Genomic DNA, 102,699 nt, shown 5'->3' with positions numbered 1-102,699 from the left:
CTAGATATTCTAGTTCTGGAACTACTTACCTATTAATAGCTAATTTTCCATATTTGTATGGAACAAACTTTCCGAATTGTCGAAACTCCCCAGAGATATGGCACATTATTGCAGGTCAAAACTCTACCACGACAGCCGAATTTCGACCGCAAATCTCCGCCGCTTTTTCTCTTCAAGGGTTTTCCCCATCTTACCCAGTCTAGGTTTAGGGTTTTTCTGCTTTTCCACTTGCTGTTGCCGTTCCTGTTATTGCAAGGACTCGAAGGACGAGGAAATTCGGAGTGGGATTTTCGGGCTGGGCATGTGGATGTCGATGTGGAGTTGCTGGCGTTGTAACTGTTGTTCGAAATGTTTTCCAACGGCTGCGAGTTGTCGAGTTTTGCTACCGCAGACTTTTCATATTTTTCTTAACAATTCGCTCGCCATCTCCGCACTTTTTGCCACCCACGACCAGGACCACACCCCCGACCGCGTGTACTTTTAAATTTTATTTTATTACTATAACAAGACATAAGTAGGCATAATGGGGCCCTATAAAATATTTAAAAGGAAATTGGCATAGAAGTTTCCAGCCGGAGGCGGCAGATTTTCCTTCTTTTTTTTTTTTCTGGTGGTAAGGGTAAGGGCACGGTTACAGTAACGGTTACGGCAACATTTACGGCTACGTTTCCGGGTTTCAAGTACTTTCTTTTTTGCCCCATTCAGTCGGGTACTTCGAGGATCCCGAGAGCTGGCACCTCGAGGACCTGGAGACGCGTGTCGGCCGATTAACGGGCTACTCATTGAGCGCTATTTAAGGTTAATGCACTCCAAACTGAGATTTGTATAAGGTCTCTCCACAAGGAAAGTGGAAAAACTGCACAGAAGCTAAATTATCATGAAGAAAATTATGCAAATGGCAACGACACCTCACAATAAAAAACCTTTGTTATTAGGAGCTAATTTATTAGTGAAAACATTTAAACTAAAATGAAGTACATTAAAGCTTAACAAGCAGCATTTATGAAAAGTTAAAAAATTATACTATATAATTTCTCTTTAAAATATATATGCATACTAATAAATAAAATGTTTAGTGTAAAACATTCATTTCTATTAGAAGATAAAAGGTTGTTCCTGTGTGATAGATTTTAAGTGATTCACCCTAAAAAAATCTGAACTTTTCGACACTCCCACCTTGTTTTGGCCAATTTGCCCCGCCCCTTTTCACGCATTTTATACCCCTAACGCCCCGACGTCAATCATTTTCACAAACGATTTGTCAGGCAATGCCGCGATGCAAATAAGCCGAGACATTTTCCCCCACCGCCCATCAAGTGTTGCCCTCCCACTCAACGTGGTGACTTTTTTTCATCGCCAGGATCATCGCGATTTTTTACAACTTTTCATTTTTGCGCTTGAGCTGGTTTAACTGCCGAAATTGGCGCCCTAAGCTAAACCGGATTAGAAGGATTCCGGCGGCTGCTGGATGCCAAGATGCCAGGATTCAGGATTCAGGATTCAGGAGCATATGTGGCTGCGCTGGCAAAGCACCCAAAATCCGTTGGGCGATGGGGCCACTATTCAAATGAGAAGCTCACATCAAATGGCTTGGAAAATATGTTATCTCGCTTTTTATTGGCAACTCGCAGTCAAGCGTTTTTTCAATACCCTTAGGCGCGAATATATGATGTCCCAGTCCAGATAGGCGCCCACAATATAGCGCGGACTCTCCTCCGAATCATCATAACCAGTACGTCCGTGGAGCAGGCGAATATTGTTGAAGGTCAGGACGTCGCCGGGACGCGTTTTGAAGGCGTGGCTATCGGCGATGGCCAGGCGAACGAAAAGGGCGTAGGACTCATACCACGGAAGGACCTCCTCGAGCGGCACATTGAAGTGACTGTCCCGCTGCGGCACGCTGTGATTTATCCGCGTGTATCGCCCCTCCTCGTCCAAGCTGTGGGCATGGGAAAGGGGAATGTCATTTCGAACTCAATAAAACTACTAGTAAAATGAATGTTGTTATACCAAATGACTGGTGCCCTCCAAATGTTGTGGAACTCTCGTCCATCCTCGCTGCCAATGTCGTTCCAATCGACTACTATGCGACTCAGTCGCTCGAAGTCTTCGGGATGATCGCGACGCAGGAGATCGGCGACATGGAAGCCATCCACGAGCATATTGCTGCCACCAGGTGAATCCGTTTGGACAACGCAGTGCAGGATGTTGACGCTTGGCTTGTACTCGTAGTAGGGCAGATCCGTGTGGAGGGGCAGTGTCAGCGAAAGGTAGGCGAAGTTCTGGGCACCCGGCTTGGCCTGCACCACAAACTCCTCGCCGTAGGTGGTGCGCCGGATGAAGCCCACCCGGTCCGCCAGTCGTCGCACCACGCCCTCGTCCAGTGGAGCTCCTCGGAGCAGAGCCACACCGTAGATGGCCAGCGCCTGGAGCCACTGCATCAGCACCGAATCCTGGGACATCACCTCATCGTAGCTAAAGTGCTGGGCAATATCCTGAAACTCTGCACCCGACCAGTGTCTAGTCGTGGGTCTGTAGAAGTCCCGCAGGTATTCCTGCTGTTTATCAGGCTCGAAACATCGCTCCTTTAGCCACTTCAAAGAGAACCTGCTCTCGTGTGCATCGCTCCACTTGACCAGCACTTCCTTGGATTGCTCATCTGTCTGCAGGCTGACTGGCCGGATGCGGGTATCGAAGTTATCCCAGTCCAGCTTACGCGACTTGGAGCTGCCGTGGAAGCAATCCTCGCACATGCAATTGTCCCGCAGCCAAATACCCGGAAAAGTAAGCGGTTTGGAATTTGCCTCCGGTTGAACCTCGATACTCGATTCATTCACGATCTTGGCACTGATTTGGCGAGAAAACTGAGCGGAGTTAATGGTCTTCAGTTGACTCAGGGAACGACCCAGTAATCTCGGAACCCACATGGCGATCGACTCGGTGTGTGCCGACTGCTCGAGATTTAAATGCCGAATGAGAAACGCCGGAGAAAGCTAAATATTATAATCAGCAGCTAAATCGGGTCTTTGGACTTTGCCTGCCAGCTCACCAGACCCACAAGTGGGCATCCAGATGAAGCAGGGGCGTAGACAATCTGTTTCTCAAATCTCAAATAATTTTTTTAATTTTTTTGTTTTATTTTACCACAAGATATATATCAAACATTATTGTAATATGAAATTGTTATATCATTTGTAAGAACTAATATACAACAAGTATATAGTTTGGATTAGGACCCCCTTTTAACAAATAGTTCTCTGTACGACTCTGGTTCAGAGCAAAGTGTTATCAATAAACTAGTTCCCGTGTGAGAGCGCATCTGCTACAGTTTGTTTGTTAATAATAGCACTTAAAAAGTAGATAGTCCGGAGAAGTGAAAAGAGATAAGAGGCCAACAGATAAAATGGTCTAATATAGTCAAAGAAAGTCCGCCCTAAACCTTGATATTATATCAAATTCACAAAGAGACAATTTGGTGAGAGGAGACATTATTACTTAGTCATATTTATAAAATTAAATCAGATTTCGTTTTTTATTGATTAACCTATATCTTAGTTTAAAATTACTTCAATTGCAGCTCAATTCCCATTCACATGGTTAACTTCGTTTGCACAGATTATGACAGAAAATGCAATCATTTTACAGCAGTCCCTTATTCAATTTCTCTAGTTCAGAAACAATTCAGCTAATTTAAAGTTGCAAGTCAATCTGTATCTGTATCTCAATCTGGATCTGAATAGAAGTCATAAGGATGAATTAGCATCTTGAATGCCACCCAGCATCGATTTGCTTGACGTCATCGGCTAGAAAGTCTGTTTTCCCCCCGGCCGCTGTTTTCCGCTGCTGCGGCAAAGCGGTCAATCAATCAATCAATCAATCAATTGAATCATCTTTGTGCGCCTGCGGGTCTTTTTGGCCCATTCCCATCCCCATTCCCATTCCCGAGCCTGAGCCTCAAACTGAGCTTCCCCGGGCTAAAAGCCTTTAAAGGGCCTTTCTCGATTCTCGTGAAAGCAATAAAAATTGCAGCACCTTCTGCGGGCAAAGCTGACCTGTTGCACAATTGAATGGGAGCAGTTGCAACTCGAAAGAGGCTCCAGTGGGAGGTACACTGTGGAAAATCTGATATATATTACAGCATATATATTATAAAAGCCTTAAACAGATATTAAGATATTGAGTCTAACTTTTGTATGTCATTGTTGTCCTTTGCTAAACCCGATCTGATTACTTTTAAATATGTGCATTAATTTAGAAAATCATTTTTAAATGTGTATTATTTATCCGAATCGATTCTTTTGTCCGCAGTTTCCGTACGTAGGATTTACTCAAACAGTGGTAAATTGCTATAAACGATAAATGAGTTGGTTTTCGAGTGCAGGTGCAGCTGAATCGAATGGCAGCCAGTGGCCACTGGCCCATGGACACTGGCCTGCGGGACAGTGGACTATCCAGTGGACATCCAGGGGTCCGGCGCAAATGCCCAAATGTCTGCCTGCCCTGACCATTTTTAGCGCGGACAATAAATTCTTCATGCGAGGCTGGCTTCGCATTTCCAGCCGGCGGAGGCTTTTGGAAATGTTGCAGAAATTCCCAAGCCGGCGGCCATAAAAATGCGGCTCACATGTGACAACGATTTGTACTTTAGCCCCTTTTATGGCACTCGACTGCTGTTCCTCCTCCGGCGACTGTTGCATTTTAAAAAGCAACTGAGGTCCGCGAATTCGTATTCGTATACGAGTATATGTACCCCCCCAAACACTCAAACACCCGCCCCGCTTGCCTTCTGTTCCTTCTGTTTGGCTTCACAAATCTCAAAATCGCATCAGATTATACGAGTTATGCGATGCAGCATCCAGCAACAGGCTCCCATTTTGGTCATCTGCCGTTTGTCGTCGTTTTTGTAGGTCAACGCCTCCTTTGGACCCAAAAAACCAGCGGCTCAATCTCCCACTCCCATCCCCACTTCCCCGGTATCCTATCCAACCCAAACCAACCCAATCCAAGCCATTGCAATTGGGTCAATTAACACTGACGACCCTTGAGGTTGCTATCGCCGGATGATGCGAGAAACGTCCTTCGGCTTTATGAGAATGAGACCCCTTCGATATGCCGATGATTATCATGTCACATGCCCCCACTTAAGGCGAATCCTGGTTCCTTGTCCGAAATGTTAACAGTTTTCATTTCATGTAATTAAGTGCTGCTGATCCAGTAGTTTTTATCTTTAAGAACAAACCCCCCGCCACCAACCAACCGGATGAATGGAATGGAGAGCAGTGAAAGCTTTTTGGCTTTCCACGCTGCGAAAGGAAAACAATGGGGCAAGATAGTTGAGGCATGGGGCCATGTCGGATGGATTAGAATGGGTTCCGGATGGCTATGTGGATATAGATGTGGATGCGGATGGACTCGGACTAGCCGGGTGACTGGGTGGGTCGCTCTGTTTGCAAACTGTCTGGGCGAGACAACGTTGTACGTGCGGATGATGTCCGCCGGTCCGAGATCCGGCGTTTTGATACCCGTCAGCTCGACAACAGGGTATACTCTGCATAGCTGGATGTGACAGGACGAAGGGCAGGGATGCCAAGTCTAAGCAAAGCAGAGAGTTACGAGTATTCTTGATCCTGTTGATCTTCGCGTTCAAATGCTCTGCACATGTTTTATAATACCTTTCTTATGAATAAATATATTAATTTTAAATATATTAATATTCGAAAGATATTCCCCTGATTAGTAGACAAAACAGCTCTGTTAAAATGTCAAAATCAATTAAGTCCGTAGAGTGAGTACAGAGTATCGCATAGTCTGTCATCGGTCCAAAGAATCTTATTTCTTGTTCCTTCTGCCTTTGCTGATTGCACTTGAGTCGGGTAAGGACCAAGGACTGAGGCCCTGAGCGGACCAAAAAATGTGTTAAGAGTCTAAACACGAACGTGCCGCTCAAAGGCCACTCGTTAACAGGCGCCGGGAATGAGGTTCGACGTTCGAACCGGGGCATCGCCATCGCCAGCTCCATCTATCGGTATGGACAGGAGCTATTGGTAAATATTTTCACTATTTGCGACAGGCCAAGATGCACACACTCCCACATGGAGCGAGAAAAATGGTGGAATAACCCATGGGAAACTGACGCCCAACTGGCTTCATATATCTTCAGCGCTTCCCATTTCATTTTCTTTTTTTCCAGCGGAAACGAGCCTTTTTGCAGGTGGCATCTGCAACATCCTCCAAGATGGCAATGTCTGCAGCCATTTCATTTGGCTGCTTATTTTATTGCCCCTGAGCCCAGTGAGAGCAACGAGCAGAGCAGACGGACAGGCAGACAGTTGGCAAACAAACAAACACCGGGTTAGGCCAGATTCTTCTCTATATATATATATATGTTTATACATATATATCCCATTTTCGGGGTCCAATGGAGACTTCATTACGAATGCGGCAGGAAAAAGGGAAATGCAATTCATTGCCCAAGACATTCGGACTGGCAAGTAGGATATCCATATACAACCAACCGACTTGGCAGTCATCCGAGATCCTCGGAGGTGAACTGCACCAAGTGGTGGCGCATTCCTGAACTTGCGTTGCAGGTGCCGCAGGATTTCTGAAACTCCGGAGAGTACGGCTAAAGTGCAAAATCCATGCCAGAGACTCTGACTCCAAGTTAAACACAATGAACTGAACTCGAGGAGCGGCAAAGGTTTACGGAATTCGCGTTGTCTTAAAATCAATTGAGATGCGGCCAAGTTCGCATAATATCCGTTTTTTATTGTCTATCAATGCATTTTACCTTTACATTGATTTTGATCAGTTAATTAGGCTAGCGAATTTACTTCAAAAGCGGGTTTTCCAAAGCATTTTCCCATTTTCTCCGATGCCCGACCTGAGCGAAAATGAAGTCAGTTCGCAGTTCAGTTTGAGTGCATGCATAAGTGTATTTATGTACGGAGCCTGCATAATTTGCACATTGTCTGCTGCAAGTCCTGACAGCCGTTGTCTCCCGAAGACGAAAAAGACGCTGTCCCTGCGAATACAGTGGAAAATTCGCCCCCCTTTTGGCGCCCTAAAAAGGGACCGCCATGCTTGCCAGTCTGCTGGCTGTTATCTTGTTTTCCTTGGCTGAGCTTTCGGTAAGCCGCGTCTAAATATCCTTTTTCTGCTCTGCAATTTTTACAGCTCATTCCGGGCGGCACTCCTTGAGGAGTTGTTTGCGCATTGTTTACAGCTTTGTCCTGTCTCGAAAAAGGATAAGACGAGCGGTGTGTCGTTGTCGTACGAGTATATGCAGTTGCTGGCGTGGGTTGTCGTTGCCATTGAGTCCTGCGCTTAATGCAGTCTGCAGTTTGGCCGGCAAGTGGCAGGAATACAAATCAAATTAACCTCGATGAGGCATCCGGTGAACCTCCTTTTCCGGTTTTCACTTAATTAGTTGGCAATGAGGCGTGTCTGCCCAAAAGTTTCGAGACAATGCAATTGCACTTTCAGTTCGAACGGGTTCGAAATGGATTCAGCTGGGTGTCAAAGTGCTGATAAGACTGCCCCAGCGGATATTCATTATCCCTGAAACCCACCCATTTTTTTTTTTTGTTTTCCAAGCCGCAATTAAACACAGATGGGATATATGTACGTTACGCTCTCTGCGATTTTTCAATGGAAACTATTTCCAACTACGCTTTGCTTTGGCTCAAAATCAACAAAAAGTACCCCCACTTTTCACTTCTTTTTTTGAATGCTGGCTATAGCCACTACAGCGCTGCATGGGAAGTTGAAACGTGTTGCGGCATATATTAATTTTTATTTCCAACGCGGTCGTCTACAAATTAACGTTGATGCGTCAGCTTTGCTGCACTGAGAAAAGTTTAGGAGTTTCCACCTCTTTCTAGTAAGACCCCTTTAATTTAATTAGATATTGCGCGATGGTCTACAACCCTTCTATTTTTCTCAGTGCTGCTGCTGCTTTGCTTCTTTTCAGCTTTGTTTGTTTAGCCACTGAATGATGGATCATACTCACACACACACACACACACACACACTCGCTCAGGCGAAAGAGTTTCGAAAACAACTTTCCAGGGATTTCGGTTGCACTTTTCAATGAAAAACCTTGCTTCTTTCCCCGATTTTTTGTTTGTACTTCCACCCCGCAGCCTTTGTGTTTGGCATGCCTGCTCATTATTTTCACACGTAGCTTGGCACGCTCTGGAAAAACCCGCACCTCCACCCCCACACATCCCCCCCCCTAGAAAATTCCCCATAACCCTCTCCTTTTAATTTTTACTCACACACACGCAGAGCAACGTTTTGTTTATATTTTAAGGTAATTTTCTGGACAGCCGCCGCATTACTTGCAACTGTTGCGCCTATTCCCCATGAACCCATACCACATACCCTTCCCCGCAACCAGCCCCGCCCACCGAGAAATCCCCCGCCCAAAGTGGCAGCCATAAAAGGTCAATGATACTTACAGTTTGAACAACTCCTGGGGCCCAGGGAACGAAATGTTCAAATTTCTTGTGGAAACTGAGAAAGTAGGAGGTGATTACGGCGATGCCGCAAACGAGGCACAAAAAAATATTAGGGGGACTATCCGATACCCATTAATCGCTCGATTCAATGATTATTGAGTTAACAATTAAAACAGATCAGATACCCGTTAGCCAGATGGTGATAATGAAATTCAGAGATGCACTCAAAAAAATATCAGCATTTTACTCACAACTTTTGTTAAATTCATAGCTTAATTTCCCACCAAGTAGCATTCACAGATTAAAATCTTGAAACTTTGGTAAAAAAAATTAGGTGAATGAAATATTTATTCCCAAAAGATCTAAAAGTGATCGTTGGATTAGGCTATCATCTGCACGAGGCAGAATATTTTTTTATCTTTATTTGATAAGTTTATTTATTTTACATTGTAATAAAGTATACTTCCCTCGCACTGGCAGATGTGAAAGGTGGAGACCTCAAGTAGTCGAGGAGATGGAGATGGAGATGGTGGTGACCGCTGGCAAAGAAGGATGCTGTAAATGTGGTCAAGCTGCATGAAATTGAAATGGTCAAGCCATAAACCTGGCCATTTGTACTCCAGTTCTGTTATGAGTAGAAGCGAAAAAAAAAAAAAAAAAAAACAATAAAATGGACCCAACAGCAGCGAAGTGCAAACCGAATGAACCCAAGGAGCTCCAAAACCGAGACCCAAACGAGGGGCCAAGGAAACGGACAAATGTAATAGAAAATTGCCGCAAAATATGAAATGTGAATTGCGTGAGGTTTGCGCCAGCTAGAAATATACCGGAAATGGTTCTCGTACCCTTTTCTGTCCTTTACGAGGGTCCTTAAGTGGGCAAACTACAAGTGGGCTGACTTACTCACGTCGCCTGTGGGATGCGTGTGATCTTCCCGAGAACCATAAATGCCAACTGAATTGAAGTAACAAAGTGCTTCTCCGCCGCAAATATGAAGATAAGCCAGTCTGAAATATGATACGGAATAACAAATGACTTGGGGCACGTTTACTATCGTTACACTCGAGAGGGAAAATCAATTTTCATTTTTAGGCTTTGTCCTTGTCTATTTGATATTTAGTTTACAAAGCTCTTAACTCTTGATACTAGTGTTTTGATTTAGCTTTCACCCCTTTGAACTACGTCTGAACTATGGCCTAAACAATGGGCCTAAGTCCTTTAGGCGAATCAGAATCACTGATTTGTACAAATGCTTTAATTAAGTATTTCAACCTTAAACGCATCACGAGTGCTTCTCACACCAGTCAGTCGCTCATTAACAATGTATTAAATAATGAAATAAAGCGATTATGATAATAATTTCAGCGCAATTAATGATGGCAGGCAGCGGCAAAAAAGTTTCCCCAATAATTACCAACAATTAAAATTGATTTATGAAAAAAAAGGAAGCGCCGGATTGCGACTGGAATTCAATTAAAAGAAGTGGTAGTAGCCACTGTCTGGTATCCTATCGGAGCTGAACATTCGCACAATCAATTGTCCAAAGGCCAATCGATTAATAAGAAAATTTGCAGGACTAACGGCCCTGAAATATGGGCCAATAAAGGATGAGCCAACCACTTTCGAGGATCGCGCATATATGCATATGTATGTATGTATGTGCCATACTCGCGTATGGCGTTATGTCTGCCATCATGCAATTACGTTGCCCGGTGTCCGCTGATGCCTAACATGAATGCCCATGCCCAAGGATAATTAACGAACTTACACACACACACACACACGGCAGGACGATGGATAAATGCTTTTATTTAACAAATTAATTGGCGCAAAGAACGGTGAAAGCAGACGGTCAGGTACACCACAAAGAAAATTATATAAAATGAAATGCCACACACAAATGGATAATTTGACTTCCCATTTTCCAATTTTGGGTCTAAGTTTCCTTAAACCTTATTCCAGATGTAAAATCCAGTGACAGATCATCATCAAAGCTTTTAAAACGTGTTCGAAAATGATACCCAAATGCCTTCGAATTAACAACATTTTTTCCCAGTGCCCGAGCGACAGAGATGGACATCTTGAAATGTTTCTGCCCCTTCGCCACCCTTTTGCTGGACATACAATTACTTACACATTGTTGAACCTCTTGCAAAACAATTTTTTGCCACTGCTGCCGTGCGATTTCCGGAGCTCCAGAATGTAATTAATAAACGCATTAAAAACGCATGCAAGTGAGCAACCGAACAGGACGTGGCCAGCACATGGACACGGATTGCGGCCCAGTACTGAAACTCTGAACTTCTGAACCCGAATCCAAACCAGATACCTGCCAGCCAGAGGAGAGCCTGAAGTTCAGGCCGAGCTGGAGCCACCCAGGCTGCCCAGGCGATTGGAATGAAAACCAATTAATCAGCTGCCGGCCACCGACCACCATCGACTGACCAACTCTGGTCAATGGCCTATGAAATGGGGCAGCCAGGACTCAGGTTTGGATATCGTACTTGGCCTGGAGGTGAAACCAACCCCCCAGAGCAACCCCCGTGGAGTTGTTTCAATATTTGTTCTATTAAACACCAGCCCCGCACCCTGACACCTCAGAAAACCAAACCAAAAAAAAAAAAAAACATAACAGAATAGAACAATAAAAAAGCGATGATCAGGGGATGAGTGGACGAGCCAGAAGGAGAACATAAGATAATAGACAATTTTCATATTACAGATTTTATGGTGGCGTGAAAATATGAATCGTTATATTTCAGCCAGGGGGCTCACATGCCCAAAAGGCAATTGCCAACTTCAGATGGGGCATAATGAACTCGTAATGAAGTTGGCAAGAAAACAGGATATCCAAATTGTGAATATTATTGCATCCATGTAAGGATAATCCCTCCTGTATAGGTATTTATATATTTTATATATTGTATTATTATAGCAGCTGGAAAAAAATAAATTAAAATGAGTACCTCTGCACTCAATTGGACGACTAATTCCATTTCCCATACCGAACACGAAACTTGATGATACAAATATTCCCAAGTTGACTCGTATTTCTAAGCGTTTAAATAAATCTGCTCGTCTCGCCTACTTCTTGAGCTACAGATGCTTATTTATGGGCCTGGAAAAATATATCGCAGATGAGTGGGAGGATGACAAATCACGGCCAGGAGCAGGATGATACTGGTACCGCGATTCTCTGCAGGCAATGTAATCACATTTATTCGCGACACTCGAGACGCTCTAGGACTCTGATAGCTCCACACCCACTTTTCTCCCCCGCTGCGAGCCACAATTATTGTCTTGTAACGCACACGCCCTCAACAGGAGACAAAGAATACAAAAAAAAAAAAAAATACAAAAAAAAAATAAGCAAATATCTATGTAGAAAAAATAAAAAGAATAGAACGAGCGGCCACATTTGCCCTCCCCCCAACAAACACTTTATACAAATCGCTACCCCAAAGCCACAGAGCCCCTGGTTTCTTCAGGAGTTGGGGTTGGTTTGCTCACCAAGTCAGACAGGCGGCGGCTGAGTGATGGCATTTTCTCCTTATCATTTTTACGTTTTTGTGATAATTCATGTTTATAAATTGTTTATGTATTTCATTTGCCATTACATTGCAGAAATTCTCTACGCAGGCGATAAAAAATTCATGGAGCTGGAGCCAAGACAAACCGAATTGCGAATTGGATTACACGGGCCAGCAAAACAACGGCAAGCCAAACGTGTCACGAGGCACGAAAAAAGGGGAGGCGAACAAATCCAATAAAATCAAAATCATTGTCAAGTCATCTAAGTGAGTCCTAATCCTTGATGGAAGGAGCCGGATCAGCAGGAGCAGCATCGGGCTTTAAGGCCCCAAAATCCATTTAAGAGCCACTCCCAAGGAACTAATCGAAGTTTGAACTTTCGAAACTCAATTTGCTCGATTTCTCGATGATTTACAGAGACACTACTACCGGCACTCTCAACGCTTTCACAACCCATCAACACCATCGGTTTTCAATCAAACTTTGCATATCCCATCAATCAACACCAAATCACACATCAAAGCCGCTTGCGTTCTTAAAAAAAGTGACGTTGCCAAAGAGCAAAGGAGCCGGAGCCTCTCATATCCACCTAATGCTCCATACTCCTGATCCCCATTTGGAAATCCCATTCGAATGCGAGAAGCCCCACTCTACAAACGGGCCCAGTGTCCCATAGAGAATGGCTCCATGGAAGCGCAACAAATTAGGCTAAACACCGACAAGCCGCCCCCTCTCCCCTTTCTACCCTTTCCCCACCACCGCCCACTTCATCCCACTTCCATACGCCCACATTCAACATCCCATTGTGATGCGACTTTGTGTGGATGCTGATTTTGATGCCGACGCAGCGAGATTTCCAGTGGCAGACCGAGCAGCAGCCAACAGCAACAGAAACAGAATCAGAAACAGGAACACAAATGTGAGTCAACGCACACGTACACGGCGTGCACTGCGAGAAATCGAGGGGTAATTCAAGATAAATTGTGTATTTTTAACATATTTAATCTAATTTCGGTCCAATACAACTAATCAATCAATCATATCATATTAATAATTAATATATTGACCTATTAGATGTGAAATATTAATTGATACATTTAGTTCGCAGCAATTGCTTAGCCATTTTTAAGCTAATTAGCTTCAATACTAATTGGTAGCATTTGCGTTTGTGAATGATTGCCTTTTTTTTTGCAGTGCATAACATTGCGAGCGGAAGCTTCAATGATCACGTACATTCAGGCACTCAAAGATGCATCCAATCAATAAACAATCTACGGCCCCTTCGATAGTGATTTTTTCGTAGTGTATGCAAAAGGCAATAGCGCCAAAGAGAACCATAGACATAAATCATACATAAGTCTAAGTAATTGTGTGTTGTGCCATGGAGTGTGCGTGTGTGTGTGCGTGAGTGGCACAATTGAGTGGTGAAGTTTTCACTGGATGGCCTGCCGCTGCTGAATGACCCCCCCCCCCCCCACAGAACCCCTTTCCCCGCCCGACTTGTGCCATATTCCCGGCATTATATAGTACTACTATGTATGGTTATTCCCGTGCTGACGCAGCGGCGTCTGTCGAAGTTCGCAAACACTCTGACTGCGCATATCCGCAGCAAATTAAAATTTCATTAGGAGCAACAAAAGCGGATGCATGATTGGTGGGCTGCTAAACGACCAGATGCTCCACCTTCGCACCGGATCAACTATTTTCGTTGCTCCTCGACGGTCGAGGAGTCGCAGCTGTCATAAAACCCCTAAAGCCAACAGCTTTTAACCCTTTTCATGGCCTACATGCTGCCCACATCCATCTACACGTATTCATTGTGCTGCTAAATTGCAACAATTTTCGAGTCGAGTGGGGCACAAACGACCGGGACTCCGAAAATATCTATATTAGTTGCCAATATGATCGGCACGAAAAGAAGTCCTAATCTCTGATGATTTAACGTTGAGGAACTGGATTATCTTTTTATCCTTACCACACTGCAAAAATAACAGATCATGCAGCTTAGTTGCTCAAAGAGAAGAGAGGGGCAAGGGCTGAAACACACACCCACTTGTGGCGTGAACTCGTGGTACATTAATTAAACAGGCTGTCATGATTAAGTAACAGTTGTGCCCCGTACTTAGCACTGCGCCGGATTAAGTGGAGTGGCGAGAGAGGGGAGAGAGGACGGAGGAGCTAGGAGCGAAAGGCCACAGCAGCTGCAGTAAAAGGAATGCTGCAAAACAACGCACAGTGAATGGTGCCACTTGAAGGATCATACAAATGGGTCCAATTATGATGTGCTTCATGGTATTACGTATAACTAACATATTCCCAATGTTTGTTTAGATCAGTGATGGATTCGTAAAGAAAGCCTTTTTTTTAAAACAAATTGAATACACACCTAACTCCTAAGCAGTTTTTAATAAAAATAATAAATAAAATAATAAGAGGGTGAACTTCATATAAACTAAAAGCAATATGTTCTCCTTCCCTGAAATAAATGCACCACTATTAAAGAGAAACAAAACCAAGCGATCTAATCATATTGTTACAGGTGATGCAGTTTTGTCATCTGAAGCAGCTTCACTTCGACTAATTACTGTCTGTCGCACCATTTGACGCCATCCATCGCAATTAGCCAGCGACACCTGTACGGCAGAGAGGACATGCAGCCACTACAGCACCCACACACTAGCACTCACACTCACACTCACACATCGCATAAAGAGGACACTAACAAAGTCTTTTGTTTTGCTTTGAAGACTTTGCTGGTGCGAGTGTGTTAATATTGTATGTATACGTATACGAACACGAGCGACAGGCAGGCTCGGCTAACAAACACTCACACACACACACACACACACGTGTTGTGCAAACATATCTAATTAGTGTCAACTATTAACATAAAGAGTGCACTTCACATAAGAACTTGAGACGACAACGGCAAAACACCGCAGCAGTGGAAACAAAAACAACAGGATGATGACGACAACGATGAGCTGCTGGCCATAAACTAACTCTCGACTTGAAGTTGACTAAGCTTTCACAGCAGCAACAATGCCAGCTGAAGGATGTGGGCTGGCTGAAGGATGTGTGGTTGTGCTGCGTGGATAGCGTGTCCTTAATGTTAAACACTAAAAATACAACAGCGCTGGTCGTTGTCGTTGGAGAAAGTGAGGCGGCAACATAATATGCGTGCATTATCAGCGCTCTTCAAGTGGCAAATGAAGTTACGGAATGCAGGTCCTTTGAGCCTTAAGTATCATTGCGGCAGTCACGAGATTGGCTCCCGGCTGCAGGCTCCTTTGGCCACATCCTCGGACATATCCGGCAACAGGAAATCGCCCACATGGCCAACACGCACTGGACGCTGGGTGAAAAACACTGGGCCACATGGCCAGAACCAGATGAACAACAATAAAGCTTAAAACACCATTTAAATAGCTTTTCCATTCGACGGACCACGAGCGCTGGTAAAAAAGATATAAACTATTAGCAGCGACAGCATGTCCTTGCAAAAAGTATATTGCATACCCAAAGGCGTTGCGTGACTTTTTAAAATCGATTCCATGTATTTGTTCTTTTAATTCTTTACTTCAAATGTACTTTAATTTGGCTCACTGGCCAATTAAACAGAATGTTTCTTAATTGATTTCTATTAAATGTATCTTAAATTCGCTGGAAATGATGCTTATATTTTATTTTATTTATTGGATTGGCGAGTATGTATAGTTAACTAAAACTTAGCAGGAATTTTTTTCCTAGTGCTCTGGCATTGGCCAAATTTACACCAGCTCTCAAAAAGATCTTTCGGCACAACTTGAACTATGGACTGATTCTCGATGGGGTTAGGGTTTAAGTGGTCGACAGCTGGGGCGACGAAAACTATGCAAAAATTATGTGAGCGAAAAACTCGAAAAGGGGTGAAACTCTTTAATACAGTCATAAATTTGGCGCCTGCCAAAAGTGGCCAACTGAAGGGCTTAAAGGGGTTGGTAGGGGGGTTGAAGCTGAGTTGCCGAAACTTCTGGCTGCAACTATTTAAAAGCCATAAAAGCCGAGAGCTGTTGCCAAACGGATGTGCCAGCCGGATGCAGTTGATAGGCATGAGTTACACACACCAAAGACCAGCGACAGGACACTACAGGATATACCGGCCAGGATCACACCCCAAGCACACACACATGTGTCAGACAAAACAGTGAAAATATAAAGTGTAAGCTATATTCAATTAAAATATAATTATAATTAGAATATAACTGTGTACCTAAATGATACTGTTGAATTCATTCAAGGCAACAGTCGAGTTAAACCATTAGCAAGGCAATATATCTTTGAGTGCCCTGGATTTTCTTTGCGTGTACGTCCAGAGGCCAAGACACTTTCCGACACATTTGGGCAGCACAAAAGGCACGCCGCAAACAATGGCTTGGCAAAGGGGTAATGGGGTAAGCGCTGCAACGGAGTGGGGCAAGGAGTAAATGGGGTCGAGGGCGATCGGCGGGGAGGCGAGGTGAGATCGCAGCGGGCCAGGACCGCCCAAAAAGTGTTTCCAAAGCTACAAGGGATTTGGCTGCGGAGCGCACTAATTGCAACTCTTGTAAATCGACAAGGACAACCCACGCACATACTGCTACTCATACACACGCATACGCACACACACTCGCTCATTGGGGACACGCACACAAAGTCGTAATGACACGACGGCAAGGACAAGCTGCAAACGATGCCGACAAACGAGCAAACGACAACTAAAAACAGGAATTAGTTGAAGATAATTTGCACTGCGACTATTGCATACCCTTGCTATCAAGAAAACAGGTTATTAATCCAAATTGTTTTGAGGTGTATTGTATATATAATATATGTATGTATATTTAAAACAAGTCCAAAGATACTATGTTGTTTAAAGTACGCAGTGAAATTTATAAGACTATATAGTATGATATCTTCAGCCACGTGACAGATCATTTCAAATTAGTTTTGATACCCCGTTGACCATCGCCTTCTAGACACACTTCCCCCAGTTTCTCCGCTTTCTCCATTTTCTCCTCCCCTCCGCCTCACTTTCTTCCGCCCCTTTGCTGGCGAAAGTCACTCTGGCAGGATGCTAGGACAACGAGAGCGAATACATGCATATATCCTGTGTAAAACTTCAAGTAGTGCTTAATAGTTAGTTAAGTCGAGTTGAATGCGTTTTTCGACAAGGGGCGGAGGGTGTGGGCGTGGCATCTGTAGGGCGGTGACATAGATGTAGAAGGCAATGCATTCTCCGCCTGCTTTTGAATATTGAGTGAAATATTGCTAAGCTGCCGGGCCGTAGGGACGTTGTGTCGCATGGGGGGTTGGGCAGTGGGGAAAAGGGGTTTCTCGGAAAGTACTTTGCTGGCGCTGCAAGTGTCGCCTGTAATTTATTTACATTGCAATTAGTTCTCAGCTCCGTAAAAGATTATAAACTTGCGCCATCTCTTTCTGGCAGCCCTGCCAGCTGGCTGTCTCTTTCCGTGTGCAAAATGCAAAATGCAAAATGCACCAGCACGATGGGAAACAATGGGTAAGAAACTGAAACTTATGCGCTTAACAAATTGACAAATGCATAAAGTCTTCAGTCCAAAAGTTTTTCCCATCTTAAGTGCATCTGGAAAATGTGCAAAGGAAATTCGGAAAAGCGAAAGGGACAGGTCAGGAAATTGCCAATTGAGAGCGGGAATTATGATGTCATTTACAGTTAGACAGCCCGGCTGATAAACGTCCGCATGATTGATCGATTGCACCACCACAAGCACTTTGAGTTCCACAATCGAAAGTATTTCAATGCCAAGGGCTGCAAACCCAAAGATTTATAGATTTTCATATCGCTCTGTGATGGGGATACATTTTTAAAGGATATCATGGCAAACGTAGAAGGACTTTGGACGTACAAAGAACTCTATGGATTCATTATTCAACTTCATCTTTGATAAGAAATGTATTAACCAAGTCTCTTATGCAATGTTGTTGATGAAAAGTGCGAAAATAACTGGTAACCCTTTAACAATCTTAATACTTATAAACAACTTTCTGATTCTTGTAATGGCATTCCTTTCCGTTGCTTCTGCAGAAGTGCAAAACTTAATTGAATTAAAGTTCGCATTCTATCCACTGGAACATTCTCGATTTCCTTGGCCTTCAGTGGCCACGATAACTTTGGTAATCTGCTGGCTAAGTCTGCGAATCGTTTTTCCCAAGCCACGCCCAATCGAATAATCGAACAGTCTCGCTGTGAATAAGGAAAAGTGCGCTTTGCTGCTTTTCGCAGCTACTTGCAACGTGCACAATGGGAATATAAATAAATAAATAGAAACCACTTTTCGCGCCCCGTTCGGAAATGGCAAACAAAAAGATGCAATTGTCGGTGGCAGTGGGCGGTGGGCGGTGGGCGTTGGGTGGTGACTGGTGTATTTTGACCAATTTGAAAGACACTGGGAAAGCGAAATCAAAGAGGAAAAGCACTTTAAAGAAGGCAAGCCAAAAAAAAAGAAGGGAAATAAAGTGGAGAGAAAGGGTAATGGGAGTGTTGTCAGTTTGGCGCAATGTTCATTTTTCTTTTCCTCCCCCCCTCGCTTCTCGCCGATTTTCACCGCTTTTTCCGCCTTTTCCGACGTTTCCGCTCCTTCTTCTGCGTCTGCTTCTACTTCTTCTTCTTTCTCTGTTCTTTGTGCAGCGGACTTGAAGCGGAAACGGAAGTGCCACGTCTTGAGATGGCGGCTCCTTCTGGTCCGCAACTCCGCTGACTGACTGACGGGCTGCCTGATTGAGTGATTGACTGGTCTGCTCTGTAGTTGCCAACTCGCCAAGTGGAGTTCATCTTCGTTTTGCTTAAAACTTAAATTTGTTTCACCTTCACCGAATTCTCTGCATCCTCCGTCGATTTTTGCCACCAAGGATTGGCCATCACTTAATGAAGTCGTTAAGCGGTTTGGCTTTCGCCCCAAAAACGGGGCGTGGTCGGGAGGCGCCTTTTTGGCTTTTAATAGCTTTTGGCTCAACTTCTTTTTATACCTCGCCGCTTCATTCGCTCTCCCTTTTCCATTTTATCGGACTTTCTGTCCAAACCGAAGACTTATTACTTAATGATGATGCGGCACCCATCGAAGTTAAAACCGCTGCACTGAGAATGAACATAAATAAATACAAGGAGTAAGAAAATAGGATGAGATACGTTTCACACTTTACATATATAATAATTAAGATTTATTTACCTTCATTTGTTTACTTTAAAATTTTGAAAACATTTAGTTACAAATTAGAGGCTTGTTGGATTTTCGCTTGTTGATATTGTAAATAGTTCATTTTATATTCCTTTGTGCAGCAGATATTTAGTAAATTTAAGTGTTATTTTTTTCCAGTGCACATCAGCATACCATTTGTTGCCGCTTCATTAGACGCGACCCTTGAAGACAAAAGAGTAATTCGTGTGGGGGCGTCAAGGCTCATTGTAAATGACTTTTAATTGTGAAGCGATAAAGTGTTTTATTTTTCAGTATAAGCTCTTTCCGAAGGATAATCATCGCACTCAAGTGTAACCAGGCGATTCAAAGTGCTTTGCAATGATTAAAATTATTTAAGCCATAACCAAATGGCAAATTAATACAATTTTAATTGAAATTATCGAAAATACTCTACTGTACTCAATTACTTATTCAATTACTTCATCTTCTGATCAAATGCTGTCTTTTCCATTTGCACCATTGTCAAATTGACCAAATTTCATATGTTATAACAAAGGGTAGAAATTCCTGTTTATTTTCGCTTAGTTATTATAATTAAAAATTTGTTATTTTGGATGCCATCCAAGATGCCAGCCGTGCAAGCGGATCGAATGCAGAGGAGGATGGCATAAGGTTTGCATAATCTCCATCAACGTCAATTACCCAAACCAGTGTTAGTGGGGGAAAATACGTCCAAAGGAGAGTTTACCCAACACGCAGAATTGGCATTTGCCGGCTTATGGGCGCGCCCATTTGTGGGCATGGCAGGGAGAAGGGTAAGCGGCTTAGTTTTGCCGCAGTGCAAAAGTCGAAATGTAAAATGTAAAAAAAATATATATATAGTCAACAAAATAATGGTGTAAAACCATCAGACGGTAACAAGAACACAATAGCCTTAATCGCAATGCAGGATACTAACTTTTTAAACAATTATAAAACAATCCAAAACACATACAAGGTTTTTATTGCTACGCTTTTCAATGGAACTATGACATATTTTTGGCTTTGTTTTCAATGAATTACCCAATTGTACATTGCAAATTGTTAATTAACCTTTATTTAACAGCTTTCACCCAGGTGTACATATAAAGCATTTGCCGAAGGTTAAAGGTGTGTGTTTTTTTGTCCCCAGCGAGTTGAGCAATCGGCGCCTAGACAGTTTAGAGACAAAGGCCATCTGGCCGACGTCATCAACATCAACATCCACAAAACACCATCTGATTCATCATCAACATCATGGGGCGGATGGACTGGACTTCAGTGCTCGGTACAATTTAAAATGTGAAACACGTCTAATCCTTTGAGAGCTGTCACAGTAAACGTGAATGGTCCTCCTTTCCCTTTCCATTCCATCCAACTCCATTTCCCCTGGACATTTTCCATGGCCAGTGGTCAGACATTTATGAAAAATGATTATAAATGCACAAAGCATGCGACCAGACAAGAAATGGCAAAGGTAGATACACCATTTTTCCCGGCAGGAACCGGATGGATAGGATAGTCCTGTTCAGCAATTTCAATGGTAGCTGCACAAAAGTATGCTACGAAAAAGCGGCCAACAATTATAATATAAATTCAATGGTCAGTGCAAAGGACTTGTAAGGAACGCCATAATGAAGTGAAATCAAGGTAATTTGTGGCAAAATATATGTCTAAAAGTTGGCTTAAAAACAAATAATTTCACATGTTTCTCTATTTGAAAATATAACCAAAAAATTAATCGGGCAACTACTAAGATTTTAAATTCGTTTGAATCCCTCCAGCAAATGCCATGTCCTGTCCCTCGAATCCCACTCAGCTGGTTCAACTAACTAACGATTCACCAAGTGTCTGCACAGCAGTGACGAAGCGTGAGGCTGGGGATCCTTTTTCGGATTTTGCAGGGTTTTTGGCGAGTGGCAAAAGCTGAGTGGTAAAGTTCCGACATCAGCCGCAGACCGCAAAATGCAAGCGCTGCTAATGAGTGGCCGGCTGGGCGATGAAACTGGGATGCAGGTACTCCTCCGGCTCCTCTGACTCCTGTGGCTACTGCAGCTTCTGCACTAATTGAAACAATGCTGGACACCTTGGCAGGGAAAATGGCCAGGCAAAAGCCAACAAAGGCAGACGGAAAGTGGTCATCGGTAGTCGGGAGTCGTCATTTGATGAGCTCCCGACTTGGCCAACACTTCACCCCGATTTCCGATTTCCCTATCCCATTCCCAAATCGCATTCCACCTTCTTTTTGAGCCAGTTGCCACTCAAATAAAGGAGTCAGCTGGCAGCAAGTGTTTGCCAAAGCAATGAAATGGCTAACAGACAGTAGAAAATGGCAGCTCACAAAGAGAACAAGAGAAATGACCCCTTAAAAAAAATGCGAAAATTTGGTCAAAAATTAATTTTACAAAGTCCGTTTAAAAGTGAAAGAAGTTGTTAGAATTGGTAATCAGGAGTATAAAATGGTAATTATTTTTGCTGTGTGGCCATTTTTAGCCAAGTTATACCCAAAAGACCATTCCTAAATGTTGTTCCAAAAAATAGTTTCCCTGAATTTCGACATTTTGATTAAAAACAAAAATTAATTTCCCAAAGTTCGTCAAAAAGTGATATATTTGATTAGTATTGGTAGTTAGGAGTAACTGTAATTCTTTTGAGTGTCTGACTATTTTTAGCCGAGTTATACAATACATTAAAACCACCTACATACATATGTTAAGTTGTTCTTACTTTTGCTATTGAACTTTTCTCAGTATTTTAGCAGGGCATGGCAAATGACTTTAAGTGCATCAGCAAAAGGAGCAGCTGATTAAGCCCAAGGATTATGTCTCCGGTGGTAAATGAACATGAAATTAGATGAGGAGCAGCCGAAGGACGAAGGATGCCGAATAACAGGTGCGGCTGAGCGAAGAGGGAATCTTAAATCAATTAGCTGATGGCTTGCCCTTTGGTAAAGCCATATTTTCCGAAGGAGTTTCACAGCCTGTTAATGCAATGGAAGCGAATGTACTTGCTTTGAATCAGTGGAGTAATGGAATTTGGTTCAAAGTAAGCTTAACTCTTAGATATGAGAACAGAAAATAAGTAAAACATGATATGAAGGGTATCTTTAATAATTCACATCTATATGTATATTTTATTGAAGTAAACAGTTAATAAAAAAAAACTAGTGATTATTTCCTTCTTTCCTTGTTTCTATATTTGATCCAGCAATTCATTGCTAAGTTCGAGAATCGATTGTCACTAGGTTCAATTTACCTTTCCGATTTCCATTCTCGTTCGAATTCTCATTCCCCCATACGAACCCACCATCCCTATCCTTCAGATATTCTCCACCGGTTTAGCTTGTATAATCTGTTTATCCAAGCAGCGACTCGAATTTACTGTGATTCCCCATTGATTCCCTTTGATTCCATTACCCAGCTGAAGTTTGCTCCCCCAGCTGCATTCCTGTGGGTTTACAGAACGCAAAGAGCAAAAATAGGAGAAAATAAAAAGCGAATAGCAAAGCTGGAAAAGCGGTGGGAAAAACTTTGAAATCAAGAACTCATATTGAATGGGAGCGAAATGATTTGTGAATGAATGATTCGTGTTGGCTGAGCTGGCTTCAACGAAGGAACATTTTTCTATATATATTTTTTTTTTGTTAGCCTTCGGACTCGTAAAGGCAAAGTTTGGATTTTAATTTGCGCTTAGTCGGATTTTGTGGTCCGCCTGCGGTTGGCGCTTGTTTCTGCCGGTTTTCGACTTAGCATAAATAATTTATCATGCACAAATTAGCGTTGAGGATTTCAGCTTTATGTCCCTGCCACAAACACACACTCGCACACATTTTCCCCGTTACCACACAAGATTCTGCACATGTGTGTGTTTGAGTGATGAGTGATGCCCGACACATTAGTTTGGCCCTTCCACGCCCACCTACGCCCCCTTGTTTTGGCCCCACGACGTTGACAAAGTTTGCTGTTTACTTTTGTAAACGTTATTTTTTTTTTGGTTTTTTTTTGTTTTGTTATTTGGCGAGCGAGCGAGAGAAAAAAAGAAATAATTTTGGTCAACCGCAACAATTTTTCGGCAGGAACGTGACAGCAAAAAAGGACCACGACGGCCAAGAGGAACGACGGCAAAAAGGGATAAATTATGAACCGGTAGCCGGAGACTCAGAGGAGTCCAAACACGACTTGGCTCAATACCTCTGCACTCGAAAAAAATGTTAATGATTCAATATTGTTAAAAAAATATTAATAGTCCATTCAATATAATGGCCTACTTTAAAAGATAATTTAATAAGTAAAATTATTTAAAATTCCAATAATTCTGTCTCGTTTAAATAATTGCTTTTACCATCAGATACTTCACAATTGTTAATGTGCCTGATTTTTTGCAGTGCACTCGAAACTTTCCCAGGCATGGCAACAACAGCAGACACGGCTGCAATGTCGTGGTGAAACGCTTAAAATGTCCTGGCCAGAGCACGCTCCTCTGCTCCATGCTCCGTGCTCCTGCAGCTCGTCTTCCTGCTCCTGTTTGTCCTGCACTTCTAATGTAATCAACATCTTGTAGTTTTAATTGCATTTAGCGTTGCGAGCGGCGCCTAATTCGATTGTAACGGTCAGCTAACAGCCCGGGACGCCCCGGTTTTAGCCCTTTTGGCAGTTCCAACCATCCACGCCTCCCAAGCCATCCCAAGCCATCCCAGCCATCCATGCCATCCATGCCATCCAAACCATCCGAACCAGCCAACCAACCAACCATTCACCCATCGCTTGTAGCACTTAATGAGTCTTGAAGGTAATTGGCTGGTTTTAATGGCCACGAGTTGACTTCGACATTCAATTCTTTGCCAGCTTCCGATGCTTCCTTCCTGCACCACCACTTCCTCCTCCCACTTCCGCCACCCACTTTGGGCAAAGCTAATTATAAAATCAATGTAAGTAGCTGCACGTAGATGGAGGTGGCACTCAGAGATCGAAAATAGGCAACTACAGATGGCAAATTGTCGGAGGAAAGGGACCCTTTTATGTAGGCTTCCTCCGCCAAATGCTATTAACATAAAAATTAAACTTTGATCTAGTTCGTTTAGTTATTTAGTTACAAAATTCAACTTAATATTTTTAGAAGCATTTACATTTTGCAATGTAAATAAGTAATATTGTGTATATACAAACTATTTACATTTTGGTTGATACAAACGTAGAACGTAGGGAATGTCCGGCACACCAAATACGTTCCCTAAAAGATATTTATTTCCATGCTTTAAAACTTCTAAATAAATTATAAAACACTATATATCGAATCGATTTGAATGTTGCATTTATGTTGAACAGTGTACTTATTACCTATCATTATTACTATCGGTGAGTAATGATTTCAAGTAACTTTGGACGCCTATTTAGGTTAAATTAGGCACACTTATTGGCGGTCTTCATTCTCCAACTGCATTTTTTTTTTGGGGCCGGAGTGGCGGTTCGCCGGAAAAGTGGGGAAAGTGGGGAAAATGGGGGCGGTGCCAAGACACGACGCATATTGCACTAGACAAAAGACAAAGCGCGCAAACAAGCAGACAGCCAACAGACAACCCAGACACACTGGAAAAGGCAGGAAAAAAGCGCCAGACCAAGAGAATGGTGCAGGGGGGGAGGGGGTGGTATTTTTCAGAATGGCCGGGGAGCCGAGGAGACACAGCCATAGATACTCGAAAAAAAACTTTTTCAATATGAGCCAAACGGAAAGACAGCGGCTAATGGTGGCGAGGGATGCGGGGCTGTGTAAACGCTACTTTTCGGAGCGAATAACAGTGGGATGGCCACAAAAGTGATCAAAGATCAATAATGAAGATGGCAACTTTATAAGTAAGTTCAAAATTTAATTAGATGATATTGGAGGGCTGGCGTTTCAAAAATGCAACAGCAAAGTGTGTAAAAGCTTCAATATGCTGTTGCATACATTTAGCTATCTTTATTTATGATTAAAAACAATGAAATAGAAAAGAGCATTTGTAAAATATGTATCGGTTAAACATAAGATTCCAAGCTTCTTTCGCCTTGCACAAGATACAGAAAGCCTTATTTTTTACTGCATATCAATCGTTTTAGCCCACTGTCATCCCGTCCTGCATCCTAAGACCCACTGTTATGGCCCCTGGGTTGTCTGTGACAACAAGGAGACACATATTTATTTTCTTGTCCCATTTAAAAACTTTATTTATTGACGCTGATAGGAATCTAGTCAGCTATCTGTGCGTTTTAGTTGCACCGCCTGCTCCCTTTTCCCCATGGCCACGCCCCCTAACCCCTCTTCCACCAAATGGGGGCAGGCCTTATACCTGATTCTAAATTTGTACTTATCTTTTTCTGTTGTATTGTATTGTGTGTCGTATTTTTTGCATGTTTGCAGCCCGAGCAATAAAATCAAAGACCAACTACGGAGCCAAACACTTTGTAAAAGACAAACAAAAACCCCAAAGATAAACACTGGCCAAAAAAGTGACCACAAAGCCCCAAAAATGGTGGACCAGGAATTCTGTGTGTGTGTGGGAGGAGGGGGGGGGGCTGGGTGGTATGCAGGCGTGTGAATCTACAGAATCCTCGATGAGTGAGTGGAATCGACAAAGGAGTTCACATTCATCGATGTCACCAATAAAGCGAAAGACTGTCCTAACACAAATAAATAGGACTACAGCAAACAATGGACACTGGGAGAAAAAGTTTGTTGATCTCACGAACAAGAGCTTAAGTGTTTAGTAATATAAAAGAGAAAGTGCATCTGAAGTGCCCAGGGTATTAATTCAACTCTACAGGTGTCCAAAAGAATGCAGCTCAACTCTATTGTTGCATCTTTTTCTTTAATTATAATGTCAATATTTAAAAAATTTTCCCTCTCACTTTGCTTATTCACTTTTGGTGACAAAGTTCCCTGGACTTTTCGCGTGGTGCATGACCTGGGGAAGAGCGGATCTGGATATTGCCCAGCTGGTGAGGATTGCAGAGCCGTCATAATCTAAAAATCTTGCCGCCGGCCGGTCGGCCTGGCAAACAAACAAACAAACAAACGGACCAACGAAAAGCCGTTTGGACTTTGCGCCCCATTCGAAAGCACAAATGACAAAAGGCCGGACGGTCCTGAACCACAGCTCCATCCAGTCACCAAACATCCATCCAACCCCCGCCCCCCCCCCCCCCCTTTATCAGACCGAAAAGCCCCAACCCCCCTAAGCGCCCACTCTGTGAAAACTCTGCGAAAACGACAATGCAATTTTCATTACGCACTTGCCAATATTAAGCCAAAGTTTAGCACTGTCTGGCCGCCCACCCATACAAACAAACAGAGCGGCACAAAAACGCAGAGGTGCACTGAGAAAATTTGGTTATATAATAGATAATGGACTTGCTTGTGTTTTTACTAGAGAATTAAAATGTATGCAAGACATATGGAATATTTTTAAGAGTGTAGGTCTGCATTTTTTATTCAAAACTTTTTAGACTTGCTTACACATTCAGTAGAAAACCGTGCTCAAATTATCAATTTTTTTACTTACCATACAATTGATGTAAATTGGCAAATTCTCTCAGTGTACCCACATACACAGCGTTGTCATGTCGTGGTCGTGGGCTTTGTGGTTGTTGCAGCCACGCCTACTGCCAAGGTAATAAAGCAAAAGTTCTGATCCAGCTTGGGTGCCCCATCTTCCATGCTCCTGCCAATTTCCAAGCCAAGGCGCCGATAAGCCTCCGACCAGAAGTAGTTTGGCCTGGATGCGGATGTGGCTGCGGATGTGGAAGTGGATCCGCATCAACAAAGGAAGCGGAAATGAGCCGACCAGCTGTCTTTCGTTGCACGACAAAGGCCGTAGGTGTTGCATTCGTAGAGTCAAAGGTTCAAACGTAAGTACATCCTAATCATACGGATAATTGAACAAATACAACGAATTATACAGTTACAGGGTAAAATTAAATCTGAAAGTAAAATTTAGGTGTATTTATTATTATAAACATAATTGATATAATGTTTGATTAGAAAAACATGCTTTTATGATTTATTCATTTATGCATTCAATTTAATGGCGATTTTAGCTCATATTTACAATAAACCTTTTATGCCTTCCAACGATTAGGTGTGAGCATTGTGATTAAGCCCATATCCCAGCACCCTCGTGAGAAGCCGAATAATTAAGGTATATATTTCGATACGGTTTCGACCGTTGCCACGCCCCTGCGCTCATACGCCCACCCGACCACACATGCCCCATACAAGCTAATTATACGCGCCTCCAAATAAAAACAAACAAAAGCGCGTGGACGCCGATTATGAAGGCAAAAGCCGAAGGGAACCGAAAGTGAAACGCTTATCAGAAAGGTGCAGGCAAAATGCAGAAAATATTGGAGTAGGCAGTGGGGAATATCGGGGAATTTGGTGGGCTATATGTATATGTATACGTATGGGGTGCTCATGGTGATGAGGCAGGGGGGGGGGGAAGCTATAATGAAGCCATCGTCGTCGGCATGACCATCATCCGCTCGGCGTAATTACGCGCCCCCTTCGAAAATTGATGATTTTCATTAACGACTAGTTAATAACTTAGCCAGCGCGAGAACGAGAGAGTTGGAGGATTGAAGATCGGAGATTTCGAGGCGTCTTTATTATCGATAGCCATCCGAAAGGTAAACAACACAAGGTGAATAAGGAGAATAAGAGCCAGAAGAACGGAATGATGTCTTCTCTTCTGCTTCGGTCTCGAAATTCTCAATATTTGGCTGATTTGTAGCCGCTGATTAAATTGGAAAACATCGATTCGTATTATTGGATTTTCGGTGTGTTTTCCAAACTTTGAATTCGTTTCGGTCTGGCAATAATATTGAGTTGTGGTTTTCTTAAGATTTTCCCAACTTTTCTTTATCGATCTATTTGAATAATGAACGATAAGTTTTGTGAAAATAGATTTGTGTTCGGGTTTCTTAGCGCTACTTAAATTTAAAAACGATTAATTGATGTATGCATATATATGTATACATAGCTTTTAAGGCAATTTCTGTTGAGAAAAGCAGTTATCTCCCCATAAAGTGGACAAAATGTTTGGATTTGCTGTGTGGCCCCGTTTGTGCGGCCAAGTCAACAAAAACAAGCGACGGCAAACAAAACAGTGGCTATTTGCCGACAAACCGGCAACAAAATGTGTCGCCGAGTGGCAATAAAAGTAAAATAATTGCAGCGCCAGCAAAGCAACAAATGTTGCGACCGAACTGCGCAACTCTCAAATGTGACTGAGAGCAAGATGAGTCTGAACAAAGACAGAGAGAGAGAGAGAGCGGTTTGTTGTTGTTGTGGCAGCGCAGCATCAGCAACATAATGGAGCAACATGTTGCGGGCAGCGATCTCAAGCGCGGTCACCACAAACTCACACACACACACAGTCACCCACACGCATACACGCACGTGCAGACGACACCTCGCGGGAAACCGAAAAACCGAAAAAACGAGCGACGAACGAAAACGAACACACAGTCGCCTGTGGACAAGCAGCCCGACTTGACGTTACGAACCGAACGCCGCCGAACGAACGGCGATTTGAACGACGCGATTTGAGATTTTGTATTGGAGATTTGCGATTTGCGAATTCGAGTGGCTGGAGTTTTGAGACGCGACGCGCGCTTCAAAAACGCCTGCGCAAACAGCTGCCAAAGCGGCGATTTCGAATTTTTTTGAGTGTTCAAGTCTGTTAACTTCAAAACTATTGGCGCGATTGACGAATTTTTTGTTTAGTGCGACTCTGGTGACTTTTCAAACTATTGAAAATCACAGAATTTGGAGTTCTTGTTCAAATTCTAAAATTTTTGAACGGTTTTGAAAATTGCAAGGTATTTTTATTTGTGATTTGCCAAGACAATTAAATACCAAAAAATTAGTGATTTCCAAAACTACAGAACAGTTTTAAATTTATAATTTTGAAACTACGTAATCTTACATTATCCAGTGCGTTTTTTTTTAAACTAAAAAAAACTGAAGATTTCGTTTTGTTTTGAGTGATTAAAAAAAAACCAACAATACAATACTGGCGAGTTAAGCAAGCCACTAAAATTGCAAACATGATCCGTGGAATCTTGCTCCTGCTGCTGGGAACCACCAGGTTCAGCCCCATCCAGTGCATCTCCAATGACGTGTACTTCAAGATGTTTTCGCAACAGGCGCCGCCGGAGGATCCGTGCTACAATAAAGCGCACGAGCCACGCGCCTGCATTCCGGACTTTGTGAACGCCGCCTACGATGCTCCAGTGGTGGCCAGTTCCACGTGCGGATCGTCGGGTGCGCAGCGATATTGCGAGTACCAGGATCACGAGCGCTCCTGCCACACCTGCGACATGACGGATCCGTTGCGCAGCTTTCCAGCCCGCTCGCTGACCGATTTGAATAACTCGAATAATGTGACCTGCTGGCGCAGTGAGCCGGTGACCGGAAGTGGGGACAACGTAACCTTGACCCTCTCGCTGGGCAAGAAGTTCGAGCTGACCTATGTGATCCTACAGCTGTGCCCGCATGCTCCGCGTCCCGATTCGATGGTGATCTACAAGAGCACCGATCACGGGCTCAGTTGGCAGCCATTCCAGTTCTTTAGCTCCCAGTGCCGCCGGCTTTTCGGACGTCCCGCCCGCCAATCCACTGGACGCCACAATGAGCACGAGGCCCGCTGCAGCGATGTCACCAGGCCACTGGTCTCCAGAATTGCCTTCAGCACACTGGAGGGACGCCCATCGTCACGGGATCTGGACTCATCGCCGGTGCTGCAGGACTGGGTGACGGCCACCGATATCCGGGTGGTGTTCCATCGCCTTCAACGCCCCGATCCGCAGGCCCTGCTCTCATTGGAAGCCGGAGGAGCAACGGATTTGGCCAGCGGCAAGTACAGTGTGCCCCTGGCCAATGGACCCGCTGGCAATAATATTGAGGCGAATCTCGGTGGGGATGTGGCAACATCCGGCAGTGGATTGCACTATGCCATCTCTGACTTTTCGGTGGGCGGACGGTGCAAGTGCAATGGACACGCCTCCAAGTGTTCCACGGACGCCAGTGGGCAGCTGAACTGCGAGTGCAGCCACAATACCGCTGGAAGGGATTGCGAACGCTGCAAGCCATTCCACTTCGATCGTCCATGGGCCAGAGCCACCGCCAAGGAAGCCAATGAGTGCAAAGGTGAGTCAGCAAACCATTTTCTATTTAATATATTAATTGCGATTCATCTGAATGGGAGTAACTGGATATAAGTGAAATTAAAAAATATTTTAGCACCTGCACTTTTGAATAGATATTAAATGTAAAATGCAAAATTGCAGAAAAAAAGAAGAAAACAATTTAAAATATTTGTATAAACAGGGTTTAAAATCCAAAAGAACGCTGCTCAATACCAAGGGCATGTTAGTAGTTTGGAATAAATAATTCAGCTCTAGGAATATTCTATAAACAAAGAACCGATTTCAGTTCACAATTTTTGTTTATTTATTGGTAATGGAAGGAGAGTCACAACATAAACATTTTCGGTGGGCTTGATGCAGGTACATACCTGCCTTAATTTATACAAATACAATATTTAAACAAAAATAACTCAATATTATGAAATTCTACATTTTATGTTGACTTGAGAGTCGCATGTTATAATGCGTTTTTTAATTAGTTATTATTTCCTATCATAATCACGTCTAAACACTTCTAAAATGTGGTAGTCCCACTATTTTTATCGACAACACACCTCTGGGAAAACTATAGGATTAGGCTTGGTTTTATTGGCCAATATTATTGAGAGGGCTTATGACAATACTCGAGGGATCTTACCTGACCCTCGGAGGCTCTTTTACCTAAACTTCTGCTGTGCGGAATATCCCGGCCAGCAGATTTTAACGGGACACATCCTACCTAGGCTGAAGTCAATCAACTCCCCCAAGAAAAAAAAGGGAAAACATTCCCGGCAAAAGGGGAAATATCGATGCGAAATTATGTTACCTTCGGGGCGAGTAACCCCCAAGGACATTCTGCTCCTGGCCAGCCAGCCAGGCAGCCAGCTCAATCTATTGGACAAACATATCGGGACACAAAGTTAAAATACAGAAAGTAAGGACGTGGTCGGTGGAGTGCAGCAGGGTTGCAAATGTTAATCTGGAGCTGGGGAACGGGACTGGCGACAACTCCATTAGAATTCAATTTTCGAGGCAGTCGCGTGTGTTTGGTCTTCATCTTAGCTCGGCACAGGGTTGCTCTTTTGCTTGCCAAGGATAAGAAGAATGCTGCAGGAGGAACAGGGAATCTGGAATCGAAAATATGAAGGAAAAACCCAAAGGCATAACTGTTTGTGCTGCGGATTTGGCTTAGCCATAATTGAACAACTCGATGGACACGTGTAGAGCGTTATGGGGGGAGGTATGCGCATACAATAATATCCGTAGGTAAGTGAGACCCAATCAAGTAGCAACTCTTGGGCCAACCCTCGCCACCGAGGCGAAATCGAGACGTTACCTTTGGCCAGGCTAAACAAGCAAACAAACAAACAAACAAACAACAGCACAAACATTCAATCAGGACACAATGGCGAGACTTCGAGGGCGATATTCCGCGTCCAATGTCCGGATTGCCAAATCCCGAATCCAGAATCCAGAAACCCCGGGATAAACCCTCGCAATTAACCCTCTAAAAACTCGCTGAGCTCGAACAATAAGCGCGAATTTAAGCGAAATTAATTTGATAAGCATTTTCAACAAGAGCGAACAAATAATTCCCGACAATCGAACATGAAAACGAGAGCAGGGAAGGTTTTTGGGTTTTCGATTTCTTGTGATTTTGATGTTGGAATTTCATTTCGAGCATTAGAACTGACAACATTTTAAGGGTTCAGAAATTTGTGGCATAAGAAGAGTGAGAGAGTTGCTAAATGATTGAGTTTCATGCAAATAATCCCATTTAGCAGTGCTGATCATATTTATATAATAGTTTGTAGTTTGATAATCAGGATAATCAGCATTTGTATATGACTTGATGAGCTCAAAGATATGTAAGATCCAACTAAATATGTAACCTATATTTCTTTGTGTTACACTACACACTAGATTGCTTCAAACCCCCGTCCCAAAAGCACTGGCATCATTCATAGCAGGCACTTGATGAAAGTGTCCTTCGTGGTCATCACGTGCCATAACATTGCAATTTTTTCCTGATCCAGTTGGTGGGCATTCGCAAGGGGGTAGGGGGAAAGGACATGCAGCCGGGGGACCTTTAGTATTGTTTAGTGCATAAATCACAGTCACACCATACGGGGCGGGTAAGTGGAAAATGGAAAATGTGAGATGGAAATGGAAATGGAAGGCAGGCGGGTCTTATCAGAGGACGGCACGTGTGCCAGACTCTCCTCCTCCCGGCCACGCCTCCTCGTCCGCCCATCGGTTTATTAGGGTTGCAAAATGCAACCGACCTTCTGCGTCTCACCCCCTCGGATGGCAGCTCAAAGGACTCGCGCAGCATATGTAGCATGTTTATGGACAAACGAAATTAACGTTGCCATCGCCGCTTTTGACGTTCAATGTGACCTCAAACAACGGCTACAAAGGCAACAAAAACAACGCAGACAACAACCAACAGGCAGCAATTACAGACCAAAAGCAACAACAATGGAAAGGGAAACGGAAAATGTCCAGGCCGGAAAATATTTCCGATGAGCGGTGTAAAAAAGAAAAAAAAACCACAGAAAATTCGGAAAAAAGCGAACATATGCGAGCAGATTGCACTCGAATCGAATCGAAAACGAAACGAAATGGGTATGGGTATGGAAATCGAATCGAATGGAATCGAATTGAAGGGCACGTGATGATATCTTTTAACTAACTGCAAAACGATTTAGCTGGGGTTTTAATGAGCAGGCGGCAACAGCAGGCAATTTGCATGCAAGGACTCACTAAATTAGGAGTTTCCCAAATATACAAATATACATATGCCGCATATGGAAGGATTTTATGTAAAATAGGCGAAGGGTAAGTGGGAAGAATATTTAGAAAAACAAATGCGAGATATTATGCATATACGCAATGTATCTTTTCATAATGATGCGCAAAAAGCAATAAACAATTTCCTATGCATATGCTTCTGGCCAAACATAATAAAGTAAAAAACTTTAAGGCGGAAGTTGGTATACTTTATAGCGCATAACGTGGAAATTTCTTTTAACACCCTAGGGGTGCTTCGATGCCGATGACCAAAATTATGGATCATTAAATGGATCAACAAATAATAAAGCAATCTTTTCGCTTACAAAATATCCCCTTAAAAAGGCTAATATCTTAGAGAGCGAATTACGAAACAGTCCCGGGGAAATCGTGATTAATGCACAGATGCAGTCCCATTATTTCACTGTGCGCCGGAAACCATCCATTCTCGACATTCTTTTACCATAAATTGCCAAACTCTCAACTTGGAGCATAAATTCGCCTTAGATTTATAGGTGTCGAGAACAAAGGAGAGCTGGCGCACGTACATAATATATATATATATATATATATATATATATTTAATGAGTTAAGACGGCAACCAACTTTGACCCGCACTTAACCCCTCAATCATAAGCAGAATGCAGTTTATCACATCTCCATACACACCTAAATCGGGCCTAGAATCCATATATATATAATATATAATATATAATATACATACAGATATGTATGCTCGGGGCACATGGGAGTCATAAAGCTGAAGAGCAGTGGCAAATAGAGGAGAGACCGATGTGATTTTCAATTTGAATTTAAATTTGAACAAAAACAAACAAGTTCATGAGATGCGGCTAAAATTAACATCGGCGTTGTTGAGATGGCGCGCAATAAATAAATTTAAATCCGTTAAAACGTTTGGCAAATCAAGACATTACTCATACGCCGTGTTGTTGCCGTTGCCGCACCAGAAATAGTTCCTCTGATGGACGGGTCGAAAATGCTTCGCTGCGGAGTGGTGATAAATGTGCCAGGGGCTTACGAAAATGCCGCGCAAATTAGCCAAACAATTTGTCCAACTAAAATCGAATGGAATGATTTGGCAGTCGTCGACTGATGTTTATATGTATATCATCAGAGAAGAACAAGGGCATCAAAACTAAACTAATAAGTGGTGTTATTAATGATGTATGAATATTCGTAAAAACTATAAATTTTACTTAGCTAATCCGTTTCTTGGAATATTTGGCTTGACAAGAATCAAATAGTCAATTAATTTGGACTTCAGAGTCTTTAAATGCAATTTCATATTCATAAATTGAAATAAAATTGATTGAATGAATCGTTGTGCTGATTAATAAGGGCCATACATAATCCTTTTTCTGTTCTGTTGACCAAGTTAAAGGTTATTTCATTATTTGGCCCCATCACCTTTGCTTTGTAAATGCATTTTCCCATTTGCCAGTTTTTGCTGCTATTACCCGGTTTTTCCCCTGACATTTTCCGATTTTGTCTCCGTTTTTCCTGTTTTTTTTTTTTTTTTTTTTTTTGTTTTTTGGCTGGCTCCCCTGGACATTGATTCGAAATTGCATTGGCATGTCCTCAAGTTATTTGAACATCCTTTTTGGATGGGCTTGGGCTTTGTTTGGCTGTGATTCCGCTGCTTTGTGTGTGAATGTCCTGTGGCTATAATTTCGCACAGCATTCCCTGCCAGTCGCCTTATGTCAGTTTTCATCAGTAACATTTCATGAATTTTTCCCATTTTTTTTTCACTCGTGTATTTTTTCTTTCACTGGCATAAGGATGAATGGATTGGGCGAGGGGACATGGGGCGCAATGAGTAGAAAGCGAAACGTGCAAAAATCCTTTCGCCTCGCCATCTACTCCGTTGTCATTTTAATTGTTGTTTACCGGGCTTGTCAAATGCGCACTTCAGTGTGCAAAAAAAAAAAAACAGAAAAAATACAAGAAAATAACAAAAGCATCTCGGCTACCGACTTTCAGATGCCCTGCACTCTGGGCGTTGGAATTTTCCAGATTTAGTTAGTTAGGTAAAAACTTTTAATTAAATATCGCTATCGAATGTAGACATCCCGTTAAAACTATTTCTGGTATGGCAAATTCATTGCATATGTACATACTTTATAGTTATTAAATCTAAAATGCAATTTACCAGGTATGAAAAGGATGGAGGACTACATCATTGCCAAATGAAAGCCCCCAGGTGGCGGGCCTTTCAGGCGGCGGGAATGTCATTTTGGGGGCATGAATAGAACCAGGGACACCTAGACCATTCGTTATGATGGCCGGCTGTCTATGACGAGGCTGTCATCGCCATACGCTCTGATTTACTGGCCAGCACATACACTCGGCTTCATCGTCGTCCTGACACATCCTCGCCCATATATCGTGCCCATCCTTGGCCATATATCCGAGCATCGGCTTTAATTTTTGCCCATCTGCATTTGCGAATTCACTTTCATCGGTGGTTTTTAGCTAAATGTATTCACCAATACTTTTTACAATCACTTTGGCACTTGCTTAATTTATTTTATTATATATTTGCCCCTCGAAATTTTTGCAAAATGCTGGCAGCTTAAAAAAAAATGCCCTCATTTTTGCCATTCTGCATATTTTGCCTTTGGACTTGGATTGGCATTTGTTTCGGCTCGGTGCGGGCTTGGCTTTCAAGTGATTATGATTATTTTTTATGCACATAACGCCACACAAAGCACAACATGCAACCCTAGCAGCCAAATCTCCTTCGCTGGCTCATCAGCCAACGAATGTCAAAAGCAAAGGGCAAAGGCAGCCAGGACACAGGGAGCTCAAAAGCCAAACAAACCAAAACGAAACAAAAAGTTAAGTCAGCAGCTTTGGGCGGATCGGTGAATATAGATGCAACGATCTGTGAATGCCCTACACAGGGTAGGATAATATCCTAGAAACTACTACTATCTTTTTTATAATTTTTATAATTTTTTTTTGTATATTCAAAATCCTTGTTTTATATTCTTGCTTCTTTGCCATGGATTTGTGATTCCACCTCCTTATCAAAGTGTAAGGACAGCTTCTGTCCATTTCTATGCCACAACCTCAAAAGGTAGAAAAAGGATCTGAATCCTTCGCCATTCGTTCACATGTATGTGTGTGTGTGTGTTTGGCTGTTAGAAAATGGCCAAAGGCCAGCTGGGTTGTGAGGACGAATGCCGTGCGTTGATTTTAACTGTTATTACTTGCTGGTCGAGGGGGTGGACCAGGTGAAAGGGGTATGGGAATGGGGATATATACATGCATTTATATACACATATCTCTCAGCACGGAACTCGACTCCGTCGACGTCGTCTCTATTTGTCTGGCCATTTGAGTTTTGTGTAAGCAGTTAATTGGATCAGGGGCTGCTGGCTCCCTTCAGATCTTGGACCATCCTTTCCCATTCCATTCCATCCTTCGCGTCCATCCCAGAATCGGGATTCCAGTCCATGTGGCAAAGAAAACGGCATAAGAGATTGTTGCATACTTCATGGAGCTGTCGGATACATTTTTAATAGGCTCTGAATGCCGGGCCAGTTGGCAAATGTCAACACACAAACTCGAGGAATGCCAGCGGGTTGGGTTTTTCACAGAGGGATAAAGAGCGTGGTGGGGGGGGGGAAGGTCTTTTGGAGGAGTCGTGTCTGTTCGTGGAATCTATTAAATCATTTTTGTTGCTAATACATTTGTACATAAATAGCGGCAACAAGCATATGTGTACTTGCCACTTCCATTTTGTTGATGCTGTTGGGTGTTGCTCTTGGGAATTCCTTTGAATTTGAATTTGAATTGCGAGAATTCCCTTCGAAATGCGGCGAACTTGCAACTTGGGGCAGCTGCCCATGCGCAACAACAACATCAATATCAGCTGTCTGCAACAATAGACACGGAAGGCAAGGAAAAAGATAGCTGCACATGGGTGGGTCAAGAAGTTCGGAAAGCAAAGGTTTTTTATTTAAGAGATCTTCAGACAATGTAGATTTCAAAATCAGTCTTAAAAGCAAAGATAGTGCTTACAACCAATTCTTTGTTGGCTTAGCGTAATTAAATGATGCCTAATTTTATAATTTAAGTGTTCTGGCAAAAAAACGGGGAAAATATCAGGAAAACTATTTTTAGCTTTCATAACTTGTCTTTTTTTTGTGGCAAGAACATCTTAATGATAAACAAAGGCATAAAATCATTATCTCCATAAAACTAATTCCCCATCAAAATGATATAAGCGATGTTAGTGTCTTTTGAACTAGCATATATATTATATATCGAATCTGTTTGATCAACCCACTGTGTCCAGCATAATGATATGTATGGCATATCGGACATAAAAAAAGCCAGCAGCCGAAGGCAACCCATAAATCAAAATGTGTGCAGTGGCAACAACGACTTCTCACCTTCGAAGGGGAAATGGTGGGGCGGGGCGTTCGCTTGGTTTTGGATCTTGGGTATTCAGTTTTCAGTTTTTAGTTTCAACATGGTTTTCAGTTTTTTTTCGGTGGAAACGCCGCTGCCAAGTGCCACTAAACGTAATGTAAATAAGCATTTAACAGCAATAGCAACAACATCCAGGCATCGAACAACCAACATCGCAGCAATAAATGGCATTACAAACAACGGGCAAATAAATCGCAGTGAAGCGCAAATGCTCAGATGAAAAACTTGGACGCCGCCAAAGTTGCTGCCGCGCTTAACATTTACAACATGCAACACACAGCGAGAATTATGCAGGCAGCAGGCAGCAGAAGCAGCAACATTGCATATTGCATCTTGCACATGGCACATGGTGTTGCCGCCGACATGTTGACTTATGCCGCCGCAGCACACTGCCAACTCGCAACAACTTCTCAGTTCCTCATCTGCGACTGCAACTGCATCTTCAGCTCCATCTCCATCTCCATCTCCAGCTGCATCCCCTCGGCCTTCCAAATGCTGCACGCTTCAAAACACTTGGACATGCGATTCGAGATTTGAGCAACAGCCAATACACAAGAAACTTGCAACGGCCGCAGCATTTTGCCTTTTTATTGTTGCCGCCTGCACCTTGCCAGCTTTCCATGGGCATCTGAAAAATCAGAAAAAAAAGGGAACAAAAATAGGTGGGCGCCATAAAATGACCACAAGTGAAACATGTTGGTTATGGGAAGATTTACGGATGGCCAAGTGTATATGTAGATTGGCAATATAGGGAAGTTATACTACTCTTAACATACATTGAGGTTTCATCTGACAAAATATACCTCGTTTTTTTCACACGATTAATTTAAGATTGATTCGCTTGCGGTATTCGGAGAATACCAACTTTGGGCAAAATATCAAAATTATAAGGGTTACAATTTAGCTAAATGACCAGCATAATCATAAAAACTAGCCGTTCCGTTTACACTTTGACTAATTGGATCTTCCATCTTTGAATTGATTTATTTAGTTTCTTATAAATCTTGTTCACATCGTTCATAAATCACGTTGAGCAGAGAAAATGTATTTAAATTTTCCCATGAAAATTTATTCACATTTGCGTTATGTGTGTATTTTATGCCCCTGACTAACCTATTTTGATGCAGCATTTAGTCAGCCAATTTGATTGATATGTTCTTGGATTTGTTTTATAGATAAACAAACACACGGGTCCGCATTTTTAGCTTTTCACTTTTATACGCGCCGAGCTTTTCTCTTTTTTTTTGGGAAATTAGCTCTCACCTCATGCGAACATGCCATAAAATCTGCTCCAAATACAGCTAATTATCGAGTAAAGTACAGAACATTCGCCCCTTCACAGTCTTTTCAGCCTGTCAGCGGGAAAATTTATCCTAAAAAGAAGGAAAAGCCGGTGAAATCTCGAAAACGGGGCGAAGAAGTTGCGCAAAGTGGCAAAAAAAAAGAAGAAAACGATGTGGATGACGCCTCTCAGTCGGCGTCAGGTGCATCATAGGTGTGAAGTGCAATCAAAACCTACACTCGGAAAACTCAAAGTTCGCCCTAAAATTTATATTTAAACCAACATGTTGCCCGAGTAATTAAAGTCCCTTTAAACCATTTATTTTACTTCAGGTTAACTTTACTTCATCTCAACAATTCCATAACCTTAGTATAATATAGAAGAATTGTGCAAATTACTAACTTATTTCTATACATTTATAGTTATTACTTAGTACTACTATTCAATTGGGACATTAACAGCAAGAATAGTTTATTGCTTCGGTTCATTTTAGACCATAACACTTTTAGTTTTACCAAAATATGCATATTTAATGATTTTTATTGTGCATAAAGTTGTACCTTTACCAAACTTTACAGTTATAGCCCGTTCCAACTGCCCCTGAAGCACTTTACATATACTCAGTCTGAGTTTTTTTTTAGCCAAATAAAAAGCTCATTAGGCGAGTTGACCAAATTGCAACATGTTTCTTAATTTCGTTGTTGTTTTTCGTCGTTATTTTTTTATACTTATTTTTTTTTTGGGAGGGCGGCGGCCACGCCTGCGGAAAAAAGCCAATTCAAATATTAACCCTCCAACTTCCCCCGCCCCACCCCACACCCTTGGCAAACAAAAGATAAACAAACAGGCAATGAGAAAAATAAAATGAGATAAAATAAATGAAAAGCAAATTCAAGTTGGAAAAGCAAAGCTTCAAAATCAAGCGGGAGACGTTAAAAGTCATTAAAATTGAAACTGTCGAATGATGCTGACGGCCAAAGGGGCGGATGGGTGGGGGCGTGGCCAAAAATTTATGGGGCAGGGGGTCCATTCTCGCAGGTGTGTGTACAACTCGCCCAGGGTCAGGCAAATAATTAACTCTGAGCCGATTTTGGGCTGCGAAAGTTACAACGGCCTATCACTCAGAGGCATCAGTGTTTCTTTCTTTTTTTTTTTTTTGGGCTGGAAATTAATTTTCTCACACATCTCGGGGAAATTTCAGAAGAGAGAGCTTTGCCCAGGTAACTTAATTACGAACCTTTAGATCGAAGTAAAGATGACCACTGGATTATCTAGTGGGAAACACCTTGAGGGTGTTGCTCTAAGTTTACTTTTGTTTATTGTTCAGCGAAGTTTTCTAGTTTTGAACCATAGCTATGAAGCATTGGTAACACAAATTACACAAATGTGTTAGAATGAATACTAAGCCCCTTGATGCACTACAATTTACAAACAGTTGAGTCTCTCTTTCAAATTCTCATCAGTTCTTCCGAAAAACCCGAATGATAAACCAAATGCTGGCATTGCTCAGACTAATAACCATAATATATCCAAATTTGCCTTGACTTTCTCTACCAATTTGACAAACAATTAAATCAATTTTATTTTATTGCTTTTTGTGTGCTCGGCAAAAGTGTCCGAAAAGTGAGCAAACTGCAGCTCCCTTGGCAGTTTGTCGGTCGGTTGGTAAACCTCATTGATCCCATCTCACTTTTGGCCCTGCGAACGTAGTTTCCATTTAGTTTGTGTTATTCAGTACCACTTCAACCTCCGAAGAGATAAGTCGTGCCTCTCAGTCTAAAGCCTCGCTTCGCGTAAGCCCAAAACTCTTATCAGCAAAATCTTGATAAACAAATATCAACCACAAAGAGAAAATAAAAAACTTAACAACAAAAACAACAATACCGCTAATCCGGGCTCAAGCCCTTAACCAACAATCATGACAGACCCACCAAACATTTACAAAATCACTTCAAAAACATACCAATCCCAATTAGGCGAACCTAAATTTATAATTATTAAAAGAAATGACAACAACTCTTTCGAAAGAACTTCACCATTCATCATAAAAAAATCGGTGGACTTTGCCTGTGGAGGAGAAGTTGAGGGATGCAAACGTACAAGAGACGGCAACCTGCTAATAAAAACCAAAAATGAATTACAAGCCAGAAAACTCCTAAAACTAACAAAAATTGCAGATGAGGATGTAACAGCAAGTGAACATAAAACATTAAACTTCTCTAAGGGAGTTATTTACTGTAACGACCTTAGACACATCGACGAAGACACAATTCTACAAGAACTAAAACCACAAAAAGTATCTGAAGTTAAAAAAATAATGAAACGGCAAAACCCCAACTCTAACTCCGACACCAACAACATCACATTAGTTGAAACTGGACTCATAATTATAACCTTTGAATCGCATAAGCTCCCCGAGATAGTACGAATCGGGTACGAAACAGTCCGAGTACGAGACTATATCCCACTCCCACTTCGATGCAAAAAATGCCTCCGCTTCGGTCATCCAACACCCATATGCAAAAGTGTAGAAACTTGCATCAATTGCTCTGAAACAAAACACACAAACGACGGAGAAAAATGCACAAACGAAAAAAACTGCTTAAATTGCCGAAATAACCCAGAACTTGACCATCAACACAGCCCAATTGACCGCAAATGCCCTACGTTCATAAAAAACCAGGAATTAACAGCAATTAAAACCACACAAAAAGTTGACCATAAAACGGCCCAACACATATATTTCGAACGTCACGGCTTCCAAACGAAAAACACCTACGCCAAAACACTTACAAACGGCACAACCCAGAGGACAACAAACACTCCATCACCTAATATTCACACAAACACAACCCAATCACAACAACAAAATCCGCACCACACACCCAAATCAGCAGCACAAAACACTTCAGCTAAGACACCAACAACTGAACCAGCCAAAACAACCTTACTATCCAACCAACCACACCAACACCACCACCACCACAGCTACGACAAACTAGAAGACATGGATACCGACTACACACCTACCAGAAAACCATCTACGGCATACTCATCACAACTCACAGAAGACCTAAAAATAAAAATCTTCCCTAAAGATAAATCCAATAACCTATCCATAAACCTTAAAGCATCAAAACTAAAGGCCAAAGCCCACAAAAACAAGCACACTAACAACAGCGACAGCGAATCCATATAGAACTCTACACAAAACCCTAACCGTTAACACTACCTTTAAGTAAGTTATAAGCTTTAATTTTCTCACAAATGTCCCTAACTATAATCCAATGGAATCTAAAAGGATATCTAAACAACTACAGCCATCTCCTTATTCTAATCAAAAAATACTCCCCCCACATAATTTCCCTCCAAGAAACCCATATACAATACACTAATAACATTCCAACCCCAATAAACTACAAACTATTAACAAATATTGCCACCAACAGATTTGGGGGCGTAGCACTACTAGTGCATAAGTCAATACAACACACTGTCCTCAACATAACAATCGATATAGAAGCAATAGCCATAAATATAGAATCTAAACTTAAATTAAACATATTTTCCACATACATTTCTCCGACCAAAAACATAACTAACCAGACACTCCATAACACATTTAACATACAACAAACACCCTCTCTAATTACGGGAGATTTTAATGGATGGCACCCATCCTGGGGCTCCCCAACAACAAATAAACGAGGAAAAATAACTCATAGATTCATTGACAACATGCACCTTATCCTGTTAAACGACAAATCTCCCACACACTTTTCAACACACAATACATACACACACATAGACCTCACACTCTGCTCTCCAATCCTAGCCCCCCACGCCAAGTGGAAAATACTAAACGATCTTCACGGTAGCGACCATTTCCCTATTATCACAACACTATTCCCAACAACCAATCCACAAAAATTCTACAGACCCTTTTTTAAACTCAAAGAAGCCAACTGGGAACAGTTCAACGCTCTTACCCACCAAACCAACAAGAAATACCCCACCTCCCACAACGTAAACAAAGAAGCCGCTCTAATCAATAGAATCATCCTTTATAGCGCAAACCTCTCCATCCCACAAACCTCACCTAACACACATCCATACAGGGTTCCATGGTGGAATAAACACCTCGACCAATTACGTAAAGAAAAACAACTTGCCTGGAAAAAATTAAACCGCACAATTACTGTTGACAACATTCTAGACTATAGACGCAAAAACGCAATATTTAGATACGAACTAAAAAAGAGGAAAAAAGAAGCTTCCAGCTCTTTCACCTCAACCATCCATCCCACTACTCCCTCATCCAAAATATGGGCCAATATAAGACGCTTCTGCGGACTTAACCCAGCAAAACAAATTCATGCCATCACAAACCCAGTAAATAACGAGACTACATTGGCTAGCAACGAAATTGCTAACATATTCGCACAACATTTCTCTGACCTCTCCGGCGACTGGAACTTTTCAGAGGAGTTCCGGAACAATAAATATAGAAATAACATACATCTCTACACCCCCTCTCCAATAGCCCAAACCATAGAAGAGAACATAACGTATCTAGAACTTAGCTCAGCACTACAAACATTAAAAGGATGTGCTCCAGGACTAAATAGAATCTCGTATCAAATGATCAAAAATAGCTCCCACACAACAAAAAACCGAATAACGAAACTATTTAATGAAATATTCAATAGCCACATACCTCAAGCCTACAAAACAAGCCTAATCATCCCAATCCTTAAGCCAAACACCGACAAAACGAAAACTTCCTCATACCGACCCATCTCCCTCAACTGCTGTATAGCAAAGATACTTGATAAAATAATTGCGAAAAGACTCTGGTGGCTAGTGACATACAACAACCTAATTAACGACAAACAATTCGGGTTCAAAAAAGGCAAATCGACTTCGGACTGTCTACTCTATGTAGACTATCTCATAACGAAGTCAAAAATGCACACCTCCCTCGTCACTCTTGATTTTTCAAGAGCCTTCGATCGAGTAGGTGTGCACTCCATAATCCAGCAATTGCAGGAATGGAAAACGGGTCCCAAAATAATAAAATACATTAAAAACTTCATGAGCAACAGAAAAATAACTGTCCGCGTCGGTCCGCATACATCAAGCCCGTTACCCCTATTCAACGGAATCCCCCAAGGTTCACCCATATCCGTAATACTTTTCCTCATAGCATTCAACAAATTATCCAACATCATATCCCTACATAAAGAAATTAAATTCAACGCATATGCCGACGACTTCTTCCTTATAATAAATTTCAACAAAAACACAAATACAAATTTCAACTTAGACAATCTATTCGACGATATAGAAAATTGGTGCTCCTACTCAGGGGCATCGCTTTCCCTATCCAAATGTCAACACCTCCACATATGCAGAAAACGTCACTGCACATGCAAGATAAGCTGCAACAACTTCCAAATTCCTAGCGTTACGTCCTTAAAAATTCTAGGAATAACCTTAAACAACAAATACAAATGGAACACACACATAAACCTACTTCTACCCAAACTACACAACAAGCTAAATATAATAAAATGCCTATCTAGTCTTAAATTTAACTGCAACACGCATACACTACTTAATGTCGCAAAAGCAACAATTATAGCCAAACTAGAGTATGGTTTGTTTCTGTACGGCCATGCTCCCAAAAGCATTTTAAACAAAATAAAAACACCGTTTAACTCCGCTATCCGTCTAGCTCTCGGCGCATATCGCTCTACCCCAATAAATAACTTACTTTACGAATCGAATACTCCCCCCTTAGAAATGAAACGAGACCTTCAAATAGCCAAACTATCCCAAAACCTAATCCTCTCCAAAAACACACCAATACATAAGTTCTTAAAGCCTAAAAAAGCTAATAAGAAAAAAACATCAACAATAGACCGAACAATCAAACTTAGCCTAGAACTTAATCTACCCTACAAACCAATAAAACTCCATAAAAACAAACCACCATGGACCCTCCCCAATCTAATAGACACGTCACTTAGAATCCATAAGAAAGAACAAACATCTCCAGACCAATACAGAAAATTATACGAACACACAAAGAATAACCTCAAAACACACAATTTCATATTCACTGACGGTTCAAAAATTAATTACACAATATCATTCGCCATTACAACGGAGACAGACGTCTTGAAATACGGCATACTGCCCCCATATTCATCCGTCCTCACCTCCGAAACAATCGCCATCCTAGAAGCAATAGAACTTACTAAAAACCGAAGAGGCAAATTTATTATCTGCTCCGACTCCCTATCAGCAGTAGATTCAATTCAAAACACAAATAATAACAGCTTTTACCCAAGCAGAATACGATCGCTAATAACGCAACACGCACCTAAAATTAAAATAATGTGGATTCCTGGCCATTCAGGAATAAAAGGAAATGAATTAGCCGATCAAGCTGCAAAATCAGCAAGCAGTATGCCACTTATCCTCACCCCAAACATAAATACCACAGATATAAAAAAACACCTTAAAGCCGACCTTGCGACAAAACAGAAAGAACACATAATAAACTGCAGTCCATGGTACCAATCTATTAACACGAACACCTCACACCCATGCGATTACCTTAAACAATCCCACCCAAATTGGACCAGACTCGACCAAATAAAAATAATACGACTTCGACTAGGACACACAAACATAACCCACCAACACTACCTAAATCCCAATTCAATACCAACTTGCCCGTTTTGCCAAGGTGATATTTCTTTAAACCACATATTTAACTCATGCCCATCCCTCCTACAAACCAAGCAAGATATATTTAACAACACCAACCCTCTAGACCTTCTTAGCAAACCCAATCCAGATAACATACAAAAACTCATACTTTTCCTCAAAAAAACTAAATTATACCACAAAATCTAAAAACAAAACAGGCATTTGTACATAACAAGCCAGCAATTAGTTACCAAATTAGATATTAACTAAATTAAGATATAATAACATTGTAAATAAATATAGCTGTAAGCCCCGTAGCTAATGCTATACTATCTAAGTTAGTCTAGTTTTGTAAACTATTCTATCTATCATAATAATAATAATAATAGTTTGTGTTATTGCCATGCTCATCCAGGCAGTATGAGTGTCCATCGATGTTATGCTTGGGGGGTGTATGGGGTATTTTTGCTTTAATTAAATTTTACACAAATATTTTGTGCGATGCGAAAGTATTTCCCAAATTGAAGTTCTATGCCGACGTAGCCACCCCGGTTTTCAGTCGAATGGGGATGCTATGCTCATCGCGAAGGAGCAGGGAATGGGGTTGGAGTTTTTTGTTTTTGGGATGGGGAATGGGAATTTTCTGGGTCCTGACAAATGGTCACCTGTTCGAAAGGTAAGACCCCGAAAGGGTTGGGACTATCTTGTCGAGATTTCTCAACTCTTTTCGCCGGCTGACAGGCGCCAAAAGACGACGAGATTAAGTCATCGAAGCGGCAACTCGGAAAAAGGGAAAGCCAACAACAAACAATAATCTAGCTTTCATTGTCTTGAGGGTGGTGGTGGTTGGCTGTTTTGGGTGGCACTCATCGTTTTCCCTTTTTCGAAAATATTTTCATTTGACAAATTTTAGATTTCCTTTTCATTTCTCGCTTGCGGTGGTTGGTCTTGTCTCTCTGGATTTTTTTTTTTTTTTGGGCTGGAGTGGCATTTTACTTGCCGTAGGCAAAACGGGCTCACTTTAATTTGGTTCTTTTTTTTTGTTGTATTTTTTTTTTTTTACTTGCTGCTCAAGCACGTAATTATCCTTTTTGGAACGCTTACCCTCAACTCCGAGCATCTTTTTCTGGCCTTTTGCATTCCGGTAACTTGTTTATTTATTTATTTTCGGCTTTCCTTATGCTGGGCCACTCCAGTCCATTCCCATTTTATGACATCTTGTTATTTTTATTGTTATTGAGTTTTGGCCTTTTGTCCCCCCACACACACACACACATACATACACACACTCAGGCACTCACAAGTCGTAGATATTCCCATTGTTAATGCCATATTATTAATTTTTGAGGTCTGCAAACGATCCTATTAGGCGGCAGTCGTCCCCAAAGAACATTGACAACTTCATTGGTGAAGTGAGGGGAAATGTCTTTCCGAAAAGAACACAACTTTTGGGAAGGAGGCTCCAGAGAAGCGGATCAAGTATCGTAAGACCCGTGTCAAAAGAAACTCCTACTAATCTTCGTTCTACAAGATCCAACAACATTGATTTGAAATCAAAGCCTTTTGACGGAAACACAATTTTCGCAGCCCAACGGCAACCCGTAATCAAATGCAAATTATCAACGAGTAAAAAAAAAAAATGTTTAAGGCGTGTCTACAAAAGAAAAAGTTTCGATTCGGCTTTTTATTTTATTTTATTTTATTTTTCCTCCCGAATTTCGTGTGTCTGCCCCTCTTGACCACAAAATTTATGTAGATTTACCGTGGGCAGTTGTGTCTGTGTTCGATTTTCGGTTTTTCTACCTTTTATTTTGGGTTTTTGTTTTTGATTGAGACATTTCCAAGTGCGACTTCTTGGCCATGGTCAATTAAAATGTAGCGGAGGCTGAAAATAGAGATGGAGAGTTTCCAGCTAAAGACGATAGTCGGGATTTGTAATACCCTAAACAGAGGAATAGATAGATTATAGCAAGCAATTTAAGTTAGTTATTTGAAATAAGTTTCTCATGCTTGCACGATATAGTATGTATATCATTGATAAGTATTATCTTAACTTACAATGTATTTGTATTGGTTGAAAATAATACGATACCCTGTCAAGATCTTCGCAGTTAGGGTATCTAATGCTAAGCCGCTGGCCAAGATCCACCGGGCAACGCCTATCGATTTCAATGGGCCAACACGCCAAAGCGCAATCAAAAAGCGTTTTTAATAATGCGCTAAGTGATTGTTAAGCGCTGGTGGAGATGGAGGTCCCAACTCGATGGCTTTCCCAATTCCACAGCTCACAGATTTCAAAGTCAGACTGGAGTTGTTAATGAGTCTGTTGGTTCGACAACTACGACCTTCGGTGACACCCGCATCTTCCACTGGGAAATTAAGTCAGATTTCTTAATTCGGTTCCATATATTCTTGAAAAAGTTTCGAAACATAGAAAATCTAAGTAAGTCCACAAATGTATTTTTCAAAGGAGCTAAGGAAAAAGTCTGCGTTCGTTACAAAATGAGTATTTACTAACCCTATTCAAAAATGTTTTTCCCAGTGTGTCTGTTGGTTTTAAGGTGAGGGACCGAGGGCTTGGCCTTTTTGCCGGCTTATTAAAACTCAATTACATTTAATTAATCAACCAGTCGAAGATAGCAGATCCGACACCTCGTCGCAATGACGTTGCACAATCGCTGGGAAGGGAAAACCTGGGCAAACTAAGTCTCCATCTCAATCTTGGTCTCAAACTGAAGAACTGGCAAATCGGCATTGGCTTCATTAGCGATGAAACAAACACCAAATTATCGGCTCAAACAAATTGAAGTTGCTCATCTGCATGCGTAAACAAATCGGTCAAGTTCCCTGATTGGAGGCGACAAATATTTCGAAACCGATTCCGGTCCGTGGAACGCTGCAGTTGCTCAGTCCATTGAGGAAGTGAAAGGTGGCTAGATGGAGAGATGTGAAGATGTGATGATGACGATGGGAAAACGATGAGTCTCCTCCGCCAAGCCAACTGATGAATGGACGAGGCCTCAATGAATGGATGTGAATGGATATCGGTGGTCATTGAAGGGGTTTAGCCAGACGTAGGAGGATGTTGGAGGAACTCAAGTGAGAACTCAAGTAGTGCCTTGATTTCTTTATTTGCAAGTCCATTGGGAGGTGAAGGTTGGCTAGATGACAGAAGAGAATGAACTTGTGCCTTTATAAGCATTTAATTAGGGCAGGCCACATGATACTCGACTTTATTCATTCCATTTTTAGTATGAAACTTTAATTCTAAAACTCTTTATTACCTTTATTAAAACCGTATTGGCCCCAGCTGCATGTTTAAGCTCAGCGACTAAATGCTGGCAATTACCCACTTTTATTTCCTCACCAGAACTTTGGCCCATTTCCAAGTTTTCTTATCACACTCAACTATTTAAGAAGCTGCACAAACAAAGCGCGCCCAAAAAATAAATACGACCCGAAACTAGAAAAAAAGAAACAATACAAGAGGCAAACAAAAAAGTTAGAACACTTTAACCAAGTGACTCGAATTTGTTATACCCATTTCTTGCTTTAACAGCACGCACATTTCAATAAAAATTAATATTGAAAATGCATAAACATATAAGATGGCTATAAAGAAAAACACTTAAAAATTGCCTGCGCCGAAACTGAGGAAAAGCACACACATTATACCCATTATATTCTTAATACCCCTTATAAAAACTGGGAAAGAGCCGAGATTAAAAATGACAAACAATGCAGCGAAAGTCGCCCTGTAATAATATTTGTACACCTACCCCCCCACGGTAAGTTTTTCGCCCCCAACTCTTCGATAAAAAACTCGCTGAGGGGGGGGAACCGGAGGAAAAATTACTTCATTAAAAGTTCGAAATGAAGAAGAAGTGTCCGAAAAAAAAAAGGTTGCCGAATGCAAAGACTCAGGGAGCTGCTGAGGTGTCCAGCTGCCGTCCCGATAAGAAACTCATAATTGGTGTCATTAAAAAAGCCATTTCGGAAGTTGTTAATCTTCCGCCGCGTCGCATGGCATCGCATCGCATCGCGTGGGGCCAACAATTATGCCAACTAGCGGGGGACTCGGCTCCACGGCAAAAGTCAACTGAAGATACATAAATATGTAATTTATTAAAAGAACAGGCAGCCGAACCCGCCGCAGAAGTAGCAGGCAGCTGAGAAAACCGTTTACAACAATGGCTTGACTTTTGTTTATTGTTATCATTATTTAGCCAACTGATAAGACGGCGTCGGGGGATTTGACAAAAAAAAAAAATGTATAAAATAAGTAGCCACAGAACGGGGTGCTCCCTGCTAAAAATCCTCGCCCGACTGACTCCCTGACAATGTAAAAAACAGCTCGTTTTTCATATATTCCTGCGCTGAGCAGTGCCAGTCGCCTTTCTTTGTTCATCTTTTAATTATAAAGTGCGATAAATGTGACACAAAAAGTTGCGAAAGATAGTGGAGAATAAACAAAAAAAAAAAAAAAAACCAGGGGACAGTAAGAAAAGTTTTTAGGAGTAGCATAAAGTCGAAAATGTAGATACTCTAAAGTTGTATCTAAAAAGATACATATGTATCTTAGAATGTTGCTGTCATAACTTCAAACCAAAAATAGCATAAATGTTTAAATGCATATTCTTTACGACAATATGCTTGAATAGATTGGAAATTTCTGAAATTCCGTATAATTCAAATTCAAAAACTCCAAGTTAGTGCAAAACAAAAGAACAGCAATCAAAAGTCGTTAAGGGGCATTGCAAGATCTTTTTTGCGCTCGTTGTTTGTCGTTTGTTTTTTTAGGCCCACCCGCTGACTGCCTTTGTGTATAGCATTTAATAAACACCAGGACACCCAGGATGTTGGAAAAACAAGGACTATCCCTATCCCTGTACCATCCTAGCATGGCATCCAATCCCCTAGGCTTGCTTTATGAAATAGCAAAATGTCCCATAAAGTAAAATGGCATAAGATAGTAGGCGACGTTTGGGCCAGAAATACTGACCACAAAACTGGCTGTAAAGGGAGCCAGATACTCGTACATGGCCATCTTGTGTTGCGGCTTTGTCTTGCCCATAAATATTATCTGCACTTGTTGGCCTATAACTTTGGACTGGCTTCTGTTTCGTTGGTTCTCCTCCTCGGGTTTTGCTTCTTCTTTTTTTACGACTACGAGGACTAAAGTTGTGGCCAAAGTTGGTTTTCGTCGCCCCAGTCAAGTGTTAATTTCTTCCCCTGCAATTAACTTTTTGCCTCTGCCTTTGAAAAGAAAACGAACCCCATCGGAAATAAAATGCTAAAAAAAATGGTGCATTGATAGCCAGAAAAGGCAGAAGATACTTTCAGTGGTTTTGAGATGTATAGATACCATTGTCTTAATATGCAAATTGCATTGTTTTGCGACGGCAGTCGTTGTCCTAAGGTTCAATTGGAGCGCAGATCAGCTTCCGTTTATCTCTTTGACCTCGAGCGTTTCTGGAAAACAGCAGACCAGATAAATATATGTACAAATATTAATAAAGATTCGGCTGGACTAGCTGCCTAGCTGGAATCATGACCACACAGAAAAAAAAAAAACCAAGTTTAAATGCGAAAAGTAGAACGGTAATGAGCATATCGAAATTAACGAGCAAATAATCGAAATAAACTCTACTTTCGATCGATTTCACATATAGATGAGCATTATTCTCAGTGCAGATCGCGTTGGTCGCGGGAAAAGTCTTGCACATTTTACTTATTATCATTGTTTTGGCCCATTGTGATTTGCTTTTGGCTCTGGCCCCGTTCATGTTACTTTCACGACTTGTCCTCTCTGAATCCGAATCCGAATCGGAATCTGCAACTGTATCTGCATCTGCATCTGTATCTTTGTCCCTATATCTCTGTCCATGGCCATTGACAATATACTTTATTCAGGCATTCAGGTGAATGGCACTGCCAAATAATAGTAGCTATCGGGTAACCGTTTTGTCAAACTACAACTACATACCTCGACTTGACTTAAGTTGACTTGGCCTAAAGGCCTAAAGGATTTAGGGGCATCTAGATAGACATCTGGCCAGATTTCAATGGGAAAACGGCAAAGGATCCAGCAATGGTGATCAACTATCGTGTGAGAAAAAATAATAATCCATAAGAATGAATACTTTGCATATCTCATCTGATTGAGACTTAGCCTGAATACTACTATCAACTGGATTTGCTAAGGAGTTCGTTTTATTACGGCCACTTAAACACAAATAATTCCCAATCACTGCCTCAGTTTAATGGCCTATATATGTGTCTCTGATCCCGCCTGCCTGACAACACCATGTTTATGATGGGATAAACTAAAGAGATGGGACTAAAGATATCCCTTGCCAAGGCGAACAGGTTCATTAGAATTGGGAAATGTTGGTAAAAGAAATGTGATGATGATGAGACAGCCAGGGGAAGTGAATGTGAAAGATTTAGAGACACAAAGATAAAGGATAACTAATGTGAAATTCGAAATAGAAGAAATATTCAATGAATGTTCAATGAATGAAATTATAATAATTTACTATTATAAATAATCGTTTTAATAAATAAATACGTTAGAACTAATTCCGGTATGAACATTTGATTTAGCATCCCTATACGTTGTTAAATCGCAGATTCTCTTCAGCATCTGGTCGATTTTCAGTTCCAATGCTTTCCACTTTTATGGCTTAATAGCTCTCAATGGAAATCGATTTATGTTGTCACTAATTGATTAGCAGCAGCTATATCCCTGTCCAGTCGGCAAATCCTACCTGATATGTATGTGTGTGTGCATGTGCATGTGCATGTATATGTATTTCTCTCTCTCTCTCTCTCTCTCTGCACCCCGAGCTCATAATAAAACATAACCATTTTCATTTCGACCGCCGTTTGCACACCTGTTAGGAAGGTCCCTTTTGGGCGGCGATTTCCCAAAACCCAGAAGAAAAGGCTTGCCAATCGGCGAGCCCCCTCCCTTCGCCGGCGAATGTGAATGAATGAATGTCAATGCGAATGTGAATGTGAATGCGAATTTGAATGCATCGCAACCGTCTGCCTTGCCGTCTGTCCGTCCATCTGTCCGCCTGTCCGTGTTCACGGACAAATGTAAATAAATGCAAAGGCTGCACGAGGGACGTGGCTCCTCTGCTGGGCCTTCATACATACATACATAGTTTTGCATGCATTTTCCTTCAAGGACACTGGAAAAAATAATACAACTTTTAAAGAAAAAGTTATAAAGTTTTCAAATTGAAAAATATATCTACATAAATATAAATATTTCAAATTATAATATTTGATATCTAATGTGAAAATAAGAATGTTGATTATATTACAAAGTAGTTTTTATATTTTCCTCGAATTTTTTCGAGTGCAAACGAAGGGCAAAAATGTGCAACATGGCAAGAGCAGAGCAGAGCAGCTGCTGCTCGGAAAACTCATTGAACAATTGACCAAATCGAAGCCTCAAACTCAAATGCACAATGCACCGCTCGCACTCACCCCTCCCTGTCCATGGGACCCAAAAATGTTCACTGATGTCTACCGAAATGTACGAAAATGTGGCAAAAACCAGAGGGATACAAGATTAAAATCCATGAAAACGAAACTGAGTCGGCCGACACGCCCCCTTTTTACAATTTCTTTTTTTTCTGCTAGTTTATCTCATGATGACCGGGCAGCATGTACATACATACATGCATGTGCATCCATTCCTGGCTCATTGTCATATCCAAAAACCGAAATCCAGTGGCATTGTGCGACTTTGGGCCTCTGGTGGCATCTTATTATTAATTTGCTTAAGTGCCATAAATGGCAAACAGAACAGGGTAACCGAAGGAAGCGGCTTCCCAGGCCGGGGACACAAAAGGATTCAAGTTTCTGAGCCCAGGCCGCCCAGCTGGAGATTTTACACGTACTCCGATCTCCGATCCTGACCATGACGAATTGCCAAAAACTACAATAAACAAAAAAAAAAAAAGAGGGAGAAACTACTTAAAAAGTGAATTGCTCGTTTCTGGGGAAACCCGAATGCTCTTACAATAAAAACAAAATTGCAGAATAATATGCAATCGGAATGGGCTCCAGGAAATTATAGGTGACCTTTTCACCTGCATGGCATGGGATCACTACCTAAATATCCAAAAGTGCCAAGTCATAAATTTATGCAATTGTCTTTTATACATTAGGCGGTTTGAGTGTGCAGCTTGCTAAGATATAAAAAGCGTAGTACAATGACTGGTGAAATACAATTTTTTCGTTTCACGTCAGAGGAATTGTTTATTCGATCAACCTTTAAGTTTTACAATATGCCTCAGATGTTGAGTCTTAGTTATAAACGATATATACAAAATGTGCATCTTTCGCTTGATTTTGATTTGAATCCCAAGCTTAAGTGCGCCAAAAAAAAAATATATATATCAACAAGTGTCAACAATCGGGGGAATATAAAATAACTGAGAAATCTGCAAGTAACTGCAAGTGACATTGAAAACTCCACCCGAGCTCGACCCCAACTCGTGTCCCCCCATCCAGCTCATCCAACTCATTCCACTCCCGGAATGGTGGAGCTGATTTATGTTTCGCTGGCGGCTGCATTGGGGCATCTTTGACCTTTTGTAGGCATCACATTTCATGGAGGGGTTTCTGGGGAATTTGTTCGGACATCGCAGATAGACTATCTTCGAGATACTATGCACAATGTCAGGCGGGAGATACGATTTTTAATTGACATTCACACGACAACACAAAAGGGTTGAAGGAATGAAAGGAATGGGTGATCTGGTGTGATGAAGTGACGGACTTTTCTGCTTAATTAAATGCAATCTACAACTCTATTGGGAATCAGTAGCCTGTAGCCATTTTTGCGCATTTAAAAATCATTTATACGAATTAGCCCCCGGCAAATGGTAATTAAGGCGTGGCCCATGGGCACAGAGTCCACGATTTCCCACACACACACACACCACACAAGAGGCACACACGTGCAGAGCTGCAAAAGATAAACAAACAAAATGCAAATGATACAAATGCAACAAATGCAAGGCTGCAAGGCCCCCGAAAAAGGCGAGAAAAATGTTAAACAAAACATATTGCCGCAATTGGAGGCCATGTGCGGTGCGGCAAGTGCTGGCTGACATTTCAACACCACGAATCGAGCACCACCAGTTCCAAACTCAAAGCCCAGCCAGCACCACTTTGATCCGCAGAACGGGCAGTGCACTGGGAGAAAAAAAGGGCATGATGCTGCCATCTAATACCTATAAATCTTTACCTTAAGCACCAATATCGTATTCATAAGCTATAGATTTTATTTAATTTTAATTTGCATTTCTTACAAGAGAAATGATATTTATTAGATTTACAGATCTGTGTTTATTTTATGTATTGGTTATGTAGACAAGTTAGTGGCACTTATTTCTCCCTGTGCACACGACTCTGAATCCGAAAAGCGAATCCCAATCAAAACAAAGATCAAAACCCAGCAGCAACAACAATGCGGCACTTGAGCGGTACAAGCGGTATGAAGTTGAAGTTGAAGATGATGATGAGGATGAGCGGTACGCGGGTAGCAGCGGTACGTGTACGATCAGCGGGCGGGCGGCGGCAGCGGAGACCTTTCACCTCACCTGCAAGTGTTGTTGATCTAGCTGCTGTTTTGTTTATCTGCCAGATACACACACACACACACACACGCCCACCAGCTACAGATACAGATACATGTGCCTATTTCAACACCAGAAACTCCAGCAGCACACTCAATTGAGTTTGCTTTGTCTGCGATCTCAAGTTGTCCAAACTAATTAATGAGGCCTGAAAAGAGATGAAAATCGTGTTGAGAATAATTCACAAGGATTTATTTACCTTTTTGGTAATTTCAAATGCGCTGCATAATATTTATTTGCCATTTGAGGGATAGATGCTACTGGTAAAAAGGCAATTATATGAAACTATTTCCGGTAATAAGTAGTTTAATTTGATTTACTTGAATATATTTCCAAGTTAGATTGGCTTTTAAAATAGTATATTTATATATGTATATAAAATGTTTAACATAAAATACACAAAGTGAAAACGAAACAGAGCTTTGGCAATACTTTAGATCACAATCTTTAGTGAATAGTGCCTGCCATTTAGAGTCCCCGTTCACTTAACTTATTTTGTTAAATGATTTTATTTCGGGCCCACTTTGCAGGCGAATGAGTGCGTGTGTGTGTTTTTTTTTTTTTTTGGCTGGGCGACTTAATTAGGAAACTGGTGCTGGTTTTATTTATGTGTCTTAACGAGTCGTTTATTTAACCCACCCCACATCTGCATTCGTACGAGCATATATATATATATATATATATATATATACATATATTCATCGAATCGATGCTGAGCACACAAACATTTTGGAAATTTGTTTATTGTTTTTCCTCGGCGTCCTCCGCACTAATTTGGGAAACGTAGAAAATGCACCACGAAAATTGAAAACCGAAATCGGAATTGGAATTGGAATTGGTGTAGGAATTGGAGTTTGGTATTCGAATATTTAAAAGGAAGACAAAACACAGAGAATTGAAATAATTTCGGGGCCTTGATTTAAATAAAAAAGAAAAGAAAAAAAAGAAAATAGAAATAACAAACAGAACGAACATTTTCCTCCGAATGCTACGAGCAGTTCGACGAAAAACCAAACATAAATTCCTATCGACCCCTCCTCAGCCACCTGTGTGGGCCAAAGTGAAGCCATGAACATTGTTTTTTATTAGCGGCAGGATATCGGCGATGCACCCTGACTTCACCCCCCCCCCCCCATCCACCATTCCTTCACCCTGCTAAATGTGTATATATTTATATGTTAATTTGCCCGGCGTTAATTAGAGAACAAAACTCCGAATGCAGATGAAAAAAAAATAAGAAACAAGTGGAAGTTGGAGATTCCGGCGCTGCTTTAACTCGATGCCCGAACTAAAAAATGTATTTATATAAGCATACAACATACGACTCTCTCTAGGCTTTTTCGTATTTCGTATTTTTTTATTGTATTTATTTATTTGGCCACAGGCAGCAAACAATTTGTAATCGCTGTTTCTGCCGCCGCCGCCGTTGACAAGGAAAATGTTGCAGCTGCGGCACGCGAAACGACACCGAAAACAAAAGCTGCTGCAGTCGCCTTAATTGCACTTTATGTTTTTTTTTTTTGTCCGCAAGGAAGCGCCAAAAGAAAAATGTTTTAAGTTTTCCGAAAAAGCGCCGAGGGCGCGGAAAATGCTGTAGTATGAAGTGGATTCGATGGACAAACGAACATGGAGAACTCTTATTCATTACTCTTGTTCTATTGTTTGAATTTAAATGGAAATAGGCGGGGGTTAACTAAACAGTTGTAAAATAATATTTTATTATATATATTTCATATTTATTTTTAAACCTTAAACAATTTTACTTTCCATATTTATTTATATATTTAACTTTTATAACAAATAATTTATACAAACAATCCAATCTATACAACTTTTTATTAACAAAGTTAGTTAGTACTCACTGCTTAACTTGTTCTTAAGCTAGGGTATGAACAAGTCTAATGAAAAAGAGCCCCAGTAAAGGTTTTCCCACTTTTTGATCGCCAGCAAAATAAAGATTTACCCTCCACTAGGTGACAGACGAAATAAATTTGCTGGTGAAAAGCCAGCAAGTTAATTACGCTGGCAAATAAAGCTTATTACAATGCAGTTAGACGCAAAGTGGGGCTTTTTTTTGGCCGCAGGTCTCCAATTGTTTGGATGCTCTTTTGGGGCCATGTGGATGAGAGGATGGGCAATTTTCTTGGTATTTTCTTTGGACGCTTCCAGCGAAGTCAGTGCGAAGAATTTATGAAAGTGGTTCTGGCTGTTTACGACTGTTTTGGGCCGTTTACGATGAAAATGTTTATAAATACTTGCCCTGTACTATATAGAAGTATAGTTGTAGTTCAAAGAGTGGCGAAATTGGGTTAACCAGAATAGACGGACTTTAGACAGACAGCCAAAGGCGCGATGAGATGACATAATTGCTTGGCTTCTTGTGAATCATTCGATTTTTTTGTACGCCGATGAACAATGATTTCGCATTGTTTGTTTGTGTGCAAAAACTCAAATTATTAATTACCAAGCCAGAATGTTTTTGTTTTTCGTGATTTTCTTTGTGAGTTCGAGTGTGTGTGTGTGTGTGTGTAAAACGACCACTTTTGATAAATCACAGAAGCACACAACACGGCCACAAACACCAAAACAATTTTGCGATGAAATTGTCAAATTGCAGTGCAAAAACGCAAGAGCAGCAACCGCAACCGCAATCGCACCAACAACCAACAGCCATTGAAAGTTCCCGCTTCCGTTCGAATCCCCCAAACACCCTCCCCCCCCCCCTTAACCTTTTTCGGGGGCTAACCATTCCCCCTGTCCCGCCTTCCACGCCACGAATTCAATTCACAATTTTCGGTAACCGAAAATCACTGCGAGGCGAACGCAATCAATCATAAAACGATGAAATGTCGACAACGACCAGCAGCAGACGAGGGGGATCGAGTGAGGAAAATTGAAAACTCTCAGCCAGGACATGGACAAGGAAAAGCCCCGGCCAACAAAACCCCAAGCCCCGAACGCCAGGAACGCCCAAAAATGGGGGATAAAAACCCATCAACAGCTAGTCGGTTTATGCGGGGGCCATTCTGCAAATTCGGGATTGAAACTCTATAGTTTTATGATATTTAATTGAGATATTAAAGAGTTTTTTCTTGAAATCATATATTTTAAAAATCAGAATGTTTTGTGCATATAAAACTTTTTTCTTTCTATATATTTAATCTTTATTGATGTTCAAATAAAATAATTAATAATATAAAAAAAATCATAAGCTGAAGTAAAAAAATTGCTTGTCAAATGACTTTGATAAGGAAAGTTGACCACAATTATTGCGGCTTTTCAATTAAATTAATATTCGCTTTTTTTCAATAGTATTAATAGATTAATTAACTTTTTTTCAAAGAAAGATGACCACAACAATAATGATATATAAATAGAAATCCATTTTAATTTGAAACGAATTTATTTTGAATGTTGTCATGTTTTTTGTCGAACATACAAAATATTGGATGTCATAATACTTCCGGCATGAACTTTATACTCTGGATCAAGTCAAAAGCATAACGTTGAATTGGCTTTTGGTCGGTTTGCTTTGGCTTTGGCTTTGGTCTGCTTGGATACGGTATATTTTGGTTTGTTTTCGGCCAATGGCAGTGGCCAAAAGCGAAAGTTTTTCGACAATTTATCAACGGTCTTCCATGGAGCAGCACTGGCAAATTCTGAGCTGCTAAGCTTGGCCAAATCTGCTCCTGGCCAGAAATCCATGTCCAAAAAATATCCCTTAGGAGCATTAAAAAAAAATAGGAAAAACCCTTCTGCAGTTAATTAGAGATGCCCAAACTGATTGTGATTTCAAAGGGCTTCCATTCATAGAGCTCGCAAAATTTGCACTGCGTCAACTTGGATCGAGTACCGGAAACAGCGGCCATTCAAATTGGTATTTCCGAAACCAAGAATGTCAAAAGAATGACCTCACTCATAGAGCCAGCTAATGCGGATTCCTTAAAATCGCAAATACTTGACTTAAATATCTTTAATCAATCTTTTTCGAAACTCGTATCCTTTTTCCGACCGACTAGCTTTCCCTGAAAAAAATTAATGATCGTTTTTGGTCATCGAGTGACTAATTCGTGTCGAAAGTTAAGCGGCCTAAAAATGTCGTTTTATTGGAAACTCTCCCAGGCAGTTAATTTCTGGCCCTGCGACTGCGACAAAGATACGGATACAGATACAGATACAGATACTCGATACCGATACTGACGATTTCATTGTTTTCCCCCCAGACCAACGAAATCCATCGGCGATGCCGGGTGGTGTATGAGTGTTTGAGGGCCACTTATCAAATTTGAACTTAATTACTGGGCTCACCTTTCTCGGCTAACACAGCAGCTTGGGGTCCGGCTAATGAGCGGTTTTATGCATCGCTTTAAGTCGCATTTGATTGAGCTGGATGGGCATTTTGTAATCGTCGAACTGAGATTTACATGGCATCCAAAAATGAAAAAGTAAAAAAAAAAACGAAAATATCTCTGCCCGGCCCATAAATCAAGTGGCATTCGCCGGGAGTCGCGAGTCGCAGGTCGTAAGTGTGTCATTAAAATTAATTATCTAGCATTTTTAACACCGAACCAAACCGAACCGAACCCTTTTTCTTGGACGGAAGTGGGGAGTTTTGGGTGCTAGACTAGGTCTAGTTGGTATATCTGGTGGTGGTAGACTGGTAGCTTGTCAATTAGCCACACGCCGTGCTTGGAGCTCTCTGCGTTTTCCAAATATTTGCTTAGCTTTTGTTGACGATTCTACAACGGTCTTCAACTCTTGGGAAGACTGCACTGTGAGAAATGATGTATCTAGTCATAGAATAAGTGGATTTAAGGCTCAGCCAATGGTAGTTACTTGATTTTTCAGTTCATTCTTTAATAACTTATAGATTTTGTAGGCTTATACATTTGTAATAAAATGTATTTATCTCAGTGTATGAATGCAAAAGTCTCTGACTGCGCTCAAATATTTGCGCTGACATAAGTTGCTCTGTGGCTGGCATGAGGACGGGAATTGAGAAATTGAGGAATGAGAAATGAGGAATGGGCATGTGGCATGCGGCATTAACCATGGGGACCATTCGGTGATCCAATAGAACCAGTGAGAGTGGAAAGCGGAGTGAAAGTGGAGGCGAGTGTCGTCTTGTCTGCCACTGTGCAAGATAATTATAACATACATACATACAATACATATGTGCCCAGAACCAAAACTGTGCACCGAACTTTTCAAGCTGCAAACTGCGAAATGAAGTCCGGGATGCGCCGCAACTGTCGATTGCACAGAATTATCGCAGACAGTGGGCCCTCGACCAGTGGACAATGGTGGGGCGCTTCAAGTTTTTGTCTAGCCGCAAGCTGCAACAGCAGAAAGATTCCAGTTTCGTGGTCGATGCCATTGACAGGTCAGCTGTCCATTTCCGTCTGCCCTGTCGTTCGTTCCTTTCTTTTGCCACCAAACCTCAGCTGAAAGATGTCAACTCAGCATAGCAATCGTACACTGAAAAAAACGAGCGAGGTTTTCACCTATCTACCGTAGAAAGTTACAAGAAAATCGATTTAATTATTATAAGAGCTCACTTCTTCTTAGAAACTGGCTTGATTTTGAGTCTTTATCCCAATATCAGTTGCATTTCAACTAATTACACTAATTTCTCTGAGTGCACCAATGGCAGGCAGCAGCAACCGCAGCACTCGCCTTCGAATGTCAATAGCAAAACTGTTTGCCAAAAGCATAACAAGCAGCAGGCGACAGCAAAAAAGCCAAGAAATCTTTGGTCTTCATTGATCGAATGGTAAATGCCAGTTACGTTTTATCTTAAATGCATTAAGTGGATGTATGTGGTAGAAAACATCTGCTAGTAAAAACATCTACTAGCTATACCAATAATTTAAAAGAAACCCCCCACATTATATCGGTAAATGCAGTATTTGAGCGGAAAAAAGGACCTGAATTATTTAATTCATATAAATCCAATGATGTTAAGTTATTTTACTCACCTATATTGCTCATACGCCCCGTTTTCGATGTGTAATTACCCCAGATATGCTCCTCGTCTTAAGTAAGTAATTCAAGACAAATCGCCGCATAAATTATCCAGCCTAAGCCAATGTCCCGCTAGACAAATAGCACTCCCATCTAGCAGATCCACTGCCAATCTGGGTTCCATTGCCCCAACCCAATTTGCAGCATTCTATATCGAAATCTTGGCCCATTTTGGACCATTTTGCGTGTCTACTTTTTTTTTGCATTTATCGCATTGGGATATCGCCAAATCGAAGGCGGCAATAGAGCCGTTGAAAGCGAACATTAAGAACTCAGCAAATGTATCTTTTCTCATGCGAACTGGTCTTGCTTCTTTTCTTTTCCATTCTGTAGAGTGCAACTGCAACAAGCACGCCCGTCAGTGCCGCTTCAATATGGAAATCTTTCGGCTTTCGCAGGGCGTCTCCGGCGGAGTCTGCCAGAATTGTCGCCACTCGACTACGGGCCGGAATTGTCACCAGTGCAAGGAGGGATTCTATCGGGACGCCACCAAACCACTCACCCATCGCAAGGTTTGCAAAGGTAAGCTATAAACATATTAAAAAAAAAAAAAACGAGCAATAAAAAAATAAGAACGTATTGTGCAATCAGACATTCTTGTGCCCGAGATTAATGACTAATTTACAATAATTAGCTAACAGCGACATCCAACTGCGCCAGCCGCCCCCCTTGTGACCACCCCTTAAGAGCCCCTTTGGTGCCCCATTCGAGGCCCCTTAGGCCCCCTTTTTTGGGCAGCCCTTTAGCCCCCTGTGGCCGCCACCCTTTGGCCAAACCATCCCCAGGCGACCTTCGAGTGTGTTGTTTGTAATGTAATTTATGACCGCCATAAATTCACGCGCTCCAATCGAAACAATAAAAATAAAACCGAAGCCAGCGGATAAGAAGAAGATGCTAGAAGAAAAACGGAAAATGGTTTAAAAATCGTACAAATGGGTTAAGTAATAAATAGTAGAAAAATACAAGTATTTAAGATTGCTGCTTGTTGCAAAATAATATTCATTCACAATTATTGTTCAGACGAACCAGCTTTTTGCGCTGTTCTTTACCGCGAATTCAAAGTGGATTATTTAATGTAGAAAACTGAGATACCGGATATGTTTTTTTTATAAGGCGGTGAAAGGGGAGGGGGAAGCACAAGGGGAGGAAGCAGCCGAAATTTATAGCCTGCAATCATTTTCATTGGCAAACAATCAAATCAGGTGGCCCACATGGCTAAAATCTGAAGCGCTCGACTATTTATAGTTTCGTGGCGCATCCAGATACATACATACATACATACATACATACATACATATATATATATATAAATATATATCTTAGTATGTATATGTATAAACGGATATAGTATAACATGTATGGTAAGCAGTATCCCGCTGGGAATTCACATTCAACAAATTTATACCTAATTGCGAATCGAGTATCGTAAACAAAAACAAATACAAAAACAAAAGGCACCAGTGGTAGTGATTTTCGTATGGATTTTCGGTAGGTGTTGCAGGGGGGTGCCGCCTGTCGTTTGTCATTGCGGTGTCAGAAATTTTTGGTCGAAAACCGCTTTTGGCAATCGGCATTTGGCTTTCAGCATTCAGCGTTCAGCGTTTCGGCTTGCGGATTTCGGCTGACTAAGCATCATAATTCTCGTGTCCGCTCAGCCAGAGCCGTTAAATCCAAATCAAATTCTTATCGATTTTTAATTAATTATCCGCTGCTAAGTCGAAACGGAGCCGCCACATCGTAAATATCGTCGAATAACCAACCACCCACCGCAAACCATCGCAACCACTTGCGATTTTCGAGACAAAAAAGGCGCCGCTGTGACAATTTTTTTTTAATTATATGCCCCTTTGTCGGAGGCCATAAAAAATTTATTCGTTTTAATTTTGACACGCGTGCAATTTGTTAAGAAAGATTTGTACATTCCCCGACTTACAGTGGCTGCCATTGTTTCATTTGTTTCATTTGTGTTTTTTGCGAGTTGTTGCTGGCTTGTTGGCAAAATGTTTTACGTCATGTTTGTCATTTGCCAAATGTTGCGGCTGCCATCCACTTCCTTTGGCTCACTCACACCCCTCTAACCCCCCCCCCCCCCCCCTCTGCACTTTCAATTAGTCAGCCCGAAATTGCTGGGGAAAATCTTGTGTGGCACAGGAGCCACAGGAGGAAAGAATCGAGAAGGAATCCTCAACAGCTGATGCCCCCGACGGAAATGTCGGAGGAGGACATTCAGTGATTTATACGTTTCATCTCGAGCTGGCTCGTTTTTCATACATAGTCATATATATCCCCACACATAACGTTCGAAATAAATTTAAAATAATTTCACATTACTAATGGCATTTTGTGAAACTTGACTGCAAAAGCTGCCACAAAAGGGTGTACTCATGTGTTTGTGGGTTGTATTTTGAATTTTATTATTCAAAAGCTGCAAATATCAAGGCCTTTAAGGCGTTGACTTAAAAATAGTAAGCACTTTAATCTTACGCAACGAGGAATTTGTGTGAATAAAGAGTGAAGTACGTACACTTCATTTGCAATGGGTATGTTAGGCAACAAGCATTTAATTTGACATAGGAAATTATTAAATTGATTTCGAGATAATTACAATTAGAATATATAATCAACATTTAGAATTCCGAAATAATTACTTAACTGAATCGTAAGTCTTGCTAGGCAAATATGCAGAGACTCTTAATCAAACGCCACAATTACACACTTAAATGTGGCGATTAAACATTGAGCTTTTAAGTTAATATTAAGTTGTCAATAAGTCAGTCAGTTGTTCTATTCCAAAATCTTTTTGCCGCAATCTGCATTCCCGAATCTGGACTTTGAAAGCCATTAGATTTCAGCTATGCCATTAACTTCCTTTATAATTAACGCCTTGAATTCATTTCGATTGCCAGATAAAATGAAAAAGATTATGAGCAACTTAGCTTCCGCAAAACTACATTCACTTGAGTGTATGTACGAGTGTGTGTGTGCATCATCAGTTGAATTTGAATTTGAAGTTGATTTAATTTAAATATTCAAATGATTTACTCGAGGAAGGCACAGTCAAGTCTAATGGAGCAAACGCCATCCAAAGCCATAATTCATCGCCTAGACAGAGAGTTTGGTTAGGATGGAAATGTTGGTTGTAGGAGTTGGCTGTGAAATTGGTATTTGCCATTTGAAATTACACACAGCTGTATGTAGATGCAGATACAGATACAGACTTAGATTCAGATGCAAACTCATAGATACGGACACGTGTTGTCAAAGTCATTTCAGTCAATTTCCTTATTTGTGCAAATGTTTCAATGACCGGAAAATTACATATTATTATTTGTCCAATGTGAGGATACGACTTACCAACATCCCGACATTCTGGCCGTAAACGAATCGTTATTCATACACTTGTCTGCATGTGTTGCCTTTGCCCCAACGACTGCTCTTTTGATAATTAAAATCTGAACCCCTGCTGCCAGACCCCCAAAAAAGTATACTCTACTTTTTGCCCCGTTTGCCATCGTTGACATCATTAAATCTGCATGCCACATATGAGGGCAATAAAAACAAGAAGTGCAAATCGCAGATTGTGTGCTCTGCAAATAATGAGCAAAACGTAGGAAATATTTGCTATTTATGTTGATTCGCGATTAAAAGGATACAGTTGTAGTTGTAGATACTTTTCGTAGCACATACAATTCAGTTCAGTATAGTTGCGTATATAGTTTCTGTCTATTTTAGCAATTCAAACTAATCAAGTTGCATTGCATTTATATTGCCAAAGTATTTATTTCAAAGCTCCAATTGAATTCAACATTACCGCATCAGTTGCCCTGTGTGGTGACATCCTTTTAATATCTATTATATCTGCCATAATCGTTTATCATCGCCCAGTAATTAGGGTATACAATTGAATGCCTGCCAATTGTTTTCAACTGCCCGGAACTCATAGATGCCATATCCACCGATGACAAAAGACTCAACGGATTCGCATGTGTCAATGGGGGGAATTCTACGAAACGTTGAAATACTGGCTTTTGGGGGCGTTGGGCGTGCCCTGGAATACAATTAACATTATCCGTAACTAAATACGTGAAATTAAAAGCCATAAAATCGGAAAGTCACGTGCGAAATGTTACAGCAATATATATAACATGGTTGGAAAACAGCAGGAGCGGCAATTAAAATAATGCCACACACACGTAGACGGGAAAAGTTTCTTTATTGCCCAAAGTTCATGAAAATGAGGGAGGCTGGGCAAGGACATTATTATTTTCGTGGGGGAGGAATATCCGCAAGAAGGAATCAGTCAAACATCATTAGAATTTCATAAAACGCGCCGATGCAACTGTGGCGAATCGCTTAAAGGTTAAAGATTATCGCTGCGAGGGTCGCTCGGCAACTTAATTGAAATTTTGGAATGCCAGCGCGAAATGCATTTATCATACGACATGGCAAGGTGGCTTCGCCAAACTAAGCCGGACAAAATCTATTTCAGAGCCAGTCGTTGGTGGTGGTGGTGGTGGTTCCAGCCAAAAACTAAGCCCTGTGACAAATTTTCTGCCGGCAAAGCTATAAAAGTTCATGCCCACAACACAGGCAATTTTTGAACAATTTTGACATAGCTAAACAAATGCTAGAAAAGTACCAAAAAAAAAAAAAAAAATATTGATAGAAACATTTGAGTTTTATAGGGGTTGTATTGAGACAGCGCAACGAATCGGATATGCTCTTGGAATTTTAAGAAGTGAAGTTAATTTGGCCCAATTTGATTGATTTGCTTAAGCCAAAGAATGAAGAATGGTGTATTTTGATTTTATCAAAAAAGTGGGAAATGAAAGTTTGCATGAAAGTTTCAAAATTGTACTTTAGCACTATGTTTTTTCTTGAGCATTGTATTTCTGTTCTTCTCAGTGTGCACATGAGCTTATGGCAACGTTTAACCCGCAAGAATCGAAATGTCCCCAAATCCTCGGACAGTTTTGAAAGGACAGAGGTTCGCCGATGGGCGGGGCGGACAAAGCCGCCCAATTTGAATTATGACATTTTGCATGCGAGCCGACATTTAAAGCTGTGCAAATTGTTCGAGCGTCAAATTGGCGCTGCCATTTCACCAGCCACCCGGTTTCGCTCACACCAACCACACCCACATTTCCCACTTTGGAAAATCATTTTCCGAAACGGTGCACTTTCTGCCAGAAGTAGCGAGAGTTTGGCAACAATTCGGCTACACATTGCCTACTTTACTGCGCATCGTTTGATTTTCAATAGGCTCATTCAGATCTGTTTACCCCGCCTCCGCATTTCCCTCGCTCCTCGCGATTTTCCCCAGGCGCCTCAATCTTTAACGCACAATTTGAAATGCGCGAAAAGTTTTTTTTCCGCCGTCCGCCTGTCGGCCTGAGTCGATTTTCCCAGCCTTTTACCAGCTTTTCCCCACCTGGAAATGGAAAACTTTGTACATGCAACAGAAAATTGTAGCAAGACGAGAAGAGGCTTTTTGCTCATTTGAACGGCGAACGGAAAGTTGAGCGAACTTTGCGCCAGTTGCAACCGCGATAAACTTTTTTTACTCCACCGCCCAGGAAAATTGGGCGGGGAGGGGGGTTGGGGAAGTCGAGGAAGGAAAAGCAACTTTTCGTGGAGTGTCGCGCGGAGTCTTTGATTTATTAATAAGACCCAAGAAAAGTTCCGCCCGCCGGCTTAAACTCAAGTGTGAAGTGCGATGGCAAAGGTGAATCGCCTTTTTGGACCGGTTTTTTGCCAGGCTTTTGGGGCCAAAATCAAATGGCTCATTTGAATTCATGAGCAATTGGTAGATCATTCGAATGAATCATTGACGTGTGATATGTGCGATATGTGTGCATTTAATTGAATGTGTAATGTAATCGTGGCCTTTAAGGATAATCGCATTGATAATCGCAATGATCGGATAATCATTGAGATCAAAAATGTTATGAATTTAATTATAAAAATATTAAATAATTTAGAAAGCGGTTTTACCATAAATGAATGTCTGTATTACTCAAAAAAAACGCAATTGCTCGTGCAGAAAACTAACTTTATTTGTGTTCTTTTCATGGCGAAAAATATTGAAACTATTAAACAATCGACAAAAGCGTTTCTTGCTGGCGTACAAACAATAAAATTATGCAAATAAATACTGCATTTAAAATTATATCGATGAGCTCATGCTTGTAAATAAACGGCAAATAAAACGGCAATTGAATCATTTTTCAATATTGGAATATTTTAAAATGTAAATGTTTCAAAAGGTTTCCTTTGCCAGCTAATAAGTAGTAGTGCAAATGGTTTTTCCTCGAATGCACAAGTGCCTATATGTATATATGTATATATATATATACATATCCGATCTTGTCTGTTTAGTGTTATATGGGCTGGATCTGCAAATCTCCGCCCACTTGGTCAGGTGTAATCTCTCACTGCAAATCATCCGATGGCGCGGCAGACTTTGTCTGGGAAATCTTCTTCATAATTCTTCTTTGGCCGCTGAGGAGTCTGTTTGGTTTTCTTTGGAAAATTGCACGATTCTTTGGGCTTTTGTTTTTGCTAATAATAACAAATAGCAGCATCAACAATAGCCCCCTGACTACTGACTTCTGGCAGCTGTGCTCTTTATGGCTAACAATTTTCATTTTTTTTTTTTGTTTTCTGTCTTGTTTCGTCGTCGCTGTTGTACTAGAAAATTTCGTGTAATATTTTATGGCAATTGATGGCCGAGGTAGAGAGTTTTGCCGTAAATTTATGTAACGCACTTTCCTCCAGTGGTCAGTGGGGTTTTCCTTTTGCTCTTTTAATTTTTTGTTGATTTTTTGGATGGAGGCAAATTGGGAGGTTTTGCTTGCGCAAAGTTGAAATAAACAATAACAAATTGCGCTTGATTTGCTTTATGATGTTTACAGTAGGCCCAGTGTTAGTACTTTTGTTTGAGTGAACGCGAGTGGGTGGTTTGCTTAATTAATTTTCCGTTGCCCTGGAAAAAGGAAGCGAAAGCCAAGAAAAATACAAGGCTACCTGGAATCGCACTCAAAGTGTAATAACATATTCGTGGTAGCAAAGTAGTAAACAGGATGGCATTCTCTCAATCTCTCATTTATTTGCAACAATTTTAATCCATCATCATTTTAACTCTTTGGTAATGAAAAACGGCTAGGGCAAATAAAATCGAAATATTCAAATATTCGAACATAAATGCAACAAAAAAAAAAAAAAAAGGGTCGGAGGTCAAGGGGATTGGAGTGCAAAAACACACTACGTACATTTCACAAATGAATGCCAGCCATACTGCGAATGATTGATTTAAAAATATCCATGCCTGGCAGATGCCATAAAACATACCTGAAAATGTGAATAAACATGGGATATATACATATATATATATATATGTATATGTATATGTACATATATTGTATTCGCCGCATACGCACATTTATTTCTGTGTACTCAACTGTTTAATAGGTCGTTCAATGAGGTAACTTTGAATCGGTGCGCAACGAGAAATTCGTGTTAAATCAATGATCTAATGAGTGGATAATGGCCTTAAATCATCTGTTTCACTAGATTATTCGATTAACATATATATACATGATATTAATGATGCACAGGAGACGATAAACTACAGACAAATGAATGTTTTCCCTTTAGTTTAGAGTTTCCACAAATCACACCACTATTCAAATTTGAATAAAGTGCGCAATAAGTTGTAAACTTTGGATTTGATTCACTTTCACTGGAATCCGTGGCCTTACACACACAACTTACCCAATGGCCAGTTGGTCAGTCAGTGGTTCAAGTGATTCATTGCTGGACTTCTCTCATTAGGAGCTCATTTATTTCGGGAGTCCCTGACCCGAATCGATCTGTGGATAAGCCAGAAGGAATGACTCGTTCGCAGGGGCTCTTTGTCCAAAAAATTTGGGTCGCACTTCGAGACAAATTAAAAGGAGATCTGCGGTGAAAGGGCTTCCCTGAATCATCGATGCAAGTGTGGACTCAATAATTAAATAGCAATGCAAATGGCTATCGGGGGAAGTCCATACTCGACTATTCGAAAATGAAGCCAATCGAATGGGATGCAAAGGGATCTGCTGGCCTGGCCATAATGAAAATTCATAATCTTTATTACGGCCAATGGACCAAACGAGGAAAAAGAGTGAAAGGGCCATGAAAACCGAGGGAAACCTACACGCAAATGGAAAATGAGAAGAAAATCCGGACAGAGAAGGAGGAGCATATGGAATGCACCGGGGATCCGGAGCAGATGGGATCCGGATACGGGGATATATGGTGTATATTGTATGTGTATGTATGCCAATGCCAATGCCGTGCACTGATATGGGATGTGTAATGAACTCGCTCGCATTCCCCGCAATTTTTTTTGGCTTACTTATTTTAACAATATCCAAAAGCAGCAAGTCCCAAGTCCCACATCCCCATATCCCATATCCCATATTCCGTGGCCCATATGCCCCAGGTCCATGGACCACATCCCAATCCGAATCCCAACACCAATCCCATTTCCATTCCCATTCCTATCCAACTGGCCCACACTCTGCGCTTCGCAGATAGCGCGGCGCACACAACTCGCATATTGTTGTCATATTGTTGCCCCCAAAACCCACCGTAAGCGGCACAGTGGTGCCGAGCTTATTGCCACATCCTGAAAGTATAGAAAACTTATTTTAAAGGGAGCTACTACAAAAATATTCTGATTATATGATTTATAAGAAACAAGGATACATTTTTGTTAAGAAATAATATTTTAATATATTTCTGTATTGATGTACGCAATTTTGCCCCACTGTGCACTGTTCGGCGACTATGAAACGCCCTGCAGGCAGCAACAATGGACACACGGAATTGTTGCTCTTGTTGCTGTTGTTGCAAGTTATTATTGTCCGTTGCTGCTGTTGTTGTTATCATCCGGATGTGTCACTGTGTGCATATAAATCGCATTTAATTTATTGTAAATCGGATTAAATTACCAAATGTTGCACGAACGCACGCAACGAACACGGTATATATATATATATCTGTATATGGGATATGAAAGTGGAAGCGAGAGCAGGACAGAGGGATAACTGTACGCCTAGTTAACCCATTAGTTGCAAGTGTTAAAAGCTTGTCCCAAACTCGAAATACCCATGTAAAAAGTAATGGTGTTAAAAATACATCTAATATTTCATGTTACATATTCTTAATGCATTTAATTTTAAGCATTATTTCTTTCTGCCACCAAATCCTAATGGGTTAAATGCCATAAGTGTGTGTATTCAGAACTTGACACCCACCTTTGCCTACTGCGACGTTCCCCCCCTCGGCACTCCATTCCCAATGCCATGCACAAGTTAAATCTTTAAATATGCAACAGCTTTTGGCCAAGAGCCTGCGCAAAGACCCATTAAATGTGGCCAAAAGCGGCTTATTAACTAAACAACCCACAGGGAGCAGGCTCAGCTGAAGAAACAACTGTAAAGTCCTTCATAATAGTCTCAAACCGACACATATGACACAAGTAATCCCCTTCCGGTCGTTTCCTCCTAAAAGAAAAAAAAATAAGTGAAATGTAAGAGGGTCTGTGAAAAATAAATCTGCAATATTATGCCTATCTACAATTTCACAGATATAAAACAGGATTAAGAAGTCAAACTGGGCATATTTATTAAAATACTGAAGTAAATCAAATAGGTTTAGGTTTACAAAACTCTATTACCAACATAATATTGAACGAAAACGAGATATCGAAAAGTATTCAAACTACTTCAGATAGATACTCAAAATGGTGCAATTTCGAATAAACTTAATTGCATTGTTCGAGTGCATACTGATTGCAAAAGCAAAAAATGATAATGTGGGCGGTATATAATGCTGGGCCAATCCATTTGCACTCTCATTCGCAATTAACCGTGTGCGGACGGACAAGAAACGGACAAGGAACGAATCCGGCGGACAGCCGTTAACTGGTGGCGTGCACTCAATTTGCCGTAGTGCACATACATACATCCATACAAAACGGACGGAATTGAACACGGAATACTCGGCAGTAATCGTATCTGTTAATGTACATTTCCACGGCTCATAAACGAATCTGCTGCCATCGGGTTGGGGGCCAAAAATCCCGCGTAGTATCTGTGGTGGTAAATGCACCGGCAACGTGATGATGCTGAAATCAGAACTTGAAAGACTTTAAGTAAAGACTCAAGTGGACCAGATTGGCGATTGCGATTCGATTTCGATTCCCGATTGCCGTTTTGTCTTTGAAGTGCCGGACCATGTCCATTAAGCTCTCAGCACGCTCTGGAAAAAAAAAAAAATCCATCCACATCTGCACTATGTGTTTCAGGCGTTCCAACTGTATACTTAATATACTATATCGTTTCATTTCGCCCTTCATTTTCAGCCTGCGATTGCCATCCGATCGGGTCATCTGGCAAGATCTGCAACAGCACCAGCGGTCAATGTCCCTGCAAGGACGGGGTCACCGGACTGACCTGCAACCGCTGCGCTCGAGGTTACCAGCAAAGTCGCTCCCACATCGCCCCCTGCATAAGTGAGTCGCCGCCACAAACTGAAATGTCCAATTCGATTTGGTAATAACCTCATTTTCGTATTCTTGCAGAACAACCACCGCGTATGATCAACATGCTGGACACCCAGAATACCGCTCCCGAGCCGGATGAGCCCGAATCCTCTCCAGGATCTGGTGGCGACCGCAACGGCGCCGCCGGAATGGCCGCCCAGTCTCAGTACTATCGCACCGAGGGCGGCAGGGGTAAGTAAGTGCCACCTCTCATATCCATATCTATCTGTTGTGTTTTCTGTGCTAACCGAATATCCATATCCCCGCATCCGAACGCTTTCCACAATCCCCCACCTTGGCATTCGGTTGCGAGTGCTTATGCTAACTGGTAGTATTGTTTAACAGCGGTTACAGTGGTCTCCTGGTCAAGAGGACCAGTCTTTGATTTTCAAAAATAAGTGCAAATGAAATAAATTCTATATGCTAGTATACTGTTCGAAACGGTATTAAAATAGTAAATGTTTATAGATTGCTTGTTGATCATTCTGCACTAGTGAAACCTAGGTGGCGCTTTTGTTACTTATTTCTTAAAAATATATAACATCAAGTGCCAAATTTCGCCACACCGAGGACTCACTGTATTAAGAACGCGACGAAGGAGACGCATAGTTTGCCGTGGCGTTTGGCTCGCCTTTGTAATCCTTTAAAATGGGTGAGAAAACACAAATCCGCTAAAGTGCAGTCGGTTGTCGGTCAGGAAAAGTGGAAGCGGAAAAACAAGGAGCAGCTCATGGGGCAAGGGGGGTTGCGGCCAGGGGACGGGAAACGGTGGACGGGGACAACGGCACTTAACAGACAACGCAAATGTTTGCACGCAACTTTTAGTTACAGTGGCGAAGAAAGTACAGTGAGCCCCCGGAGAGTCAAAAAGGGAGAGGGTGAAGAAATGGGGGGCGTGGTGAAGTGCAACAAGCATACAAATGCGCCACGCAGCATAAATCATACTAAGCCCAGTTCTAGACCCGTCTCACTCGCACGCTCAATGCCTCTCGCTCTCGCGGCAAAATAAACTTTGCAATAAAACTGCAAGAAAAAACAAAAAGGACAAAACGGAGTACATTGTATAGACTTTTCGATATCCAATATTGTCAACAAAAAAAAAAAAAACAAATAGTTTGTATGTAAAACACCTCTCTAGTAATAAAATATCATTTAAAATATAATATAATGAAATAGGTTATAATTCAGAGATATTTTATATAATACTTTTTGAAATATGCTCGTAGTTGTTGAATTCCATTTTAATTTGAATAAGATTTCTAAAGTTTATTCGACCTATCACACGAGTATACCCTCGATACTTACGATTGCTGGGTATTCAAACAGCAGCAACAGTGGCAACAACAACACAGAAGTTCCCCAAAGAAACGTCACAGAAAGATACAAAACGTAAAGAAAATAGAACTATGAAGAGGGGCAGAGAGTGTAGAACGACAAAGAGCAGGCGAAACTTGGCAAAGCAAATGTATTAAAAAAGTTTTTTATTTAATTTCCCATGAATAAGCTGCAGCAGCGCAGCATCAAGAAGAGCAGTCGCCGTCGCACAATGTCCAGTGCACACAGTACCCCAATGCCAAGTGGCGAGTGGCGAGTTTAGTGCTTCTGCCTCCGCCGCTAATTGCTGCCAACTATTTGCTCAAGGCATTAGGCGAAGTCACAGCAGGATAGATAGAACGGTGGGTGGTTGGGCGGCAGGACGACAGGACGACAGGACGACAGGATGCGGCCAAAGATGAGCCGTTTATGCAGCTGCAAGTGGAAACAATGACAAATTGACTGAGCAACTTAAGCAGCCACAGGAAATATAAGCGGCGAGTTAATCATAATAGAGTCACATTGTCACTGCCAAGTGACCAAATGAAAAGGACGAAAAAGGGACAGAGACTTAAGATTCAAGCTTATCGCATTCACTATTAAATCTTTCGTTCTGGTTATAATGAATTATAAAAGACGTTGGCGTAGCTTATTATTAAATAAATTATACTGCAAAAATCGAATTAAATTAATAATGAAAAAATCCTAACGTTTCATCTAAGTAATATCATAACATATCATAGATTAAGTCAAATATTTTTAAGCTTAAGCGAGGCAATAGGTTGTGTAAATCCATAAAATCCATTAGAACTGCAACAAGATATGAATAGCTGCCAGACGACTGGGATCAATTTCTGGCTGCAATTGTTGCATATCAAGTTGCCGCCGGCTCGAAGGACCAAACTCCTGCCCAGCTCCGTTCTATCACTATCCATCTTGGCCAAAAAATGCAAATGCAAAGCTGAGGGCTGCGTTTAAAGAGGCTGCCCCTCTTAAATTTATTTGTCAACGGCAAAGAAAAGCGCAAGTTGGAAAAGTTGTCGGTGGAAAGTTTTCCATTCCCTGTAACCAAGAACTGAGTTAGGCAAATGGACACACACACAGACACAGGATCTGCGCAAAAAGTTCGTCCTTTTGCTATTCATTGGCACAGCAATAAGGGGGGGCCGACGGGCGGCCAGTCACGATGGCCACGCCCACCGCCGACACTCAGCACGAACATGAATGTTAATTATGAATTTATAATTTGATAATCTTATTAAATTAATTTAAAATTCTGTCCAAGTTTGAGTTAATTTAAAGTTAGTTGCACCCGCAGCGAAAATCAGACTACTGTGTATGAATGTGTTTGCCAAGGGGTCGTGGGTGGTGGTGGGTCAATTTTAATGTTATGTTAATTTGATGACTTGCAAATTTTCGAAAGATTTATGTTTGCTCGCAATTTACATGAATGGCATTTAAAGTTGGGCGTGCTGCTGACACAAGATTTAAGTTTTACGATTTGTGCAATCAATTGCAAGTGATGTTAATGAATAAAATAGTAGGTACTTGATGCGATCTTCAAGATATTAGCCACATCTTGCACCTTAGATTTTCATAAATTTTTCTTCTAATTTCTGAGCACACCCACATACAAATGTACATATGTGGCATACGTGCAACATAGCCAGCCGCCACATTTGCCAAACGAGGGATTCCCGAATAATGAGTCAGAATATTTGAATCTCCCAGCTTTATTTTCGGATATTTTCGTTCGTATTCGGGGCGTGGCTAATGATCTTTAAATGACGGCGATAAATATCGTTTGCTGGCTAAGTGCATCGGGAAAATGCACTTCAATACGCCTCCATAAATAGCCAGGGAAAGAGAAAAGTGCCATTTCAGCTATCGATTTTAGATGCGGCTTCAAATTCGATCTGCATCTGTCGTCCGATTTATCAGTCGCCCGACGACTCATGTTCGTTATAAATGTTTATGCCACGAACAGATCGAGAGTTTAAATTCAATTGTGTCACGTTTACGTTGACATTGCGATCGGCGTCTGAACGAACAACAATGCAAAAAACTGCGATTTGCAGGCCAGAGCAAGGGCAAAACAAAAACTTCTTGGCTAATTTTAGTCGCCACAAAAGGCGGCCCAAGGCACGAAGTCGATGTACACAGAGAGAAATGTGCCGTGGCTAGTACCAATTTTAATTAGAACGGACACAAAAATTAAACTTAGACTTCTCATAAAAATTGGCATGTGTAACCTCTTTAGGCAGATATTGAAAATTGCAATTAATGTAAGAAATTCGGGTTTTCTTTCTCTGTATTAAAAAAAAAAATAGGCAGTCGGGGGCGGGGCAGTCTTAATGTAAAATTGATCGAGCAACGCTGATGCTGTTGCTGCTGCCACTGTTTCTGTTTCTGCTAATTGGCATTGGCCATAAAGACATAAATTTTGCAATTAAATTGTAAACACCAGAGTGGAATGCCCCATCCGAAGGACAAATGGTTAGCGGGGACGCAGAAAAGGAGGGGGGCAACTTAGCATCTTAGGGATTGGAAAGCACCCCCAATTCAAATCCTAGCCCCAATTAACCTCTAACACAATATCACTTCGATCCATTTGCTCCCCTCGCTCAGCCTCATTTTATTTGTGAAATGTGAATGCATTCGTTCGCTGTGTGTGGCACATTCCAAATGAACGAGGACCTCACAGTGTGAACGGCCTATAATTTGTACACTGCCTAATTGCAAAGTTCCCCATTTTATCGCCTTTTCAGAATGCGGCAAATGCAGAGTCAGCACCAAAAGGCTAAACCTAAACAAGTTCTGCAAAAGAGACTACGGTAAGTTTTAAGCCAACTAAGAATTGTATCATGTCACATATTCAAGTTATTCGATACGAAGTTAGCCAAAAATAGATCTTCAAATTTTCCGAAAGTAGTTAGATTTTTGTTTAAATTATCGCAAATAATACTTATGTCATTTTGATCAAAAAATTGAAAATAATGGCCCAAATATGGAATGTCATACCTCGTTGAGTTTGTTTTTTAAATCCAAATCGATTTGCATTCAAATTTGGGAATTCTAGATTTTTTCAATTTTTTGCAAATTTTTATGATGGTACCCCTTAAAAAAAATGAGAAAATTTGGCCAAAAATTAATTTTACAAAATCCGTTTAAAAGTGAAAGGGGTGGTTAGTATTTGTTATAAGGAGAATAAAATGGTAATTTTTTTTGCTGTCTGCCCATTTTTAGCCAAGTTATACCCAAAAAACCAATCTTAAATATTGCATTTTTGGCCGAAACTCGTTTTCCTGATTTTTTGAGAAAAAAAATAATCAGTATTTTGATCAAAACATTGAAAATAATGGCCCAAATATGGAATGTCATACCTCGCTGAGTTTGTTTTTTAAATCCAAATCGATTTGCATTCAAATTTGGGAATTCTAGATTTTTTCAATTTTTTGCAAATTTTTATGATGGTACCCGTTAAAAAAAATGAGAAAATTTGGCCAAAAATTAATTTTACAAAATCCGTTTAAAAGTGAAAGGGGTGGTTAGTATTTGTTATAAGGAGAATAAAATGGTAATTTTTTTTGCTGTCTGACCATTTTTAGCCAAGTTATACCCAAAAAACCAATCTTAAATATTGCATTTTTGGCCGAAACTCGTTTTCCTGATTTTTTGAGAAAAAAAATAATCAGTATTTTGATCAAAACATTGAAAATAATGGCCCAAATATGGAATGTCATACCTCGCTGAGTTTGTTTTTTAAATCCAAATCGATTTGCATTCAAATTTGGGAATTCTAGATTTTTTCAATTTTTTGCAAATTTTTATGATGGTACCCCTTACAAAAAATGCGAAAATTTGGCCAAAAATTAATTTTACAAAATCCGTTTAAAAGTGAAAGGGGTGGTTAGTATTGGTAATAAGGTGTATAAAATGGTAATTCATTTTGCTGTATGATCAGTTTTAGCCAAGTTATGCAAAAAAAAAAAAACATCGTATCTATTGCATTTTTGAAAAAATGGGCATTTGCCTAAAAATTGTTATTGAGGACGTTTTAAAAACTTTTAGACCAAGTATTTAAATAGTTAGTTATGTATTTTTGACTTATCCATTAGGCAAAAAGGTAGTCAAGTAATCTGCATATTTCAAATCAATAAAAATCATCACTGATAAATGCATTCTCCCCCAGCAATAATGGCCAAAGTAATTGGTCGCGATACGAGCAGCGAGGCGGTCAGCAGGGAAGTTCAACGGCGCGCAATGGATCCCGACGTGGCGGACTACGAAATGGATCAGGTGCAGCCGGGATCGGCCCGATCTCCGATCACGGGGGTGTACGAGTTTCAGGCGGCGGACTATCCCAATCCCAATCCCAATCCCAGAGGCAGCGAAATGGAGCGCTTCGATCTGCAGATCCAGGCCGTCTTCAAGCGCAGCAGGCCAGGCGAAAGCAGCGGCGCGGGGAACGTGTACGGAATGCCGAATACAACCCTAAAACGCGGTCCTATGACCTGGATCATACCGACTAAGGACCTGGAGTGCCGCTGCCCCAGGATCAGAGTAAACAGGTGCGAGCATATATGAATAATGACAGTCGAGAAAAAGACAAAAATGTTGTGATAATATCAAAGAGCGATATATATATGGAAAATTTTCTTTACTTATTACAAACCTCTTATTTTACAGATCCTATTTGATCTTGGGTCGGGACTCGGAGGCGCCACCCGGTTACCTGGGCATCGGACCGCACTCGATCGTAATCGAATGGAAGGAGGACTGGTATCGACGCATGAAGCGCTTCCAACGGAGAGCGCGTACTTGCGCGTAATCCTCCAGCCAATAACAATACCACATCCTGTGTGTAGTCTCAAGATTCTAGAGCTAAGAAATTATTAACAGCTGAAAACAATCAAATCGTGTCATTGTCTCTTAAACACAATTTTTTTGTTTTTTTTTTTTTTAATGTCATATTAACCGATTTTGTAGCAGTTAAAATCAAACTAGCTGTATTTAATTTATTTAATTAACTTCAATCGTTACAAAGCAATCGGTAATTGATAATTTGAAATCAAACGCACGAAAATATCTATACATGTAATCTACGTAATCTATATATATACGACTTGTATTATTCGCTAAATTAGGATTCCTGTCAGCCCAGTTTAAGCATTTGTGAACAATTTACGTACTAGGGCCGTCTCGAAATCAAACAGAGCGCCAGTAAGCAATAATTTATGTGTAAGAAGCACTTTGATGCATGCATGACTCGCAAAAATAGTAATTAATAAATATTGTACAGAGCAGAGCACAACTTTTGAATTTTAAAATATTTGGCGGGATTGGGAAGGCTGCCACACTGGGGTATTTGTTGGTGCTGCCATTTGTTAGCTAGCGCTGCCACTGTAAAGTTTACTTCTGGATAACAAATAAGGAGGTTTTCCTCTAAAAAAGTACCATTCGTTTCTGTAAATTGCATTTCATGCATAATTTAGTTTGTATATGCATAAATCTGTACGCTTTTTAGTCTTGCGTGAATATATTTTAAACTTTGTTTTGAATTTTAATTGGTTGGCGGGCAGCTGTCTAGGTGGCATCTCTGCTTATCGGAGTTTATAACGTTGCCACACTCTAATAAAAACTTCGATTTTCAAACACATGTTTTTTGTTTTGGTGGCTTCCGCGTTTGAATTGTCAAAATGATTTCAGATCTAAATATTTATAGGAAACGAAAGGATTACTGGACTTAATGGAGTTTCCGAACTGCCCAGGATAAGGCAAACTTTTCAAGGTAAGGTAAACTCTTCAAATAATTTAACGGTTTTTCAGTTTTACAAATTCATTAGTTTTGCGCGCAACTAGCAAGGATACTGTAAATTTTGAAAATTAACGGTATGAAATACAAAAGTGGTGGCCCATAAAGAAGTTTTTCGTTTATCGTCATTTTCGGCGGTTGAATTCAGTCTTTGGTAATTTATTACATATTTCATGTTATTATTGCTTATTATATATATTTAAGTAAGCAAAATATTTATATTGGCGACCAGCTGGCAAAAAAGTCATTCAAGATGAGTTCTAATTTTACGTATTTTCCCAAATGCCCAAGTTTCCATTATTATTATTAATCGGCAGGTGTTTTTGACTTTTACACAACAATTTATTATTTGTTGTTGCATATGAATCACCTTTTAACACCCTTGAAGTTGCAACCTATCTTTTCGACACATTTTGCTATGAAATATATGCAAAAAAAAAAACGGCTTTCAAGTGTAATTACTAATAGCAAATTAAGCCACGCGCAGTTTTTGTGCGGTATCTCTGCCTATTAGAGTAATAGTTATCAATCATTTGTATAAACAACAAAAAAGGGAGGTATTAGCCATATTCTACATTAGTTAACAAACAAATATAGTCGCTTTTTAAGCTTAAGCTCTAAATCGCTCTTTCAAGGCATTTCTAACAGATTGAAAAAGGAATGCTAATATCTTGCCCATTGCTGTTTGCCCCGATGAATACGAACAGTTGACTCCCCACTGAAATGTTCAGAGTAGTGCATTCCGTGGGCGGTCATATTTGGCACGCATAGCGAGTGCAGCCTGTGTCGCAGGGTTGGAGAAATGTATCGAAGATGTGTGTGCGGAGAGGAAGAGGCGCGATTCCGATACCGATAACGATGAGCAGTCCGATGGCGATGACGCTACTGCCCGGCGCCTTATAAATACGCAGAGCCGCAGGGCGACGCTTTCATTCTCTCGCAGTGTTTAAAGTGACATGAAAGTGACGACATTGGCGCACTGTAGCAAGTCATGTATCAGCATGTCCAACCAAACAACACAAATCATATTCACGCCAATGGTGAGTTATCGTTATCGTTCGCTAGTTCCGTTAGGGTTTTTTTTTTCTGTTAAATATTTTGTTTAATTTGTTTTTTTTATTTTTTTTGTTTGCGCCAATTAGTGATGATTACTCGCATTATGTCCATTTCCAAGCCATCTCGTGGCTTTCTGCGGTGCTAAGTGAGCGGGCAAACAATTGCTCGAGTTGCAGCATGTGATGGCAGGTGTGCGTGCTTTTTTCGCGTTTCTGTTCCGCTTTTCTACAAACTTTTTTTTTCGTGTGAATTTTTGTGTGTGACGCGCATGCGCATGTGCAAAAATAAAAGAAGAACGGTAAATTACTGACCGGCTAACGGTTACCCCTGTGTCTGTGTGTGTGCGTTTGTGTGTGTGTGTGTGTGTGTGTGTGTGAGGGCGTGAATGCGCTGGTATGTGGCTGATTGCAGCAGAACAGCTGTTCTAATCAACCCAAAACCGAAAGCCAAGTTCAAAAAAGTTGCAGCATTAACATTGCATTTGCAGCACATCCGCCCAAAAATAGATTTTTCCTTTTCCCCCAATTTTTCTTTTGGAAAAATCATTAAAAGACCCGAAAATTTCACTTTGAAGAATAAGTTCTTTGATAAGAAAGACCAATGGACACTACATAAAGACTTTTATCCCCAAGACGGACAGTTGTTTTGATAAAAAGAAAGAAAACTTAAAAATGCGACTCTATTGATTGGCATTTGCTTATGACATTTTTGCTTTTTAATAGATGTAGCTTAAAAGATTTCACCATGAAATTGACTTTAGACTTTCGTAGAACATTTGCCAAAATTCCCAACAAATTAAATTCGTGAGCTTAAAACAATCGTAAACTAGCTAAATGATTTATGTGAGAACTTAACATATGATTGGAAGTATATTCATTGATTTTTTGGGTGCAATTAATCCATAAACAACACTCGATAAGATAGTCCAAATATATGTAGATATATAAAGATTCGATTCTGCAGACAGCACTTGTTATTTTTGGGGATAAAAGTTGTGATACAAAATTCAGATGCAAAAGTTTAGCTGGATTCAGATATATGTAAATTATACAGATATTAGAATTTTAGATATATCCATGATATCCTATAAGGATGATCCCAAAATCGCTTCACTCCCTTAAAAACCTATTGCTGCAAATAACTTCTACATATTGGAAGCTATATGTACTATATATGTATGTAGATATTGGCAATTACCCATTTCACTTTCGTTTGTGGTTGTTTACGTTATTGCCCCTATAGGCAATTTTAACGATGGTTAAACTTGGCCACCAATCCCCCCACGCTTTCCATTGTCAGTTACGCAATCGTTAAAAGCTGCCGAGGGTTGCTTATCAGTGGGTGTCGACTGTACCCCAACCCCTTAGGCAATTGTAGGTACATTCATGTTTCCAGATACAGATACAAAGATAGATTCCCCCCCCCCCCCCCCCCAATTGGCACTCGATGGCCAGGTGTTGCCTGCCACTAGGCGCTGCCATGGCATTACTATCACTGGCAGCGGTCTAATAATAGTTCCAAAGCCGGCTTTTTCAATGCGAAGGGAGCTCGGCTTAACCGAGATTCTTTGGCAGCCGGAAGCCCACAAAGCCCAAAAGTTGCAGCCAAGCGAGTCAAGGACAAAGTCAAGGCAACGCCAAAAGTGGTATGGTGTTGGTATTCCTCACTGCGTGGGTGGGTGGGCTAAACTGGATGGGTGGTGCGGTGGCATGTGGGCGGTATGTTGGTTGGCGTGACTGCATTTTGCACTTGACATAATTTGGCCACGCAATGCGGTGCACTGAGAAAAAAAATATATGTAGAAACTGTATTATACGAACTATAAAATATTTCAAGACTAGATAGTTATAAGTTATAGCTTCAATTTGAATAGAGTTATACTAAAATATATATATTTGATTACCTAAAGAATTGCAGCACAAACCTATATCGAAATTACTTTCATATCCACTTGCACTTGCAACGAATGCTGCAGATATAGAATCTTGAGAGCGCATTTAAATTCGCATCTATTAGTCCGCCTGGTCAGCAATTGCGGCACTTGCTCGCTTATTGTCCACAGGCGAAAATAGTTTGCGACTGATGATCGGATGCATTTAGCTAATAATTTAGAACTGTGGTCATTAATCACACTTAGAGAGTGAGGCAAGTTTCCTCTTCGTTTTCTCTGCTTGTGCAATCTGCTGAGTGTGGGGGCAGTTCCCCACCTCAGCCCCGCCCACTTGTCGCAGCCGCCACAACGAAGCGGGGGAAAAAAAAGACAGCCCTTTTTATAGCCATGAATAGGAAAATATCTAATGAATGATTATATACGACGTAAATGTAAATGTTAAACGTGACATGAACAATTATTGCCAGAAAGAATGCTTATAAATTAATTACGATTTTAATGTAAAATTTTAGTAGTTGGTATCTGATTTTTATTAGACCCATTTCATATCTATTTCATATCTTCAGAATGAATATTCTCAACTAGAATATTCGTTCATTGCATTCCTTTCCAAATCAAATCAGCCAACTTTTTTCCCCACTGACCAAATCCAAGTTCATGTTTTAGCCACATCGCAGTTAGCTGATTTCATTTGCAGATGGAAAAAAGAGGACATCATTTGGGGGCCAGGGCTAAGAATTTCGCCATTGTGTTTACGCACATTGTCCTTGGCTTTGTCATTCGAGTGGGTGGCTGGCAGTTGGCATGTCCTTTTGGGCGAGCAGACCCTTTGACTTCCCCCGAAAAGTGCGCTACGTGCTTTTTTCGGGGCCAAATTCCCCAGCTGTCGAGAAACTTTTACGTCGCTGAAGCGGCGCTCAGGAATCGCAGCACGCGTTGTGGCAGTGAAAGTTTTGTGCGGCGATAACACAGCCTGCGGATTGTTATCAGCAATGGCAGCGAGATGTCCTGGCAAGGACATCATTCAGTGCGCCGGCGCTGCGAGAGTCGAGCTTTTCCCGCAGAATACCGGTTTCCCATTTCCCGACTTTTGGCTATTTTTGGCCCAGAGTCGCTATACATATATATAAATATATGTATATATCTATATATATATATATATATATATCATATATATACTTATGTATGTTTGTAAATGAGCAGCTGGCAACGTCACTGCGAGCCGGCTTCCATTGCGTAAGTGCGGGGCCTCCCATAAAAACAGGTGGCCTACCGCCTTGCCACTGGCGAGGGGCGTGCCCCACTGATACAAATACAAATAGATAGATGGTAGATACACACACGCACACACACACACACGCAGAGGCGACACGTGGACCGCTTTCGATGGCAACGTCAGCCGACGACAACGGACGCCTATAAAAATTTCATATACTTGATGAGAAGCCCGGCAGAAGTTTGCACAGCGTGTTTGAATCATTAAGCTCCCTTCTATTCGAATTAATGTTGTATGCTATCCTAAAAATACGAATCTTTTGTAGGCAAAACTTTTTAGGGTCCTCGCCAAAATTTGGAATCTTAAAATACTTCTTACTACTTCAGAAAAAAAAAGAAATCGGCTAAGGTTCAGATCTAATGATTCTGGCTGGCTCCTATAAGGAAAAATGAAAGTGGAATCGGATTTAGGAACATTTTTTTGAATTGTACCTATCAATTCATACATACAAACGAGAGATAGCAGTCGAAGGACCCGTTGGCTTTAAGGGAATATCCGTGGAAGCGGTTACACAAGTACAAAGGGCGGTGTAAAAAGGACGAGCCTCTAAAATTCATAGCCCGCTCGCAAACAAACAAGTTTCGTGATGTGTATGTGTGTGTATTGCTGGTCCTCGTCCTTACAACTGTGTGCGTGTCCTTGCCCCAAGCTTACGAATAATTGAATGGCGCCCGAGCTGGGAAAAATGAGTTCAATGCCTCGATGTGCTCCAACTCCCTTCTCTTCCCATTATCCATCTGTCTGGTTCTGTTCTTTGGCCCCCCCTTTTTTTTCTCTGTGTAGCCCAGAGCCCCTGGCAACAGCTTGAGAAGCCAATTTGTGTATTTCATCAGAAGCATTAAGTTTGCACGAGAAGGGGGTAAAATTTATTCGACTATTTCTAATTTTCAATTCTCATGGACATGTGCCGATGTTTTCACCATGCATAAGAGATAACCGGTTCGAGAATCAAAAGAAACGGAAGCAGGACCGTGTTTTCCACTGCACCTGTTTGATGGATATTTTTAGATGGCTTTTCCAATCAATTTTCATACGTATATCAACATTTGGCAGCCTTTCCGCAATGATTTTCACACTGGTTTTATCTATTTACTACTGTTCTGTAAATAGAGAATATATCTACTTCAAAGGTTTGCAACTCGTTTCTTTTCTAAGTGTACATATATCCATTTTGAAATTGGTGCATTTTCGCACCAAAAATTTGTATCTTACATTCTCAGCTGCCCCGAAACGAATAGAATCGCATCGAAACGCCCTTTTTAGCCGACTCTCGTGTCGTCCAAATGAATTTATAGCTCTCTGATTATTACGATCGATCATTAGCGTCATCATTGTCGACGTTGGCAGAGCAGAGCACCATAACGCTCGGCGCGTCACGAGTCAATTGAAAATCAATTGGGTTAAATTGATATGCCAACGGAAAATTCAACGACAGCACTAAAAACTCGATGTACGCAGAAAATAGATGGCAAAAAGGGCAAAGTAAGCTAAGCCGATTTGTAGTAGATCATCTATCGATTTAGCGGGAAAAAAGGGGAAATACCAATATAATGTGACTCAAATGCAGTTCGATAGGGATTTTTCTTCCATATAATAGAATAAAATGTGTGAGAATGGGGCATCCGAAGTTGATCAGGATCACTTTCTGCTTTCTGCAACTCAAGATTCAGCAAAGTCTTATTGGGTTCGTGTCCATACTATGAAATCCGAAAGCTTCTGTGTAAACTCTAAAATCTTTATTCGTCACGGGATTCTTCTATTCTTAGATATATCTAACAAAGCTAACATGGCTCTTTGTTAATGTTTTTTTTATTGTTAACAGGGTTTCCCGTAGCTTTGCATTTTTTGCTGACCTTGCTTGGTGACAATGTCAAGGTGTTGTTGGCATCACAAATTAACACGTCAATGATTTTTCCCTATGTGTGCGTCACAATTATTGCGGCTAATAGTGGCAGAGATAATAACTGTGACCAGTTGGCTTTAAAGCACTTGTGCACTAAGAGAAAATCTACAATGTATCAGCAAATAGTCCTAAAGATTAAATATCTATTTTTGCAATACCCAGGATTGCATGCCAAATTGCATAGCAATGGGATATTTAGCAGTTATTTTAAGTTGACTTCTTAACAAGTCGCCAGAAAGTATGCAACACTCTATATCTCTAGATTTTATGATACATAACGGATGTCAGGTTGTTAAATGAATTTCCCTCCGTGTTTTATTATGTGCACCACTTTGTGAACATTGCAAATTGGCGACACGCCCTGCAGCCACCCACTGCCACCCACATGCTTTTAAGTGCACTTCTCGCCTTGACATTGACTTTGTCGTTCTTCCGACCAGACAGCCCCATCTCCACCACCCCTTTCCACCCTGCAGCAGCTCCTGGCTTTTAGAGGCTCAATTAACAAAAATCCAAAGAAGGCGGAGGGGGGGAGGTACAGGGTGACCAACGTTAAACGACAAACGATACATTTCAATTAAGAGTGGTGCGGCGAACAGAGCATTTCGACAGCATCCAATAAAACAATATGGAGCAGGGGAGTATGGCTGACGACCAGGAGATGGCAGAGGTGGGCATGGCTGACGCAAATGGAGCACAGCATATATTGAAATAATAGCATTTCATAAGCGGATTCGGATGTTTATGCGCGGCAGGATAACGCGAACAATGGAAAGTTGCAGCTAGAACTGCAAAAGGTATAAGATAGACTGCTGAGCCTATTAACCTATGTAATTATTTATTATCAATTTATTTGGTGTTATTAAATAACCACACAAGCCACTCAAAATCGGTTTATAACCGGTTTGCACCATTTTTTTTTTTTGAGTAGCAATAAAAATTAGTCGCAGATTAAGTTTCAATTAGATTTCAACTGGTTCGCACCTGATTTATCAGCAAAAAAGTTTCATGGCCAGCGATAAAACCACTAAAGGTGTTGGGAATGAATAAAAAAGTGCACAAAAAAGTGAAATAATAACGTAATATTCTTCTATTACCATTTCTGTTTGTGAATTGTGGCGACGTGTAACCCGATTCTCTGCTTATGAGAAGTGGCCAACAGAATTGTGAATTTTGGACATGGACTTGGGACTGGGAGAGGGCCATTGACACTGTTGTCGGGACTTGGAACTCGGGACACGGGACACGTCTAACGATACAGAATAAATCAATTAAACGAATGGAGAGTGGTTTATTTCGGGCGCATTTGTGGCTCGCGTGTCAGTCGAGGGTTAAGCAAACACTTGTAGCCAAGTTCTTTGATTGATTCGTTGAGAATGGAGGGGATCGAAATGGAAGCCGCAGAAGCCGTGGTTGGTCAATAACTAGTGTCAAAAGGTGAGGCGCGGACATTCGATCAATCAATCCACATATTGTGCTCTAATTAGCACAAACGAATTTGCGACACAAGCAGATGGAACTTTTCATGCCTCGTTTAATTAACAACGCTAACGCAAATAAGTAAACAATTAGTTGAAATTAAATTTCCACAAGTGGCGGAATTCGAATAAATTTTCACTTCATTGAGATGTCAGCTCGGTAAAGATAATGCCGCCAATAAAAAGAGCATTGTAAATGAGCTCGCAAAATAACTTAGGTGCTATTCAACTTTTAACAAAATGTTATCTTTCCAATGAAATTTCTAAAAATGCTTTAGATTTTCCCATTGCCTTATATGGACTGGCAACTTTTGTGTTCGTTGAACTTTGAATCAGGATCAGCAGGGGTGAGATGTCCTTGTTCCCTCGACCGATCATTTGGATTTCAAGAATTTCTGACGCGACAATCGCAACAAAATTAACTGAAAATATTTACCAACGACGTCGGCGACAGAGGAAAATCGTTTTTATTTGGCCACCGGCCAATTGAGATGCATGAACTTTCCCCGCCGAGCTTTGCTTTGCATATTTGAAATATTCATTTGCACGACGAGCAGCTTTTCTTCGACCCAGAAATTTTTGGCTGACCAGCGCGTGATTATTACTCATTTTAGTGCCGCTGACGTTGGCAACAACGGCTTCCTTTCCTCTGGAGTTGCTTTCGCTACACTGAGAAAAAAAAATAGCATAGAGCTATGACAAATTAGCTAATATAGATATAACACCTAATCACCGCCTCATTGTTGAAGGTAAACACCTCGTTTCTTAAACAATATTCAGAAGAAAATACCAAAATATTTACATTAACTCGTCTATAGATAGAATAAATTCCAAAGCTGCAAAGAATTCGCTTCCCTTGATAGTAATCATTTGGCTATTTAAGAGAATTCTTTTCTTGCAGTATCTTTGGGATAGCAAGTTGTTTTAGAAACCCATTCAGTTCTGATAAAGTCATTTATTGCTATTAGATTAATGTTCATTTAAATGTGCAAATCTCAAAATCATGAGCTCCATAGAAGCATTTAATTTTATGACATAAAATGATTTATTATTCGCACTGACGTTACGAAAATTAAATTGATTTATTAGTAATCAGGTGGGTTATAATTGCTGAGCGATAATGATATTTTATTATTTTAGCTAGCTAGACATTTGGCTAGCACGTCAGCCGCTGGTGTTATCTACTCGAATATCTTTGCAGTTTGTTTTTTGCATTAGAGTGACTAAATAATTAGCGAACGAAAATCAGCCGACAAGCCCAAACAATGTTCGACCCCTAAAAATACGAAAGAAATATCGCGAATATCCGCAGTCTACGTGCATTGCTGGTCGTAGGTTTTGTTCGGCCTAATCGAAGTACAGTGATCACTCTACAAGTGCACTATTATAGATATATATGTCTAACATTTTGCTATTGGTTCTGTATTAAATGTTTATGGCTTTATCAATCTCTTTTCTCTTCTTTATGAAAATTTCTTAAATTTGCTGAAGAATTCGCGTTTTTTTTCTTCTTTTGGGAGAAACTGAGTTTAAGTTATTTTCGATTTCCACATGATGACCGTAGGAGTCATATTGCACACACTAAATTGATGTGGCGCTTCATATCTGGTGCGTCGAGTTACTGAATCGAAATCACATTCAATAAAACAACGCAAGGAATTCACTTAACTGCTCGGCGAGCTCAGAAAAGGGGTATTTTGAGTCTGGCTCGTGTTCCGTTTTAATTGACTATTAGGTTCTAATATCGCTGACTGGTTGCCAAGTGGCTGTATTCGCATCTTGATGAAAACTATAAACGAGAAAATCATTAGCTAAATTAAAGTATGTTGGATAGTCTTTGGGTAGGTTTTTTCATTATAGTTCATAATATGATTTCTTACAATTATTTTAGGTTTTTTTTTTTTAATTGTAAATGCATTTCCCCATGGTACCACGTTGCGTATGAGTAATACAAATATTAATGATAAAATTATACAGTAACGCACTATTGTTTTTAGTGCCAAGAACTTAATATTACTATTATTATTTGAATATTTATGTCAGCAAATAAATGAATAATACTTAAGTGATCGATCTAATGAACGATTGGGTTATGTGTTTACTTTTCCCATCCCTTTGCAAATATGCAATGTTTAGTTATTGACTGGCTAAGATCTTCAAGTAATGTATCCGGTTCAGCCATTCTCCGCCTGCCACGCCCCCTTTGCCGGGCGATCAACAAAAACAGAAAGAAAAAAATATATCCGAAAATGCTCACAAGCCGCGTGACTTTTATGACAGAAAATACATTGAGAAAAAAAATGCGGGGCAAGAAGAAGCTGCAGAGGCTGAAAAACGACACAGAGCTTAACGTAGGAATCGTTTATTTATGTTTATGTGGCTATATATACAAAAATTGTGTGTATAGACGTGTATTATTTATTTTTATACCAACACTAAAAGTCGAAAGAATAGCGCTTAAAAATATATATTGCAAAATGGTATTCCAAATCAAAAGTTAAAGATTTATAATTCAGTCAATAGTTCGTATCTTCAAAATATTAGCTACCCACTAAAACTGTTCCATACTGGCAACATTACGTATACTTGATATATATTACGTATACGCACTGCTGGCCCATAATCATTTATCATTTTTAATTCTTTGGAGATTTGCGAATTTTTCATAAACTAGAAATTCGATCTGTATAAAAACGAACCAATATTTTAAATTAATTAAATCGTTGCTAATTTTTTGGCCCACTTGCGCGACTGCATACGTAGGCACTATGGCGTGTGTATTCAAATCTTTGGATACGTATAATATATTTATGCTCGTGCAGATAGATATCTATTTGTTCAGCACACAATCTTCGTACATATACGATTTTTGGGGGCACATCCAGTGGCAGAATCAAGCCGAAAAATAGTGGGAGAACTTTGAAACTATGAATGTGTATGTACATATGTACATACATAGAGTGTTATGTACGTACACGCGGTCGTTGGGCTGATGAAATTTCGACGCCTCGTGGGCGAGAGTTAAAGACCCAGTGACGTTGTAGCCAGACTTCTAATGGGAGTGAGATACATGCAATATATTGTACATATATATATAATTTCATCTATATACATACATATATATATATATGAAAGTGTTGCGAACGAAGTCACAGCACATGACCATTAATAAGCGGCCAATTGAGGCAAATGAAATGCGCAACCAACAATTAATTGAGAGGAGCCGATGAATGGAGGCGACCACAGAGAGATAGATGATGCTACTACACTGCAGATTCTGATCGGTGGCGAGAACCTTCTGACGTCGCCGCGAAATTAGCCGACTAATTCAATTTGAAATTTTTATGCAAAGCTATAAATAGCTGGGCGGACCGAGAGATAGATCCGAGGAGAGAAGATGCCTTCACCTTGACAATTCTATAATCAAAATATAGAACCGACGGCGCGAATTGCATAAATCAGTCGGAAGGATGGGACTCTTCTACATACATACATACGCAGTGTGTCACGTAGTCAGCGTGAAAAACAAAAGAAAAGCTGCTGAACAATTCCAAACAATGCCAAAGAAATCTTAACACCTTCTCATAAAGTTGCATTCCTTTAAATTTTTCATTCTTATATCTCTGAAATGGAGTTAACTTTCATTGATAAAAAGTGACCATTAATGCTGGTTAAGGCTGATATTCACTACGAAGAATAATATATTTCATAATACTTTCTTATCACTGTAGCAGGACTTAATTTCAAACTTTCATTCGGAATTACGTGAGTTTTTGTTGCACTTTGATGGCGATGAAGATTTGAGAGCTTTTGTACAATAATATTTTCGTGACATTACTGCTACATCCTCCATCGATAAGAAAGTTGGCCTGCACTTCTCTATTGTTGTTAGCCTCGATATAAATCTCAAAAACCCCCTTTACCTAAAATACTATTCTTTAGTGTGATATTTTATCCTGTTATCAAAAGCATTTACGTCTAGATATCGTTAAGTTCGTCCTTCGAGCACTATTATTATCCTCGATGAGTGTGATATAAGAGACGGCCAAAGGCCCAAACCAGTCGAACTCATCTCGAATCTCGAACGCAATCTCGTTTGGAGAAAGTGGTTAGTTATTCTCCCAACGCCGGTCGTTTTTCTCGCTTTTCGTCTGTTCGGCTGTTTTTCCGGCGCTCGGCTGCCGCTCGTGTGGCACTCGTGTGGCGCTCGTGTGGCGTTCGTGTGGCACTCGTGTGGCGCTCATGTGGCTCTCGGCGGAAAGCTTTCACCGGGCGGACTATTTGACGCCGCTGCCATTTGGGATGCGAACAGTTGCCTGCGATTCGCCGCCCACTGCGCTACACTTTTTTTTGGCCCGCACTCCTTTCAGAACATTTATATATATATTCTTAACTATATATATAAATATATATATATATATATTTCTTCATATATATTCGTATTCGCTGAGAGCTGAATTTCGCGGCGAAATAATTTTAGCAACTTGTTATCCGTCCATGCCATGCGCGATAAAATATCACAACTATTTTGCTTGCAAAAGAACGCATGCAAAAATAATTCAACAGATAATAACAGAGGTGTGTGTGTGTGTGTGCTTGTGTGTGTATGTGTGCGTGTGTTGTGTGAAGTCCATTCATAAACTCTGTCTACACGTCAAAAAAAAAACGTGCCCTTCTGGCATCGAAATACTCATATCTATGCGTGTGATACTTTTTTTTTAGTGCTACGATTAATGCTAATCCCTGTGTTCTGCTCTCTCTTTTTTTGCTATCCTTCGCGGTGATATGGTGATGTTGCTGATCCTGCAGGACATAATGTGCCAACAAAAACAACGAGCAACGGGACCATGTGCGCCAATGGGTCTCTTGGGACAGAAGGGCCCGAAGCGCCAGAGACCGACTCATCAGGGACCGGGCGGATGCGGAAGCCGCTGGAGAGGAATGGCTCAACGCAGAACCACGTTGTTCACCTCGAGAGAAGGTAACGATTGCCTCAGTGCAGCAGGACCAGAATCGTGTACTCGAAATGGTCAGGTTGTTAGGATAGGACATTAATGCTACTCAATTGATTCCAAAAATGAAGGCGATTGCTCTTCTGAGTATTTAAATGTCAAAATGTAGGCTTAAAATTCAATTTTCAAGTAGTTTATTCATTTTTATTGAATTATTTATTCATTTATTCATTTATTTTTTAGCTTGTTAACATAAGTTATAAATGACAAGCCACTTGGCTTACTTTAATGATCAAAACTCATATTAAAGCAAACAAGACAAAGTGCCATTTCTAGCCTTGTTGTAAATACCAAATGTTTTCAGTGTAGACGTAAACAGTTTCTATTTACTTGGCTAAAAACGCGCTATTCACTTGATTTACACCTTGCTGTCAATTAAGTGATTTACTTAACATACTCAAAATTAACAAGTACACGGATCTATTTTTGACATCCATCCGTCAATATTTATCGACTTTTGACTTTAACATGCAGATTCGAGTGATGAAATCATGTCTTTACCTTAAAAATCTACCCCAAAAAGCAGTATTTTTAATTTATTTGATAATTTCGTTGAATTTACAATATTATTCTCTTTTTTTTTGTCATTTCAGGCTGGGCCTCTTCAGTGGGGTGGCTTTAATTGTTGGAACTATGATAGGTGAGTGTACAATCCATTCGGGGATGCTTCGCTCCAAAGCAATTGTCAAAACAAATGCATAAAACATGAGGCAGGAATGTCGAAGCGACGGGAAAAGAGAAAATCCAAAGTGTCGCCCAAAAAAACACACGAACACGCAGTTTTCCACGGATTGTGTCAAATTTGCTGTTCCGTTCGTTCTTGTTTTTTTTTTTTAATACATCTTTCGCTCTGGGAGTCGGTGAAAAATATTGAGGCACAATTTTCATTCGGTTTATTTTCCTTGCCTTTTTTTTTTGGTTCAAATTGGAGACGCGCATGGCCAAAAATACGTACGCATAAATTTAGCTACAGTATAATTCGCTTAGCTGCCTCGAGTACTTTGCACAATGCCTCGATGCAGGTAACTTAAAAATGCAGCTAACTTAATTTTTTTTTTTCTATTTTCTATTTTCTATTCACACAAAAAAATGGAAAAATAATGCAGATATCTTGCCGATGCAGCTAACTATCGATGCAGCTAAGCGAATTATACTGTATATGCACATAGTACATATACATATACACAGCTTTAGGCCCACCTATATATATATATGTGTATGTATGTATTGTCTGTCTGTATGGATATATATGTAGATGGGTACGCAAGCGGCCTGAGAATGAAAGTGCCATCAGACGGCTGGTGGGAGGAGTGCGGAGGATGGCGTGGATTAAGGCCAATTTCCAGGCATATTTTTAGGGGGCGAAAAGGGCAGCCCTAGAAAATTGGACCCCATACAGCGGTGGTCAATCACAGTAATATATCAAAGTATATTTGTATATTTTAGTGTTTGGTAAAAAGAACATCTCTTGTTTGAATCTTTATAAAACAAGAAATTAATTAATTAATAGCACAAATATATGTAATTCAAAATAGATCACTTTATATAAAAGCGTAGTATTGGCAATTATACTTTCTGCCCAGTTATCACTACAAATTGGGACGCTGCTGTATTTGGCTTCAAAACTGGGCTGTATTGAAATACATATTTATGACACGAATGGCGTCTGTTGTCGCTGCTGCACTTTGACCTTAGGCAATGGCGCCAGCTTGTGGCACGCAGCCGAAATTGTTGCACGCCTCTGGATCGAATATCCAACGAACTTCATATATTTTTTCCATACCGCTTCGCCGGCCTCATACAACCTCTGTGTGAGTTTCTCTGCAAGGAAAAACCACTATTTGCCGGTATTGCGCATTCGCCGCGTGGTCGGAGCTTTCGCCGAAACTTTTGTCCGCCCACTGATGACGTCCGCAACGCCCACTCAAATGGTATATATGTACTATGTAGAGCCCCGCCAGCCGCTCATTAGCATACGGGAAATCGAAACGATGGGGAAAGTAGGGAAAACAATGTGGGCCCTTAATCAGCTGTTTTTTCCGAAGCGCAGCTGTGGCAGCATTTTACTTATATCAACATATATCTATATTCGCAGCTACATATATCTATATCTATATTCTGTATCTATATCTTCTCCCTTTTGTCAATCCACAGGGTCTGGAATTTTTGTGTCACCCTCCGGTTTACTGGTTCGCACTGGTTCCGTTGGAGTTAGCTTTATAATCTGGCTTGCCTGTGGTGTGCTCTCTCTGCTGGGTAAGTAGTCACCAGAACCATAAAATCCCCTCCTGCCCGAAATGTGCGCCACGTGCAACTGACCCACTTAACGACGTCAAGTGGCCAAGTCCCAAAATTCGACCCTGCACTCTCGTCACAACTTGTTGCACGGCTGGCGAGGAGCCAAACTTTCGCGGAATCTCACACCTTCCAATCGCGTGCACTATACACTCGGAAAAAGTGCATTCTAGTTTTAAAATCATAAAAAGAAAAAAAATATAAAGATCTATTTCTTTCTATGATTACCAATGATAATCATCGCATTGGTTGATTACTCGTTTTCAAAAGTAAATGTAAAATTAAAGTTGATTGATTGGTCAAATATAAGATACTTATACTTAGCAACTTAATACTAATATGCCTCATCCTTACATATATAGTTTTTACTTATAGATGCTTATCCTTTGTAACTTTGTCTAATTATCCTTGATTGCCCACTTTCAGGCGCTCTGGCATACGCTGAACTTGGCACGATGAACACGTCGTCGGGGGCGGAATGGGCCTACTTTATGGATGCCTATGGACCGGCGCCGGCGTTTCTGTTCTCATGGGTATCGACTTTGGTGTTGAAGCCATCTCAAATGGCTATAATATGCTTATCATTTGCACAGTACGCCGTTGAGGCCTTTGTGACGGAATGCGATCCGCCCAGGGGTGTGGTCAAGATGGTCGCCCTGGTGGCAATTGGTAAGAAGCGGTAACATCGGAGGAAAGGGGATCACTACCACAGCTATCGAGCTAATAAGATAGATTACTTTAAATTCTATGTGGTATTGATCCCTATAACCACCATATCGTTTAACATACCAATGAATATTAATGATTCACCCTCTCCACTGTACAGTGATGATCCTGTTCGTGAACTGCTACAGCGTCAACCTGGGAATGGCCGTGCAGAACGTATTCACCGCCGCCAAACTGGTGGCCGTTGTGGTCGTGATCTGCGGCGGAGCCTGGAAACTGATGCAGGGCAACACGCAGCATCTGTCGAATGCATTTAATGGCCCAATGCCCAATGTGGGCGCCATCGCCACGGCCTTCTACACGGGTCTGTGGGCCTACGATGGCTGGAACAACCTGAACTACGTAACCGAGGAGATCAAGAATCCCAGCAAGAATCTACCGCGCTCGATCATCATCGGCATACCGCTGGTCACGCTCTGCTATGCGCTGATCAACATCTCCTACCTGGCGGCCATGTCGCCGCAGGAGATGATCGAGTCGGAGGCGGTGGCCGTCACCTTCGGCAATCGCATCCTGGGCGCGCTCGCCTGGCTGATGCCACTCAGCGTCACCATCAGCACCTTTGGCAGCGCCAATGGAACGCTCTTCGCAGCTGGGCGGTAAGGATTGACTTGAAGCTAAAAAGGAAGACCTTAGAACTTCTGAACTATATGTGTCGGGAACGGAACCACCATTATAATCTATGATCTGTTCTACTGCCATTGCAGTCTGTGCTTTGCGGCCAGTCGAGAGGGTCATCTGCTGGATATCCTCTCCTATGTCCATGTGCGTCGTCTTACACCTGCTCCGGGGCTGATATTCCACGTAAGTGTCTAAAACTTGACCCAAAATTTAGTTAGCTTACCCCGAATTGCTTCATATTGCCATCATATTAGCAGACCCAAATATTCCACTTTTTTTTTTTTGTATTTACTACCGCCAATCCATTTGTTATCCACATTTTAATTTTTTGACAAAACCTGTGAATGCCCATGTATCGATCCGATCCTCGTTCTAAACTCCCCTCTTTCTCTGTATCTTTCTCTGTGCGTACTTATCCCCGTCTCCAGTCGCTGATTGCCTCGGCAATGGTGCTCCATGGCACAATTGATTCGCTGATTGATTTCTTCAGCTTCACCGCCTGGATATTCTACGGCGGAGCGATGCTGGCCCTGATCGTGATGCGCTACACCAAACCCAACTATCCGCGGCCCTACAAGGTGCCGATCATCATTCCCGTTGTGGTCTTGGTCATCTCCGTGTATCTCGTGGCGGCACCAATATTCGAGACACCGCGCGTTGAGTATCTCTATGCCCTGCTCTTCATATTCGCGGGCCTGATCTTCTATGTGCCGTTCGTCAAGCTCGGAATGACGCCGAGATTTATGAGTGAGTAAACTAAAAGATATCATATTACAATTCATAACGCTAACGTTCTTCTGTTTGCAGACAAGGTGACGCTATTCTTTCAGCTGCTGCTGGAGGTGGTGCCCACCTCATCGATGGCCATGTTCGAGTGAAGGGGATACCCGGCAAGTGCTCAAGATTTCAAACGGGAGGCCAACAAGCTCGGAGAGCGAGAAGCAAATACATTCACTTAATTACTATTACAAACAAGGATATGATATATTAGGAGTGCAGCATAGACAGGATGCAAAAGGGGGTTGAGAGTGTGTTAGGAGCAACCTATATTGATATACTGACGTTGTCGTTGACAAAGTAGTGCTAGAGTAATAAAAACTATTTGAAATAGTCTTTTTATGCTATGAGCTGGTTATATTCAAAGATTATATGTGAATATACAGATATTTAGTGTGGATACATACATTTGTATCTTTATGTAGCGCGCATAGGCCAAGTTGCATAGTCGATACGTACGTACGTTTATACAACAACAAAGCAAATCTATATATATACATATATTTTTGTGTTCTATTAATTAAAGATCAAGACAAATGACAGAAACAACTAAAAAGAAAACACACACCTAAATAGTCGAATATATATCATTGCCAAGCGGCTCGAAGTGCAGGCCCCATAAATAATACCTATTATTATTAGTATTATCTGGGCATGATGGGATCTTGAGGTTTGAGTACAGTGCCGCCAGGAATCGATGACACCACCAATCCGTACAGTGCCCACCAAAGTCAACACTCGCCGCAGAGCTTCGAAATATCCTTGTTTGTTCTCATTTTGGATTTTTCGCTGGCGTTATTTACGAGTTAGCCCCGATCTAGAGATCGGCTGGAATAGCAATATTTATATATGTACGAGTATATGTGTGTGATGGAGAATGATCATAGTTATGATAATAATGCAAAAGCAACATGGTAACGAAAGAAAGAGGACAAATGCTAAATACAAACATCCCAAACTGAATGTTTCTAACTTTGTGCGACTAGAGCGCCACCTGGCGGTCGGGGATCGCGTGTGAAATTCGTAGGACTGCAAATAGGCATTAAAGATTTGTAATTGATACCAAAAGTAAGGTAAAGAAAACAAACAATGAGAAAATTCAAACAAAAAAATAGAAAAAAAAACAAATAAAAATAAAAGAAAGCGAAGCAAACGTAAATACTACTATGGATACTTGTTAAATACATTTTTTTGCGACTTGTGTCTGCTTTGACAAATCGTTGCAACCAAAACTAGAACTAGATTTAGAGAGACGGTTATACTTTATTATTATTATTATAAATACATAAAATGCCATTTTTTTTTCTTTACATTAGTTTTCTGTTATTCGTGAAGGACTCGTCGCACACGAGTTAGAAAAAGACAGCAGGTGCGCAGGTGCCGTCTCGCTCGCAAACAAAATACAAGAATTTTGAAGTTTTTTAATGACATATTTCCCGTTTTTGAATTTCTTGCTATGCTTCTCAATTGTCTGAACCGATATACAAAACATTTATATCTTTACCTATTTATAGGCGTACTACAGAACTTACCCACACATAAATATATATATATTTATATAATTTGTTAAGTTTATAAATTTTATAATTTTATTACCAACTATTTACAATGAGCTAAACGGAAACCAGAGCAAATCGAAAAGAAAATCTCTATCTATACATGTACCTACCACCTAATAACAAAAGAATTGTATTATGTAAACCGGAAATTGACGAAATAAAGTTTTTGAAACACATGTCGCTGTTATCTCAAGTTAATTGCCATAGTTCCATCTACGGCAGGGTGTTGTTAGTAACTTCATAAAAAATTAACTTTTCAATTGACTTCTTTTATTACAGCGATTTTTCTTTCGAAAGAACATTGCCAAATTCCTTAATCATCTAATTCTTATTAGTTATCAACAAGAAGTATAGTTTTTGTTTTGCTAATATATATATATAAATATATAAACATATTAGTACACTAGTCACAAAAAGTATCATAAACTTCAATTACTTTTAAAGCATACCATATGACAACATTCTAGTCTAGCCTAAATACTAATCTAAAAATGCCAGGCATTAAAAATAAGAAACATAAATTAGGACAATTCCAATAGCTACTTGAACAACATGTAAACATTTTTCATGAACTGCTTTGGTAGTAGACATCTTGATCAATCTAAGGATCAAGAACTCCTCGACTACGCCTCCTCCCTTTTCGCCTGGCGACTCCCAACAGCCGCGTCAAACTCCGGGAACAGGATGCTGATCTCGCGGAGGGCGGATGCCTCGCTGTCGGATCCATGGCAGGCGTTGCGAGTGTCGGATATTCCGTACAATGCCCGGATGCAGTTGGGATCACTGTACACGGCACGGAACACCTTGGTGGGACCCAGAAGACTGCGCCACTTCTGGATGCAGGTTTCCGACTGGAGAATCAGGGCGTAGCTGGGTCCGCTGAAGAAGATATACCAAATGGTTATACCAACTAAGTGGCTTAGGATTTAAGGATGTGCCCAGGCACTATACGAACCTGTTCATAAAACTGGTTAGTCGGTGGTAGAAGAATTTTCCCTTATGCTCCGCGTAAAATCGCTCAGATAGTTCTTTCGTAATGCAAACCTCCTTCTGGTCAAGAATGGTGAAGTTCTGGGAGATCAGGGCTCGGATCTGCTGCATTGCATAGGTATTCCGCAGCACGTGCGGCTTTATCAGAGCGAGTGTTATTTCCATGTCCTGCTGATTGTGGTAGAATAAGAAGCTTTAAAGTTTAAGTTTAAGAGGTAAACAAATTAGCCAGCCGGTTCGGCTTAACGGATCTATCGATATATGACCAGAGAAATCGAAAGTGTTGTTTCATTTAATAGACGTACTCCACTGAAATGAAATATAAGCAAGCATTTATCTTTTTTAGACCATGCTCAAAAAAAAAAATTTTTTTTTAATTTAAAAAATGTAAGATTGAAGATTTAACGCGTTTTCTAATTATGTTAGTCAATAATAGTTCTACCCATTTTTAGACCCGTTACGCGTGGAGTAAAGGGTATTTTAAATTCGTTGAAAAGTATGTAAGTGGCAGAAGGAAGTGTTTCCGTATGTATAGTATATATATTCTTGATCAGGATCAATAGCCGAGTTGTTCCGACCCTGTCCGTCTGTCCATTTGTCCGTATGAACGCCTCGATCTCAGGAACTATAAAAGCTAGAATATTGAGATGAAGCATGCAGCTTCTAGAGACGTAGACGCAAGTTTGTTTCCAAATGTTACCACACCCACTCTAACGCTCGTCAGAGCAAATGCTGGAAAGTTAAGATTATGCAAGCAGCTCAGGTTTCTTCCTGATGTCTCTTTATTACGTCTACAAACCACCCAAAACTGCCACGCCCATATAAAAACATATAAATATTCGTATTTTTTCTTTTAAGTGGAAACATTTCTGGTCTGCATCGATACCGCGCTTATATCGATAGTTCCGCTTGCGCCTTGTGGGAGCCACTAGCCGACCGATCAGCTGTTCGCATTACACAAGCAGCCGCTCTTTTATTGGATTTCTTTTGTTTTACTTAGGCGTATTTGAATTAAAAGTGCAAAATGCCGTTCATGAAGGGCCGTGAGCCCATCCGCCGCACCCTGAAGTATCTGAATGCCGGTAAGCTGGTGCTGAAGGACAAGGTGCGCATTTTCAGCGTGAACTACAACACATATGGTGCTCATCACGCGGGCGCTCGGTAAGTTATGGCATAGAATTGTCTAATAACTGAAATATACGCTAATAAATGCAATGCGCACAGGGACTTTGTTTTCTGGAACATACCGCAGATCCAGTTCAAGAATCCCGAGGTCCAGGTGCTCACGCTGAAGAACATGACGCCCTCGCCGTTTGTGCGCTGCTACTTCGACGATGGACGCGATATGCTTATAGATTTGGACAGTCGGAATCGGAACGACATCATCGATCACCTGGTTAAGGTGGTGGGCAAAACCCGGTGAGAACACACATCAAGATTCTATTCGTGTATCACATTTTGTAGAACTATGAGTTGGGAGTTAAGAAGAAGCTAGCTCAGTTCTGATACCTTTTCAGCATCATAAGCTATAACTTAATACACATCCTATTCCATAATTTCAGGGAGCAACTGGACGCAGAGGAGCGCCTAAAGGAGAGCAAGGACAATCCGGCCAACTTTGGCTACGGATGCGGCAGGCACTGCATCTGCGAGATCCCCGGCCAGGTGCCCTGTCCCGGAACCGTGCCGCTGCCCGATCACATGCGCGGCAAGATCTTGTTCGCACCCAAATAGACGTTCGCTCTGATTGTACCTTTTTTTTTAATAAATTAATTGTAAATTACACCTGCAAGGCTCGTCTGCTGAGGTAGCGCCCTAAGTACTAATGATTTTTACAGACTAATGCGTGAGACGGTGGCAAAGTCGAGTGTGGGTCGATTGAGCCTAGTGGCGCTTGGGACGCTGCTGGTGATGATATGGAGCCGATGACTTTCCGTAGCGCTGCGAACCGTCGCGATCCTTGTTAAACTGATAGCGCTGGATGAAGGGCACGTTGGCCTCGCCCCTGCCCGCTGTATTCAGCTCGAGATTGTCGTCTGTCTGGCGCTCCAACATTTTCAGCTTGGCCTCAATGGCCCGAATGGCCTCCGTTTTGCTGACCTTCTCCTCGCGTTTACCTGTGCCCAAGGCCGGTATATCCAGGCGCGGCTTTGGCTTCTGCGTTTCATCCTATATATATATAGGAAACAGAATCGATTTGAAGTTTGGATAGCTAGCTTGGTGACTCGAAGGTCTTTGCTTACATATTTAATGTTCTTGGCCAAACGCACGGCTATCGAGCGATTTCCCACGCTGGTTCCGTCCAGTTTCAGTAGCGCATTGGTGGCTCCCTCGTTCTGGAGTGAATTTTTGGGATTGGTGAGTGGGAATAGCTAAGTAATAAATATCATTCAAGGCGGTGCAGCCACATATTTAAGCTGACTATAAAATGACAAATCCTAAAAGATAACTTTCAGCATATGTAATTGATTCTTAATATCTGGTTATTAGACAATGTTCTAAAGTTGTTGCTTGCGTATTTTCCTAGCTAAGATGTAGAAAACCATTGTACATAACAAATTCTATAGAATCTATATGATATATATACATAGTTAGTGATGTATATATGCATTTTAAAGAGTCCTTCTTCTTGAACATACTTTTCTGCAAGTCGTGTACCCTTTTGCTGTATGGGTGACAGATATAAAAATAACATAGCTGCGTTTTTAGGCTAGTGCATCTGCGAGTATAGATACAGAGTTCGCCGCACTGCATAAATGAGCTTGAGAATACTGAGGATTAAATACCAAAATAGCCAAGTTAAAAAGCACAATAATCCTTGATCCTTTCTTGATTAAAGCCGCTGCACCGCCTGCCGCCAATGAGGCACTGCACCCACCTGCGCAAAGGTGACGAAGGCGTAGCCCCTGGATTGTCCCACCATGGGACCGCCCTTGTGGAACAGCATGTCGAACTTCTCGATGGCGCCGCATTTTTGCATCAGTTTGAGGAGTTGAAACCGATAGGGGGCAATGCAAATTGAACTATTAGCACCATGGAATCGCACTGCATATATGCCAGGCACAACTTACTCGGTGATCCGTGAGTCCAGATTCCCAACCCAGATGCGACGCGCCTCCTCGGGGTTTCCACCGCCGCCGCCGCCGCCGCTTAAGCCACCCGACCCACTCGTTCCGGCCTGCAAGGACATTTTGTTAACTGAAATGCGAGTGGCGAGCGTTTCTACGCGGATTTACGGACAGTGCTAGCCATTTTGTGTGCGAAAATAAATGAAAATTAAAATGCAGTCTATTGGGCTTAGGGATGTGCAAAAAGTGTGTGGAATAGTAGACATAAATATCGGTGGAATAACCGCTTCTTATCGATGGGCCAGCAAGTGCACACACCGCGCTCAGCTATTCACCACACGGTAGCCGAGAACGAAACCAAGTGAGGTGAGTTCAAATTCAAAATGTAATTGAAACTCGAGTAAAAATCTAATCAATATGTGTGCATAGAAAAATCTCTATTTTTTAATAAAATAATGGCTTCTACTTATATACTAACATATAACACATTGCTATAATATGCTGAATTATAGAAAGTTGTGCTTTAGTTATCTGTTTTTCAATAATAGATACTTTTGGAAACCATCTCTTAAAATATAAATAAGTAAAGCCGAAGAAACACTTTCCAGCCGAGGAAAAGGGCAAACGGATTCAGGCGCTCCAAAACGATATGACAAAAAGCGGACCCTGCCATGTCCTTTGAAATATGCAACAGCCGTTCTGGGGACAGGAACAGGATGGGCATGAGTTGATGGGGCCTCATGTAGACACTGCTAATGCGCATTGTATGCGATAAGTCCCGGGCCAGCTACTCTTGGCCAGAACTTTTTAACCCCCATTCCCCGCATTTTTGGAGGACAACTTCCGACATCTTCATTTCTGGACACCGACTGGATGTGTGAGTGCAAATATGCAAGCTATTTTTATGGCAAGTTGACTACGAATTGTGTAGGAATTTGGTCTCAATATGGCAAAGGGAATAAAAATGAATTTCGCGTTTTTAGCCATATATCGTATATATTGCATTTTTGCAGAGAAA

At 41.0% G+C, this 102,699-nt stretch overlaps 6 protein-coding genes across 15 annotated transcripts, besides 3 other annotated features; 3 read left to right on the top strand and 3 right to left on the bottom strand.

The window, feature by feature from the left end:
- Nucleotides 1-1,112: 1,112 nt before the first annotated feature.
- Nucleotides 1,113-2,963, bottom strand: CG5321 (uncharacterized protein). 2 transcript variants are annotated; one of them, NM_132739.3, is made up of 2 exons: nucleotides 2,011-2,963; nucleotides 1,113-1,939 (listed from the first exon to the last, which is right to left on the bottom strand). In NM_132739.3, the coding sequence occupies exons 1-2, from the start codon at nucleotides 2,925-2,927 to the stop codon at nucleotides 1,615-1,617; spliced, it is 1,242 nt and encodes a 413-aa protein (NP_572967.2). In that variant the 5' UTR covers nucleotides 2,928-2,963; the 3' UTR covers nucleotides 1,113-1,614. The 2 variants fall into 2 exon arrangements, with proteins under 2 accessions (NP_572967.2, NP_001285244.1); NM_001298315.1 differs by having other exon boundaries at nucleotides 1,600-1,939.
- A 25,639-nt stretch (nucleotides 2,964-28,602) lies between these two features.
- On the top strand, nucleotides 28,603-78,519 carry NetA (Netrin-A). Of its 3 annotated transcripts, none has more exons than NM_001298314.1 (7): nucleotides 28,603-30,388; nucleotides 61,643-61,831; nucleotides 71,721-71,870; nucleotides 71,940-72,092; nucleotides 75,983-76,048; nucleotides 77,407-77,785; nucleotides 77,904-78,519. In NM_001298314.1, the coding sequence occupies exons 1-7, from the start codon at nucleotides 29,287-29,289 to the stop codon at nucleotides 78,043-78,045; spliced, it is 2,181 nt and encodes a 726-aa protein (NP_001285243.1). In that variant the 5' UTR covers nucleotides 28,603-29,286; the 3' UTR covers nucleotides 78,046-78,519. The 3 variants fall into 3 exon arrangements, with proteins under 3 accessions (NP_001285243.1, NP_511154.3, NP_001245667.1); NM_078599.5 differs by having other exon boundaries at nucleotides 28,697-30,388; NM_001258738.2 differs by having other exon boundaries at nucleotides 28,697-30,388; nucleotides 71,940-72,096.
- Nucleotides 40,636-46,006: a mobile genetic element.
- A 1,431-nt stretch (nucleotides 78,520-79,950) lies between the features above and the next one.
- sbm (sobremesa) lies at nucleotides 79,951-97,798 on the top strand. Of its 4 annotated transcripts, NM_001298312.1 has the most exons (10): nucleotides 90,940-91,211; nucleotides 91,443-91,614; nucleotides 92,239-92,285; nucleotides 93,800-93,901; nucleotides 94,367-94,473; nucleotides 94,534-94,609; nucleotides 94,767-95,265; nucleotides 95,374-95,470; nucleotides 95,716-96,034; nucleotides 96,095-97,798. In NM_001298312.1, the coding sequence occupies exons 1-10, from the start codon at nucleotides 91,136-91,138 to the stop codon at nucleotides 96,163-96,165; spliced, it is 1,566 nt and encodes a 521-aa protein (NP_001285241.1). In that variant the 5' UTR covers nucleotides 90,940-91,135; the 3' UTR covers nucleotides 96,166-97,798. The 4 variants fall into 4 exon arrangements, with proteins under 4 accessions (NP_001285242.1, NP_572966.1, NP_001285241.1 ...); NM_001298313.1 differs by lacking the exon at nucleotides 90,940-91,211 and adding an exon at nucleotides 79,951-80,069 and having other exon boundaries at nucleotides 94,367-94,609; nucleotides 95,778-96,034; NM_132738.2 differs by lacking the exon at nucleotides 90,940-91,211 and adding an exon at nucleotides 79,951-80,069 and having other exon boundaries at nucleotides 94,367-94,609.
- Nucleotides 92,616-92,801: a mobile genetic element.
- Nucleotides 97,799-97,914: 116 nt separating the features above from the next.
- nmdyn-D6 lies at nucleotides 97,915-98,854 on the bottom strand. The gene is made up of 2 exons (NM_132737.2): nucleotides 98,579-98,854; nucleotides 97,915-98,502 (listed from the first exon to the last, which is right to left on the bottom strand). The coding sequence occupies exons 1-2, from the start codon at nucleotides 98,776-98,778 to the stop codon at nucleotides 98,247-98,249; spliced, it is 456 nt and encodes a 151-aa protein (NP_572965.1). The 5' UTR covers nucleotides 98,779-98,854; the 3' UTR covers nucleotides 97,915-98,246.
- Nucleotides 98,855-99,094: 240 nt separating this feature from the next.
- Nucleotides 99,095-99,329: a mobile genetic element.
- Nucleotides 99,330-99,548: 219 nt separating this feature from the next.
- On the top strand, nucleotides 99,549-100,395 carry mRpS25 (mitochondrial ribosomal protein S25). Its single transcript, NM_078598.2, has 3 exons — nucleotides 99,549-99,774; nucleotides 99,838-100,032; nucleotides 100,176-100,395. Exons 1-3 carry the CDS (start codon nucleotides 99,638-99,640, stop codon nucleotides 100,345-100,347), a joined length of 504 nt encoding a protein of 167 aa, NP_511153.1. The 5' UTR covers nucleotides 99,549-99,637; the 3' UTR covers nucleotides 100,348-100,395.
- On the bottom strand, nucleotides 100,357-101,931 carry CG14414 (uncharacterized protein). 4 transcript variants are annotated; one of them, NM_001298311.1, is made up of 5 exons: nucleotides 101,854-101,931; nucleotides 101,685-101,791; nucleotides 101,492-101,636; nucleotides 100,857-100,949; nucleotides 100,357-100,782 (listed from the first exon to the last, which is right to left on the bottom strand). In NM_001298311.1, exons 1-5 carry the CDS (start codon nucleotides 101,863-101,865, stop codon nucleotides 100,498-100,500), a joined length of 642 nt encoding a protein of 213 aa, NP_001285240.1. In that variant the 5' UTR covers nucleotides 101,866-101,931; the 3' UTR covers nucleotides 100,357-100,497.
- Nucleotides 101,932-102,699: the final 768 nt, after the last annotated feature.

This window comes from Drosophila melanogaster, chromosome X (genome assembly GCF_000001215.4).
Source record: "Drosophila melanogaster chromosome X".
NCBI lineage: Eukaryota > Metazoa > Arthropoda > Insecta > Diptera > Drosophilidae > Drosophila > Drosophila melanogaster.
Note: the sequence above shows the minus strand (reverse complement) of the source record. Positions and strands in the feature narration are given on the sequence as shown.

What these genes read in the sequence shown, in the direction of transcription:
- CG5321 (NM_132739.3), bottom strand. Translation starts at nt 2,927, where the DNA reads ATGTGGGTTCCGAGATTACTGGGTCGTTCCCTGAGTCAACTGAAGACC. An exon ending in TGGAGGGCACCAGTCATTTG is followed by an intron (nt 1,940 to 2,010) that starts GTATAACAACAT and finishes CCATGCCCACAG; the next exon opens with CTTGGACGAGGAGGGGCGAT.
- NetA (NM_001298314.1), top strand. Translation starts at nt 29,287, where the DNA reads ATGATCCGTGGAATCTTGCTCCTGCTGCTGGGAACCACCAGGTTCAGC. An exon ending in GGAAGCCAATGAGTGCAAAG is followed by an intron (nt 30,389 to 61,642) that starts GTGAGTCAGCAA and finishes TCCATTCTGTAG; the next exon opens with AGTGCAACTGCAACAAGCAC. An exon ending in CCCAGGATCAGAGTAAACAG is followed by an intron (nt 77,786 to 77,903) that starts GTGCGAGCATAT and finishes CTTATTTTACAG; the next exon opens with ATCCTATTTGATCTTGGGTC.
- sbm (NM_167411.3), top strand. Translation starts at nt 91,136, where the DNA reads ATGCGCGATAAAATATCACAACTATTTTGCTTGCAAAAGAACGCATGC. An exon ending in AATTGTTGGAACTATGATAG is followed by an intron (nt 92,286 to 93,799) that starts GTGAGTGTACAA and finishes GTCAATCCACAG; the next exon opens with GGTCTGGAATTTTTGTGTCA. An exon ending in AATGACGCCGAGATTTATGA is followed by an intron (nt 96,035 to 96,094) that starts GTGAGTAAACTA and finishes TTCTGTTTGCAG; the next exon opens with ACAAGGTGACGCTATTCTTT.
- nmdyn-D6 (NM_132737.2), bottom strand. Translation starts at nt 98,778, where the DNA reads ATGGAAATAACACTCGCTCTGATAAAGCCGCACGTGCTGCGGAATACC. An exon ending in CTAACCAGTTTTATGAACAG is followed by an intron (nt 98,503 to 98,578) that starts GTTCGTATAGTG and finishes TATCTTCTTCAG; the next exon opens with CGGACCCAGCTACGCCCTGA.
- mRpS25 (NM_078598.2), top strand. Translation starts at nt 99,638, where the DNA reads ATGCCGTTCATGAAGGGCCGTGAGCCCATCCGCCGCACCCTGAAGTAT. An exon ending in GCTCATCACGCGGGCGCTCG is followed by an intron (nt 99,775 to 99,837) that starts GTAAGTTATGGC and finishes CAATGCGCACAG; the next exon opens with GGACTTTGTTTTCTGGAACA. An exon ending in AAGGTGGTGGGCAAAACCCG is followed by an intron (nt 100,033 to 100,175) that starts GTGAGAACACAC and finishes CCATAATTTCAG; the next exon opens with GGAGCAACTGGACGCAGAGG.
- CG14414 (NM_001298311.1), bottom strand. An exon ending in CCTTCGTCACCTTTGCGCAG is followed by an intron (nt 100,950 to 101,491) that starts GTGGGTGCAGTG and finishes AATTCACTCCAG; the next exon opens with AACGAGGGAGCCACCAATGC. An exon ending in TGGCCAAGAACATTAAATAT is followed by an intron (nt 100,783 to 100,856) that starts GTAAGCAAAGAC and finishes ATATATATATAG; the next exon opens with GATGAAACGCAGAAGCCAAA.